We start from the raw sequence: 107,836 nt of genomic DNA on the forward strand, positions 1-107,836 counted from the left end.
CCGTAAGTTAGATAACGGGTGGAGGAAGTTTTAAGAACCATAATTTTTCCCGCACAGCTTCACATAGACTAGAGTGGACTGTCCTCAACTAGCAGAGCATGTGTCGTACAGTATTGAAACTACGAGTGTTTTGATAATGATATATCTATTTCCCAAGCTTCGAAAACTTAAAACAGCTGAGAATCGAGAAATTCGTAGTCGCAATATATTATCGTTTATTCAATGCTGGTCGGCTCTGCGTTCTTGACTTAAGCCTTGTAAGTAGTGAAAGAATAACTATAGGTCTCACTCGCGTAAACATTGCCACTTGCGCGCGTACTCCGTCCAGTTAACACACCAGCAGGAGAGCATTCTTGGACAGTAATACACGAACGGTACAGTACATTGGGAAAGAAAAACAAATATTTATCCAGATTGAATATTGGCAAGTTTTCCACCTGTTACAGTATAGCACGTATGGCGAGAGCCTTTGGTAGAACGGTACAGAGCGCTGTTATTCGAATACTAGCAAACTATTATGTTCTCACAGAATGCCGTATGTTTACTACCACCCATGCTTGATTTGACCGCTATATTATATGTACTCACAGTTGAGGTGAACTGTCTGTCAGTGTTTCGTTATTTCTTGCTTATGTAAGGCTACCCCAAAAACTAACGTCGATAAGATAAAGTTGCTCAAAAACAGGCAGTTAGGCATAATGCTGGATCATATTATCCTCATTCACGCTTGGTATGAAGCTATGAATACCGATTAACGTACTGCCTGAAGTTCAACCACTCCCCACCCCCCTCCCCCGATCTCCAATTTAAAAAAAAAAACGTTGCCAGCAAAACGTTAAATACAACTGTTGTAGAATGTCCTTCTCAACTGAATGTGCCGAAGCAAGGTTTGTGCCGCGAAATTGGATTATTATGGCTCGTAATTTGTGATACGTCTTATTGCCCACAATTTTAAACCAACGTACCGTAAATTATACTAACGTAGTAATCCTACACCATGAGTTATTCAAATCGTATTTCTTTAACACATGATTAATCCTGTTCTAAGGTTTCTGTTCTAAGAATGCTCGGAACGTGTAGATCGAGTTCCAGCGGTAAAAAGACGAGTGCAGATTCGTCTTTAGTGCACCTTTAAATTCATTTCTCGAGTCTATCCATTACCCAGAGAGATGACTTTTCCGTACTATATGCTTCCCGCCACTGGATGGCAACACTGCTTCAGCATGCAAAAGCAATGACACCTCCATGTTTTCAGCGAACCTAAGAAGGAGCTGCGGGATTATAGGAGCGACAACGTTTATAAACGCTGTTAATTAACATTTCAGCGTGAATACTTTCTCCTGGTATAGCTTAGCAACGCCTCCAGCGCCAAATACGAGGGAAGCATACCTGCATATCGGTGGATTTTTACTACTTATGAAAATTTTCTGTTGTTCCAACCGAAAATTTTCCATTGGATAGACCGTTCAGTCGAATAGACTTGAACAGGAAGTTGCGAAAACAGTTCCTCTTTATTCAAAAGTATATGCACGTATAGTAAATAAAATAATGTCCAAGATGCTGAAAGCCGGTTTTACTACAGTGAACGGGTAGAGCACAGGATGCTGCAAGGCTAACACCGCTTTTATATAAACATCACCACTGCCAAATAAAAGCGCCTCAAACGCTGCAGACTTATTGCTCACAGCTGGGCACCAGCACTCGGTATTAAAGAACACTGGTAGACAGCAACTACTTACTAGTACATTTTAGCTAGCCCGCATTCAGATCAATGCGGTGCACGACAGGATTGAGTGGGGTAGGGACCTACAAAAATTGTACACCCACCGCTGACAACAGCAGATCGTCATGCTTGTAGACGCGAGTGGGGTAAGCGGTTATCACGTGTCTGGCAGTCACAATCAAAATAAAGCATACAAAAGAACGGTCAAGCCTACTTAAGCCGCTTCCTTTTCTGTGAGGAGGTAAACTCAAGAGTTTTCGACTGTGACATACTAAGGCCGACGCTGACATCCTTGACAGCGGGAAAGTTGCTCGTAGTCTTGAGAAATGTCTAGGAAGCGAAATCAGAACTGGAGCCGCAGAGAAACTTTATATACATAGCGGCATCACCTTTTTTAATCGCAAAAAGCTCACCAAAGCACGTGCTTACACAGGAAGATAATTCTCTATCACTACGCTCGTATTCTCGGCTGTTCACGAACGTAGCAGCTGCTGTCATATCTAAATAGGAAGTACGAAGCCTCGATATCCAGTGCAGTTGATTCGAGGAAATGGGTTTGCCAGTAAAAGACAGCGGGAAAACTGGGATGTAAGAATTGTGCCAGAGCCTACGCCACGCTTTGCGGGGCATCGGGTGGAACGTGGTGAAAAAGCTAGTGCCCTGCTTCATGTGTTGTTTGGACGCAGGGACCGCACCATCGTTCTCTACTGGACTTCATCAAATCAGTTAGCCTTTTTTCATTAATTTATTCACTACTACATCTTTCATCACACCTTCGCTCATCATTGATGCCCTGTGGCAATAAATCTCGCTAAAAAAAGCTAGTGCCCCGATTCCTGAGATTTCGTTGCAAGCGTTGCAAGCTCTCTGCGCTCAGAGGAATGAGCGGATAACTCGGATGTGGACAGACCACACTGCGTAACACCAGACCTGCGTAACACCAGAAAAGCCATTCTATAATCACAAATTATACAGAAGCTCTGCGCCTTATTTTCATCTTGAAATACATGAAGGCACTCATTGATTTCTTTTGGTTTAACACGCGTTTTCATATCGCTGGGTTGGAGCGAAGTAATTTGCAATTTCCCTTCCAGTTTATCTTCAGTTTATTGCGAAGTCGTGCTTTTCGGTTCGCTTGGGAAAAGAACATTTAAAGCTAAAATTTTGAGAAAAAAAATCTCCTATTCTGGAAGTCACTTGAAGCTGAATCAATATCTTATCCATATTTGTGGATTCTTTTAGGGTCTATTCCTGTGCCTGTTTGTCATCGGTCGGCACAACTTCTGATACTGGACCCGATTAGTGACACTCCCTGGCATACAGCAGGCAAAATTAAAAATTCAGCAGTAGGCAACAATAGCCCATGGCGCACCGGGTGTTGTGTCCTTCTGTTAACCAATCACTGTCAAAAAACAGATAAACATTTTAGCGTTTAACTAACTCAGGTAAACCAGTCAAAGATAGCCAAAGGCTTTGTATCTTGCGGTGAACTTATTGATCGGTTAACGAGAGTTGCTTTAATAGCAGATTATTTCCTTACCATGACGGAACAACGCTTGAAAGTTATTAATGCGGGCGGAGCTAAAGTTGCATCTGACTATAGCTACAAGCCGCCAACAACGAAGCTGCGAATGTGGAGAGGCAATCTAGAAAACTATCATTTGAAGTTGAACCCCCGTACGGTGCTAGTCAGAAGACTTCGACACTAACATCAAAGTGTATTTCAAGGTGCAAGCGAAACTCTTGTGTGTTCCAAACTAGCTCCTTGAATGCTGCTGCAAGCCTAACAGCAGCTATTTTTTTTCGTTTGTGACTGCAGACTAACCCTTAGTGAATACTTTTCGGTGGGGCTCAAAGGTACGGCCGACGAGAAAAAAAAAAGCAGTAGGTGGGCGTAGTTTGGCATTTCCAACTCGCTTAGTTTTGCGTTTTGCTGACCAGAGTTGATTTGCACGTTCAATAAGACTGTATTTTTCCGCGTGCGGTGCGCTTTCTCGCAGATGCTGCACTGGCTGCTCGTGGTGGCCCGTGTCGCGGTTGGGACCGCAGCCAACACCGGCGGTAAGCATTGACTTACGTGCCTGCTGGACACGCTCATTACCGACCAGTAGGAACTACCGACTTCGATGATGCCAGAGGCTCCGTATAGCATGCTCAGCTTTCTATCGACAGGTCCCACCATATTATGTCTAAAACAGTAGTGCTCATGGTATTTAACGACACTGAGTACGAATTAAGTCAGGCCTGTGTACATAGATTACCGCGTCCTAATGACTGAAAGCCTACTTGAACAGAAAACTTAGCTTTTATAGGCTATCAAATTTTGAAAAAATTACATTCAGAGGTCTGTCTCTAACCTGGTAATTTTCACAAGCGAACTGCGACGACGATAAGACTGATTTCTACGCGAATCTTTAAGGCCATACTACATGGCCATTCACTTCTAAACAGTCGTCGCGGAGTCCTTCTCCACCTTGACGTCTCGACAAATATATATTTCACTTAAATATCCAATTTTCCCAGCAATAAATATGCGTCTTTCGCAATTCAACTAGCCTCGACATAGTGTTACGTTTCGGCTACGACGCGCGGTATAGCCGGCGCGGATGCAACGGACGCCGCGGCTTCGTTCAAAGTGGCGGTCATTTTGGGCCCGTTCATCGCTGCCGCAACGCCTCCCGCCAAGCGCGTCCAGGCAGGTTTCAGTGCCACGTGTCGTCGTGCGTGCGTGTGTGTGTGTGTGCATGTTGGTGCCCACGCTTGTCAAAGCGCGGCAGCCGGGGAGAGGAGCTCCCCAACTGGGAGGCGAGGAGGTCTGACCGGCGCCGGCCCGGCGGACGCGCACGTCACGTCTGAACATGTTCAAGCGTCGCCGCATCGGACGCCTCTTCCCAAGCCGTTCCTTCTTGCCCTCGACTCCGAGCGTATAAAAAAAAGCAGCTGCCCCGGACGCCGGAGACACTCCGATTTCTTCCTGCGAGTAACGTGGTCGCCCTGACCGGCTGCTCTTTTGCGATGCCAGAATAAACAAGTTGTTCTGTTGCCAGTCGACTCATCCTTTGCCGGGACCTTCGGATGTTTCCAGCTTTGCCCCAGGCCGCCAGGCCAACGCTACCCTTGGGGCTTGCAACCCTTTTGCAACAACTGGTTGCCAGCGGTGAGATCCCGACAACGGAGGCCAGCAGCGAAGATATGCGGTCAACTGTATGCTGAGCAGCTCAACGACCATCCGGGAGCAGTGCAACGAGCCCTGTGTGATGACTGGTTGCCTGCAGCGGAACGACTGCGCTGAATTCTTGGCTGCGAGGTTTGGTGAGTGCGGGACTTTCTTCTTCTGAGTTTTGCCAGGCTTTTGTTAGTGTCAGAAACAGAGCTGGTAATTGTGTTGTCGTTGCTGCCGGGTTAGTTTGCGGCAAGACAATAGTAGGCAGTAGAGAAAGCAGCATTCGGAGCAGCCATGGATTTGAAGTCGTTGCGCAAACCGAAATTGCTGGAGCTTGCAAGAGAGTTGGGTCTGGATGTCTCAGACAAACTCAGAAAACCAGAACTGCTAAGGGCTATTCTTGAGTTAGAGGCTGAGGATGACGAGCTGTCGGAATGCCTTGAGACCATTGAGGAGAGGGAGCAAAAAGAGAAAGACGAGCGCGAACGTAAAGAACAAAAAGAAAAAGAGAAAGACGAGCGCGAACGTAAAGAGCAAAAAGAGGAGCGCGAACGTAAAGAGCAAAAAGAGAAAGAAGAGCGCGACCACGCTTTAGAATTGAAGCGTCTCGAGGTAGAGATGGAACGCGCTCGTAATGGAAGTCAGGCACACGGTGCAGGAGAACGGGTATCGTTCAAAATGACTGACCTGATGCGGCCGTTTAAGCTTGGAGAGGACATTGGTTTGTTCCTGGTTAACTTTGAGCGAACGTGCGAGAAGCAGGGGTTCTCTCGGGAAATGTGGCCACAGCGCTTGCTCACTTTGTTACCCGGCGAGGCGGCCGACGTAGTCGCTCGCTTGAAGAGAGAGGAGGCAGAGGATTTCGACCAAGTGAAATCGAGTCTGCTAAAAAAGTACAGGCTGTCAGCGGAGGCGTTCCGTCGGAAGTTTCGGGAAAATGAAAAAGGCAGAAGTGAGTCATATACAGAGTTTGCCTACAGGCTTATGTCAAACATGCAGGAGTGGCTCAAAGAAGAGAAAGCGTTTGGTGACCACGAGAAAATTCTGCAGTGTTTCGGGCTAGAACAGTTGGTTACCTGAGAACGTGCGGTACTGGGTCTTGGATAGGCCAGACGTTAGTACAGTGGCTAAAGCCGCCGAGCTAGCCGAGGAGTTTGTGACGCGTCGGGCTCGCGGAGCTAAGGACGGTCAAAAGGGTGAATTTGGCTCCAAGTCTGAGAGGCCGAAGTTCACACCCATGAGAGCAAGGGGGGACACACGTAGTGCGGATGCGAGTGAAAGCAGTCCGACCGAACGTAAGGAGACGGCGGCAGCCGAAGCCGAACGCAGAAAGCGGTTCGAGACGAGGCAAGCGCGCGTGTGTTATACCTGCCAGAAGCCGGGTCACTTTTCGGCGCAGTGTCCAGAAACAAAAAGAGAAGTCGTGTGTTTGTCATTATGTAGCACTGACGAGAACATGAAGCTTCTCGAGCCTTACATGCGAGACTTCCTCGTGAACGGGAAAGAGTGTCGAGTGCTTCGTGATTCCGCAGCTACAATGGATGTAGTTCACCCCTCTTACGTAGAACCCGATATGTTCACGGGCGAGTGCGCATGGATCAAGCAAGCCGTGGAAGCTCATAGCGTGTGTCTGCCCGTAGCAAAAGTGTTTATTGAAGGACCTTTCGGAGCACTTGAGACGGAGGCCGTAGTGTCATCTAGGCTGCCCCCCCAGTACCCGTACCTATTTTCGAACAGGTCCGATCACCTCCTGCGCGAGAAGGGGCTTTTGTTTAGTGAGGCTAGCGTTCAGGCCTTAACCAGATCGAGAGTTCGGGAGCTCGCTGCAAAGGCGGTAGTTGCGGGGCCGACGTTGTCGAACAATGAGAAAGGGTCGGAGGCGCAGCAAGCTGATATTCCGAGCACGTCCGAACTGGATAAAATTGAGCCTGTAGCGTTGAAGGCACCAGGTACTGGAGAGGAAATGCCCGACACGGGAAAGTTAGAAGAGCTTCCGGTCGAGCTTCCGGGACTAGGCTCAGTGACGAACAGGGAAGACACTGATCAGGTCATTAGTGACTTAATCATTAAAGCACCGCTGTCGCCTGAGCAGAAAACCGAACTACACCAACTCTTACAAGAGTTTCAAGGTCAGTTCTCTGAGAGGCCTGGTAGGACTTCTGTCCTTACTCATGATATAGAACTTACCTCGCCAGAGCCAGTACGATCCAAGGCGTACCGGGTGTCACCCCGCCAGCGCGATATTATGGAGGCTGAGGTAAAGAAAATGCTACAGCTCGGTGTTATTGAGGCGGGTGAGAGTGATTATACCTCCCCTTTGATTTTAGTTGAGGTACCGGGCAAGGAACCTCGACCTTGCGTCGACTACCGCAGGCTTAATTCCATCACTAAGGATCAAATTTATCCGATCCCTAACATCGAGGAGCGCCTTGAGAAAGTTAGTAGCGCTCAGTTTATTTCCACCCTAGATCTTGTCAGGGGTTATTGGCAGGTTCCACTTACAGAAGAGGCTAGTAGGTATGCGGCGTTCATTTCACCAATGGGAACATTCCGTCCTAAAGTTTTGAGTTTTGGTTTGAAGAACGCGCCATACTGCTTTTCAAGCCTCATGGACAAAGTGTTGCGGGGACAGGAAGAATTCGCTTTACCGTATTTAGACGACGTAGCGATATTCTCCGCATCCTGGTCTGAGCATATGGCACACTTGCGGGCAGTGCTAACCCGCCTGCGCGAAGCGGGCTTGACAGTCAAGGCTCCCAAGTGCCAATTAGCACAGGCCGAGGTTGTCTACCTCGGTCACGTGATTGGACAGGGTCGTCGCCGCCCCTCTAAAATAAAGGTGGCCGCTGTGCGAGACTTCCCGCAACCGTGCACGAAGACCGATATTCGGTCGTTCTTAGGTGTCGCCGGCTACTATCAGAGGTACATCCCCAGGTACTCCGATATCGCGGCTCCCCTGACGGATGCTCTAAGAAAAACAGAGCCCCAAACAGTCGTCTGGAGCGAGACAAAGGAAAGAGCTTTTAGCGCCCTAAAGAGCGCCCTAACAAGCCAGCCTGTGCTACGATCGCCAGACTACACCAAAGGGTTCGTTGTTCAGTGCGATGCTAGTGAGCGAGGCATGGGCGTTGTACTGTGCCAAAGGGACAATGGAGAAGTGGAACACCCCGTCCTGTATGCTAGTCGTAAGCTGGCCTGTCGTGAGCAGGCGTACAGCGCCACCGAGAAAGAGTGTGCGTGTCTCGTGTGGGCCGTTCAGAAATTGTCATGCTACCTAGCCGGCTCGAGGTTTATCATTGAGACGGAACACTGCCCTCTCCAATGGCTGCAGACCATCTCTCCCAAAAATGGCCGCCTCCTGCGCTGGAGCCTCGCTTTGCAACAATATTCCTTTGAGGTGCGTTACAAAAAGGGGAGTCTCAACGGTAACGCCGATGGCTTAAGCCGAAGCCCCTAACGTAGGAATCCGCCTCAAAGTTGTTTGTTAGTGACGTTTTCTTCCTGAGGCAGGATTTTTAACATATTGCTTTTGTTTAGTGTTTCAAAGTGATTATGTGCTTTCTAGTGCAATTTTCCAATTTGTGGACGCGTTCTGAGTGCTGCTTGACTACTGTAAGGAACTAGGCAGTAGTATAAAAGGGGAAAGAGCCTGGCAGAGCTTAGTGAGGGTTGTCTCGTGCTTGCTGACTGAGCGGTTGCGTTTCGCCGTAGTTCTTACGCTTGCTGGGAACGAGCACAAAAATGGCAACTCTCCCGAAGTCACTTTGCAGTGTCCTGTGTGATCCTGAACATGTGAACGAGGCCTTCTCTGTGCGCTGCGCTCAAGCAACGTCGAGGGACGATCGGTTTCGATTACGAGCATCATCGAGCGACATCCCTCCGGACAGCGGATGCAGTCCCCTGACCATCGGGATCTCCTTCTCCCGGCGGGGCGGTCTGTTACGTTTCGGCTACGACGCGCGGTATAGCCGGCGCGGATGCAACGGACGCCGCGGCTTCGTTAAAAGTGGCGGTCATTTTGGGCCCGTTCATCGCTGCCGCAACGCCTCCCGCCAAGCGCGTCCAGGCAGGTTTCAGTGCCACGTGTCGTCGTGCGTGCGTGTGTGTGTGTGTGCATGTTGGTGCCCACGCTTGTCAAAGCGCGGCAGCCGGGGAGAGGAGCTCCCCAACTGGGAGGCGAGGAGGTCTGACCGGCGCCGGCCCGGCGTACGCGCACGTCACGTCTGAACATGTTCAAGCGTCGCCGCATCGGACGCCTCTTCCCAAGCCGTTCCTTCTTGCCCTCGACTCCGAGCGTATAAAAGCCGCTGCCCCGGACGCCAGAGCGGGACTTCGATTTCTTCCTTCGAGTAACGTGGTCGCCCTGACCGGCTGCTCTTTGGCGATGCCAGAATAAACAAGTTGTTCTGTTGCCAGTCGACTCATCCTTTGCCGGGACCTTCGGATGTTTCCAGCTTTGCCCCAGGCCGCCAGGCCAACGCTACCGTTGGGGCTTGCAACCCTTTTGCAACAATAGCCACAAAGAGCTAAAAAATATGCTTTTTTTTCACTAGGAATGAACGAATGAATAAGGCGAAGAACAAAAATTAGATTTAGCCGTCCTCAGTGTCCCTTGAAGCGCAGAAGAAGAGCATACAAGGACAATGGCTGCCTTTGGTAACATAACTGGGCTGAGTAAGCCATTCAACACATCACATTCGTGAAGCTAACAGAACTGCACTGGCTTATAAATGGACAAAATATTTCTCGTGCCTGCAGGATTACACGCGTCTCCTAAGGTGTACAAAAAGAAAGTTTTTCCACAATGATCTGTATGGCATTCTACTAACAAACCCAAAGAAATTCTGGCGGATGTTATCACCCAAATCAGGCAACACTCATTGCATTACCCTTTTGTATCCTGATGGTTCACAGGTGCCTCCAGAACTTCGATTTGACGTCATGAACTCTTATTTTACATCAGTTTTCACACATGAACCTGCCTGGAATACATCACACAAAGATTTTTTAAACTTTTCTGCGATGGCACCTATCAACATCACTACTGCTGGCATTTGTGCTCTGATAGACAAACTAAAGTTATCCAGTGCTGCCGGGCCTGACAACCTCACTGCCAAAATATTAAAAGCTACAAAAAATGTATCTTCTCATTTTCTAAAAATAATCTTTGATCAATCTCTTGCGAACAGTTCCATACCTAGTGACTGGAAAATTAACAAAGTCATTCCTGTGTTCAAGGCTGGCAGCCGGAGCGACCCGTCGAATTATCGTCCTATTTCATTAACTTGCATACCATGTAAATTTCTTGAGCATATTATATACTCGCATATTGCATCCCACCTCAATTCCAACTCCTTTTTCTTCAAAAATCAGCATGGCTTTCGTCACAGCTATTCATGTGAATCACAGTTGTTTGAGTTTACCATGGACCTTCACTTAAACCTTGATTCTTTGTTCCAAACCGATGTCATCTATCTTGATTTTTCCAAAGCATTCGACCGTGTCCCACATCAACGTCTTATGTTCAAACTTTCAGGTCTTCACCTTCACCCACTTGTTTTAGACTGGATTCACAATTTTCTCACAGCTCGCTCTCAGTTCACCGTAATAGGCGGACTTCCTTCAAATTCTACTTCCGTCTCCTCCGGAGTACCACAGGGGTCTGTGTTGGGTCCGCTTCTCTTCTTAATATTTATTAACGACCTCCCACACAACATCTCATCCACCATCCGTCTTTTCGCAGATGACTGCCTTATCTACCGCCGTATAAATACTAAAGACGATCAAGCTGCCCTCCAAAACGATCTGAAGCTCATCGAAAATTTGTGCTCTTTGTGGATGATGGAACTGAACATTAGGAAGTGCAGTTTTATGCAAATTTCTCGGAAACGCTCCAATTTAACTTATCCTTACTCTTTATTTTCTGAGGACCTATTGCAAGTTGAATCTTATCGTTACCTTGGCATCACAATCAATAGCAAATTAACTTGGGTTGATCATATTACAAAAATCACGGGCGACGCTTCACGTACACTTGGTTTTATTAGAAGATCACTTCCCTCTTCCCCCGCTAACATACGTAAACTGGCATATGAAACTTTTGTCCGCAGTAGGCTGGAGTATGCATCCGCGATCTGGAGTCCTCATCAGTCCTACCTAATTAACATGCTCGAAGCCGCCCAGAGCCGTGCAGCACGCTTCATATCGTCAACATACGACTTTCATTCCAGCGTAAGTTCCATTAAATCATCACTTGACCTCACTTCCTTAGCTCTCAGACGAAAAGTTGCGCGCCTTTGCTTGTTCCATAAGTTATACTTCAATTTCCCCTATCTCCGTGGTTCCCTCATATCTCCTCCCTTTCGTACATCGCGCCGCCTTTTTAATTCAAATAGCGTCCAACGACTTCATGGCTCCACCAATGCTTTCAACAAGTGCTTCTTTCCGACCGCAATTGAAGAATGGAACCTTCTGCCCGACTCACTAACAAATGTGCACGATGCGACAAGGTTTAAGGCGATGTTGTTAGATCACCTGGGCTGACATTTTTTTTTTTTTCCTAACCTCTCGCCGACGTGTGTGGTGCTTGTGGCCTAAAGGCATTTTTTACATGCACCGTTCTAACTATTCGCGTTCCTTGCTTCTCTTTATGTTCCTATATTGCATTGTTATATTTTTGTGACCTTTGTTTTTCCACATCAACCTTGTATACGCTCCCCCCTTATGTAATACCCCGACAGGGGCCTTTAAGGGACAATAAATGATGATGATGATGATGACCAGACTCAACCGGCCAACCGAAGCAGTGCCTTCCACTTACATCCCTTTTCGTGGCAGAAGAAAAAATTAGGAGTCATTTAAGACTTCTTAGGTGTGAGAATGCAAAAGTATTAAAGTGGTGAGTCATGCTACTTTGCAGAATGACTATGAGTTATGACTATAACTACGAAGTCTGACGATGCCTACTTTTTAAAAAACACTATACACCATACATTACGTTATTTGTAAAGTGCGAGTAGGTTGCAGAGTTTAAGTGCCGAGTCATGCTTCATGACAATATTACCCGCCATGGCTACGCTAGTTGAAAAATTCAGGGTTATGAAACGTTGCGGAATGATTATGAGTCATGACTTCGGCAACGCGTAATGACTATGGCATACTTTGTACAAACTATATACAGCTTACATTACTTCTAAGTGCTCAGATGTTATACATTGCAGGTTGTCTATGAGTTGGTTGAATGTTTAGGGGAATCCCGCATGTCACTCTGAAGACGACTAGTTGAAATACCACATGACGAACGAAACTATTGCAGACGCTTAGACGACTTCGCTAGAACAGCAAATCGAGCCCAACTTTTAAGTCTGAACGCTAAATGAAAGCTGCATAAACTTCTTGAATGCTCTACGTGGAAGTCTGCGCTGATGCAATTGCTCGCATGGCACGGCAGATCTTTGATACCATGAAAGCGCCACATGCAGGACTGCGTTCCATGGCTCTAGTTTCTCATTGGTAGCGCTTAGTAGCCTCTGAAGGTGCACGCGCAGGTTTGAGCATTCCAGTGTGGGCGCGGGCAGGCTAATGCAGAAAACTGCTTTCGACGTTTTCGTAATTTACGACTTTTTCCCGCATACCGGCGCCGCTGTAATGGCTTGCTATCGTGAAAAGATGCCGTTGATTACCTAGTCGGCCGGGAAGCAACTAGGGTTTCTATATGTGGCTGCAATTTCCCGCAAGTTCAGAGCTTCTCCGCTTTTTTCTTCGTGTTTTATACGGAACGTGGCGCTGCACATCGGGGAGAAAAAAAATGTGGTTCATGTTTTGGCGGAAGTACAGCGAGCGTAAAGAGGCCGTGTTAGTTCTCGCCGCCCAGCGAAGTAAACATGTTATTTTCTGGTAAACAAAACATGGTATCGAAGATGGGCATGCTAAAATCTTTATAGCAGCACACTTAACATAAAACTACATCAAAGAAGAAGCAATGACATAGAATGGACATACAGACGAGGACAATGCTGGGCTGGCAACTAAAACTCTATTGAAAACACCCGCTCTTCAACATCCAAGAAATATGCGCATTATCTTCATTTTCTTCCTTTTCCGTTATCTGCCTGTGCACGGCGTCGGCCAAGAAAATCACGTCTTTCTTCGGAAGGGCTACGGATGCCGTGCTTGCATACGGCTCATCGGACTCTAGGATAGCCAATCTTCTATGATCGCGAGACTCAGCCCTGCACATTATAAAGGCCTGCTGGGCTTGTGCATAATTTGCATTTTTCGCATTTCCTGTCGTGCATCGTAAGGTTCGTGCCTGACGCCCGTGTTACTGCTGATGCGTGCTCTATTGTCCGATCCCTCACACAGCTTCTTTTATATCTTTCGTAATGCTTTCAACAACGGATTTGGAGTACTTTGTTTGGTGTGCGATTTGGCATTTTGATTTGCTATCTTGCCCACTGACTCGCACACATATGCTTTCGCCTTGGTAGGCTCCGTGCAAATGATCAGGATGCTATGCATCTTACCGATGCTCATAAGATTGTGGGGCAGTCCATGCGTGTAGGAAACAATCGCCCCTGGTAACATCGCGAGAAACTGCACTTGGGTACAAAAATAGCGTATCTGACCTCACCCTGAACAGAGAGGATGGTGTTGAGTATTAGGATCTTAAATAATCTTGATTTCTATCCACCAGTACGTGCACTCGGCAGCATCCCATGCAGCTTTTTGCCAGTGCGCTGCCGCGCAAACTTGGGGCTATTGTAGTAGACAGTTTTAGTTGGGCGTAAAGTAAGCATGCGTACGGAGGGGTCATTGCGTTGCGTCTGCTGCAAACGGCGCAAACACGACACATTTAATTTGATGTGCCGTAGCATTCCTCTAGTTCACGTGCACACTGTGGCGCCATCTAGGGACAAAAAGTGAAAGCACGTCAGCGCTGGGTTGAAGAAACTTTTATATGTAATTACTGCTGCCAATGGTGGGTTCGCGGAAACAGAAGAAAATGAAAAACGGATTAAAACCTGCAGAACTGCATTGCCTGGCGTCATTTTCATGCGGAAAATGGAACCACTAACATGACACATGTGCAGTGTGCGGTAAATCTGTAGAAATAATTAAGTATCTTGTAAATGAATGTGGCAGCACCCATCCTGATGCAGATGCAGACTCACCCACTCTCCTTGAGGCCCTAGGATTTTGAAATGACAAAGGTAAAGTGAATGAATCTGCGGTAGAAGTTAGCAAAAAGCGACTGGAAGATTGGTGGCTCAAAAAATGGGCTATTACGTAAGGTTACAAGTTTAGGCTTAAAATTGTATTTAACAAAAATGGCGAATTTAAAGATAATACCGATAAGTATGACGGAGTGCTTAAAAAAAATATCAGGAAAAACAAAGCCGATAATGGTTCCCATTCATCCATCCATGAACACAACCTTTAATTAGGCCTAAGAGCATGATAATCGCCAAATTACCTGGAAAACAAGGGCTAACTGTCGCTTATACCTCTACGTGTGGGTGACGGTGTGGTAAATAAAAGCCAATGCCACCATTTAGAGCGAGCGATCGGCTCGAAGAATGCAGCGGCGCCGGTGGCATGTATTTGTTCCGAAGCGGGCGAGCAGCACGCCGCCATCTTGTCACTGCGTCCCGTAACGTGCCTGTACATGTGCCCGTAGCACGCAGCGTACGTACGCCCGCAATACAAGGCGAGATACATAGCATTCTGCGCATGCGCATTCGTTACCAGCAGAGTCACTGCATATGCTCAGTGCGCACGCCCAACTAAAAATGTCCATGTGGGCTTGCCTATTTTCTTGTTCCCACTCTGTAATACTGCATGTCAAGTCAATGATAAAAAACTTAGGAGGACACTTTGTAAATTCTAAAGTGTGTTCGGCGAAAACCTGGGCAGCTTGGGAGCCATCTGACTCCCTCACTCGTCTGCAACGACACGTCTGGGGAAGGAGCGCTGTCGCAGCGCGTACTCACTCCGCCTGCCGGTGCAGGTGACGTCACCGTTGCTATGCGCAGCTGCGCATGCGCTTCGGCACCGCCACCTGTCACCGAGGGGCGAGGAGGGTGTGCGCCGGTGCGGGGAAGGGTCACAGCTGGCACTGTTCCAGGATTTGGATGTAACGGACGGACGGTCACAGCGAGTATGATCCATTAAAGGCCTTCGTCGTAAAAGTATTTTGGTCCGCGTCTTTCTTTCGCATGAAGCCCAGGGATTGGGAGAGAGCAACTGCCGCACCCTCGATGGCCGGGACGGCCACTGCATCCTGGCGTCGCAGTGCATGTCATTGTCCAACCTGTCGGCAACCGAGCAGTGGCGCTTCGTGTGCGGCTACCAGAGATCGCAGGCTAAGCTGTGCTGCGCCCCTGAGCCGGAGGCGGCCAACTCGACGGATGTCATACCCAGCCAGGCCAGCGCGGTTGCAGAACCCATCACAAACGACCCGACTGCGCCCCTCCCCGCCGACTACCCGTCCGCGCTGCCAGCAGGTGAGGCCCAACAGTGTAGCGGAAACACCTGCTACTCTCTTCCCCGCGTCCCGTTCAATATGGTTAAAGGAAGAGTTTCAATAAAATTTCTACAGACTGCGAAATCACCATCATCATCAGTAGCAGCATCATAATCATCATCATCCTAATTATCGTCAGCCTTCTAAATAGCGAACTGATGAAGGATGGTGATTTGGGCCTGTTGGTTCATCACAGAAGAGGAAATATGCAGCGCAAAAAAAAAAAAAAACACGGACAACAGAAGAAAGAAAACACACGCGTTGACAACGCTTGTGTTTCTCTTTCTTCTGTCGATTGTGCGTTTTTTTTTTGCGCTGCATATTTCCTCTTCTTCTTGATAGGCCATTGTAAACAATGAACTGATTCATAGAAATACTGAATTACACACAAAAAATGCATAGTACCATTACACAAAGAAAAATGTAAAAATCAGTCTGCATAAGCAGGACATTTCACTCTGCATAAACATAAGACAGGCATAGTAAAGCATAACTGTGTCGAAACTCAACGCATTGCAGAAACTTGATAACTGATTTCTTTTTTTATTTCAGGCTTGCAAAACGTGTTGTTAATGCCTTAAGTGTAAAAGAAAATGTTTTGCATTGATTAAGCGCAGACGACAAGTCATATTGCAATGACTGTAGTCTATAGTTGTTTAGGAATCTTGCATGTAATTAAGGATCAGTGCAGCATATATAAAAAAAGCGTAAGTTCGGGGTTTACACCACGTATTTGTCACCAGGAAACTTTTCAGTGCATTCGATGAGGCATGAAGCGAGCGTAAAAGGCTGTGCTCATACAAGTATTTCATTTTAATTAAGTTTTATTTCTTGCATAATTCATCAGCCAAGGAAGAAATATTGGAATTGCAATCAACTATTTTGTTTTCTAACGCCACATTTTTTTTTCAGATGTAAATCTAGCTCCCTATGCATCATGTAAATGCAACGCATCACATTTTCACGTCTGCGTACTAGACATTTCAAACTTTCCTAATAGAAATAATTCTGCTTTAAGTATGCCCAATGACCAAAATATGGTTATGTATACATATTCTTCCAGCTACGATATATGTAACCGCTTATGTTAATACCTACACATCTCAGCACAATTCGCACCACATTAGTTAGAGAATGATGGTCCTCCCCTCCTATAGAACGTGCAACAAGTGACTGATGCCTAATTTTTCTGATGGAGTGTACAGAATAATATCAGAAAGGTCATCGACCCTCTTCACCCTTCCTTCACTATATGGTGTCGTTAAAATATGTGGCACTGAAAATTTATGTTTCAGAATGTAGAGTATAAGGATGGTATCCATGACAGGATTTCTTAAAAATAGGTTTGGCGGGTAAGGAGAAAAAAGTGTGCATGACCGTCTGCAACTTTAAATTTATAGTTGAAGCGAAGGAGTAAAAAGATGTTATGTTCAAGTAAGTGTTTAATATGTCCTCTTCCCAGCATCATTTCACAATACGATACTGCCTCCATTAAGTCATTTAGCAACTGCCCTACCGGTGATCTTTACATGTGGCTGTTCTGCCTCTGCCACATGAAAGACCGGAACTCATGCCATCACACCTCAGGCAGACGCTTTCTCTTCCCTGAGTGTGCTGCACCTAGCAGTGATGCCTTTCTTCCTGGTGATTATAGCGTCATTTATATAGCATATAGCTTGCTTTTGTTATGCCATCTAGCGTACGGAGCAAATATTTGTCAGAACACTGATTTCGGTAGTGCGCCCTCTGTTATGTTCGTGCAGGCGCATTATGCCCCCAGAAATAGCACAATTTTTTCCTCTGAATATCTGGCGTCACAAGCACCTTCGAAGCGGATCGTGATTCCAAGATCCTCGGGTGTTTACATGCAAGTCTGCTAAAGAAGAGAGACCGAACTCTTCTAGACCGCCATTCCTCCTCCTTTATCTCGCGCTTTTTACCCTTATCTCTGGTTTTAAATAGGCCACAGAAGAGTAAGGGGGTACACACGCCAACAGCTGCTTCCGAGGTTAGAGTATCAGAGTTTATGGTACTGTCTTCACCACACCTTCCTCCGGTCTCCTATCGCAATTTTCTGTGCTGGAATACAGGTATCAGCCGGAATATTTTCCGACGTCCCGTCACAGGTCGGTTGGAATACAGAAGCGGTCAAGCCTAACTATCTAGAGACGAACAGTTTGCTCGAGAGCGAGATTATTATTCATGCCATACCAAAGCCCCAGCCACAGGGTGTTGGACACCTGAGTCTTCATTTCTGGGACATCTTTTGCAGCACCCATACGTGTCTTGCATGCAAGGTTGAACGAGATGTGCGAGGCTAAACGCGGATACTGACGACTTCAAGGCCTGTAGGCGCAACGATACAGCACACTCTACCTGCTTGGATCATGTCTATATGTTATAACACCTGCTCGACAAGCCCCGTATGAGTATTCGCTGTATGATGTCTCAGAGGAAGAGCGCTTCAGACATCCACTCACAAGTCGTTGTAGTTTGAAGGCGAGTGACTGATAACGCATTGTGTGCAACCTCTGGTGCGCAGGTTGTGGCGTATCCTCGGACATCGAGTATCGCATCATTGGAGGACGGGTGGCCAACGTCGGCGCGTGGCCATGGATGGTACGTGATCTCTAGGCGCCACTGTTTCGTCATTAACACCGCCAATTTTCGCAGTAATGGCAGTAATGGCACACAGCAGGCACCGCTGCTGTGAGCAACATGCAGCGAGATACATCATCGGGATTTAAATAACAGAGCCAAGCGTCGTATAAAACTGAGCGAACTTCTTAGGAGAGAGTCGAGATCCTTTTTTGTAGTTTTTTTTCTGCCAAAAAAGGGGTTGTTTTTCCCCTTCTTTTGAAGGCACCAAAAAAAGTAGCGCCCTACATGGTATGAAAAAAGGTTGGGAGTGTAAGCAGCCCAAAATAGAGCTAATATAAACTAATCATTCCTTCATTGCGCGAGCGGTGACAGTATAAATGTCATTGTCATTCAAAATTATATAGGCCATGAATAAAGTTGTATTTGATAAAGCAGTGCGACATTTTTATTATTTCATATAAGAGAATTTATTTTTTCTGTGTTTACGCCTCGGGCGGGGGTGGTAGCGGTGGAAAATACGGTGGTACAGGAGGTTATGCATGAGCTGACCAAGAGGGGGCCAGCCCTTATAAGTACTAGGTGAAGGCTCCTAGTTCTGGACCCCAGTGGCGTCGGCCGCCGTTCGGGCTCGCCCGACCAAGGCCCGCTGGACCTGCAGGTCAGAGCAGCTGAGCAGGGTCGCCTCCCAGTCCTCCCGGGTCGTTTGGGGTGAGGGGGGATAGCGGTCGCCGAAACAGCGCACGTTCCGCAGACATCGCGTAACAGAACTTTGTCTGTGCTCTCGACTCGACTGCGGCAAAACGTACTCTGCGTCGCCTACAGCACCAACGATAGCCGCCACCTTCTCCTGCAGGCGGCCATCTACCGCAAGACTGAGGGGGCGGAGCCCACACTGATCTGCGGGGGCACGCTCGTCACGGATCGTCACGTGCTCACCGCAGGCAACTGCGTCATCGGTGGCGCAGGTGGGAAACAGTGAGTACGCTTTCTTTCTTTTACTGCTGTGCAGGAGACTTTAGGAAGCTTTAGCATAGCGTGTACCCATAACACATACCGCGACTGCCAGCCGGCAATCATGTGCAAGTAGCCCGAGTGCGTACAGGGGCTCTCAGCTAGCTCGCACCTTGTATGCCGGAGCCATCTGCACATGCACACTAACTGTTGATGGTCACGGTATGGGGTAGCGGTGCGTGGCATGCTAAAACTTTTCCTCTGAGGTAAAAGAAGTCGGTGTAGAAAGTCGTAGCCGAAAATTCCTTCTTTCACATGCTGGTAAATGAGAATGTTATCCGTATGGGACGAGGTGACGATTACGTTGAATTTTTTGTGGCTCAAGGGCAGCCTGCCAGAATATGTCCTAGCACAAGATGCTTCAGTTTTAAGGTCAAATTTTTACTCTCACCAAGCACAGTACAGATGGAGGTCAACGGAAAAAAAGCTGCCGGCAGGCAGCTTGTCGCGTCCGCAGCCCCGTATTAAGCGGTGTTTCGAATATAGAAATAAAAAACAGGGGCAATAAACAAATCAAAACACTTGATCAGTGCATAACGGGCTTCAAAACACCTTGGTCAGGCAATCAAATACCAGAATAAGTGAAACCAATTTCCCCCTCTGCAAACATGAGTTTAAGTTCAGCAGTGAAATAAATGAATAAACCAAAGTTAGTAGATTGATAATATGAGTCAGAAGTGATAGTAAGGAATGATATAGGCATTTCATACTAGGAGTCAAACGGCATGGGGGAATTTTTGCAACATTCTTCATGCCTGGTAGAATAATGTTGCTCATTCTTTTCAAAATGCGCTAAAGTATCCAGGTTGTGTAAATATATCTCACTCCAAATTTCAAATCTAGTACTCAGACGATATTAGTATAGTTTGTGAGCCGCAAGAACATAAGAGCTTTGGCAAAAAAATTGAGTTTTTGTATTTTAACTAGCATTGCACTCATGGCGTAAATATTTGTTTTTGCATAACGCACATTTTTCGTTGGAGAATGTGCATGAACTCCAGACAAGTTGGCAGTAGTTAGCATGTGACTAGGAAAGAACGTTGTAAACCAGCATTTTCATTTTTGCTGAAAAATGTATCTGAGAGGACCGATTACACCGGTTATTTGAGCCAGATTTGTTAATAATAAATTCACAGCAGATTTTCGAGACATGTTGGCCGTAAATATCACTCCAATACATTTGAAAAGGTCAACAACGTCAACAGGACGAGAGCTAAATAATCAGCATGAAGAGGTACGGGCTTATTTTGGGGACGAAAAATTATTCCTCTAGTTTACTTTTCGTTAATCTTTAAAGAGTTAGATGTGGGTCACTTCTGTAGCTGACTAAAGTGTTATTGCAATTAGAGACAAGCTGATCGATGTTGCTACCAGAGAAAAAAATATGCAAGTATCGTCTGTATATTTAGTAAATTTGGCGTTCTGATTAATATTAACAACGTCATTTATATGTAGACTGACTAGGAGGGGGCCCAATATGCTCCCTCGTGGGACTTCAGAAAGCAGTGGCTAGGTTCGTGTTCGCGAGTACTGATTTGTGCAACTTATCGCCGATGTGATAAATATGACCGAAGGCGGTATCAAAGACCCACTTTTTCCAAGCATTTGACCCCAGAGGAACCACGCACAAGGCCATTGGAAAGCTTGCACGCCCTGGATAACCGATGAGTACCCGGCGGAACTTGTGATCGAACCCCGCACCTCAAGAGCCTACTACGCGGATGCTCAAGTCACTGGGCCACCGCTGCAGCATATGTGGAGAAGGAAAAGGTATGTTCGACAGGTACGAGAGAGTATGGTGGAAAGAGCGACACAAGTGTCACTGTCCCCCCTTATTTCATCGAAATAAACCGGGCAGTCTGAGAGCCTTCGGCCGCAATATCGTTGCAAGCATATTTCCCCGGTTTTCTGTCTGTCCCTCTGCCCGAGCCGCCGCGATTGTCTGAGAGGAAAAGGAGGCTGCTTCAATTTACGCTAACGAGATGGCGCCACAGACCTATTACAAGTAACCGCGCACTGATCGCATGATTTATTAGTGTTACAGACAATCTTGCGCACCGATACAGTCCAGCCCTCTTATAACGGCCTTCGTTATAACGAACGCTGTCTTATTACGAACGAGAGCGGTGCTTGCTTCAAAATATGTATTATGGCAACGATACTTCATCTCAGATGCAACGATCAAGCGTGGCAGCACAACTCGGTTGTAGCGAACGAGGAGGTGCGACAAACTCCGCCCCGCAGTCAAAACTTTATGCTTGCTGTGGCGGCAGTGACCGAAGAGCGTCTCCCAGTCCCCTTGACGCAACCTCTCCCTTCTTACTCTCTCCACCCCCCCACCCCCCGCTTCTTTGTGAAGAACATGGCGACTCAAGAAAGTAGTAATAAAGGTGAGAGGCGTAAACAGTGGAGAAGAAACTCTTTATTAGATGCCGCCGTCAAAAAGAATGAGCGGCCTTCCAGAGCGAGCTTCGCTCTGATGTCGAGTAAAGCAAGCTTCGCGTTTGCGTATTTTTGTACACAGCGACCGACGGATGTCATTTGACATCAGCAAGTCTCGCAGGCGGACGTGCTTTGCGACTTACGCTCTCGTACGCTCTCGTACACAAAGGCTTTAATGAGCAGCGACATTTGCTTATACGACGAGTGTGCCACTAGGCATTAGTTTAGAAGGGGGTTAGGAATGACGCGCAACTGTTCGCCGAGTGGCTCGTTCCTTTCAAGCACTAGATGGCCAAAATGAAAAAAAAAACACAAAAAGAAGTTCCTGCTCGTGCTCGACAGTTGTGTAGAGCACCATGTGCTGCCCTCTCTGATTGCGTTGGCCAAGCTGTGCTGCCACCGAATGAGATGCGAAAGACGAGTCACTGCACATGGGCGTCAATCACGCGCTCTAGGTGTCCTTTCGGCGGCGCGTCAGTGCTTATGCTGAGAGCAGCCGAGAGACGATGCCGGCGTGCCGGTTAGGATGTCTTTGTTCGCTGCCGTGAAAAGGATTAATGCCACTTGGATGGACTTGACTGTGGAGTCCATGCCGAATTGTTTCAGCGGGGAATAAATTATGGACGCAGGAACGACCGAGGACGCAATCCAACGCCCATGAGTTCAGAACTGCTTGTAATTGTGGCAGTGTGTCATTCATGCAAAGCTGGCTGGATATGATATCGTTTAGGATGACTTGATATGCACGGATGATGATGCCGGCACCGCAGAGTCATTACAGTACGCGAAGTAGAAACACTCCTCATCTGCCAAGAATATCACGAAGGTCATGACTAACCACCCGCTTCCGTGAACGCTTCAACCGCGATTAGTTATATCGCATCCTTAAAGCAGCCTGTTGACATCAAATGTCATGGCGAGGAGCGCAAGATCACGCTGGCAAGTTTGGAAAGTGCCGTGATAGGATTTGCCCGTTCGTTCGGCGCGAAAGCTATGCTGGCGTTCGTGGCATCGGGTTTGTCGAGAACGATGTGCCGACTAACTACGACTGCAACTTGAGTCCCGCGCGTTTCGGCAAGGCGCCTGGCAGCGCTTCACCGTGGTTTGCCGCTCCGCACGTCCGTTTCATCGTACGTAGCAGAGCGATTTGTCTAACGGACAAGGCGTCGCGCCGAACGGGCGATGACGTTCTGTGGACTCCCTGGCAGTGCTGCAACTCGCTGTCGCGTTCCACTCTTAAAGGCGAAGCTTAAGCCTCCTCCAATTTTCCTTATAGCATGTAAAATCTGCCAGTCGGATAGCAAACTGTCAATACATGTCACTGTGCGCACAGCGCGTCTCAACACCTCGCACTGCATACGCATACAAAGCCTCCTTTCGTTTACATTATTTTGGCTGCATTTAGTGAGAAACACACTACAAAGCTCAGCAGACTCGACATCGCGTTGATCTTGCGATGGTGCAATACAATCAGCGGTGTTGCAGTGCAAATAAATTAGTGTAAAAAGTGATATTAACGCAGCGACTGCCATGAAGATAGCGAGCAGGAGGAGAAATTTGGAACTGCAGGTAGCAGTAGCAGACGACTTTTCCATGATCGTCTGCGACGAATCTGGAAGCCCACCTCACCCATTGTCCCAGGCTCGCATCTTAATGACATCAACAAAATACTGCAGGGGACGCCTAAGCTCCGGCTTAAAGGTATGGTGCGATAGCGGTAATGAGATAATTCCCATATATGCGGAATCTGTCATTCTCTACTTTTCATTCATAGATCGCTGGGCGTCTTCATGCCACTCTCGGCGCAGTGGTGCAGCAGTTAAGCGATGCGCTACTGCCCTGCGATGGCAGGTGCTGCCACCAGTGAGGCTTGTGTGACCAAGGTTGCTCTCCCCGAGAACCTCTCACGTCCAATTATTAATTCAGTTGCCACCTGCAAAGATGGTCAATTCGCTCACATTGTGGTGGGCAGGTTGTGATGACGTCACAAGGTTACGAGACTTTGGTGGCCCAAACAGGCTCCTTCTTCGGAGGTTTTTCGCTCACAACGACGGCGAGACCGTATTTTCTGTGAAACGGGAGCCTTAACCCTACTGCGTTCATAATTAAGCAAAGCTACAGGAGTTTAGCGCAGAAAAAAATCACCATGCCTTGAATAGGACATGGAGGTTCGTTACTGTACAACCATCTCGCCACGCATTTAAGGATGAAAGCAGGCTGCTCTTTCCTAGGAGGCTTTAGAAATTCGATACAGAAGCGAGACATACAATACAAGCCAGGCATTCTTGGTGCTTTTTTTTATTGTATGCGGCTCTTTCGGGGTTAATAGTAACAAGATTAGAACGCCAGATTTGAGCCACTTCAAAGAACCGTTTCCTCCACTTCAAGATGAGCAGCTTGCAGTCATTGAGAGGCGTATTGCTTTAGACGATATCAAATCGGCCATTTCTTCTCTGCAGGGTCAGAAGTCTCCTGACCGGGTGGTATAACTAGTGAGTTCTATAATGTATTGATGCTTGCCTAGCACCTGCCTTATAAAGAATTTTCAGCGCTCTTTATGGCCTGGGCTTTTTATCTCCCACGTTCTATACCGGTCGCACCATACTAATCCCGAAAAGCACGGATGCACATCAGTTAAAACTGAAAGCCGATATCCATATTCAACATGGAAGATATTTGCGAAGGTTACTTCTTCTCGTCTGCAGCTTGTGGCATTAGGTGCATTAGGCCGCACCAAATGCGTGGGATCAAAAGCTGTAGTATACAAAACCATATCCATATCGCATGTTAGACATTGGAGACTGTCAGATGAGGTTAGCCAAGCGGCTCTTATTCAGACTAACTAGGCAAAAGCTTTTGATATGGTGCGTCGTGATTTTTATTGATTTGTTGCAGTCCTGGAGACTGCAAACAGTACTGATGTCCTGCCTAAGGGCATGGAACTATTTTATAAAGTGTCCAATATACGACTGATCTTTAATCAAAAGATTACCCAAACTATTGCACCTTATTCATCGGTTTGACAGTGCTGCCCACTATTTGTTATTCGTTTTATATCCCGAGCCCCTATCCCTTAGTATCATCAAAAACAGCAATTCGTGGCTTCTCGCGTCAGTAATGTGAAATTTACATTTTGGATTATGCTGGTGGAGTGCACTTTTCTGTTCTGATAAAAAGTCTATGCTCGAGGATTTGCATGTGACTGAGCAGATTTGTGACAGTTAGGATGAGGCCCTCAACCTCGATAAATCTGAGGGGTTGTGGCTAGGACACTGAAGAACAAAACCTAGCCTTTTTCGAGGCATCAGGTGAGATTCAGAAGACTCACTGCATGTGGGGGACTTATTTCGATCTATTCCTCTGCTCGTCTGATGGCCACATTTAGGTCTGCTCGCTTGTGGTAATTTAATGTCGGGGCCACTTGCAATGCGGCTCATTTACACTCTGTATAAAAAGCAAGCCATGAAACACACATCACATCCAGCTAAGACTATTTCAAGGCTCCCCAAGAGAACGTGTATTGATTCTGACCTCGAGGCAATCAGCGCGTTACTTCAAAGACCCAAGGCCTCCCACTGAAGCTGAGAATAAGAAAGTACAAAATATTCCCAAGTAGCGTCGGAATTGTTTCTGTTAATAATATTTCACACTGTGGAAGCAAGTATGCACGAAGAAAATGTCACGACAGCATAGCAGCGACTCAAGCGGTCCTTTTAAGTTTACAGTGGTTATGAAAAGGACAAGAAGCTATGTTCAGTGGAAGCATTAGTTTCGGACGCATACGTGCATGGTGGCTGTATGGAAGAAATGAACAATAGGACTCTGCACATATAAAGTTAATATTTTGTCACGCGCCTAAAAAAGGATCCAGTTTTCTTTCGGTTTCTCTTAAATATGGTCACGTGTCGGTCAGCGCAGCATCGACGACTGCAAAACTTTCCATTAAATATCATAAGAGTTAATTTTCTGCGTTTTTATGGAGGAAAAACGCTAAGGCGCCCGAGTGCTGTGCGATGTCAATGCACGTTAAAGATCCCCAGGAGGTCGAAATTATTCCGTAGCCCTCCACTACGGCACCTCCTTCTTCCTTTCTTCTTTCACTCCCTCCCTTATCCCTTCCCTAACGGCGCGGTTCAGGTGTCCAACGATATATGAGACAGATACTGCGCCATTTCCGTTCCCCAAAAAACCAATTATTATTATTATTATTATTATGCTCACTCTTGATTGGCTGGTGATTGCGTGTGTTATGATTTCGCAAAACGTGATGACAGAATTTCAAATGTCAATTTTTTATTGACTTTTTACTATGCGCTAGCCAGGTATTCACTGCAGGCCTGCAAAATATCCTTATCGCCGCAGTGACGCTTCTTATCATTGCTCGGCGACTTTGTTAGGAAGCTGCCCTATGCAGGGCCCTCCTCTGACATACGCAGAAACTATTTCAAAGGCATTCGTGTGAAATCGAACCAAGTAAATGTCACTAAGCGATCAGTGCAGCACCGGCAGGTGTTTTTTTCCGTTTGAAGGCAACCAAACTAACAACAGCTTAGACTGCCACCGAGAAGAGCGCATTTTAAAGAGCATTCAAAAAACGATTTTCAGCTAAAGCTAATTATATTATGCCTGCATAAATAACTTGGCGGCATTATCTATCGCTTTAGATGCTGCCTTCCGCGCAAGAATTCATGATACAGCTTCGCAGACGCTCGTGCTGATGCCTTGCTTCCCAGCAAGAAATATTTCAGTGTTTTAACGAGGTAGCCGGCGTCGTCGGCGGCGGCGGCACCTTTGGACGCGAGCGAGAAATCGCGATAGAATTAGAGAATTTTTCTAATTAAGCAGTATGTCAAAGAATGTTCTGACCGACGCCACATTTCTCACAAAGGTTCGTGTAACCGAAGGAAAGCAACTGAGCTGAAAAAAATAATCGTATTATTGAGGCTTAGGGGGGAATCGAAATCAGGATCTTCGGACTGCGAGACGGGCACACGAAGGCAACGAAAACTTGCTGGTTCATGCTGCATAAAGGTGGGCCTAGCGAATGCATGGTGGTCTTTGATGACTTAGTGAAGAGACTTTGAGACATGTACTGATGCGTACACGAATAATTATGAATAAGATAATTGGGAATAAGGCCGTTGGGTGAGTGTTGAACAGGCGATCCGAACGGGACCCGATGAAGGTACTGCGTTCTACTCTTAAAGGCAAGGCTTAATCGTTCTCCAAGTTTTTAGCGTAGCGGAGGCGGCCCACTAGCGTAAACAGATAACGGTATATCTGGGGCCCTACCAGGCAACGTGGGCCCGACTGATCTGATACAGGTACGCGCCTACGCTGGTACGACCCCATTAGTGGTTGCACACGTGCCCTTTCTGGTCCATCTGCGCGTACGAAGCTGGAGAATGGCGGCAGGGGTGTACGGTAACGCTGTGCTAAAGCATTCTATTGGCTTTGCGCACACGCGCAGGCTGCCCGCCCGAATGCTGACTGTGCGGGTGGGCGACCACGACCTGAACTCGACCGGCGACCACACGGCGCCCGTGGACGTCCAGGTTTCCGAAGTTGTGCGCCACCCGCGCTACGATCTGCGCAGCAACGCCAACGACATCGCGCTGCTGGTGCTGAGCAAGCCGGTCACCTGGAACCGCTTCGTGCAGCCCGTGTGCCTGCCCTTCGGTCCGCTGGCCTCCGAGACCCTGGAGGGAAGCAGAGCCTACGTCACTGGCTGGGGCGCCACCCACTTCAGTGAGTGCATGGTGCAAGGGCCATTCTGCCAGGCCTAGCTCTTCCGCAGGCGCTCAAAGGAGGACGAAATGTGGAGACCAGTCTCGCTGCCGAAGCTAGATATAAACCTCGCGTCCACGCTGTGTTTAGGTATTTGTGGCTGAACAATGTGAAGTGTTCAGATTCGTCATCACCGCCAGCGGCCCGGTTACTCCCACGGAAATACCACAAATAATCAATACTTAGCCCTGCCTTGCGCCAGCTGCGGCCACCCTATACTCGCAGAATTTTTAAATATCATCTGCCCAACTGATTCTCTGCCACCGCCTGTGTACACGTTTGCATTTCCTTGGAATCCACAACGTTATACGAAGGGACCATCGGTTTTAGCTAGGGTGCAGTGAACTTGTGTATGTGGCCTAAACCCTATATTGCCGTCTGCATTTGAGTTTGTACAGCTATCACGCGATCTGTGCTTGCCCTGTCTTGCATGCAGTAATGGGCGATAACTTCCTTTCGTTTAGTGCTATGCCAGTTGTGGTGAACAGTTAGTAACAATGAGCATAACGAATGACAGCACCATATCGCGCTGCGCATATTCAGCTGCTTTACACCGTTCGTCACTTTATGTACTTCAATTAGAGAGAGGAAAAAATATTTTACATAGCCAATTCTTTACTATATTAATACGTTTAACAGCCCCCTTACAGACTCCACTAGACGCGCTATATTAGCCGCCGCACTAAGCGGCGTTAGAGAAGCTTTGTCGCTTTACCTTCCTCTGTAGTGTCCAAAGCAGTGAACTTTCTACTTGATGCTAGGTGCACCCTTGTTTGCAAATCTAAGGTCTTTACAATCAGTATAGTTCTTGAGTTTTGCTGCAAAGTTCGCTTCTCTTTCGCTAACTTTCTCACCTGGAAGCATGCGGAACGTCTCTGTCTGACTGATAACTGGTTTCAGGGGAAGAAGGAGGCTCTGAGAGAGAAAGTCGTGCGCGTGCAGGTGGCGCTGGGAGCAGTGAGCTGCGGCAGGGGCAGGTGCCAGTCTGGGCCGAGGCCGACTGCAAGAAGGCATACGAGCGGCTCCTACCCATCGGCGAAGCTCATCTGTGCGCAGGAGATATTCGTGGAGGGACGGACGCCTGCCAGGTACAGAAACACCCCACGAATATCTGAGAACACACGTGTGCTAGGAGAATTCCACCAAACTAAATTCTCTAGAAATACGACTGCCTCCTACTTTCCAGTACAGAATTGCCCGCTTATTGAAGTCACTTGAAATTTAATTAATCGATTTTAGTTAAATCCGTGCCTTAAGGTGATCAGCTATCTTGGTTTATGTCTGCTTGACCGCAATATATAATGGCAGGTGTTACTTCACGTACCCCTCCGCGCCTAACTAAGAAATCTGTACAGCTTAATTTTGATCATCCTGCATTATCCACCGCATCATGCGCGCGTTCGGCCTGCTTTCCATCGTGCAAATGGAGGTCGCCGCTTACTGCTTTATTTCACTCGCAGTGCATTTCGCAGGTATGTAGCACAGTACGGGCTGCAAAAGGAGATATTTGAAAGAAAAAAAAACGAAACGAAAAGCTCTAGCGTTCGATGAAATATGCGCCCTGCTTACGCTCTCCTGTGTCCGGTGTGTTTCGTGGTACGCGCCGCAGAGGACATCCGGCGGACGTGGCCCTCCGCCTTGTGCTGATAGTTTTCTCTGTGACGACGGTGCAGGGCGACTCCGGAGGTCCGCTGCAGCTGCTGCACGAGGGCCGATACTACGTGGTGGGCATCGTCTCGGGGGGAAAGGGCTGCGGCACACCGGGCTTCCCGGGCGTCTACACCCGCGTCTCCTCCCACCTCAACTGGCTACGCAACGAGTTGGGCGCGGCGCAGTAATAAAAAAAAAGAGAAGGCCAGCTGTGCGTGCCTACCAAAGTGGCCCGTCTCTCTCTCTTTCTCTCTCTCCCATATCTACATGCGCACAGCTCTCTGTGTGACGAGGTAAAGGGTTGATGGTGCCCTTACACATATTCTAGCCAACGCGACTCCCCAACCCCCAAATCTTACCTCTCTTTTTGCACTCCTTTCTCGGCGCATATAAAAAATGCAGAAGAAAGGAGGGCAGGTCTTACCAGTTGCACTAATTAAGCAGTGTTCATGGAATCGAGGAATGGTGTCATGATACCCTTTTATTCCTTTGCGCAGGAATTTCGGATGCACTGCCCCGGATGGTTAAACTTGCGTGCTTTCAGTGAGAGTAGATAATAGGACCACCATCAGTGCAGCAGCAAAACCGCACCGCCGCTTTTTTCATTATTTTCACCGACAAAATGGTCATACGCTGGGAACACGCCGGGGAACACAATGTTCAGGCCGATCCTTGGCATGAAGTCTATAGCGAAGGAAGTTGCTGGTAAACGAACAAGAAAGAGTCGATCCCAGCCTAGCTACTGCGCTTAGTAATGCATGTTAATAATAATAATAATAATTGTTTTTTTTTGGGGGGGGGGGAAGGAAAGGGCGCAGTATCTGTCTCATATATCGTTGGACACCTGAACCGCGCCGTAAGGGAAGGGATAAGGGAGGGAGTGAAAGAAGAAAGGAAGAAGAGGTGTCGTAGTGGAGGGCTCCGGAAAAATTTCGACCACCTGGGGATCTTTAACGTGCACTGACATCGCACAGTACACGGGCGCCTTATCGTTTTGCCTCCATAAAAACGCAGCCGCTGCGGTCGGGTTCGAACCCGGGAACTCCGGATCAGTAGTCGAGCGCCCTAACCACTGAGCCACCGCGGCGGGTGTAAAGCATGTTGCCGGGCTAGTTTTTTAGCATCTTGAAACTTGGAACCTTGGAAACCTGGCGTCTGTCTGTCGCCTCCTCGTCTCTTTTGTGTACGTTAATTTTTCTTTTGCGCCAAGGTGTTTTTCCAATTTTAAAGCTACTGCGCGCTTTTTCTATAACTTCCGCGTGTTTAATAGACTGAAAAAGTGTTACTGATAGGTGCGCATTGACGTGCATATGGTTGTTTAGATTAGAACAAGCATCCCTGTGCTCAGTCAGGAAGAACTAGTTTAATGCGCGCACCGACTTTTTTTTTTTGCTTGTCTTTTGCTTCGCAACACACATCAGACGATGTGCTCCCACTGCTCGAGAACAACTACAGAAGACGTCAGTGCTAGAGGAGTTAGAGTTTATCAGAAATAATAAGCAGTCGCGAATGATCAGCATTAAGCAACCGAGTTCTCTGCGCTGTGGCGTTCGCTTGCACTGAAAGCGGCGACGAAATTGTCATAAGCAGCCCAATGGAGGTTTCATTGTTTACAAGACTCACCGGGTAACCATTAGCAGAAGCCCGCCCCCATTATGTGCAAGACGTAAAACGTTCGGTGTTCACCAACGTTGGTGAATCATGCTACACGCGTCTCATATCGTTGCTCCAAATTGACAACTAGCATTGAATCCCAAGAACTAGCATTGAATGGAAGCCCCTTCCTGCATATAATCTCCATCCCACAAGTCGCTAGATTTAAGATCACCATCAACAATACCTTGTTGTAATTTTTCCATTTTTTCTGATTGCACTGCCATGTAACATTACACAACGGCTTTCTGTAACGCCTTCCCGCCTTGAAAGTATAAATAAATCAATGAAACAGCAAGGCTCGTCTCTGATTGACATGACTCCCGCTTGCGATGACCTACATCAGTACAGCACCTGCCTCGTAAAAGGGGGGCGTCGGGCTCAGTATAAAGGGGCATAGCTGGCAACGCGCCGGTTCTTCCTCGGGGCCGAATTGCCCCTGGCCTGGTGCATGGCTTTCCCTACGGTAAAGAACGCCTGGAACAGCTGAAAAGGTTTCCGCATTCATGAGGCCGCAGCTGTTGCTGGGGCGAATTTTTCCCTGCGCAAATGGGTTGAGCGGATCAAGAAAAGATCGTTACCCTAATTGAGCTGCCCACGCGGATAAAAAAAATTCCTAAGACCATTACGATGCCCCCTAATGCGAAATTTGAGCGCAGGTCAGCGGGTGTTTTGATTTTGTGGTATATAGAGGTAAATAATTTGAGAGATACATGTATGTATGGTGCACAAAGCACTCTATTTTCCACACACACTTGTTCTTCAAGCAGCCTGCTTCCGCGGAGCGAACGGCAGGGTCCTCTCGAAGGCGCCGACTAGCCTCTACTTCGGCACCGCGAACTCCTGGGTCCTCTCGGCGGCGGCGATGAGCTAGTGGCGGTGGTGATTACTTTGAGATAATTTTGGGGAGGGAGATTTTGGACGGGGGTTATGTTGGGCACTGGCCGCACTGCTATACCAGTGTTGTGGCCCAGGTTGCGTGTCATGTCCCAAGCCACGTGGATGATGTCGGACCAGGAACGAAGCAGTCGGAGACGCACTAGCATGAAGTGAAGGGTGTTGAGGAGGACTGTACTGTTAATTTTGCGTATTTACAGCAGCTCTCACAAATAATTCGACAACGTGCCATCTGGATGGCTTTATACGGTATGTGGTCCCCAGCTCCTTAGCTGAACGCTCTTGCTGTCTTGGGCGGCCGCCCATAGCAGAGGTAGCAACCGGGACTCTCTCGCAGCTTTTTCGGTAGCAAGGGAAGCTCTTTTGATAGCAGTGGCGATGATGCCTCAGTCACGCAGCACTCCCTAGCGGCGGCCGAAATTCTCCACCAGGTAAGGTGGGCTCCGCCTAAACCACGCGTCGACAGGGGTCAACTTGAAATGTCATTCCTAGGAAGATGACCGCCTCCGAAGAGGTCATCGTCTTCTGTCCGCAGAGACCCGTGGGAAGGAAAGATTTTCTCCCTCCAGTCGCCGCCTTTCTCTGCAGAGGGAAGATAGGTGCTTTGTTTTCCGCCGGTGCCATCCCGCGCTATTGTGGGCGCAAAACAAAGGGAATATGCCGCCGCTTCTGTCACTGCTGGCAGGAGTCTGCTCGGTGCCGTCGCTTTAGTTGACGTCATAATTGTTGGCTCGTCTGCCGCGGTTGCAAGATACGATACATCGTGTCAAATTTGTCTCGTAGACTGCGAGGTACCCGTGCCCTGGCAGCAGTCATTAGTAGTATGACCACGACACCAGTAACAATAGCACAGGGCTGTCCGGTACGGCAGTGCGACGAACATTGGGCGTTCGCTTAGCTCAGCTCGAAATATCCTGCGCTGGAAACGTTGCAGTATTTTGATGGAGCGCGGTGACGGATGGCCGTTCAAGGAAGGACCTGGTATTAGATGGTGAGTAAAACTGAAGATAAATGCGTCAGAACAGCGGACGAATGGAGCCAGCACAGATGAGGGTTCACCCAAGTGCCTTGGCACTGCGTGGACTTGCATTTTTGACAGTGCCGGGGTAGAAACGTTGTTGAATGATAACGCACAAATTTCGCACAGGCAGGACCTGCTTACAAGAACATCGTAAAAAACATCGGTTCTGCAGCCATTTTTCTTAATACTAAGGGACCCTGAAATGATTTTTATGGCATATTCTAGTGCAACAGATCTGTAGAAGTGGTTTTGCGGGTATTCAAGTCAAATTTGAAAGCTCTGCGTGGACCTAATAATTTATAAATAATTTATAAAAATATCTGCTCATAATAGCTCGCTACCAGTTACGACGACACCTCACAGCCGCATGCCCCATGCTGATGACGTCAGCGGGAAGTCTGGGCGAGCCTATTGCGAGCAGCGATTTTTTAAAAATAATTTCTAAATTGCAAGGTGCACGCAGAGCTTTCAATTTTGACTAAAATACCCGCAATGACCACCTCTACAGATTTGTTGCAATAGAATATGCCCATCGAAATAATTTCAGGATCCCTTTATACTTGGAGCTCGCTAAATTAAAATGAAATGTTCATTTATGCCAAACCTGGTTGTGACTACATCTGTTTCAAAGTTGTTCTCATCAACCTGTTCGCATTATTTTTTCCACAAAAAAATTGGAAAGTGCACTCAGGCTTCACCTTAAGGTAGTGAGGCGATAGTGTTAATTGGTTAATTAATGTCCATATATGCGGAATTGGCCATTCTATACTTTACATTCATAGATCCCTGGGAGCCATCTTACCAATCCAGTCGTTGTGGCGTGAACACTCCTTCTCTTGTCCTTTGCATCTTTAACGTGCTCTGACAATGTGCCAAATGGCCCGCATTTCAACCCTTCCGCATACTGCCGCACTAGTCCAGCGGTCAAGCGTTGTGCCACTGCCCTGCGATTGCAGGTGCTGCCACCGATGGGGCTTGAGAGGCCCAGGTTGCTCCTAACGCGCAACCTCTCATGACCAATCATTTAACCGCCGCCTGCCACGGTGGGCAACTTGCTCACAATCCGGTGGGTAGGTTATGATGACGTCACAAGGCAATGTGACCTATGTGGCCACCTGCCCCTAGGTTGCCCCTCTGAGGATTTTTGTTATGAATCGGAGGAATCGGTCCTGACCGGTTCGCAGCGTTGAGCCCCGCTTGTGATGCGACCCATCTTCTGTTTTCTTTTTCATTCACCGACAGCCCGTAACGCGAACTTCTCATTCACCGATGCCACCGTTGATGTGAGTTGCGATATTCAAGAAATGTGCTAGAAAGTGCGGAAATACATATGATGCACAAGTTTATGCAACGTGCAGTTTATGCAGGTTATGCAGCGTTCGCCCGTGTGTTTGCGTGTTTCTTCTCCTGAGTTTGTGCTCCTTCGCTGCCGTTATGAATCAAGATTATATGAATATACAAATGAGAGTAGAGCGGCATCATGAAAACAGGCTGCGCGCTTCCAAAATGCGGAATCGATAATTCCAGATACCTTTACGAAGCAGAAGTTGTAAACTTTGAGTCCTTTAACGTTCCGGATTTTCTCCCGTGTCCAGATACTTTTATTGAAAGTTTGTCAGCTTATTCAACCCGTAAGCTGCCTAGTGAGAACTCTTTCCTTTCCTTTATCGTTTGCGACCCATGTTTAAAACAAATTCAGTGATCCAGCCGCTTTGTGCAACATTTGCTTGACAAAACACACTGTTGGGCTTTCTGGTGATGCATTTCGATCCTCCCGTTTGCTTCGTAGGGCTTCCGTTATCTCGAACACTTACTAAAAAAAAAGTTGGGAAAAATACACTTAATTTCTTTCACAATACTGACATTTGTTGCTTAAGGTGAAACAAATGAGCACCCCTGTGATATTATTTGGTAAAGGGTAGAATAGGCAGCAGAATGCGCTGGTGACATGGAGGCGCAGCGTTACTCGTCAGCAGCTAACTCGTTTCGTCAAGTCGCTTGATTGCATTTGCCTTCGCCCCTATGTGGCCATCTTTGTGGATAATCTCTGGAGTCGAATTCCGCCTTTGGCCTGCCTCTTTCATTTTTTTTTTGTCGTCGCGATAAGTGCTTGCTGCTTTCCTCTTGGCCACTGAGAATGGTCCAGAAGTGAGACCTCGACCTTGGAAGGCGAATGGTGGGTGAAACAACGGACTGAATACAATTCTTTATGGAGGCATCAATTTTCGTAAACGAAACCGCCGCGGTGGCTCAGTGGTTATGGCGCTCGGCTGCTGACCCGAAAGACGCGGGTTCGATCCCGGCCGCGGCGGTCGAATTTCGACGGAGGCGAAATTCTAGAGCCCTGTGTACTGTGCGATGTCAGAGTACGTTAAAAAATCCCAGGTGGTCGAAATTTCCGGAGCCGTTCTCTACGGCGTCCCTCATAGCCCGAGTCGCTTTGGGACGTTGAATCCCCATAAACTAAACTAAACTAATTTTCGTAAACTGTACTTTGTGCTCGTCCAAGGTGGACCTACAACTCGCGTGACCTCGAAAACATGGCCGGAAGTTTACTGCTCATTTGGTGTAGGGAGTAGTGGAAAATTGTTGCATAAGCGGGTGCAATGTGCAGCCACGCCTGAGAGGTGTTGGGTTCTGGGATGGTGCTGCTTGGATGAAAAGACCTGTAGTTTTTACAGCTACAGATGTTGCAGGCACATTTCCCAGTTGTTCGGCGTCGGTGTAACAGCACACTAGGCGTATTGGTTAGCATGAAGTGAAGCCATGCACAACGTAATTTTAACCCGCCATGGCAACGAGCAGCGTAACATGCTTTATTGGTCTGCGTGCAGGTACTTCACATATGACATCACTGCAATGCGCCACGCTGCACATGAGAGGTCCGGACACAGCGACATCACGGGCGATAACGAAGTGACGTCACGGACGCACTATGAGAGAAGACAACAATGAGCAATTATATATTATATTATATTAGTACCCTGCACTACAGTCACCACTACAAAAAAATGTCTAAATCTCATTTTCAGGTATGAGGGCACTTATAAAACAAAATATTTTGATAGAATTCAATTTTTCAGATACTGTTTATTGAAAATTGCGATTCATTTCTCTATTAACAGTAACAAAAACTATGTTTCTAATTAATATCGTTAAAAATAAAAAGCCAAATTTGCAACATCCTACGCAGCTCACGAAAGCGAAACTAGTTTTTCGACCAAATGAACACCTTATTGTTGCATTATTAGCTATCTTTTCTTGTTAATTCTTCCCTTTATATTTGTAATAACGTTTCTTACAGAATATGTCTATTTTTATTTTTAATTAATAACACGCTCAGAGAAGGGGCGCAAAACGTTTGGAATACATTTTATGATTGTCAGGATATCAACACTTATGTTTGGTTTGTTCATGGTTCATGGGGGTTTAACGTCCCAAAGCGCCACAAGCGCAGAGAACTCGGCTGCTTAATGCTGATCATTCGCGACTGCTTTTTATTTCTGGTAAATTCTAACTCCTCCAGCACTGACGTCTTCTGTAGTTGTTCTCGAGCAGTGGGAGCACATCGTCTGATGTGTTTTGCGAAGCAATAGACAAGCAAAAAAAAAGTCGGTGCGCGCATTAAACTAGTTCTTCTTCCTGACTGAGCACAGGAATGCTTGTTCCCTTCTAAACAGCCATATGCACGGCAATGCGCACCTATCAGTAACACTTTTCCAGTCTATTAAACGCGCGGAAATTATAGAAAAAAGCGCGCAGTAGCTTTAAACTTCGAAAAACACCTTGGCGCAAAAGAAAAATTAGCATGCACAAAAGAGACGAGGAGACGACGGGCAGACGCCAAGTTTCCAAGGTTCCAAGTTTCAGGATGCTAAACCAACTAGCCCGGCAACATGCTTTACTAAGCGCAGTAGCTAGGCTCGGATCGACTCTTTCTTGTTCGTTTACCAGCAGCTTCCTTCCCTATAGATCATGCCAAGGATCGGCCTGAACATTTTGTTCCCCGGCGTGTTCCCAGCGTAGGACCATTTTGTCGGTGAAAATAATGAAATAATAATAATAATAATTGCTTTTTTTGGGGAAAGGAAATGGCGCAGTATCTGTCTCATATATCGTTGGACACCTGAACCGCGCCGTAAGGGAAGGACAAGTGAAAGAAGAAAGTAAGAAGGAGGTGCCGTAGTGGAGGGCTCCGGAATAATTTCGCCCACCTGGGGATTGGTTTTTGAGGAAAGGAAATGGAACAGTAACCGTCTCAAATATCTCGGTGGACACCCAAACCGCGCCGTAAAGGAAGGAATAAAGGAAGGAGGGTAAGAAGAAAGAGAGCGGGGGAACACCTGTGGCTCAGTGCTGCAAGTGGCGTATGCGCAGTAGTCACCAGGGAGCGAGAGAGAGAGAGAGTCGGCGGCGGCCACCTGCGCCGTGCGTGACGTCACTCGTGCTCCGACATACGCCGGCTCGCGCGAAGCGCGCTGTTGACTAGCGTAGTGAAGCTTTTCGCTTCAATACTAATTTTCATACCTTCAACATCAGTAACCTATACTACATAGTACGTCGTCAAAATTATTCGGTACGCCCAGCGTCATTCAACAAGCTCTAATCGGTCGTGGACCGATAGTGGGGCGACGCAAACTTTATTTTGCTACGAATCTGAAGCTAGGTCTCTACTCTCAGGGCGGTGGAGGGAGCAACAGTCAAGGTGCAGTCACTACAGAAAGACGTAATTTATTCCATATATATATATATATATATATATATATATATATATATATATATATATATATATATATATATATATATATATATCTGTGCTGGGGGTACGTGAACAATTGCACAGCGCGGCCGGCTTTAGTTTTCCTTCTTTCCATTGGTTGCCCCTACTCCAGCAACCTCACCTGAAGGATGTATACTATCGTTTCCAAGCCAACGTAGCCTGTCAGGTCTGACTCCTGTTGGAAAAAAAGTCTTCACCTGACCTGACCGTGCAAGCACGCAAGATACAAACACCAAGAACCATTACCTGGACCCCGGGGAATGTCCACTACCGGCAAGGCGTCCCGCGCCACTAATAGTTTCCTCATCTCCCCGAACGCGTTATTTGTTCTTCTCTACGTATCTTCTCGCGTCGCAGCCCTCCTTTCTTTCGACGCACTTTGCATTCCGTGGAAAATCCACCAGCAAAGCAGCAGCAGCAGCCTACCGACCACTTGGGCAGAAACGTACAACGAAGGACACGCACGTCGCGGCTGACCGATGCGCTGCAATCCGATCGCCGCGCAGCGAGGCGCCCGGTCAAGATGAGTGGCGCTCGGCGGGACCGGCCCACCAACACCACCACTAGTGGCGTCGACGCTGGCCGCACGGCGCCTCTCCTGTCCGCATTGTGCTTCGAGCGCTGTGCCGTTGTCCGCGCGGTGTATCTGCTGCTGCTGTGGTGGTCGGAGAGAAGGGACCCGCTGGGCAACGCCTGTGGTAGTTGCGTGAGCTCGTCCCGACGGCCACGGCACTCCCTGTGAGCGTTGCGGGTGGCGGGACTTCTCGGTTCGTTTGACCCCGCGTCGAAGCGGGCAGGGTCGACAACGCGGACGCCCCGCCGAGAGGAAAGGAGGCTCCCTCTTCCCTCCGGCTGACGTCACGGGGCCGCCGGCGCCGACGGCACGTGGCGCGGATCCGGTTCTTGCAAAGCCTTGGACGAGGAAGCGACGTCTTCGGCTCATCCGACGAGCACCGTAAGTTGCGCCGCCGCGGCCACCGCTTTCCCAGGCGGCGCGATCTCGGTTCGCCTCCGTCGTCTTCGCGCAGGATGGAGACTTTCGCTAGGACCGGGCAACGCCGATGCGTTGCGGGACGTCTTTTTTGTCTTTGCTTTTCCTCCTCTTCCTTTGGCGACAAAAGGATGTTGTTGTTGCGGGCGGAGCGTTCGCATTGAGAAAATGTGCGTCTGCGCGGGAATGGCTTTCGGCGCGCTCCTGTGCTTAGCTCGGCGCCGCCACCACCGAAAGCGGTGGTTGTCGGAAAGGGTTTGACCGGATCAGCAGCGCTACCGCAGGTACCGGGAGAGAGTGTAATGGCGTCGCGCGTGAAAGCCAAGGTGGCCAGACGACTTGGATTTCCCGGCGTAAGGCGGTCATGGTATGGGTCGCGTCACGTATATTAGTGTCTCAGCGTACAGCTCGCTTCAGTGAAGGCCGCGCGCAATATCGCGGTGAAGCGCGAGTTCAGTTTGCATTTGACGGGCGTGCTTGCACCTGGTATTGATTACAAATTTTCTCACCGCTCCCGCTGAATTAAATCAAGCAGTGGACGCTTCGAGCTAAATTTGCGAACAGCTGTGAAGAAAATGAAGCACCATTTGAGGTGAAAGTTCGTGTCCTTTTCCTTCCCCCGTTGTAAAAAAAAAAAATAATGCTACGGTGGAACACACCTTTTCTAACCTCCTTGGTCAAGGACACCCATAAAGTTCTTAGAAGCCCTTTCAAAACACGGGTACCTTTCCAGACTTGTTTACGTTTTGTAAATGTCGTTGCTCCTTAAGACGTTTCACAATCATGAAGACGTGAGCACGCTACGGTCCGCGAACGGCAGTAAGATGGGCTTTTCTCTGCATCCTGCAGCGAATTCTAAATGACGCAGAGGCTTTGTTTACAGGCGCTCCGGATCAGCAAACATCGGTGTTGTTTCATGCCTTCTTTCCGTGTGCTACACAGAACAACATTAGGCGCGACTTTCATGTGTCCGGTGACTTGTCTTACTTGAGGCGCCTGTTTTGTTTATTTCTTTTTGTCTTTGTGTATATCTTCATTCGCCTCAGCGGCTCATAACAACAAGGTTTAGCGAATGCGCGGTGGCAGTTGTATATGTGGCGGTCACCAAAACGGGTCCTCTAGCTTTGACAAACTGACAAAGTTCCAATTATAAGTTCTCGGTAGGCTTTTTCACGCCCAGAAATTTTTCCCATGGTGGACAATTCTTTCTTCGTTCCCTTTCTCCCATTCATCCTTTGGAAGCATTGTTCCCAATACTGTCTATGTCCATGTCCCAATACTGTGCTGTTTTTTTCTGCCACTCAGTGTTAAGGCTTGTGCGATCTGGTCGAGAGTCTGAATACAAAATTTGAAATTTCCCAATTGTTCATTCGTGCATCTTTTGCGTAGCAGACTTGCTTTGCTGGAAAATATTTCCTGCAGGAGCAAAAAAAGAAAAAAACGATCGGGGGAGTGCTCGTTTTGTTCGGACAGGGTCGACCACTGCACTTCTCCAATGTTTCAAAATCTCCTTGAACTAACAAGTGGACACTGGGTGCGCTGAGTCCAGTACACTCTGCTTGCATGCAATCCGACTATGGCCGCACAACAAACACAGAGAGAGCCGTGCGAGCTGGGCGGGCCGAGTGTTTCGATTACTGCCGCCAGAAGCTCAGTCTGTCCCTTTTCTGAGAAGTGGTGCGCGGCTGGTCCTTTCGGGAACGACGTTTCGCTATCGCAGACCAATTTCTGCGCCCAAACCGCTTGCGAGCGCGTAAGAAAATTGTAGACTCTGATGGGTCACCGAGCCCTACGCCTTTGGGCGCACCCTCACATTGTTTAACTCCTGTAGTTCTGCTCTTGCTGGCGGCGGCTTTTCCCACTGAGGTGACCTCATGATATCTGCGGCTTGACTCAAACTGCAGGGTGGTGTAGATGCTGTTGCGGTAGCAATGTCTTGGCGCGCGCTATGACCAACCTCCTCAGAGATCTGGAAAACGGCGGCAAGGTATCAGTCGCTATCTGTGCTTTGCTTGGACAAGCTAAGCGGCTCAGCTTCATGGTGGCTAGCTCTTTCCTCGTCTTTCTTCCGTGCGGAACTGAGCGACACAAACCCGGATGCTTCCCTTAGCAACGCATTTCGTGATGTCAATATATTATGTATGAGCATGGAGACCAACACTTTTGCTTGTGATCAATTGGGGAAGGCTACCACAATTGTTCGTCGACTTACAAAGAAAGGCTTTCGGTTCTTGGCTTCGTTAAATCGTGCGAAACTTACGCTATTGGGCCAGGTGAACGGTACCTAATCTGGCTAAAGGGTCAGGTAAATCTTTCAATTTTTGTTAGCAGTTTCACACGAGTGTCGCCTTAGGGCACTCGAGCAGCGCCCTATGAAGCAGTGAATCGGCAAACTTGGTGAGAGCTGCCGCGCATGCGCGCGAAGCACAGGCTGCGCGGCTGTCATCTAACAGGCTGTTCCTAAAGGCACGCGCAGCCCCCGATTCTTTCCTTCGCTTATCGCATAGCTTGGCACGTTGAGCAGAAGCCACGTTGAATTAACTGCTAGCAGCGTGCTCGTCGTCTCAAGCTAATCTCGTAATCAACGTTTCGCTCGTTTTTATTTCGTTTCCTGGCGTTTTAATTTTTGGTCCGCGTTTTCGATAAACGAGAAAAAAAATGCAAATAAAAAATTTAATCTCGAAATGAACGCAACTTGATATCACCGACGATATCTAGCTCCCGGCCGCGGGTATGTCAAGCGAAGCGATAACCGAAAGAAGAAACCGGGGGCTGCACGCGTGGCTTCAGAAAGAGCCCAGTACGCGACTATCGCCATGGTCCGTACTTCGTGCACACGCGGCAGCTCTCGCCGAGTTCGGCGATTCGCTCCATCGTAGAGCGCTGCTCAATTGAACAGTCGACGCTCGCGTGTTATTCTTAAAAAAAAAATCTCAAAGGGTTCGGTTTGGTTTGGTTTGGTTTATATGGGTTTAACGTCCCAAAGCGACTGAGGCTATGAGGGACGCTGTAGTGAAAGTCTGCGGAAATTTCGGCCACTTGGGGTTCTTTAACGTGCACTGACATCGCACAGCATACACGGGCCTCTAGAATTTCACCTCCATCGAAATTCGACCGCCGCGGCCATGATCGAACCCGCGTCTTTCGGGTCAGCAGCCGACCGCCATGACCACTGAGCTTAAAAGAACGTCTTGCTGGGCAAGTTGGTACATCTTTGGATTACAGGCGCGAAAACAGACAGACCACAAGGTAGATAAACGGGACGGAGCGCCACTCACAACTGATTTATTCGAAGGCACGACAAACATATATATACCAGCTGACACGCAAGGACACATGAAAGAAATGTGGAGCAAAATAAGGAAGGGCCAAATTTGCCTAAGCATATAAGGTCTTGCCCGTCACGCTCTTGTGAGCCATGTTTTTCTGGTGTGCGAATTTTATCAAGAAGTAAAGACACAAAAGCCAGGGAATTAATCGAAGCATTCTTTATTGCTAAGAAAAGAAGCATGTGCGTCAGCGACACGTCCATATCGTTGTATAGGGCAGAGAACGATTTTTTCACGCGTTCGCTGTCATATCAGATTGGAACATGATAGTATTCCTTGCGTGTCAGCTGGTATATATATGTTTGTCGTGCCTTCGAATAAATCAGTTGTGAGTGGCGCTCCGTCCCGTTTATCTACCTTGTGGTCTGTCTGTTTTCGCGCCTGTAATCCAAAGACCACTGAGCCGCCGCGGCAGCAAATTTCAAAGGTTGTACTGTCGGAGGCAAAAGTCTCTGACCCCTATTGCACATACTGCGCAACAATGTATCAGCGGCGCCGCCACATCAGGAGATGAAGCGGGTCTCGACTTCGAATGGGGCCTCCGCACGATGGCCCAGATATCTCCACACGCGTACTTCCACATGATAGCCGGAGGCAGCAGCTTCCAAAGAAACCTCCTGCGTGTTTTCATTCTGACCTCATAAACAAGTTGCGAAGGCAACGTGAACGCGATGCAGATATGGCTATGTGTCGTCATCATAGCGTGTGTCTCAACGAGGATCGCCGGGGAAAAAGACGTACCTTATATGTAGGACACGGACGATACGACCTTGAAGCCAGTAAATCCACAAAATAAGGCTTGTACCCGTCATTGCGCTAGGAGCTGAGACAGAAAAGAAAGCGTTCAACAAAGGTACGTTTTGGGCTACGATGCGGCAGAGTTTACGATGGGCAGACGGGCAAATGTTTAAAATATCGGCTACGACAGCATTACCGGTCTCTGAAGCCTGACAATGGCGCCAATCTTCAAAAACACTGCCGAGAATGCGATGGTTGCTACCCCTTACTGAATAAGGACACCATTATCGGAAAAGGAAAGAAAAGACTAGAAAGGGAGATTTTAGAAGCGGCACATACGCGCAAACTTACGTTTGACACGTGTGAAGTGAGCCATCTGTGGCACTTTTGTATAAAATGCCCCGGTTTTTGATCAACCTGTGACGCAAGCCATATCGCGCTTTTCTAGGTAGTTTTGGTGGTTATCTCGCCCACCTCTGACGTGAGATCATCTTGGTTTGTTCCTTTTTTCTTTTTTTCTTTGTGATGCGCAGATAGCCCTTTTGATGCTACGGGTGTTATCCAATAAACCTTAGCTGCAAGTTTACCGCTCATCCTGTGAGTTCTCGTCTTTGTCCTGTTTAAAATCGCGGTTTTTAAAGCGAAAGCCTTTTATCGCTCATACTCGTGGTGTCCGTCCGTCCGTGACACTTTTCAACTCGATAAAAAAAAAAATCTTTGTGCACGATGGGATTCGAACCACCATCCTTCCGTACCGCAGCTGAGCGTGCTAACGACTACGCTACTTCCTGCCTTTTTTTTCTTTATTGCATGGAAGAACTTCTGTAGAAAGGAGGAAACTTCAATCAGACTAGTTCACGTCTCAAGTTACCGGGCTGCTTAATATGAGCCCCCCATAGCCCTAACTCACCACTGCATCCCCATCAAACATCAAAATTCAGGGAGGCACACACAAGCATCTAGGCACGGCAGCCAGCTTGGAGGTTCGTCGCGAGCAGCATATACACTCCTCACCAACGCGCACTGTTCCCGAAACACAGATTTGGACGATCTTGGTGGCTCGGCATGTCTGTCCATCATACGGCTTTTCCAAAGACTGAATAGTCCCATCAACACAAACACGTCATAAGGCACAACAGAGTTTTTGTCAACAGGCAGAAATCTAATAGTGTATGGTGTAATTTCAATGTCCTTCTTAAGAGTTCGTTGTAGTATGTCCCAAAAGAACATGGCATCACGGCACAGGATGAAGCAATGATCAATTGTCTCAGGCACGTTACACAGACGACAATTCACATTCCAGGGTACAAACATCCCCTTGTCATTAAGAAATGTCTTGACAGGCAGCGTCGCTGTGTGTAGTTTGAAAAAGAACGTTTTAGCGGCTGCCTGAATGCACATCCGCCTAACACGCTTTAGAACACTGATGTCCAAAGACCCCAGATAAGGCTGCCGATACAATGGTGTAGGGAACAAAGACTCAGTGAGAGCCTGGGTCATCTGCTTTCTCGAGAGGCTATACAGGTAATCTAAAGAGAAGCGCACAGTGAGAAAATTGAAAGTGTCAGCAACCTCCTTAAGAAATCCCCATAAAGTCCCCTCACGAGCCTGCACAGTCGGTGCGAATAAGTAAGGCAAATGAAAACTAAGCCGCCTAATGAGCACAGCTACCAGAAACGGGTCGTTTGCCGATTTGAAAAAGAAAAAACGGGAAACGAGTTGATGCACGAACAGGTGAACAAGGCCCACTCCACCACCCTCTAAGGGAAGGAACAAGTTGTCACGCCTCATCGGCTCCCATTGAGAGCGCCAAACGAATGCTGCAAATATTCTATGTATTGCTTGCACCTTCCTCCTCGCACAATGCAGGACTTGAAGGACATACGCGAGCTTTGCAAACAAAAAAATGTTGCAGACCTGTGCCCTCGCAAACACTGAGAGTTCCCTACCCATCCAAGCCTGTGTTTGCCGCCGTAGAGTTACAGTTTGTGAATCCCAGTAGGCTGTACTGTTGCGAACTTGGTGCAGCGGAACGCCTAGGTACTCAAGAGGGCTACAGTTCCAGCATATACCACCGAACTGGCTTGGCCTAGTTCCCCAATGACCCAACCAAAAGCCTTTGGATTTCTCTAAATTAAGAGCCGCGCCTGATACATCGCAGAACTGTTTAGTCAAGTTTAGAGCCTCGAGTACACTCTTTTTGTCAGAACAAAAGAGGGCGACATCATCAGCGTAAGCTAAAACTTTTAACTTCACATTGAGCCAGAGAGAAACCGCGGATAGCTGCGCTGTTAATTATACTGAGACAGAGGGGTTCCAGATATAGGGCAAACAACAATGGAGACAGTGGACATCCTTGACGAACAGATGCTTCTAGTGGTACTGGTTTCGTTAGCTCCTGATTAACAATAACCCTTGTATAGGAGTTCTTATAGCACAGCCTTATGCCTTTTAGCAAGACGTCACCAATATTTGCATACTCCAAGACCGCGAACAAGAAATCGTGCCGAACTTTATCAAACGCCTTAGCCAAGTCAATTTGAATCAGAGCTACTTGGCCTATCTCATCTGATACTGTCTCTAATACTGAACGTGCAATATGGATATGTGTTTGAATACTGCGGCCTCTAATACCACAGACCTGATGCGGACCTATCAAGTCCATAATGACGAGCTGCAGACGACTGCTAAGAACCTTGGCAAAAATTTTGTAATCAACATTGCAAAGGGAAATTGGACGATATCCCTCAACAGTTTTCAACCGATTAGTATCTTTGCTTTTGGGAATTAATATTGTGTGCCCAGAATAAAAAGTGGGAGGCAGGACACCCACATCATAAGATGCTTTGAAAACTTCCATCAAAACAGGCACTAGGCAAGGCGAAAATGTTTTATAGAATTCGCTAGTAATACCATCTGGCCCAGGAGATTTCTGGCTCTGCAGGGCAGAAATGGCTGATTGAATTTCATCCAAAGTGATAGGTCCCTTCACTATAGCACACTTCTCATCATCAAGTCGAGGGAAGTTTCCGAGCAAGGAACTGTAATCGAAACCCTGACTTGGATCTTCGCAACTGCCAAACAGCTTCCGATAATAGTCGAAGAAAGCAGCAAGAATACCAGGCGCATCACTGTATGTGCAATCACCATACTGAATTTCCAATATTTCCTGCCAACGCTACTTCCTGCCAACGCATGCATAGTTCTCCTTGTCTAGGACGCTGAGGAGTGTGTGCAGAAAGGCGTCGAATCAGATGGGTGCCTCCCAAATGTTCTTCAGTGTCTCCAGCATTTAAGATTCACAAACAATTGTGTACTTAATTAACACCTTAACCACACATCAGTGACACAAGTAGCAACACCGCGCTAAAGGCTTTCGCCTCACCGCACTTTAGGTCGACAAAGTGCCCCCGCTGATTTTTTTTTCCCCACAATAAAGAAAACGTATTTCAGAGAAGTAAATATTTCGTTATGCTCAGCTATAAAGGACTATGTAAGTTTTCATCCTGCAGAAAGCAGTACTGTCAACCGTGGTGAAGCTAACTGTACGTATATGTGAAGAAAAAGATGTCCGTATGCTGCTGCGCGACCGATCGACAACATTCGCAATATTTCTTTTTGTTGTTGTTATTATTGTTTCTCGGCTGTTCGTCGCCTTTCAAATGGTTCAGAAAGGTATGCTTCATGCAGTGCCATAAAACAATCCTGTCGTGGTAACGCCCGTCACAACATTTTAAAGTGAGGCTCATGAATCGAAAAATGATCGCGACGTGGCGTTTATTCACATTGTCAGTTCGACGAGGAATGTCTGTAATCTGTTTATACACCCGGAGTTGTGGTGCAAGTTGAAATTGATGTTTGTTTACTGTTCAGCGAGTGGGGACATCGAGAGAAAAATGTTCTCAGGAGCTTGACACGCTCTCGAGCCCTGGAAAGGACGGCAGCACTCCAACCATACTTAAAAAAAAAGCGCATAAAATGTGCAGCGGAAAGTACGCAGTAATATACAAAAATGCGGGATTGCAACAAAACAGAATATAAAAATATATAAATACATGGATGTGAGAATGATGAGATGCTATAAACATTTAAAACGCAAAAGCGGAAGCATGACATCAACATTTGAAAGCATCTCATTAACAGGTCGCCATACACTTATGAACAGAGATAATACTACGAATTAGACCCGAGTAGAGGAAATCCTCATATCATTGAAAGAGGAAGGAAAACTTTGCCTCAGCATCTGTAAACCATACTTGCTTTGGGGCGCACTGACGGAAAACTGTTTTGATGAGGTAAAAGGCAGAAATTTTGTGGCTTACAAGTCTTACCATGTTGGAGAGAATTAAGTTATTTCTTCATTTATGCTGGTGGTTTTGTTTTAGAGAAATGGATCAATAATCCCCTGAGATTTGCCCAGTCCACAAGGCTCGACAGTGTCCATTTTGCTTCCTCGATAAATTCTGTTACGTCGTTGACAGCGAAGATTATGCTGTTGTAATCTGCATGGATGACGAAAACTGCATTATTGATCAGAGTGATGACATCATTATTGCACAAATTAAGCAAGAATCGGTGCAGGATGCTGCATTAGTGCACGCCACGATAATTTTTTTTTATGCACGTGAACATACTGGGTTCGCTTTAGAAAGGTTTGGATTATTGGGGTTTAACGCCCGAAAGCGACTTAGGCTATGATGGACGCCTTAGTGAAGGACTCCGGAAATTTCGACTACCTGGGGTTCTTTAACGCGCACTAACATCGCACAGTACACGTGCCTCTAGCATTCGCCTCAATTTAAATGCTGCCGTCGCGGCCAGGATCGAACCCGCGTCTTTCGTGTAAGCAGCCGAGTGCCATAACCATTCGCCTGAAAGGTAGGATCGTGCCAGTGTTTGCGCATGACCTCTAATACCGTACCTAGAAATGCTTGCAAGAATAATATCTTGGTGTATGCAGTAAAATTCCGTCTTAATATATACAAGAAAAGCAAGCACTAAATTTCTGGCCTCAAAATGCGTGAAGTGAACTGTTTTTGGCCAACAATGCCGTTTACGTTGAAAAGTGTTTGTTAAAAAAATGTTGACAACCGCGTTAAACTGATCTTTTCCAATGATTTAGAAAACGGCAGTAGCAGAGATATAAGCCTGTAGTTTACGTTACCATTTTTATCAGCCTTCTTAAAAATTGGTAGAACATTCGTAATTTGCATTGAACCGGTAAAAGTAGGCGGCGTCAAACGAAGGCTAAACATACGGACTAGGAGTGGGGCAATCACATTCATGACATATGGAATAGATTCCACTTCATACAGATCACAAGATGTATGTTTCGCTTTGTTTATGTGCGTTTAACTTCCGAAAGCTACTCAGGCTACGGCGGACACAGTATAGTGAACAGTTCCGGAAATTTGGACCACCGGGTTTCTTTAACGTGCACTGACATCGCACAGTACACAGGCCTCTAGCATTTCGGCTCCATCGAAATGCGACCGCCGCGGCCGGGATCGAACTGGCGCCCTTCGGGTCAGCAGCCACTGCGAAGCCTGGAAATAGACATGTGGCCCACGTCACTCAAAGACGGAATCCGCATTTGAGCGATGATTCCCCACTGGGAGCAAGAATTTTCCCGTCACTGGTGCACACAAATTTCTACACATTTAGCAGCGCCAAGCATTTGCTTGTCTTTTTCGTGTAAGATTCTCGTTGATAAAGGCACATTTTTCAGGGCCATCGCAACCAAGGGGCTTCGTCTTCAGCTTGGCCTTGCATGCTTTTGCGGTAATGACATTTCGTTTAGTCCTACGTGTGAAGTGAACAACTTTCTTGACCTGAGATTTGGCCATTTCAACTTTTCGGCAAATGTCGATGTCTGGGCATCAATATCTACCACTACCCTTTTTTTTCAATTTCCTCCTCTGCAATCAGTTCTTCACATTCATCAGGTATACCTTTGCTTTTAAGGTTGTCCATTCTATAATGTTGTTCCGGTTCATCCAACCTCGATTGTATCCTTTCACTTTCCTTTTCCAGGTAATGATTTTTTTTCCTCCCAGATAACTTAGGCCCTGCTTCAGTGCCTTGACATCCTGTGTGTGGGCATTTCCTTGAGTCAGATTGTCCGCTGATGTTCAGCCTTTGTCAAAAATATACAATACAATGAGCTTTGCTTCTAAGCCCTGTAGTTGGGCTCTTAAGAATATTTGACAGTCCTCAGCTTGGGAGGGTTCAGGACTTGAGTCATCCCCCCCCCCCCCCGCCCTTCGTGAGATAAGGGTCTCTGGGTATGCAAGAGGAGCCGCGCTGCAGAGCTCAGAAGCATACCCTTAGGGCTGTAGACTGTTGACAAAGACTGTACAACGTTCACCACTTAGCGATTAGGGCATTCCATTGGTTACCTCGCGAAACGTCAACTCCATCTTCCAAGATCCTTAAAAAAATAAAAAAAAATCCGCCACGTGGTAATCGACATTTTCGCTTCTGAAACCGTTTAATATCCAGCTTATACGAGTAGGCCGCCGCGATGGCTGAGTGGTTATGGCGCTCGGCTGCTGGCCCGAAAGACGCGGATTCGGTCCCGGCCGCGGCGGTCGAATTTCGATCGAGGCGAAATTCTAGAGGCCCGTGTGCTGTGCGATGTCAGTGCACGCTAAAGAACCCCAGGTGGTCGAAATTTCCGGAGCCCTTCACTACGGCGTCTCTCATAGCCTGAGTCGCTTTGGGACGTTAAACCCATATAAACCAAACCAGCTTATACGGGTGAATCCTTCTCCATGTTCCGTTGTCGGCGTAAACACGTAGCGTATATTCAACGTAGCGCGCGGCGTCCTTTCATGGACCTTTCGGGAGATAGGAGCCTGTCACTTGCAGCATGCGGGATTCGAGCGGGTGAAGAAACACTTGTGGCTCACCCTCTTGAGTCTGGGGTCGATATGGAAGTGGGGCGATTGCCCGTCGTTCGCGGGTACGCCGTTAGGCGCTCGGAAATCGACGGCCCAAAACGCTTCTCGCAGGTCATCTGTCATCTTTGCGGCGAGTGAAGACAGCTTGCGCAGTGCGAGTTGTGTGCTTCCTAGTTGTCCCGGACATAATTGATACAAGAGCGAGTGCCCTGAGAGCCCTTCCTTCCGTCTGCGCGATACGGTGCGAGCGGTAAGTGGCAGGCATGTTTCTTTGAGCACCTTGTGTTTTGTTTCCGCAAGCAGACCGGTTATTCTTCTGTCAATATTCTTTGGATGCATGACCGTGGAAAACGCTCAGTGCAGTTTGTTTTCAGTGATGTTTCTAGGTCATGCCATCAGGAAATGGAGGAAAAACGCCAAGACGCCCGTGTGCTGTGCGATGTCAGTGCACGTTAAAGATCCCCAGGTGGTCGAAATTATTCCGAAGCCCTCCACTACGGCACCTCTTCTTCCTTTCTTCTTTCACTCCCTCCTTTATCCCTTCCCTTACGGCGCGGTTCAGGTGTCCAACGATATATGAGACAGATACTGCGCCATTTCCTTTCCCCAAAAACCAATAATTAATTGATTTATGCATCTCTGAAGAACATTTGAAGAAAGCGTACGCGATGCTCTAGCGCTGTTCTTGTCAAGGCATGCCGCTCAAGTCCAATATAGAACGCTGATTGATACGCTGGGGTTTCGAGTGTTAGCTAACTGGTACCGGCTACTTGTTAACATCTTTACATTACTTTTTAAACATATCAAAACGGGAACTCGAACTCAATCGCTAGACACTGCGCAGCTGGTAAAGTGAAACTTCCGAGCCTGGAAAACTGCCCATTGAAATCCAAAACTAACTATCAGTAAACCTCAGTTCAACGTACGAGAGCAAATGTGTCCAGTTATATATTTACATAGTGGCGTACCTAAACAGCGCCACTTTTGAACATGAAGCTATAGATTTCTTATAGTCTCTATTGCCTTCTTATAGATAGTTTTGTTTGTCTATTCGTAGTTTATAGGTTGTCTGTAGACAAAAATCTACTAAAAGTGTATGGCCATAAATCTATAGATTGTCTATAGACTGTCTATATGATTTGTATTGCCTATGACTGTTCTCTAGGGTTTCTCTGTCACATATGTGCGTGCCTTGCTGCCACCAGCTCGTCTCTCGCCATCGCCTTCTTATTTCTGTCTTACTGTACATCAAAAATTAAAATTACTTAGCACTTTTTATTTAAGTGTAGGCGTCTTGGAGCCTCGTCGCAGAATTAACATTAAGTAACGGGCAGTCTGGCCTCTTTCATTCCTCGCCCCATAAACGCAAAGTGAAACCCTTTAAGTGGAGCACTCCACTACTGTGCGGCCCCCGGTCTTGTACGCGAAGAATTTTTGAGAGGTTGCACGCATGTTCTAGCGGAGCTCTCCATATCACGCCTCCACTTATGCTCGCAGCCTGGAGAGATAACGCGAAAGCGGTATTCCGCAGCCGCTGATATGTCAAGTCCCAAGGAGTAAACAGTGTAGATAGCTGGAGGTGTCGCACACCGTTCACGCCTTTCGAAAGGATCATTGAAATTATGTGTATTATATTGTACTCTGGCATTAAAATGCGCGGTTATGCATTTTACGCAGGACCTATCAAATCAGGGAGTTTTGTACTTATGCTTACTTTTGCAAGTGCAGGGCAGCAAACTGGTTTCTTCTCCTGGTTGACCTCCCCTTGCAAAAATGGTCTGTAGACAGTCTATAGACTTCTTATAGACTCTATTGCCTCCATATAGGTATTTGTTTTTGTCCATTCATAGTTTATACGCTGTCTATGGAAAGTGTATGGCCATTAGTCCATAGCTTGTCTATATACTGTCTATAGGATTTGTATTGCTTATGACTGTTCTCTAGGGTTTCTCTGTAGAGAGTTTATAGATTTTATAGACAGAAGTTTATGGACAGTCTATGGACTGTTTAAAAATTTTTTTGTGAGAGTCCCTTCTTTTCCTTCTTGTTCCCCACCCCTTCCTATAGAAAGGGGTGGGCGGAATATTCTTCAAGCAGCTACATGTTCTTATCTTTCACGTATGTATTATTCTACCGGGTAGGTAAATGAGGTTTGGGACAAGTTTTCAGGTACAGATTTTTCTCCGCACAGCTTCAAGAAACGAAGTAGTGATTTGACGACAGCGCACTGTTCTGCTGTCAACTATCTGAGCACGCGTCGAATTGTATTTAAACTGCAAGTGTATTTCTTCTTCTATTACTTCTTCTTAAGTTACTTTAAGGTTTCGAAAACTTCAAACAGTTCAGATTCGGTAATTGTTAAGTCGCAATACAATGTCACTTATTCATTTCTGGCCGACACCGCATTGTTGAATAAATCTTGTAAGCACCGAAAGAGTGTAACAACTTTTATTGTGTAAACATGACATTTGCGCGCATACTCCTTGCAATCATCAGGTTTAGGTTCATGGGGTATAACGTCCCAAAGTGGCTCAGGCTTAAGAGGGGCGCCGTAGTGCAGATCTCCAAATAATTTCGACCACCTAGGGTTCTTTAACGTGCACTGACATCGCACAGCACGTGTCTCTAGCATTTTGTCTCCATCGAAATGCTAGCCGACCGGGGTCTAACTCCGTTTTTCCGGGTCAGCAGCCGAGCAACATTAGCAATTTTATCCACCGTGGCGGCTCAAAAAAAAAAAAGGCAGTGAAGCATATTGCTGGAGCGCCTTACGCAGCACACTTAGTTTCTTTATGTATAATATTTTTCGTACTCATGCTTTTTATGAGTACCGATTAAATTCACTGCCTGACGTTTTAAGCCCCCATTGTCTGCAATTTTAAAATCCTTTACCAGCCTGATACAAAAATAGAGGCTTGTTTCAACTAACGCAGCGAAGCATAGTTCGGGGCTCGATATCGCATTAACTATGCTGCGAAATCTTCGAAATATCTCATTATCACAATTTTAAACTAACATAGCGTAAATTCTAAACTACTATAAATTCTGTATTTTAAGTAGTTCGATTCCTATTTAGTTAACACATGATCAATCCTGCTGTACGGTTCCAGTGTCTTCTTCTGCATGCTTTATTTTTTGAAAACTTGCATTCCTTATTTGCATTATTAGTATGCTCAAGCGTTTGTTAGCCCGGGTGATGTCCTTTATATAATACGCTTTACCATTTTGTCATTCATATCCCCTTATTTCAAAGCTTTGACAATTGTCATTGTGCAAATATTCCCGCCCTCTTTGGACAAGATGAGCAAAGGCCCCAGGCCTTAGACACTTTTCAGCCTACTTGCTTGTAGCGTTTCGCCTTTTTCATTCCTTTTGAACGAAACTAAAGCTATCCATTCATCCACAATAAATGGAGAAAAACAATTGGGTCTGCTTTAAAGTTGAGCTGAGTTTTAATCAGGCCCAAAAAAACATTAGAACTGTCCTGTGGAGGATTACAGAAGTGGCGAAAGAAATCCTCGCTTATGCAGTCAGACCTCGAATTTTCTAAAATGGGTTTACAAAATTTTCGCCTCGTGTGGAACAAAACATTGAAAATACAAAACTGAAGCGTAACAGCTATGCGAATACTTTTGTACACGCGACACGAAAGTAAACTAGTACCCCTTTACGAGCAAATTAACACATCAGTTGCGAAACTTGCTGGTTTAGGGGCTCAGAAATAGATTTGCTAGTTGTAATTATTTTATTTTGCGTGATGAAACTTCAAACCAGTGCCGTTTCGTATTTAGCTTCCATTGCAATGCGACAGTGATCGCAGGGACGTGTACGAAATGAAAATGCAAAATGTTATGATATATGAAACTTCGAATTACTACTAACTACCATGGAAGATGACTTTCCTTTATTATAAGTGATCCAACGGCGGATCAAAATAGCACTCCAGCAGGTCACTGCAATGGCACCTCCATCTCTTAAGGATCTTTGTTGGGTTTAGTAATCGCATGCCTTAGTGATCGTTGTTTAGACGTGGTGATTGTTTTGTTTAGTAATCAGTGTTTAGTGATCATGTCTTAGTGATCTCTATTGGTCTTTATTGTCTGGTTAACCACTGGCAAGAGCCGATGCAGCAAGGCATCTGCGAATGCTTGCCCGAAACGTGACTTTAGCTTTATTGCCTACCCCAGAGTCTCAGCATGCCGTTTGCACCACTTTGACCCCAGTTCAACTGAATATATCATCCGGCCTCTCCCGCTGCGAAGCTACGCTTCTGTGTCGTGTATGGCTGGGAGTGGCGTTTACAAAGGCCCATCCCCACCTCATCGCAATGAGAGATTCTAGAGCGTGTCAGAACTGCCAGTGCGATGAGACGATTGGGCACTTACTTTTTAACGGCTCTCGGTTTGAGCGTGAGTGTGTCCTCCTGGCCGCAACACTTCGCCACTTGGATCCTCGTGCCTTTACAGAAGACGGTATTCTGGGGCCTTTGACTAAGCCTTCATCGCAGATCAAAGCTGTGAAGGCGTTATTGAAATACCTAAAGGACTCAAATTTAAATTCAAGTGTGCCATGTGTTACCGGTATGTAGTAATGTCCTACGGACACGTGCAAAACTGATTTCCAATTCCTTTCTTCCCTTTATTTTTCTCCCTTTGTTCGCCTTCCCGCGTGTAGGAAAGCATTCTGGGAGTCGCCGGTTTAACCTCTTTGCCTTTCAGCTTTTGTTTCCCTATATGAAAACTGCGGGAACTTAAGATGCGGCAGCGTTTGTGAGTGTAAAGATATCCGTTTTTGGTGTAAAAATATCCGCCATGTAGCTTAGCATGCCTCCAGTGCCAATTAAGGGTCAAGTATACCTGCATGCCAGTAGATTTGTACAAATGAAAGTTTTGTCCATTTCATAACCAAACATTTTGCAATTACTAGAGCGTACAGTCAAAGAGATTTGAATGAAATGTTGCGAACTAACTTTTTATCTATTAAAAAGTGCGTGCACGTATAGTATAGTATAGTATAGTATAGTATAGTATAGTATAGTATAGTATAGTATAGTATAGTATAGTATAGTATAGTACAGTATAATACAGTATAGTATAGTACAGTATAGGTGTAGTAAAACGCTGGAAGCCAGGATTACGACAGCAATCGGGTAAAGCACGTACAAGCACCCCTAACTTTTTGCATATAGCTATGTACCAGCGCTGGGTATTCAAGAGTACTTGTAGACATCACCAGCATACGAGTACTCTTTAGCTAGCAAGCTATCAGATGAGCACATTATACGACAGCAGTGAGTTATGGCAGAGACCTGCAAAAGTTACGTACCCATCATCGAAAGTAGCAGTTCATCTCAGTTGTACACGCGAGTGGTGTGAATGGTTGTTGCGGGGCAACCTGTCGCAGTAGTAAAGAAAACGGACAAAACAAAAACTGCCAAGCCCACTTGGGCAACATTCCATTGGGCAGGTAGCTTTCGGTAGCTTTCGACTGTTGCATAATAAAACGCTGACATCCATTAAACCGAAGAGCCCGTGGTATCCTTTTTTGTGGTCTAGGAAGCAAAATGCTAGATTGGAGCGGTAGGGAAACTTCATAAATTATGACATCGCCTTTTATCGCAAAAAGCACGCCAAAGCTCGTGCTCATACAGCGAAGTTATTCTTTATTCCTACGATCGCATTCTCGGACGCTTGCGAGCGTACCAGCAGCCACAATATCAAATTGGAAGTACAAAGCCTCGATGTCCACTGCTGTTCACTTGAGCATCAGTTGTGCCAATAGAATAGTTGAGCATCAGTTGGGCCAAGTAGTGGCCTGCAGTATTCTGAAATAAATAAATAAATAGAAAGAAGACAGTGAGAGGAACGGGGGTGCCAAAGATGTCCAAGGGCATACGCCACACTCCGCAGGGCATAACTGAAAGGCCTCTGAAGACAGTTGAAGAAAAAACTTGCGGCCCGGTTCCTAGATTTCGTCGTAAGTGGTGGAAATCCTCTGCGGCCAGAGGAAAGAGCGGATGACTCTAGTGCGGACAGCCCATACTTATACATGGCATGCACCTTTCGGTGTCTGCGTTGATCATTAAGCGCGCCCCCAACGTCGGTCGCCATCAGTCCGGTGAATAACAGCAGTGCCGTGTTTTCGGCTCGTCATGAGCCCGAATAAAACGAGGATATTATTGGGGAATACCCCACAATAACAAAGTGCTAAGAGCGGTGTTTCTCTTGCTGGGTCATCCCCGAGTGCTTGTGGACAAAGGGAGGGAAGTGTATGAGAGACAGGCGGGGGGCCATTCGTCCCAGAGGATGACGAGCCTCTAGGCACGATTTGGGAGTTTTTTTAACGCAGAACTGTCTCCATCAAGACTACATGAAAGCTCGCGTACACTTCTTAACATTATTAACTCATTGCTCATCAATTTGCACGTGTTAGTGACAAGCTAGAACAAGAGCAGCGTCTATATTTACAAAAAGAGATGTGTGCAGAACTTCCACCGAAGTAATCGAGGTCGGCATTTTAGCTTAACCACAGACTTCTGCATTCACCTGCAGTCGAAAGAGGATGATGGCCAGAAGGGTTCGAGCCATAAGTGGCACAGGGCCGAGGAGTGACCGCACTGCAGAATGTCCCATCTATGGTCAAGCGATTAAGGGAGACTGGGAGTGGCTCTACTGGGATGGATGCGAAGGGGTTAGATATAGCTCTTACTCGGTCGCCTCGAAATGAGGACGTAAACTTTTTTTTTTCATTACGGCACATGATGATTTTCACTCGCAATATCAGATCTCCAGCCTAAGAAACCTTCAGCCTGTGCAATATAACGTCTCTTCTACACATCCTTACGCCTTACTGGCTTTTAGTGGTATGACCCCACCCCTTCACTGTTGGGCGGCGACTACTTCTGGCCGATGTGTCCCAGTACACTGAAGCTGTCGTGCCGCAAAACGTTCGCACCCTAACACGGCGAAATGCCTGCCGTATATAGTGCTAGCAGTGCCTATATCCCTAATCGTATCCGTGCAGAAAGAGCTCGCTAGCGCTCCTTGCGAAGACATGAGAGGACTTACCGGCGACAGTCACAGAAATCTTGGGGTCTTAAGACAGGCTTTGCCTTCAGTGATCCACCTAAAGCACGCTGCCAATCTGCAAGTAGCAAACGTGTCCCCTTCTCCGCCATTCTGGATACCTGCGCACTATTTCAGCATAGTTGCCGCTTCTGCGTAACACTAGGAAAGCCAGACTATAATTTCAAATTATGCACCTACGCTGTGACAGACTTTCACATTGAAATACACAATTTATTAGGTCGTTCCAGCTTGCACTGGGCGGCGTATGGAAGACACTCGTCAATTCCACTTGGTCTGCGCCGGCGTTTTATTGAAGTAAAGTTAGACCGTAGCACGGTTCAGTTTCCCTTAAATTTTATTGGCAGTATTTTGCGAAGTCGTGATTTCCGGTTCCCGTAGAAAACGAATCCTTTTAAGGGTATAATTTTTCGAGAAGCGTCTATCCTGGTGCTCACTTGCTCCGCTTAATGGAGGAAACATGAACTAATAGCTTATTCACACGCGGACACGCGTATGTGTTTTGCGCAGGGCAGGGTTTAATAGGAGTATGGGAGAGTACTTCTTGTTGTGGCCGTAGATAGGTTGACGCGATGATGGTGATGAATAATGAATTGATTTAACCTACCGCCTTGCCATAACACTTACGGTCAAAGGTTATTAGAGTACAATGGTGCCCAGATATGGAATGAGATTCCCGATGACATCAAACTCAAACATAATTTTTCGGCCTTACTGAAAAACATTTTTCTTGTCTGCCCAGAACTGTGGGACTGAATGCGTTTGTGCTTGGTTTTGTACATTCATAAACCTTTTTTTTTTCAGAATATGTATGTGCTTAACATATTTGCAATGCCGCTATTCTAGCATCTCACGTTTTTTTGTACATGTATTTTGAATGTCTGCCATTCTTTAGTGAATATTATGTATTGGACCTTTCACTAGCCGAGCTGGCTATGGGTCCAATCAAGTTTTCATTATTGGTTTTATAAAATAAAATCATGATGATGATGATGATGACATAACCTGCGAGAAAACGTTATGGTGGCATAACCAGGCGCGCATTCTGCAAGGATTCGTTTCATATATATTTATTCCTTTGCTTTTTTGTCATCGATTGGCCCTGCCTGTGATACCAGACCCGACCAATGACATTTCCTTCTTCACTAGGACACAGTATAAAAAGTACAGCAGTTGGCAACAGTCACCCATGGCATGCAGGGTGCAGCATTGCTCTGCCATCCAATCACAGCAACAAAGGAGATAGACATTTTAATGTTTCATTCTATTAAAACAGTCAGTGGCGTACAGAATGCTTGCGCCTGCAACTTCGTCTTGTGATTAACTTATTCTTTACGATACAAGAAAATCTTCAACAGCAGACTACTTCATCACCGCTGAGGAAGGATGTGTGACAGTCATGAATGTCTGGGCGGAGTTTCACTTGAGACATAAGTTGCATTCGACTATCAGAGGTATTCATGTGACGTCACCGGTGGCATTTTTTCTTTGTACAGCGCACAGCTTCAGCAGTGCTAAGCGGATCAGATGGCCTTAAAGGGATTAGATATGCTTGCAGCCTTTCACCATGTTTCATGCACCATAAAATCGCCGCCATTGAGACGTTGGTGCATACTCTCTATACGTGCAAACCGTGACGTCAAAGGCAGAGCTACGAATGGTACAGAGTGAATCGATAAAACGATCATTACAAAATGAGTACCTATAGGGTTAACCTCTCTGCCTTTCCTCCTCCTCCTCCTCCTCTATAAGGTTCTAGTCAGAAGGTTTGGACAGTAACATCGCGTATTTCAACGTAGCTCCGCCTGGAAAAGCCAAACTCGTGTGCTCTAAATTAATGCCCCGTATGATACCGCACGCCTCATCTCAGTTACTTTTGTCGCTTCTGAATGCAGACTGACCACCAGTGAATGCATTGCGGTGGTGCTGAAAGACACAGGCAAAAGAAAAACAAAAAGCGATACGCGAGTTTCTTTTCGCGCTTACAACTCCCGTCAGCCTTGTATTTTGTTGACAAGTGCTGGTGTGCGTGTGCAGTAAGACTGACCATGTGAGATAAAGAGGGCGCTTTCTCGCAGATGCTGCTCTGGCTGCTGGTGGCGGCGCTTGTGGCGCTCGGGAACGCAACCAACTCCAGCGGTGAGCATGGACCGACGCGCCTGCTGGCCACGCCCCCCGCTTCCGTATAGACCGACAACGCCCCCTGATTCAGTATAATTCACTGCCCAAGGAGCAGAAACCACGGTCATCGATGACGTCAGAAGCTTCGTAGCATGTACACGTTTCTCACAGCCGACCGGTCTCACTATGACATGTCGCCGTCGCCAGTGCTCACAGTCTGATAAGATCACTCAGGATAAGCTTGCCTGCATCGATATATTACGGGGTTCTAGTGACTAAGAGGCTACTTTCATTGCAAACGGAGCTTCTATAAGCTAGGAAAATTTTGAAACTGTAAAAAAGGTGCCTGCACCTCCGGTCATTTTCGCAACGAAACCGTGACGACGTCAAGGCGCGGCCGATTTTAGCGCGAATCTACGAGGCTAGGCTACACAAGGCTGAGTGAACAAGTCTTCCCTGTGGAAGTCGAAACGTGTGTGTCATCTTGACTATACCTTTTGGTCGGCGCTTCTTTATTTTGTCACACATGTATTCACCCGACCAGACGAGATTTCGTCAAACCTTAGATTTAATTAAGCTACACCGCCATTCACTTCTAAACGGTGATACCGGAGTTCTTTTCTACCTTGATGACAGGGCGAAAAGTGTTTCCCTTATTAATGCAATTTTTTCCAGCAATACACATGCGTCTTTTGCAGCTCAGCAAGTATCAACATAGCCACAAATAGTCAACAAAGAAACGATTTTTTTTTTTTGCTAAGAAAAGAAGTTGTAATGTCCTATTAAGTGGACGACAAGAGCTGACAAGGGCAGTGGCTGCCGTCGGTAACAGGAAAACTAGCCCAGCTTCTAACTCTAAGGCTGCACGTCTTATGAAAGCTTTACAAACATCTTGGACTTGTAAGTGGCCGCTCGCGCAGTTGCTCGCATGGCACGGCAGATCTTTGCTACCGTGAAAGAATCATTTGCAGGGCTGCTGGTGAAGGCTCAAGTTTCTCGCTGCAAGCGCTTGGTAGCCTCAAAAGGTGAACGTGCAGGTTTGCGCATGCCACTTTGAGTGCGGGCAAGGTAATGCTGGAAGCTGCTTTCGACGTTTCGTAATCTACGCCTTTCTGGCGCGTGTCGAAGCCGCTGTGATGGCTTGCTCTCGTGAAACGATACTCGCCGCCCTAGTGAAGTAATTATGTTGCTTTGTCAGAAAAAATGAAGATCGTACTTAAGATGATAATGCGGAAAGTTATAGCACCACAATTAAATTGTCATAGACTACACATATATGCGCACGGAATCAGAGCTAGCATTCGGGAACAGTTCTATATGCTGGAGGAACCATGTTTCACGAGTTTGGAGGCTGTTAGCTCAGCTGAGCAGATCCAACTGATTATAACCATAACACTGCTTTGAACACTCATGTTTTTTGCTGTTGTTGTGGGGGATTAAAAGAGTGCAGAGAAGCGTTCTTTATACACCTCCGTACGCGCCAAATTTCTCAGAATGCCATCTTTTTGCGCGCGCTTTGTGTTGCTTCCCCGCTAGGCTACTAAATGCTAACTGACCTACTGCTGAGAAGCTCCCTTTTCGACGCGTCTCGAGCAATAAATGCACAGGATTCGGCACACGTATCGTGCGTACTTCTATGAACGCATAATACCCGCATTCGAAACGGCCAATGTGAAATATCCGAGAGGTAGGAAACCAAAACGCGTAAGTGGAGTTCTAGATCAGAGCTTAGGGACCGTTCTCCTGAGTGAATCGCGTGTACACCGAATTGGTATTGGCTCTAATTCGGGACTAACAAGCAGATGAAAAGAAAGAAGAATAGAATGTAGCCCTGGTGTGCCTGCTAGCATAGTCAACCGAGCAAGTTTTCGCGCTGTTCTGAGGTCTACACCGGAGAGCAAGGCAACCGTAAAACGAGAAGCGCGAGTTCTTTCATCCTGACCATGACGACCGTGACAGAAGACACTCACTACTTCGTGCATGTGTTCGTCCCATGCTGTTGCCGTTTTAATTAATTTAAGAGGCTTTTCTTTCCTAAGCGTCTTTGGCAAGTAGTCTGCGGTGCATCGATGCTTGCTTTTCGTTTTAAGGTGAAGACATTAATTGTTCGCTGAGTCTCGAGACGCCATTTCAGGGCTTACAGAAAACGGCTACGTGTGGTGTGTGGAAACAAAGTTTCTAAATTTTACCTGTGAAAAGATTTCGAAGCATGGCAAATGTATTGTGCTAGCTATTGGCCAGCCGTAGCAAACATGCTGCTATCCGCAGTAACATCGCGCGAGACTGCACCTGGACAAACCGAAACCGAAACAAAGTCTTGATTTCTGGCTGCCAGTCCGTGCATGCCGCAGCACCTCGTCCAGTGTTTTATCAGTGCGCTGCTGTGCAGGCGTAGTGCTGTTATAGTGTCCCCCTGTTCCTTTCACATGTAGCCGGAGGTTTGGGAGAGAGCAACTGCCGCACTCCCGATGGCCGGGACGGCCACTGCATCCTGGCATCCCAGTGCGCGTCGCTGTCCGACCTCTCGTCAGCCGAGCGGCGGCGCTTTGTGTGCGGCTACCGGGGGCCGCTGGCCAAGCTGTGCTGCGGCCCCGAGCCACAGGCGGCGGCCAACTCGACGGAGGTCGTATCCCGCGGGGCCGGCGCGGGTGGAGCTGCAATCGCTCCCGTTCCAAGTGAGCCCCTACCTGCCGACTACCCGTCCGCGCTGCCAGCAGGTGAGGCCCAGAGGTGGTGCGGGAGCACCTGCTACTCCCTTCACTTGATTCCGTTCGATATTGTATTGTATTGTATTGTATTGTATTGTACTGTATTGTATTGTTGATGACGAATATGGATTTTCTTTTGGCGCAAGGGCATCTATGGCCAAAGAGCGCTATGGCACAAGGTATTTTCGATTACTCAAGCTGGGGTCAAAGACCCGTTTTCCAAGCATTTCAACCCCGATGAGCTGAGCACCAGACCAGGTGAAAGCTTGTACCCATTGTATCACTGATGGGTACCCGGCGGCACTGGGGATCGAACCCCGCAACTCCCGCGTGCTAGGCGGATGCTCAACCACTTGGCCACCGCTGCGGTTATGTATTGTATTGTATTGTATTGTATTGTATTAGGTTTTATGGCGCATAAGCGACCCAGGCTATCATGCGCCAAATACATGGTATAATTTATTTCAAGAATTGGGTGTCCTCAGCGAAAGTCCTTGTCCGGACAAGGACACCGAGGGGCCCAATAAATCGAATGTAGACCTCAGCCTTCTTCTCAGGCCTGAGAAAATGGATGAGGCGTATCACAAGATGCGTCAAAGCACAGGGTAAGAATTTTTAGAATTAATAGTTCTGTAATATTATATTTTGTTGAAGATCGCCGCGTCTTTCAGAAAACTAAAAACAGATGAATTTCTTACAAGTGGATTATCTCCCAAAAGTAAATTGGGTTAGAAGGGAATGCGTTTATTGTAAAATACGGTAAAATATTTTTTCCTTAGCGGTTGGAGTTGTGTGCACGAGAATGAAATGTAATTTACTGTGAGCTCATCTCCACACTTCTCACATAAGGGTTTGTCTTCTTTTGTCAGTAGAAAGTTATGTGTTAGGTGTGTGCATCCGAATCCATTCGATATGCCTGAAGGAATAGTTCCAATAGAATTTATACAGGCTTCTACAGACAGACCGTGGTAAACGATGGATTGATGTTCTCCATTTGCCTCTTTGATATGGTTGGAACAATTCCAATAGAATTTCGGCAGCATTTCGCAAATATATTCATGATCAAAATACGTCTGGATCGTAGTATAGCAAACGGCAGACACAAGTGTGCGCTTGCTAGCAGGTATAAATAAAATAAACGGCACTGCAAGCGTTTACTGCTAACAGCTGCAAGGACCTGTGGTGACTGTCATCTGTCATGTGTAAATTGCACTCAGAAGAGCGAGCGTTTTCATTAAATGTGAACACCTAACTTCAGCCATGCAACTTCTACTTCCGCAACATTGTAACAGATTATTCATAGAGTGGCTTTTATTTGCCTTAGTCGCAGTATGTAAACAATGGTTTCCTTCCTTGTAGACAGAAACTGAGCTGCGCACTGTGGGCCACACATTGAAGGAAATGCCAGAAATGAAACTACTGCGAAAAAATTTACCACAATGTGACCATTGTCTCTTACTATGAGACAGTTTAATCGCTCTCATTGTGTTTACGTAATCCATATATGAGACTACTGCCATCAAGAGAGCATTTTTTGAAAGATATAATGGAGATTTTTACGAAATCTAAGCCACGCTGCGGCGGCGCCGTGAACTAGTCTAAGAGGGATCGACGCGCGCAGAGCCGCTTTGTTTACTTTGCTATGTGAGCGGTTAACCGGCACATTCAGACGTTGTTGTCAGAGTTCTGTTGCAAAAATATACTTTAGGAAGGCTGCTATATAGATTTTTCTAGAATAACGATATAGAAGTGCCAGCAATACGCAGTGAAACTGGGAATAACTCTCCACAGTGTAATGGAACACTTGCACGACTATAACAGTGTTGGTGACATCAGGCGGCAAGCCAATAAAAAATTTTCTCGCTCTATAGTGTCTATGTAAATACAAAGCCCTATTTACTAACAAACATTACTGACGATGCATGACTAACGGGCATAAGAGATTAGTACAAGGCTGACTATCATGACAGGCCTTATTACGTCTTGCGAGTGTGGTGATATACTGTATCGTTATCAATGGAGAGTCGGGGGTGATTTAATGACTTCATTCCGATTCCATTTCATTGTTGTTTTTTTGCGCCTCGTTTTTGCCCCATACCCTCGCTAGCTGTCTCTGGACTCAGTCAGTCATACGAGCTGATGGTAAGAAAAGAATATAATCGGACGGAACAAAATCTACGATAGCGGCCTTGCATTTATTATGTGCCTTTCATCCGCTGATTATCGACAAACAGAGCATAAGGCACGATTAATTACTCCGTGAAAAGAGCGAGCCGGAAGAGCCGACCTCATTGGCCTCGCTTCTACTTGTAGACGCGATTAAAATTTATATTTTTATTTAAAGTGAAACGTGGTGAATAAAATTTATGCACGAAAAAAAGTCCGAAGGGCGCATATTTATCAGTTGAAACTCAAACGCCATGTGGCTCGCCGCCGCGGTGGCTCAGTAGTTATGGTGCTCGGCTATATTCTATATATTCTTCTCGCAATGAGTCATATATAAATATGTATTCTGCTAGCAACGAGTCACTGCCTGTAATGCTGGATATATTTTCAGCACGATTCGCACAAAACTTGTTAAACGAGGATGTTCTTCCACTCCTAATCAACGCACAGCAAGTGGCTGATGACTATTTTTTTAATGAAGGATACAGAATATTATCACAAAGGTCAACTAGCCTCCTCATCCTTCCTTCATACATGGTCTCGCTAAAAAAGTGACATCGATTATCTTTGCTTGAGGATCTAGAGGGGAAGGCTATGTGTATGAAAAGATTTCCTCCAAATATGTCTACCGGGCAAGGAGAAGAAAAAAATGCGTGACGATCATAAGCTATTTAGAGTTGAAGTGACGGATTTAAAAGTTACGTTCAAGTGAAAGTGTTTGTAATGTCTCCTTCCCATCAACACTTCACATTGCAATACGGCCCCTATTTAATGGTTTTCCGCACTCTTCTACTGGTCCACTAGTCTTTATGAGGCGTCGAACTAAACTGAGCGAAGGTGACTGCTTTGCCTCAGCCAGATTAAAGGCCGGAGCTCGCGCCATCACACGTCAGGCTGTTCCTCAATTGTTTCAATATTTCTTAATGCCGCCGTCAAAGAAGCGGTTGATCCGGAGTCTACAGGGATGAACAGTGAGGAAGAGAGCGAATTACACTATTCATGCCACACCAAAGCCCCAGCCACAGAGTATTGGGGTGCTCTTGAGTCTTTATTTCTGGGACATCTTTTGTAGAGCCCATAAGCGTCTTGGGCACAAGGATGCATGATATATGTCAGCCTGAAGGCGGCCATTGAAGACTTCAAGGACTGCAGGCGCAACGATAGAGTACAGTGTAGTACTGTACCTCTTTGGATCGATTGTATATATCCTAACATCTGCTTTGCACGCCCCGTATGAGTGCTCGTTTTCGTATGATTTCTGAAGAGTTTGGCACTGGAGACATTCACTGTTAAGTCGACGGTGCTTGAAGGCGAGTGACTGATCACACAGTGCGTGCAACCTCTGGTGCGCAGGTTGCGGCCTATCCACTGTGAGCGACTCTCGCGTGGTTGGAGGACGGGTGGCCGACGTCGGAGCGTGGCCATGGATGGTACGTGACCTCTGGACGCCGTTACTTCTTCGCTAACTCCACCAAATTCCGCAGTTATAGTGTTCTGCACACAATGGTAATCGCTGCTGTGAGCAGCACGCAGCGAGATATTTCATCGAAGTTTTATTAATGGAGCCAAGCGTCAAATAAAACTGAGAGAATTTCTTAAGAAGAAATCAGGATCCTTTTTTGTTTTTGTTTTTTGTAAAAATAGCCGCTTTTCTTTCGCCTTCTTTAGAAGGCACCACTAAAAAGTAGCTGCCTTCATGATATGAACAAACCCTATGAGTGTAACAAGCAGCAAAAAACAGGTACATATGAACTAATTCTTCCTTCATTGCTCGAGCAGTGACAGTAGAAAATTCATAGGCATTGAAGATTATACGATCGATGAAAAGTTGGGTATGATCAAGCAGTTCGCGACGTTATTTCCTATAAGAGAATTTTGTTCTTCTATGTTTACGCCTAAAGTCACCGGAACGGCGCAGGTTCTGCTAACGTCGCGTTACAGAGCTCTGTCTCGGCTCTCGACTCGGTCACTGCAGAACGTATTATTCACACCACCTACAGCAGCCGTGATTGTCGCCACCTTCTCTTGTAGGCAGCCATCTACCTGAAGACTGAGGCGCAGCCCAAAGTGGGTTGCGGAGGCGCGCTCATCACGGATCGCCACGTGCTCACCGCGGCCCACTGCGTCAGCGTAGGCGCAAGAGCAAGACAGTAAGTTCGCTTCCGTCTTTTATGGCCGTAGCTGTACAGGAAACTTTAGGAGGTTTTAGCATAGCGTGTGCCTGTAACGCATACCACGCGTGCCAGTCGCCAGTCATGCCGAGACGACCATGAGGGCGCAGGTTGGATGACCGCACACATTGGATAACCAGTGGGCACCAGACTACACTGGGGAACGAACCCACCGCCTCCCGCCTACGAGTCGGATACTGAAGCCACTAGGCCACCGCTGAAGTATACGACATGTGGAACGTGAAAAGGTGCTGTGCGATAGAGGCGGGTGATTACGGAAGAAGGCGCGACACAAGTGTCACTGTCCTCCTCTTCCATTCCCGGAACAGAGCAAAAAGTTCGGAGAGTTTTTAACCGAACTATCTCTGCAAGCATACTTCCCCCGGTTTTCTTTCTTTCTCTGCTGGAGCCGGCTCGATCACCTGACAGGAAAAGAAGGTCGCTTGAATGTTCTCTAACGAGATGGCGCCATATACCCAGCGCACATGAACGGCATTATTTATTAGTGTTGTGCACAAGGTAGTACACCGACATACGCGCGTTGTGCATTTACATCGAGATTATGCTTTTTGTATAGTTTTTCGCACGACAACCTAACCGAAATCGTCTCTCTATTGAAGCGACCTGAAAAAGCGAAGGCGTTGGGGGGAAATCCTACCCGAACTTACTGGTTAATTTTTTTGACAAAATGTGGCAAGAAAATAACCTTTCTGAGAATCACAAGTGGGTGAGTGTGTGACCGAGCGAGCCAGTAAGTGAGTAAAGCGTTAAACTCATGAAGCGATGTTCCTGGCGACGCGAGGTACGATGGCGATGGCCATCACCAACCGCTGCCGCCGGTATACACCCGCACGAAGAGACGAAACTTGACGATTGAGCGGCAGATTTTCGGTGTTGCTCTGTGGCCGCCGTCGCACCGTTTAGTCACATCGCGTCATCAGGGAGGTATAACTGTGCTAGTACCCTCTTTATAAGACCCACCAGCTTAAAGTACGATGAAGTAACGGATCCAAATTCTTCCGGTAGTACACTACATTTGTAAGGGTAAGGACACACTGGCGTCAAACTACATTCTGCGGTGCTGGGACTTGCAAAAAAGTAGCATATCTCTGCCACGTATCTTCATATTAATTAACGATATATACGCCACAACAGCCTTTTTGGCTGCATTATTCCTATCAAGCTTTTACTGAACTATTTCAAAGCATGGCTCAGACGAACCGAGTGTTGGCAGCTTCATCGCTCAAACCGTGCTAGAAAAACAAGCTTCATTCAAAAAATAGCTAAATCGCAAGTTACGTACCCGCTAGTCTCTGGCTCGTCTCTGGCTATAGTCTCGGGGCCAATAAATTTCGCTTAAAAAAAACTTCTGGGCGGTGAGCGAAATTTTCTGCAAATCCAGAAACTGAGCCACACGATGAGCGACAGTGGTTCCGCTGCCCTCAGTGCATCGCACGATGCCATCGTGTGGCAAGTAGCTGCAAATGATCGCCACACGCGGTTAGCTCTTAGAAAAACTCAGCGAATCCCCCGAACGTAACGCGCGTCAGAATTCGCGAAAAAAAAACTTTAAGGGGCATCTCGCATTTAGTCGATAAATTGCCCAGCGATTTTCGTCAGAATTCCTTTCTTCTATTTACTCCTGGAGGTTTTTCGTAGTGGGCGACGTCACTGCCGTTGTCAGCAATCATATGTTCTGTGCATACCCCAATCACCGAGAGCTGGTAATATAACTTGATGACGGCATGCTGCCTTCAAGTCATGTTACCAGCGCGTAGTGACTGGTCACTGAAGCACCAGCCCTGCGCTCGCGTCACAACACCACGCGATTCTCAACAGGCGCCTCGAACTTGTTCTAAGGCGCCAGTGAACATGCGCTCTGTGATTAGCACACGAAAACGAGAGTCAACTGGGAGGTCTGGGGCCGTGTTGTGCAACATTTAGTTTCCGATACATTTGTTCCTCTGGCATTGCTCGCTGCTCCCGATGGCACAGGACGTGACAGATGACGTCACGCTGGCCGAGGCAGGAACGTGCCCATGATGTCACTTCCTTGCATACACGCGCCCATGCCACACCGGAGGATCAGAACAGACGCCGACGTATGACGCTGCACGACGATGCGTTTGACATGCTGACCAGCTTTATTAGAGCTAATTCCGTCTCGGGGAAGAAAGTATGCGGTGCTTGTGCGGCAAACTGGCGCACCATTGTCTCTGTGACTCGGTCAAACTGTATGCAGAAAAAGTATGCTGGTTAGCGCCGGCGGCGCTATCACACCGGCCGTGCCTCCGATGGGTCGATTGATTTTCTACCTCCTGTTGCTTTTGTCATGACTGCTTCACGATCGAATGAAATAGAACAAAATGGAACGTTACAACATACAGCCCCAGATTGTACTTATACCTTGCCGTACAGCTCTCGACCATAAAGCACATACCGTCGCTTCTTCGGCTAGTAAGATAAAAAAGGTGCTAAGTTCTAAGGTTTGAAAACACTAAGCAGCCATTCTGCAAGGTTTCATGTCTGTTATTCAGGTCGTTGCGCGTAAGATTTGTAATACATGGCTCCATGCGCACTGTCAAAGTAGCCACTTTCAATTAAATATGGACAGGTTCAGCGGCACCATGTCACGTAGCTGCTCAGTGAAGTACAGTGTTTTCGCACGTAACGATGCCACGTTTGATATCTCTGTAATAATGCCACCCTCTCGCGATAAATAGCGCTTATTGTGAAGCTAACACCTTGGAAACAACTGTGCCGTTGGTCTTACAGCACTCTACAACTTTTCGATGCAGGCCTAAGCGCTTTAAGCAACATCACAAATCTGGTTAATTAATGTCAATTAATTAAATAATTAGGCACAATGGAGTAAATGCTGGCTGCTACTTCGCATGACGTACGTCTAACAACATTTAGTTGATTTAACATCTGGAGAACGGATCGTTTTTTATTTCAATCTTGTTCTATGTTAGCTCGGACCCCTGTCCCCCTGTGTATGGACGTGCTCGCACATATTCTCGGCAGTTAAGTTAACTGCTCCGTATACTGTACATCAAAATGTTACCTGAGAAAACCGCTGCATGAGTTGAGAACTACATATGCTAAGTGAAATAAGCAGATGAGTTTAACAGCGACTTGAATATTGTGCGGTGCAGTACAAACATAATTGAGGAGGAGACTACAAATCAAGGATTGCTAAAGGAATAAAGGAATCGAGATGTGCTTCACAGCAATGCCCATGAAGAGCACCCAACCACGTCGTCGCGCATAAAACGATCACTCATTCAACATTCTAATAGCTGATTTTCCAACAAAATGCGCAGATAATCAACAGACACGACTACGCTAGCTTCGGCCATCGCGTGGTCGCCGGACAAGAGCCCCAAGAGGCTGCTTATCATCTCAACGAAAACTGTCGGTGGCTGTGGCCGCGAGAAATGAGTATCATGAGTTCGCCTGTCTCATAACTGTTCGCTTTGGCTAGAAATTCACTAATCATAAGTGCTACATCCACCATCTGATAGAAAAGTCAGCATCTTTGCTTCTTAATGACAAGCTATTGCTTTTTTCATCGTCTGTTCCAGTGGAGGCCCTAGCTGTTCCGAAATGTTTGCCCCGAAAAGCTTCCCAAGTTGCTGTAAAATATAGCACCAGCTCGAGCTCTGTTTGCATTTTTTTTCTTTTCGTTTCTTGTTGCCCTGTGAAATTGTAAAAGCCTGAGCCCCAATCAATGTATTCCGCTGCCCGTCTGATGGCCACTTTGGTCCTCGTTTAAGTCTGCTCGCTTGTGCTACTTCAATGTCGGGGCCACTTCCGATGCGGCGCATTTGCCCTCTGCCTAAAAAGCAAGCGATGAAAGGCACATCACATCCAACTAAGCCTATTTCAAGGCTTGAGGAAAGAGCGTTTAGTGCTCCTGACCTCGACGCCATCAACGCATAATATTGAAGTTCCAAAGCCCCGACTGAAGCTAAAGAGGAAAAAAAAACAATATATTCTTAAGTAGTGTCGAAACTGCTTCTGCATATAATATTTCACTCTATTGAAGCAAGTATGCACAACGCAAACGTCATCACAGCATAGCAGCGATGCCTACGGTCCTTTTAAAGTTTACAGCGCATAACAAAAGGCCAAGAAGCTATGTTTCCCGTTCTCTGAGTGTAAACATTGCTTCCGGGCGCCTAAGTGCATGGTGGATGTATGCGTGGAATGAATACATGGCAGGACTACGCAGGCCTAATGCAAAGTGCTTGACTCGCCCAAAAAACGATCCAGTTTTCTTTCCGTGTTTCTTGAATGTGGTCAGTGCAGCGTAAACCAGTGCAAAATGCTGTATTAAACTCCCTGATAGCTATTTTTCTCTCGTTTAGTTGGCCATTATCCCATAAAACTGAACAATGTGCAGCTAAATGTGCATCCGTATGTTTTATTTTTTTGGTGCATAAACATATAGAATTTATATTGACAAATTTTTTATTGACTTCCATGTTCACCATTCGACGAAGCTTTCTATAACTGATGCTAAGAGGGCAAGATACAAAACTGCTTCTAATACATATGTGAGCGCGCATAAACATGGCAAAAACTTTTGTCAAAATACATTTCCAACGACGTTAAAAAAAAAGCGAACGTTCTGCAATGTTCGCGGGCTATTAATCCCGCAGTAGGTGACTCCAATACTTTACTAGGAGGCGCTGGCGATTCGTTCCCCAAGAATTTATGTGCTAGTTTGCTCAATGACGCATTTACATAAAATGTTTCCGACACTATTCATGTTTTGCTGTCAATCATGCCTCCTAACAACTATGTGATTTTATCCCCTATAATAGTAGGTATGCACGGAACTGCGAAACTTATTAACGCTCTTAATCTTCATTCCTCCCCGGGGTTTCATTCATTAAATCATTCGTTTTATTTGTTCTTCACAACATGACGTACACATTAGGAAAGGAGCGAGGTAAGGAGAGCAGCCGTTCTATTACGGCTTGAAAAAAGAGCTTGTTCCTTATTGGCATTGACGGCACCGAAGTAACCATTGACGGCACGCAGTTTAGAAGGTGAAAGACAAATAACATGACACTTTTGCGAATGACACAAATAGAAGGGCTCACAATACATTTGAATAAGCACATTCAACACTTAAAGACTTTTCTCATACAGCAGTGGCAGAATGTCTCTGCAGGGTGTGCTAATAATAAAGCGCGTGCTGTATATTTGAAGCATAAGTGTGAGTTAATAAGACAACGCCTTCATATCCCGAACATTTAGTTCTAAAACATCTATTTTTGCTCTCAGGTGTTTGTTTACTATTCGAAGCAGGTTATTCCAAAGGGTTTGAAAGCTGTAATTATTAAGCATATCGAAACTTTCCAATTATCAGTTTTTTAGTATGACTGGCGGCATTGCCTAAAAATTCAAAATAAGATATGTCTAGAAACACTGCATTTTCTTTCTTAATGCTGAGCAAATATTTGCGCAGGAGTTCATGTTGGTACACATGAGTTACTGGAATGTCTTTGAGCTTTTTAAAGATTGCTCACTTGATTCAAATGTTGGTACATCACTGATGACTCATAAGATCTTTTTTTGCATCCTAGAAATACTAGTAGGGTTTTGTTTTGTTATTGTGATCCAAACTAAATGCCATATTGTATGTAGGTTGAAAATAAGGTGTAGTGAACAGCTAGTTCTGCAGACATTAGAAAGGCGCAACGATTTAGTTTGATTACGCCGGTTATGAAACGTACTTTCTGCACAATATCACTTACGTGGTCATCCCATCGCAACGCCTTAAACAAGTACTAACCTAGTATTTGATGCTTTCAACAGCCTCTATCTTTGTAGATCTGAAATAAAAAGGTCATGTCTGGTAGTTAGCTGCTACCTTTGGGGTGAAAAATAACCGCTTATTTTCGTATTAATGTTAAGTTTATTACTGTCAGTCCAAGCTTCTAGCATTTGTAAGGCTGTATTTCCTTTAATGAAAGCTTCAGCACACAAGAGGAAGACATCACAAATAAGCTTGTGTCGTTGGCATGGGATATAATCTCGTCTGCATATAGGCATAGGTTAGAGGCCCGTGTACTGTGCGATGTCAGTGCACGTTAAAGAACCCCAAATGGTCGAAAATTCTTGAGTCCTTCACTACGGCGTCCCTCATAGCCAGAGTCGCTTTGGGACGTTAAACCCCAATAAACCAATAAACCAATATAGGCATAGGTATAGGCATTAGGCATGTTTAGGTGTCGTCTGCATACATAATGCAGGCGACACCAAGAATGCTAACTTGTTACCTGAGACTACTGCTTTCTGATTAAATATTGACGACTTCCTTAAACAAATGATTTTCTGCCAGAGAGATCATTAACATACAAGGGCGTGTCCTCGAATACTACAATGTTTAATTTATCAAATAGATTACAGTGAATAATGGCTTGCATAAAGTCAACAAAAATGCCAAGAACAATGTTATTATGCTCAAAGTTTTGCAAAATATTTCCTTTTTGATCCAGAAGTGCCAATTCTGCAAGCCATTTTCTTAGATCGCAGCTCTTCAGCACCTGTTCGTGGGTTGAGCCGCGTCGCCGCTGTCTGTGTAGCCAAAACCATAAAATAATAAATAAAACAAACATTCCCGCGACTGGGATTCAAACCCGCAGTGTCACAAACACATCACTTTCGCTGGCCACTGCACGAGAGCACTAGGCTAGCGTCGCAAATTTTTTTTATTTTTTCTTCTTTATTGCGTGTAAATAGTGCCGAAAACAAAAAAAAAGTCTAAGCACGCTTACGCCACGAAACACCAGGCCACCATAACCCTGCATGACCCCTCCTTCCAAAACATCAAAAGTCTGGGATGGCTTTTGATGTCATCCCGCATAATTCAAGTCCCTCCCGGATTTTTTCTTTATTGCTTGAAAATAAGTCCCGCTGATCTGCCAAATGCTTTACGGACACACATACTATTCCGCAATACATACATTCTTATGTCTTCATACACTGCACTCCACCTGCACATCAAATCTGTGGTAGACCTGTGCGGCGAACCGCAGACGATCGACCATTGCTTTGCGTGGTGCCATGATGCAGTATTTTTTTGGGACACATTTCAGCGGACAATCAGAAAGGACATTGGGATATCGCCTTAACTGTAAGGTACTTGCCTGTCGTGAAGGACTCCGGGATTCCGTGCGATCTGTGAATGCTGATTGGGTTTTTTAGCCTGTGGAAGAGCTGCATATGATGGAACGACATGCAGAACCACCGCGTTCATCTAAGTCTCTGTTCAGTGAACAGTGCGCCTTGGTGCGGGGGGTTTATGATTCGCAGCACCGTCGGCCGCCTGAATGGTTGCCGGTTCTTTACGCATGTGTAGGCAATCGCCGCAGCCGATCACGCCACGTGTTTAAATGCAACGTACTCTCGCGCTGTGCACTGCACCATCGTCGTCTTCTTCTACTAATACTGCTATCTAACTAATCTACACATTCTCGCGCGCTATGCATTGCACACCGTCGTCTTCATCAACAAATACTACTATAGAACTAATGTCGCCAAATGTGTCCACGACTCAGCAACGCAAAACAATGAGCCTACAGAACCTGAGACACCTACACAGCTGCGCTCAAATTTCGCACTAGGGAATGTCGTAATCGTCCTTAGAATGTTCTGAGAAGGCGTGCTGTGGTTTTGTGATTATGGTGTATTTAGTTAAATGTTTCGTGGAATCCCCCAAGGCGGAGTAGATTTGTATATCTGATGAAAAAACGAGAAAGTTTTTTGAAAAAATTGTTCTCCAACCCTTTTGAGAACATTGTAATCTGGAGGTATTGATATTGGATGTTACTTCGAGACGTCTCGGCTGTCACCTTCCTTTTCTCCAAGAGGATCACTCAAGCCGCTTGCATTTTTTTCACGAAAAACTGATCTTTACAGACTGATTGTAGATGTACGTTAGTGCAGGACTTATAATATGAAGTACCTATTTCACCGGACTGATTTTCGCATCATCGGCGTCACAGCTATGCGAATTCTTTAAATTTGCAAGCACTGATCAAACTTGTTCAATGTCAGTTGGTTGGAGCTGGACCTAAATAGTGTTATTTGTTGAGGAGCCTGCGAGTGCTTTTCTGTCAACAAATAATTCGTTATTAACACCCATTACGTCACCGCTCAGCATTTCTCTGTCGCAAATAATTGCACTATGGAGTAGTTTGCTAGCCCACGTCCGATTAGAGCGCTCATTTGATTCGACAATCCATTGGTACGACTGGAAGAAATAGAAATGTTACGAAAATATATGTATCAATGCACTTGTTCAATTAATTATTTATAGCACTACGGAAACGTTTCAAAGCGAGAAGGTTGACTTCATCACAGGAATGCATAATTTTTTTGAAAAGTCGACCTTTTCTGTGAACTTTTTTTTTTCGGAGTTCACGGGTCATCCAAAGTTTACATAATTTGTTTTAGGCGTTATTTGCGTATAAAATGTTCGGTATAGAAGGATGAAAAACGACCGATAGACACTTCATAATTGTCATTTGCATCAGTGATATTGCGATTTTAATATCAGCTTACAGTTTCTAACTCGAGACTAAAATAGTCGAGGAATTTCTTCAAAATAAGCCGACAAGTCGCATCACACTGAGCTGTATTAATGGGGTTGGTATCAGTCTTACAGCATATTGCCTTATGATCACTAATGAAACGCGTAAGAACGCTAGTAGTAATAGGACCTATGTCACCGTTAGCTTGAAACAAATCAATGGTAATCTCTGAAATAGGTGTAACCAGAGTAGGCAAATTTTTAAATTTTGAACAAGAATTACTACTAAGGACATTTTCAAAATGAGCTTTTTGGAAGTATTACAAGCAATATCGACAATAAAATCGCCATGAATGATTGCGTTGTAACAATTTTAATTTACAAATGTTAGCATGTATCATCTAAGAACACAAAAAGGCCAGACATACTCCCATTTGTACGACTATAACACGCTGCAATGATGACATTCTTTACCTGCACGCAGACAGTTCGATAACTGTCATAACAACAGAAAATTGCGCGCGTAAATGAGCTTTCAAAGGCTTTTCTACTATATACACGCCTCCACCCCAGCGATTTGTTCTATGAACATACAACGTTTTCATATTGGGATTATGAAACATATTTCATGGGATTTCCAGGTCTCGGTAAACGTAAGCACATTAAAGCAGTTCCGTAACCTCTAAAATAGGCATTCCACTTCAGCAATCTTGTTTCCTAAAGACTGAGTTTTATTTGGAAACAGCGGAGGAGAGAGTTTCTATTTCGACATTCATTAGCTAGTTTTTCTGACGATATATACCCCAAATGCGCTATTGAGCTTGAAATTCAGACTCAGCAAACAGCTAGAAAACCAAGCTGATTTTAGCCAGGCTAATTGGTCATTTTCACATTTAATGACTAAAGCCGTGCCCTCATTCCTATTGCGCACAAGTTTTCCATTTGAATATCAAGCAAAGTCGTATTCATTGGGCTTTGCACATGTCTTGGCAGTTGCTAGGAGCATTTTTTAACGCCTTACTCTTAAAGTGGACGTTGAATCATCAAGCACACAAGCTTTCACTCAGTCGTTCAGACCCTATACCGCACGGCAATGGAACCACCTTCCCGTAGATCTGGTGAATATTAACGATAACAAAATTTTCGAGCTGCCTTAGCCAACACTATATATTCAGGCTCTTTCTGACTTTGTATATTTCACACAGTGCATTTAGTTTTCCAGGTTTGCTATCTTATCTTCTTTATTCGCCACTCCCCGTCTGTGATGCCTTTGGCTCTGAGAGGTCATATAAATCAGTTACTATAGTAACTGATATATATAGTTCATATAGTTCAGTTACTGCTGGATGCTAGGTAACCACTGCGGATCTGCTAAGTATTTTCTTCGTCTTAGTGACAGTTTGCACCATTTCAACGCAACCTTGTTAGGAAGCTGCCGTTTACAGGCAGCTCCAGTAGCCACGCGTGGAAATTTAAGAAAAGGCAAAACGTTCGTTCGAGCGAAATAAAACTACGGAAATGTCGCTAAGCGGAGAGTGTAGTACCGGCCGGTGTTTGCTCTATTCATGGGCAACCAAACCAACATGCGCCTATGTTGCCACGAAGAAGAATAGATTTTAAAGTGCATTCAATAAACGTTTTTCAGCTAAAACATTGTGCCGGCATTATTACCTTTGTGGGTATATCTAACACTGTATATATTGCCTGCCGTGCAATAATTCATAATCCAGCTTCACAGAAGCTCGTGCTGGCGTCTAGCTTTCCAGCAAGACATATTTCTGTGTTTTAGCACAGCGGGGCCCACTAGCGCACACAGATAGCGGTATAGCCGGAAGCCCTACCACTCATGCGCAGTGGCGGGTGCGCTCCCTCATCTGGTCCCTGTGCATGCGCAGCATGGACCAGTGTAGTCTTGTACAGGTATGCACCTACGCTTGTAAGACCCCATTAGCGGCTCAGCTGAAGGATGGGGATAGCAGTGTACGGTAATAGTATGCTAAAGCGTTCTATTCACTGTGTGCACCCACGTAGGCTGCCCGCTCGAGTGCTGACGGTGCGGCTGGGCGACCACGACCTGAACTCGAGCGACGACCACACGTCACCCGTGGACGTCCAGGTGTCCGACGTGGTGCGCCACCCGCGCTACGACAGGCGCACCTATGCCAACGACATCGCGGTCCTGGTGCTGAGCAAGGCGGTCACCTGGAACCGCTTTGTGCAGCCCGTGTGTCTGCCCTTCGGTCCGTTGGCCTCCAACACCCTGGAGGGAAACAATGCCTTCATCGTTGGCTGGGGCGCCACCAAATTCAGTGAGTGCATGGTGTAAACCTTGCCTCCACACTGGCTATGGTGATTTGTGCCAGAACACTGAAGTGTCCAGAGCCATAGTCACCGTCAACGGCCCGGTTACTCCTACAGCAAGACTACCACTGATCACATAGCGTTGTGGTCGTGCGCTAGCTTTGGCCACCCTATCCTCGTCGATTCCTAATATCATCTGACCAAATGACATTCTGCCGTCCCCTGTCTACGTTTGGCTTCCCATAGAATCCACAGGGTTGGTTACTCCAAGGGACCGTCAGTCATAGCTAGGGTGCCGTGAAGTTTTGTTCCCGAACCCAGGCTTCTTCGTTCCTTTCTCATGACGTTACCCCTGTCATTTTTCCTTCCAAGGCTTGCAGGGCAGTCTTCGATTTAATTTCAAGCTTTTCTTCGCAGTCAGAGTAAGAGTAACTGAGTGCATACTAGAGCAGGAAAAACGCAACCGCAGGCAGCGAAGGGCGGGATGGGGAGACAAGAATGAAGGGAAATTTCCATAGGTAACGTGCGTAAAGCTTGAGAAGGACGGGACTGACTGGAGGTGGGGGAAGAGGTGTTCGTAACCTTATTAATCACGATGATAATTGTGATGACTATTCATAGGCCTAGATCATAAACTTGCCTACTCTAGCAGTCTGACATCTTTAGTTCATGCACATTGTTTTTTTTTAAAGCTAGCTGCTGAAAACTTTTATGAGGTATATCTGTAAATCCAAAGTATATTAGGTAGTCGATACGTTTTGTACAGCTGCCACTAGACCTATGCTTTCCCTGTCTTGCATGCAGTAATGGGCGATGACTTCGCTTCGTTTAGTACAAGGCGGTGGTGGTGAATGGTAAGTAACAATGAGAATAATGCATGGCAGCAACAACTGGAGCAACGTAAATTTAGCTGCTTTAAACCGTTTGTCACTGCATGTTGTACTCGTATTAGAGAGAGAAAAAGTATCTTACACGTGCAACCCCGCACCAAAGTAGAGAAGTTTTAACGCCCCTCTCACAGCGTGCATTGAATGCGCTAGATTAGAAGTGGTGTTGGTGGTGCTTTGTCGCTTTGCCCTGCTCAGGGACCTAAGTAGTGCACCTTCTATATAACGCTCGGTGCATCCTGCTTGTGGAATCTAAGGACATTGGAATCAGAAATGTTATTCAACTTTGCTGCACATTTCGCCTCGCTTTCGCTAAGTTTCTCACCCGGGAGCATGAGGAATGTCCTCCTGCATGATTTCTGCATGATTTCAGGCGAGGAAGAAGGCTCTGATCCAGAGAGCCGTGCGCTTGCAGATGGCGCTGGGAGCAGCGAGCTGCGGCAGGCGCAGATCCCCGTCTGGGCCGAGGCCGACTGCAAGAAGGCGTACGAACAGCACCTACCCATCGGCAAAGCGCAGCTCTGCGCAGGGGATGTCCGTGCCGAGATGGACTCCTGCCAGGTGATAGACCGCACGAATCACTCTCATAATCCCTCTTGAGAACGCTGAAAGAGAGTGTGGTCACGAGCCTGATGAAGGAGACGAGGTTCTGAAGAACCCTTCTCACTGCGACCAAGCAAGGAGAGCTTCAGATTATATTTGCTGCGGTGGCTCAGCGGGTAAGGAGTTCGGCTCCTGGGCATGAGGTGGCGAGATGGAATCACTGCTGCGGCGGCCGCATATCGACGCAGTCGAAATGCGAAAATCCGCGTGCTGCGCGATGTCAGTGCTCGCTGCAGAACCGGATATGGTCTGACTTAATCCGAAGTCCTCTGCTACGGTGTCTCTCAGAGGCTATGTATAGCTTCGCGACGTTAAAACACACATACTATGCCAAAACTGCAGCCTATAACGCATTTGCTCTTGCACCGGCGTCCTACTCATTTTGAAAGAAGTGGTATGCTGGGAACAGTGCCCTTTGGTGGGCTTGAGCGTGCGTCGTAAGCACTACGAAGTAGCATGGGTGGAAGTGTTCCGTCATTGTGATGCGCTGTAGCATGCTGTGCGCTGAAATATGGCTGTTATGATCTATGTCCTGTTGCTACACCCGAACGGAAGTGGAACGTCACAGAAAGCGCTGGACCATTTAGCCTGTCCATAGCGTTCGCTCATTCAGCAAGCACAAAAGCTATCTTCCTAGGTCGCCCGGTGAACGAGTGAGTGACGCGATGCCCATCTTGATTAAAGATCGCAGGGTGATAAAACACTGTCTCCCTCTTTCTGCCAATTATAACGCGTTAGCATTAAGAGGGCCATGAAGGTGACGCTAGACACACAATGACTCAGCAAAAACGAAAATGATCGGCTAAGAAAATGAATCACACAACAGCATGCCTATACATGCAAAATAGACAGCCTCCCGAAGAACTTTGTGTGCAAAAATGAAGCTTGCGGGATCTGTTCTTTCTCGCATTGCTCGGGAAGAGTAACCTGGGTCTCACAAGCTTCACCGGCGGCTCTGTTTGAAAACCCGCCTACCAGTGCGGTGGCGCACCGCTTAACCGGAGCGCCACTGCGCCGGTAGTGGTGTGAGGATTTTGTGTTGTTGCACAGCCGAAATCGGAAAAGAATCACAATTGCAGTACATTGGGGAGTTAGAGACAATAGGCACAGAATTGGAATAGATTCAGAACTGGAATAGATTGGCGAGTCAGACAAGAATGCTTCTTTTGTAAAAGAATGCAAACAACGTCGGGCAAGAACAAGAAGTACAAAGGACGAGCGCTGACGCTCAACTAAGCTTTTATTAGCAACACCTGGTGCTTATAAAAGAAAAAAACACACACTAAGTACACCACATGTTACACTACAATAGATAAAACATGAGGAAAAGAAGCACGCGACGCTCAAAGGCCACCAGGGAAAGCTATCTTTTTGTAATGGAAAGTGCCTAACGGTTTGCTCACGCACTTTGGCTCTTGACTGATATGGAAGGCTTCCATTAATTCTCGCGTGGTCTGATCACAGTGCGTGTAAAGCGCCTTTGTGCTACACCGTATGGCTGTGCATTTTTTTCCTTCTTTTTCATTACTTTACTCTTTTTACAGTGGCTTATCAAGAATGAAAGTTCCTTGTTATTGTCTAGATTTTTTGTGTGCTCCTACAACCTTTTATTTAAGCACCGTCCTGTCTGCCCGATGTACCGGGCTCCGCAGGAGAGTGGAATTCGGTACGCAACCCATTTGCGACAAGCGACGAACTTGTCTTTGTGCGCGGTGCCACAACCTTTTATTTTTTTCCACGGTTCCCTCTCTCTTTGGATTGCCGGACATAACTGCTTTAGTTTTATGGCAGCTGATAAAGCTACCTTTACTTCATATCGACTTGCCACATTTTTCAGCCTATGGGCGATGCGATGTAGGTAAGGAAGAACAACAACGTTTTCTTTTTTCCCCTTTGGTTCTCACAAGTTGGCTGGGTGTCCTGCTGTTTCACCCACTTGAGCAAACGAAAGCAGGCCTCTGTTAATGTAAAAATTGGGTACCCGGCTAACCTAATCCTGGAGAGTTGAGACTAGAAACTGTCGCTGAGAGCGTGGCGACAGGTATCCTGGCCTCTGAGTAATGGCGGCAGGCTCGCCATTTCAAGGATTGCTTGCGGGTAGCCTGCGGAATTACGGACGGACAAAGAGCCGGGAGATTGTTCCGTGGATGGTGTGCCACGTCGGAGCAGCTCACCGTGTTCCTTTGGAACACAGTGCGTCCCCGACTGCCGCCTATGAAGAAAAAGAGCTACCCCCAAGAATGCAAGGCTTTCTTGGGGTCCCGCTGGACATAACCGATGTCCCGACGGACATAACCGACGCTGGACAAACCGAACAGGTCCCGCTGGACATAACCGACGTTCTCAAGCTCGGCCCAATCATGCCTTCGAGCCTAGGCTAGACAGGGGGAAAAACTTGCAATGTCAAGATCAGTTGCAAGAAAGGTGGAGGAGAATGAAAGACACTGGTGTATTACAGAGTGTGTGCAAGTGCTTGACCGCGCGAAGGAGAAAAAGAAGCCTAGTCCGGTACATGTCATTGCAAATTGGATGTGCTCGCATGACTTGAAGGTGATTCCATCGGATAAAGAAAGCGGCTGTGCTGTCTTTTCTGAAGAGCAATTCCACGAAAAAGCGTTAGCAGCGATTTTGAAGAACTTCGAAATTTCACCTTTGAAAGAAATTGAGACCAAGAATGACAGTTGCGCTTCTCAACAGCCTTGGTCTCGAGCGGCTATGCACACAGGTTGGCAAGTGCAAGGAACTTCGCCTGCAGATATTTTACAGTGCAAAAACAGATAAGGTCGACACCCCGTTTCGACACCCCTGTACTTCTATGACCCATTGAGGATTCCAAATTCCGCTGCTCTTGTTTCTTTACTAAAGGATCGCAGCCCAGGAAGCCGTGTCGCCTTCAGTATTGACGTCAAAGACTTATATTACAGCCCACCGCGGGAGAGACAGTTGGAACGTGTAAAAATGTGTATTACAGAAGATAATGGTGAACTAGCCTTCGTCACAAAGTGTGGTCTGACAGTTGAAAGTTTCCTTGAACTACTCCGCTTTTACCTGTGTTCGACTGTCGTGTGTTGGCAGGGCAAACTTTATTCACAGAAGGCAGGAGTGTTTATCGGGTCAAGCGTCGCCCCGGCCCTTAGTGAAATTTTTCTCATGTACGTGGATAGGGACCTCGAGAGGGAACTATCGGGACTGCACCATAAGACCGTGAGGTTTGTGGATGACTACCTGGTGTTTACAGACCGCAATCGCTTCGCAGCACGCATGGCTGACGTTTTGAAGGCGTTCAGAAAATGTGGTTCAGGGCTGGAATTCACTTTTGAGGCACCATTCGACGATGAGTTGCAGTTCTTGGATTTACGCTTGCGGTTCGGTCCCGGTCATGTTTGCTGGAAATACAACCCTAGATCAACAAAACCGCTCCTTAGTTCCCACTCATGTTATTCAAAAATTGTTAAAAACGGCAATGTTAGTTCCTGTCCTCGGAATTCTATGACAAAATCCTGTCTCCACGCTCTCAGCGACAGTTTACAGTCTCAACTCTCCAGGATTAGGCTAGCGGGGTACCCAATCTTCACTGTAACAGAGGCCTGCTTTCGTTTGCTCAAGTGGGTGAAACAGCAGGGCACTCAGCAAACTCGTGACAGCCGAAGGGGACAAAAAAAGAAAAAGGTGTTGTTCTTTCTTACCTACATCGCGTCACCCATGAGCTGAAAAAAATGTGGCAAGTAGATATGAAGTAAATGTAGCTTTATTAGCTGCCATCAAACTAAGGCAGTTATGTCCGGCAATCCAAAGGGAGAGGGAACCGTCGGAAAAAGAAAAGGTTGTGGCACCGCGCACAGAGACAAGTTCGTCGCTTGTCGCAAATGGGCTGTGTACCGAATTCACTCTCCTGCGGAGCGCGGTACATCGGGCAGACGGGACGGTGCTTAAATAAAAGGTTGCAGGAGCACAAAAACAATCTAGACAATAACAAGGAACTTTCATACTTGGTAAGCCACTGTAAAAAGTGAGAAGTAATGAAAAATAAGAAGAATAAATCCACAGCCATGTGGTGTAGCACAAAGGCGCTTTACACGCACTGTGATCAGACAACGCGAGAAGTAATGGAAGCCTTCCCTATCAGTCAAGAGCCAAAGTGCGTGAGCAAACCGTCAGTCACTCTCAGTGACAATGAGATAGCTTTTCTTGGTGGCGTTTGAGCGTCGCGTGCTTCTCTGCCTCATGTTGTATCGATTTTAGTGTAACATGTGATGTACTTTGTGTGTGTTTTTTCCTCTATAAGCACCAGGTGTTGCTAATAAAACCTTAGTTGGGAGTCAGCGCTCGTCTTGTGTCCTCCTTGTTCTTGTCCGACGTTGTTCGCGCTGTTTTACATAAGATGCGTGTGTACCAACTAGCCCAACTGAACATTCTACAAGAATGCTGTCGAATTTCCACTGCATCAGTGTTGTCGATCGCACGTAAATTTTTTGGGCCAGAAATGCGTTCGCAAGCAACTCCTGAGCTTGTAATCCATGACGTGGGAAGAGTAATAAAGGAGCTACGAGTAGCGGCTACTGCTGCTGTGAAACTGGGCGCTCGATGCCGTTTTTAACGTACTCGGCTCGAACATGTTAATGTGCTCGACGAATTCTCTGTTTGTTCGAAAAAAAAAATGTTTCAAAAAGCCACGAGATTTAGCTGCCTTGCATAAACGGCTTGAGGAGTCAGAAGTCTAGAGCTGAAAGTCAAACATGACTATATTTTGAGTGCTTGTGTTGGCGTCCGACTTGACGGTTAGTCCGTACAGCTAAGTGGATAGGACCAAGCTAGCGGCAGCTGACATACATCCGTTAGTGGGACAGATTTGTTAAGCCTTGTTACAAATGTTTGGGTTTAGGTATTCTGGAGATCGGATGCTCAGGGATGTCTCCTCTTTGCTTGCTAAGGTGGCAGCCACTCATGCCACTTCGTTGTCGGACTTTTTGCTAATCGCTGAATTCGGTTGCGTTAATCTACGTACTTATAATCCGTCGTCTTGAGTACAGTTAGTTATGCGTTCTCTAAACAATGCAGCTAGGCAGCGGACCAAGTGCAGTCTTCTCTTGCGTCCCACAAAGCGCAAGTTTTTGTTCTGAACTTCGCAAAGGCAGTCCTTAGCACCTCGTCTCTAGTTTAGCTAGTTCGTGCAAAAAGAAAAAAACGCTGGTGAGTTTACAAGCATTGGCAAATTAATGTCAGCTGTAAGGCGTGAATTAATGCAGGCCTATCGGATCGCTTCGGTGAGCAACACCGACTAGAAAGCTTCCAATGCATGATGCTTTCCGACAAGCACCGCCCCATCAGGGTTGGTATTCGAAAAGGGCAGTTTGGTGTTGGGTCAGAAGCTGTTTTCTTCCTAAGCTTGTTTCGTCAGTCGCTTCGATTCAATGACCACAGAACAAGACAGTGCACTCACGTTTTGAACTGCGTTGCAATCGCCAAGCCGCAGCCACTCATAGGGCGTCTTGACGTCTGAAGGAACCATACGTTTGACGAGCAGTGCCAGTGAGACCGTCTCATTAAGCAACTGTTCTGATGAACGCGCTCTCGTAAATCACTGCGATACCACTTTACTGCGTATACCTTTCACCGTGAAAACTGCGCACAATCTGCTCGTGGGCCGCCATATCTTAGCTGTCTCAAAACGACGATCACAAACCAGGATCAATTTTATCACAAGCAGCTTCGAATTGATGTGAACACATCGTACGTAGTACTTCAGAATAAACCTGAAGCTATTACCCAGGAGAACCCGATACATATGTTGGACTGCGATTTACTGGCATCAGAACTTCGGTTGCGTTTGCCGTGCCCTGCGATTCGCTGGTTTAGAAGGCGGATCTTTATGTCAGTAAGTCTTGTGGCTACGCTACATGCGACGAGCAGTAGCCATTACTAAACACCGACGGCGAGCCACAGACACCAATGGCGTCAACGATACCAGCACATTTCACTGCTTATCTCTCAGGAGACACAAAAACGACAAAACTTTTCACAAATTCACAACTTCAAATGCTCGAAAGTCGCTCCGAAATCAAAATGTCATTCTTTGAAAAGACCGTTTCAAGTTAACAGAAGGAGACAATGCCTTGCCGTAAACTCCGTTTCTTCTTTTTTGCCTCAAAGGCACTGCGCAAATTCGCCACTTGTAAGTGAAGGTGCTCGCCACACGTTTAAAGATGGACAGATTTTCGTCCTACGACTAGATGAATTTTGCCAAGGAAACGGTTAAATTAGGGGCATGTACTTTGGCAATGCTTTCGAGTAAAGCAGACGAGCCAGCTGGTGATTCTGTGTTCAGTGATGCGCAAAGCACTGTGTAAACTAAACGCAGATGCAAAGCTGACTCATACGCGCGGACGTAGAGGAGAAACTGCGCGCTCAAGTTGCGATCGCCGACCAGAAACTTCAGTGTAGGCATCGCTTACGCGGACTGCGGCGAAGCCGAACTAGCATAGCACCTCTGGCTTCGTTTCCCAGCGCATGCCACACTATTCGGATACTTGAGCATCGCCTCGCCCGAACGTGGTACTGCCTCATGCGTCGCATGAGGCATTACGTGAGCACAACGTTAGCATGAGCATAAGCATAACGTGAGTCGCGTTCCGCTACCTTGATCCGCTTACGCCGGGACTCAGCTGCGCGCACGCAGTGTGTGCCCCCTCGCTGCCATCTTACTTGTGAGCAGATAGCTCCCGTAGAACCGAATATAGGTTGCGGACCACGGATCACAATCTGCTAGAACCCTCCCGGCGCAAATTACACAAGATGCAAGATTCCCAGCGCAAATCATGCAAGATGTAGGCGAGAAACTGCGTGCTCTGCATGCCAAATCGATAACTCCGACAACAGTATTGTTCGTAAACGTAAATTTCACTTCTGCTTGTGTTGTTGTCTAGTCTGCTATGCACTACACTCTGCATTGCTAGCAGGTCCTGCTGATTTCCCTGGTCGTAAAAGTTTTCCATTCCCTATAATTGCTATGTGAGCACAACCGTGCAGAGATAGAGATCGACTGTACAAGTATTTGGCCCGCCAGCTTATACTTGCACTGGAACGCTGCTCAACAGTCACCCGTTTCAGAGCCGCCGCATCCAATAAGCTGGGACAACTTGCTCACCACGAACTCCCCATTAGCGCAACGTGTCCTGACCAATCAGTCATGCAGAACGCAACCGCGAACGGTCACTTTTTCTGAAAACCAGGCTCCAATATTTACCTCGGTCAGCTGGAAAGCACGCTACACACACAAAAAAAAATCAAACCAAGCCTCGAAGAAGGTGCGCTCAAAGGTGTGGCTGGTTTGCATACCTGCGGAAACTTTAGTTCTTTAGTTTTTTTGTTTCCTCAATTTTTTTCTTTGCGTCCGCCATATGAAGAACTGTGTGATAAAAGTAATCTGACAGCACTTGTCACCCTTGTGCCAACCAGCTCACTTTCACAAGGATAGCGCGGTGTTTCGTTCAACCGACGTAATTAGTTTCGGGGCTTAAAATCAAGAATAAGCTGCGCGCATTGACTCGTTGCGCAGGAAGGCAGTACAGCTGCGTATCTCAGTTTTCGAGCTCCTCACTTTCGGATAAGCTGGCTTTGCTTTCCTTTTTGTTTTTGAGCTGTGGCCCACAAGGCTAGTGCAAGTTGTAAAGCTCAAGTAGACGCTACAAGGGCGCCTTCACGTCATACCGCGAGTGCACATGACACGCTTTTCTCGAAGTCTTACGCTCAAATGCGGAGGTGCAAACTGAGAACGCCCCTCATGTGACGAGTACCATTATCGGTCAAACTTTGCATGCACTTACACAGATTGCACCCAAACACGTGCTCGCGCAGCGCGCCCATGAATTTTGAAGTCTTTCCGGGAGGTCTGCGTAAAAGTACATTTTTCTTCGCGCCTTCTTCTAAGCGTGCGAGTTTTCGAAATGCGCGGTCTGACGCACCGCACACACTCACCCATGCCAGTTCACGCGCTCCCAACAAGCAGTTTTATGAATTTTACTTTTTTATTCCATAAGTGTGTCATAATTCATAGTGAGAAAAGGGGAGGGAATGTAGAGTAAGTTTTTTTTTTTGAAGTGATGCTTATTGCCTCAGGGCATAAAGGTTATGAAATAAGAGATGATTAAGATGCTTAAATAAATGAAAAAAGGTGGGCTGACCTAATGAAATCAAGTAGTGAACGATGATATGGACCCTGTGTCCAGGCAATATAGGAATCCGGATTGTCCTGTGAGAGACCCACCGCTGCCAGGTGCCGAATTCTCGTCGGCTTCAGCGCCGGGCAAACCCACAACAGGTGGTGGATATCCGCCTCACAGTCTCTGATCTTGCAGACTGGACACCCGGGGCGAGGATATAAATCTTTGAAATGCGGCCACTTGCGTGGCGCAGCTGGAGTTAGGGCTACCCCGACCCGTATCATCCGAAGCGCAACCTTTTCTGCACGGGTAAAACCACGGGGAAGGGCTACCGCACACGGAGAGATTAGAGCACGTGTGCGGCGCCGGAGGTGTTCCCTTCTTGTTAAAAGGAGGGCGGTGTGATCCAGAGTGAGGACTCGAGGCAAGTAGAGGAATTTAAAGGGAGTGAAGATCAGTTTTTCTCATGTAGTACTAGAAATAGTACTCGGGAGTTCAGTGTTGAGCATCCATTGTGCGTTGTGTACGTTGGTTTGGTTTGGTTTAGGGGGTTTAACGTCCCAAAGCGACTCAGGCTATGAGAGACGCTGTAGTGAAGGGCTCCGGTAATTTCGACCACCTGGGGTTCTTTAACGTGCACTGACAACGTACAGTACACGGGCCTCTAGAATTTCGCCTCCATCGAAATTCGACCGCCGCGGCCGGGATTGAACCCACGTCTTTCGGGCCAGCAGCTGAGCGTCGTAACCACTCAGCCACCGAGGCGGCCTGTGTACGTTGGTACATCACAATATATCGTAATGCTCCAAATTAAATTTTCTAACCTTTTTCCCCAAAGGGCCGGGGGGGGGGGGGGGGGGGGGGCGCATCCCGACCGCTTGTACAAAGTTTTGCTAGTGCACGCGAGGCGCGAGCAATGCAGCTGAGACAGAATCTAGACGTGATCCAAGAAGCGCAGTCTGCGGCGACGAGCCAATCAACATGGGCGCGTGCGTACTTGTTGACCGTGTATGAAACGGGCTTAGTCCGGGACTATAAGGTCACGCGATGGCGACATCTGAGAGTAAGAGGTATTGCAGCTGGCGCGTCATTGTGCAGCTTTCGTTCAGGAAACTTCGTCTCTCTAGGCACTAGCGCAGTAAGCTAAGCTCGCACGCTTCTTGAAGTCGGCGATCATTTGTTCCGCATGCACGCACGAATTTAGCGCGAATCTTTTATAGGTGTTCAAAATTAGATTTCACTGATTTAAAAAAAAGTGAAATGCCGTACGCTAATGTCGCTTTTAGATGTTGGCAATGCGGCCAGGCGGTCACAAATTGGGGTAATAATTGTCCCCGTAAATTCAGTAATTAACGAAAATTCATGAATTAACTTTTTATTGGCTGAAGTTAGCGTGCATGTTTATATTGGGAACTTGGAGGCAGTTGCTTTCGAGGGCTATTCCATTTTGTACAATTTTAGTAACGCGCCTGTGTCTTGAGAGGCGCGCGTCTAAAATTTCGTCCCAGTTCGTCTAATTACGCATGCCAGACGGCGGCTCTCGGCGTGAAGCACCTCCGTCGTGTGACGCAGCTGTTGCGTATGGCATTCCGTCTTGCAAGAGTGGGCAGCAAACGGCATCCCTTATTTCTACCGGCTGTAGATGCGATCGCTTAAAGAAATCGCTCTCCCTTATCGCCGACTCAACAGTGGTTCATCGGTTTCGATCGCCAAGAAGGAAAACGCTGGTCCAGAACGAAAAGTCATCCGCGTCGGCGCTCGCTGTACGCTCTTGTAAGGCAGAGTGCCATAAGCAACAGCTGTGTCACGCAAGGGAGGTGCTTCACGCCGAGAGCCGCTGTCTCGCATGCGTAATTAGACGAACTGGGACAAAATTTTAGACGTGTGCATCTCAGGACACAGGCGCGTTACTAAAACTGTACAAAATGGAATAGCCCTCGAAAGCAACTGCCTCCAAGTTCTCAATATAAACATGCTCGCTAACTTCAGCCAATAAAAAGTTAGTTCATGAATTTTAGTTGATTACAGAATTTACGGGGACAATTATTACCCCACTTTGTGTCCGCCTGGCCGAATTATCAACGAAAAAAAAGCGGCATTAGCGTACAGCGTTTCACATTTTCTTCAAAAATCAGTAAAGTATAATTTTGAACACGCTGTATAGATGCTCCCTTGTAAATGCGCCCAAAGTGCGCGGTCGCGACTGGTTTCGGCACATGCGCTATGCACACTGCATTTGCACAGGAAAAGACGTGAGTTACTTGTTGCACTGTGCCAGTGTGGTTCGGTTAAAAACATCGAAAAATCAGCGTGGCCTTAAAGGTCTGCAGTTTGACCCGGTCATGTAAGATGATTGCGTACGCAGTTCCTTTCCGGAAGTTGCGCTTAAATATATGTTTTCATTATCGGTATAAACTAATGAACGAGTAAAACATTCGTGCTATTTGGTTCATTTTGGAAGCGGTGTTTATGCTTCGCGAAAGGGACGAGGACGTGGGAACACTTAATAATTGTTTTTTGGGGGGAAAGGAAATGGCGCAGTATCTGTCTCATATATCGTTGGACACCTGAACCGCGCCGTTAGGGAAGGGACAAGGGAGGGAGAGAAACAAGAAAGAAAGAGGTGCCCGTAGTGGAGGGCTCCGGAATAATTTCGACCACCTGGGGATCTTTAACGTGCACTGACATCGCACAGCACACGGGCGCCTTAGCGTTTTTCCTCCATAAAAACGCAGCCGCCGCGGTCGGGTTCGAACCCGGGAACTCCGGATCAGTAGTCGAGCGCCCTAACCACTGAGCCACCGCGGCGGTTAGGGAACACTTGCGAAACGCACAAGCGCGCCTATAGTATTGCATTGCTGCAGTGGTTCTGCTTTTGTATATTCAAAACTAAGGCAGTAATATGCGTTGTGGGCCTAGTTGGTCCATTCTCAGAATTCTTTTTTGCGCACACGAACACGACACAATAAAGACGAGGAAGACAGGGCGGGGCGCAACTTGCGACTCCTCCTGTGGGTATGTGCCATGTCTTAATAGGACGAAGAAGAAGAAGAAATTGCAACTGTTTTGTCCTGAAAAGGCGCATGACATTTATACCCAAAATCTTTTTCTATCTTTCTAGATAAATTCGACTAGAGGTGAGTCACCTGCCCCTTTCCTTTGAGCCTTTTCAGTTTTTTTTTTTACCTGCACGTGGCAATCTATGATTATCCCTTCCTTTTTTGGGTATAAATGTCATGTGGCTTTTCTGAATAAAACATTTGCAAGTTGCGCCCCGTCCTGTCTTCCTCGTCTATATTGTGTCGTTCTTGTGGGCGAAAAAAACAATGCCAATGAATTTTTGTGGCGCAAGGGCATCTGCGGTCAAAGAGCGTCATAGCACAATGTATTTTCGTTTACTTGAGGTCAGGTCAAAGACCAATTTCCCAAGCATTTCACTTTGAATAAGCCGAGCACCAGGCTCGGGGAATCTTGTACCCATTGTATCACCGGTAAGTACCCGGTGGCACTGGGAATCGAACCCAGCACCTCCCGCATGTGAGGCGGATGCTCAACCACTTCGCCACCGCTGCGGTGTGTGCGCAAAAAAAATATCTGAAAAATAGAGCAACCTGGACAAAAAACGAAAATCCCATCCTTCGGCTAGTTCGAAATGCGTAATTTGGTGCCAAATGCGTTTTTTGTTCGGTTAATTTGTCTGAAACCGTAGGCAGCCGAAAAAAATTTGACTGTTAACAACGAATTTTCTGGTACTTTAATTGAATTGTTAGTCATGTGAATGGTGAATGATGGCCTGAGTTGCCTATGTGCCATAAAAGCCAACGCTCATGTGAATGAAGTAATTTATTGCACTTCAAGGAAAGCCTCGAATTAATCACTGGCTCCGCCGCCTCCGAAAGACATAAAGGTAGCGCCGTATGACGCTTCCGCGTTTCCGCTTATACGCTCGTTTCCGAATGCTGATAATTTCGCACCTGACCTAAGATGTGTAAGAAGTTTGTGGTGGTAAGAGAGGTTTAATGTCCTGAAGCGGCACCTGCGTTAAGAATGAGCCGTAGTGGAGAGCTTCGGATTAATCTAGACCATGTGAGATTATTTAACGTGCGCTCACGTCGCACAACCTAGTCCACCGGCTTTTTTTGCATTTCGCCTCTATCAAAACGGGATTGCCGCTGCTTTGATTCGATATCGTGACCTTGGGTGCAGCAGTCGAGCGTTGAAGCTACTGAGTCGTTGTTGTTGTTGTTGTTGTTAGCCTATCAAAAGATGGCACATACCCACACTGGGGGTCGGCCAAGAATCGGGTGGCTATTCACCTGAACGCAGTTAATAAAAAGAAAAGGCACGTGGGAGCGCAACCCTGGTGAATTCTTCCTCATGAACAGAAAAGGGATGATAGTTTTGATTTCGAAATTATAAGAATAATAATAAAGAGAGGGATTCAATAATAATGATTAAGTCAAAATGTAATAATTGATAGAAAAGAAAAGTTTGGAACACTTTGCAAGGCAGTCGGTGAGATTCTATCAGGACCGCGGCGCGTTGTAAGAACTTTCTCTTTCTTGGGCCTGGTCTTCGGCGTTACTGATTCGTGCTGATTGCTTTATTTTTGTTTTTATGGCGCGATACGACACTGGAATTCGCATTTGACATGTTGAAATTCTACGTAAAATTCATGTCATAAAAAGGCACAATCTAAGTGGTTATGGTGCTCGGCTGTTGACCCTAAAGACGCGGGTTCCGTCCCGGCCACGGCAGTCGCATTTCGATGGGGGCGAAGTGCTAGATGCCCGTGTACTGTGCGATGTCAGTGCATGTTAAAGAACGTCAGGTTGACTAAATGATCCGCTCCCCTCCACTACGGCATGCCTCATAGCCTGAGTCGCGTTGGGACGTTAAACCCCTTAAAACGAAACCATAAACAACGGCCGAAAGGACGCCGCCTTTTTCCCAGTGCCTGCAATGAACTGTTGCGCCACAAGCCAATGCGTGCGGCAGCGCCACGTATACCGATGAAACGCGTTCGTTCTCATATCTCTGATGTCATACAGCCGTTTCTTCAAAAGCTGACCGGGCGAGTGGTTTCTTCTCGGTTGACTTTGCCACACGAAACTGTTCTCACACCGCTTCCCAGTAGCGAATAAAAAATATGCCGGTGAAAGTGCGTCGAGTTGGCTGCTTCAGTGAAAAAAAAAACGCAATGACGTCAGCGATGACGATGGTATATAATGCATCGCACCATGCACACACGCTGCTCGTTTTCGATCGTGTAAATGGAGGTCACCGCGTTCTTCTTTTTTCACTCGCAGCACATTTCGCAGGTATGTAGTACAGCTTGGGTTGCAAAACGGGAGATTTGAAAAGAATAAAAAAGGAAGGTCTTAAGGTTCGACGAAAAACGCGTCCTGCTTTCGTTCTCCTGTGTCCGGTGCGTTTCGCGGGACGCATCGCGGAGGATGTCCGGCGGACGTGGCTGCCGCTCTCCTTCCCCCCCCTCCCCCTGCTCCTTGTGCTGATCGTTCTTTCTGTGGTGGCGGCGATACAGGGCGACTCCGGAGGTCCGCTGCTGCTGCCGCACGAGGGCCGCTACTACGTGGTGGGCATAGTTTCGTCGGGAAAGGACTGCGCCACACCGGGCTTCCCGGGCATCTACACCCGCGTCTCCTCGCACCTCGACTGGCTACGCAACGAGCTGGGCGCGGCGCAGTAATAAAAAAAAAGAGAAGGTCAACTCTGCGTGCCGAAGGAAGTGGCCCGTCTCTCTCTCTCTCTCCTTCACCAATGCATGCGTGCATGCTGCACTTTCTGAGCGACAAGTGCAAGGGTTGATGCTGGCCTTATGCAAGTGCTAGACAACGCGACTCCCCCAACCCCAAACCTTACTCCTCTTGTTGCACTCCCTTTTAGACACGTACAAAAAGACTCTAGAAATTAAGCCAAATCTTACTTGTTCTGTTACTTGAGAGGTGTTCATGCAAGACGACGCCGCCATGACACCTCTCTCACTCTGCACTGTAACTTCGCATGCACTGTCCGGGTGGTTACGCCTCCGTGCTTCCAGGGAGAGAAATTAGACGTTTTTAGTGCCGGAGACGTACTAGCAGAGACGTATACCGGTTTACCGGACCCCTCCTGCGCATTGCGCATGCGCACTGGCATTGCTGGGGCCAGGGGGAGCCACTTCGCTTGCCCAGGAGGGGTCCGGTAAGCTGGTATACGTCGCCGCCGGTACGTCGTCGGTATGCTAAAAACGTCTATTAATCTGATCACCATCAGTGGCACAGCAAAACCTACCTCTTCTTACCTCATTTTTCTTCCCCATGCAAAAAGCTCCAACCCTTAAAACACGCATTTGATTCTCTTCTGCGCGAAGGACCCAGTTTCCAAGGCAGCCAATGGCAGAAGTCGAGCTAAGGAAGACTCTGGTAAAATAGCGGGAATCATCGGCCCGAGCCTAGCTAGAGTGAGCTTTCTGTTTTTTTGTTTTTTTTCTTTGGGGTGGGGGGGGGGGGGGTGTCACAAGGTGTCATAAGAAGTTAGAGGTGATATTGCCATACATATGGCTGTCTAAACGAAAACAAGCATCCCCATATAGACATTTCGACAGCGCACTTCTCATTATTTCAGTTTTAGCAGACTGAGAAGGTGTCATAAAAAGTGAAAAGTGCACAGTGGCGGGCATACGGCTATCTAAGCGAACACAAGCATCCCCATGTATACATTTCGACAGCGCACTTCCCATTATTTCAGGTTTACCAGACTGAGAAGGTGTCATAAGAAGCGAGAGGTGACATTGTCGTACCTACACCTGTCTGAACGAGAACAACCATGCCCATGTACACATTTCGACAGCACACTTCTCATTATTTCAAGTTTACCAGGCTGAGAAGGTGTCATAAAAAGTGAAAGGTGCACAGTGGCATGCATACGGCTGTCTAAGCGAAAACAAGCATCCCTATGTACACATTTCGACAGCGCGACGAACGGGGAAAAGAAGGAAACACGCAGGGATATAACACAGCGCTGACTCACCTGAAATCTTTATTGACTGGCTAGCCGGAATAAGTGCCCAAATGGCGGCCAGAAATGGAAAGTAATGCACACAAGTCATGCTGTGGAAACAAAACGTATCCAAAAGAATATCAAAATAAAGCACACACGTGTCAACATTGGCAGTGAAGGTAACGTTTTTCTTTTTCTTGACAGCGATATAGAGGCTAATACTATCTTCCGGGAAGTTTGCTATGATGTGTGCTTCTATAATTTCTCGTGCCAGCGAGTCGCGATTCCTACATATCACAGCGCAATCGCTGTGCGATGGCTCGCTGGCATCGATGTCATCTTCATGTCACAAACTTTCTGAGCGCACACAACGCACAAAACTGAACACACACTATACATCCCTTACACAGTAAAGGTTTAGACCCTCTTGAAACTATCCTAGTGGGCGCAAGCTTTTACAAAATAAACTTTTAGAGTTATTGCGCAAAAAGGCGGCCTCTTAAGTGTAGGACGCATGCATATATTGCTTAAGAGTACAGTGCGATAGCATTAGATATTCCTCCCCCGCAAGTGTTCCTTCTCTGTCGTCGAGGTTATGTCTACATGCCCATATGTGTGGAATGGGTCATTCTCAACGTTCATAGAACGCGGGGAGTCCTCATACCACTCTTGGCTCCGTGGTGCAGCAGTTCCCGGACAGGCGGCTGTTTCAGGCACAGCCACCGTTGAGGCTTTTGGTACCCAGGTTGCTTTTCCCGAGCAACCTTTTGCGACTAATCATTAATTTAACAACCACCTGTCATGTTCGGCAATTCGCTCTCAATCCGCGGTGGGCAGGTTGTGATGACGTCGCAAATCACGTGATCGCAAAGTCACGTGACCTTTCTGGCAGGTGAGCAACCAGCTTTTCGTTCACAACGCCCAAGACGACACCGACGACTCCAGGTTTTCTGAAGAACTGGAGCCTTGACGCTATTGCATTAAAAGACCTTCCGGCGCTCAAATAATGTCCGAAATGAGACTAGTCAAACACGCACAACGACTTTTTTTACTTTCCTAGTGAATCACAACATAGATCAGGCGAGGTCATGAGCCTGCTGGAGAACAACTCAGAAGAAGTATGTACGGCAGCATTTTTAGTTCACCTGAAATAAGATGAGGTATTTTATCAGCGCTAAGCAACCGAGTGTACTGCTCTGGTGACGTCCGCTTGCACTGAAAGCGGCGACGAAATTCTCACAAGCAGGGCGCGTGAGGTTTCGCATTTTAACTCTTTCTTTGCCGCGGGTAAACTGGCAATTTCAGTGTGGCGCGTATCAAAAATTATTTACCCATAAAATATTTTTTCCCATTCGTGCTGCACATCTTCGTGCAGCTAATATAACTTTCTGTATATTGACAGAGGAAAAAAAAACAGGATATCTATTGCTTATGAAAAGAAAACCAACATCGATAAAAAGAGACTCGCGCAAAAATTTACAAGAATATTAAATACATTGTCAGAAAATGTAATAAAAAATCTGATATTTAAGTTTTATGCGTTACATGTCAGGAACAAGCATTCAACATTACAGAATTTTTCAAGCTAAACTTTCCGCTCAGTAAAAAAAAAATCGCAGTAAAAAAACAAAACAAGTGCAGTGCCAAGGTCCACCGCCGGCCGCCTTGTCGAAAACACGATTCGATGCACTTCTGGTGGTACGGAATCGTTAAAGCATGCTCGGAACCTTCAAAGAAGCTCTCCAAGCAGCGAATTTCGTCGGAAAAGGTGCAAACGACGATTACAGACGGGGACCGGTCGATCCACTGTGGGTATGTGCCACTCCGACAGAGGATGACAACACCATCACCAACAACAACAACCTGTCGATATTCCACGCTTGGATGAGCACTTATCTCTCTCAGAGCTGAAATCAGACGATTTCTAATGAAGACCTTTGCTTGCAACGACAACGTCGCCGTTGCTGAACAGGGTGGGTGTGAGACGAGGACGCGCGCCTTGGACGCCATGCTCTCGGTGGTCTTTCTTCGTAGATTTAGGGGGAAATTTAAAAATACTAAATACGCCCTCATACGACAGACGAAAACACTGAACCATCGGAAACTGAAATACCGTTATTTTGCAATACGGTGGACAGCATTATCTGCCGACCAGTGGACCGCATCGCGCAGAATAGATCACTTCGCGTGATCGTTCAAATTTATTTTATTTTATATTTATATTCTTTTAAACACTGCAGTCACTATGGGATGTTGTTAGCAGGGTGGTACAAGCGTAATACATATCATGGCATGTGCAGAAAATGCACAGATGAATGATTAGAATAGGCGCGGTAAGAAAAGAATGACAAGACGCACGGGGGAGTCATCAGCAGATATCCCCGGATGTGCGAGACGTAAAAAATTCAGTGTTCGACAGTGTTAGTTTAGTAGAGCTACACATGTCCCATCTTGTTGCGACAGTATGAATAACTATTGTTAACCCTGAGGACAGCCATTGAATGGAAGCGCCTTCCTCCTGCAGTCTGCATCCCAGAAGTCGCTAGATGCAAGATCATCGTCAACAGCGCCTTAGTTTTTTTTTTGCTGTTGTTTTGCTATCTCTGCACTATTACATAATACCACAGAATTCCTTTGAGTAACACCTACCTTCCTTAAAAGTCTAAAAAGTAATCAAGTAAAAGAGCACGTTAAGGATCGCACGTGCAAGGCACCGCTCGTCTCTGAGTGACGTGACTCCCGGTTGCAATGACCTATATCGGTACAGCACCTGCCTAGTATGCGGGGCGTACCGTGCTCAGTATCAAGTGGTATAGCTGGCAACCCACCGGTTTTTCCTGAGGGGAAAAGCGTCCCTGGCCTGGTGCATGGCTTTCCCGGCGCCCAAAAACGCCTAGAACAGATGGAAGCGTATTGCTGCAGTCATGAGATCACAGTTCTTGCTCCGGCGAGTTTTCCCCTGAGCAAACAAGCTGAGCGGGCCAAAAAGCAATCGTTGTACAAATTTGGCTGTGCATGAGGAAAAGTACGCTGACAGAAATCAGAGAAAATGACGTTCAAGGAAGCCGAGTTGGCAGCAACGTCTGCGCGAAAGCGGAAAGATGTAACTCTCACTCCATGCTGTGCATGTACGACAGCCTTATGGATCTGACAAAGGATGTCAGAAGAGAGGTCAATTACGGTACGCCCAGCGTCGAGGGAACAAAGACGCACAGAAGACATGTTATACATGCGTTGTCTTGCAACTGCCTGTCAGCTACCTTTCGACTTCTTTAAACGATACTTCTCTGCATTTGCTCTCTTTGCAGTTCGCAGAAGGAAACGACAAATCCGGAAGTGCACGTGGAGGCACCCCAATGGCCGGGACTAAAAATTAAGTAGGCTTCAAATATTGCGAGCGGCCTGGCATCATGTAGGATGTGGAGACGCTCTTGGAAAAGTTAGATGTAGTGACCACAGGAGAAAAGATCTCGAATTAGCCAAGATCGGCAGAGGGGACGGAGGAAACTTGATATTGTAGTAAAGAAGAAGCCCGTTAACGGGTTACCTTTTTGTGCGCTAGCACTTAAAGTGGCCATTCCCCGCATTTCGCCGTTGTCTGTAAGTTTGCCTGAAGCCAGTTTCGTGGCAGGCTGCTCATCACCTGTCCACCGAGTGCTCATCGTGTCAGGCGGCAGTTCAGTGAATCGTGGGAGGCTGCTCGGCCTCCCCGCCAGCCAGCCCCGAAACTGGCTTCAGACAGACAGACAGACAGACAGACAGACAGACAGACAGACAGACAGACAGACAGACAGACAGACAGACAGACGGACGGACGGACTGACTGACTGACTGACTGACTGACTGACTGACTGACTGACTGACTGACTGACTGACTGACTGACTGACTGACTGACTGACTGACTGACTGACTGACTGACTGACTGACTGACTGACTGACTGACTGACTGACAGACAGACAGAGAGACGGACGGACTGGCGGACTGACTGACTGACTGACAGACAGACAGACAGACAGACAGACAGACAGACAGACAGACAGACAGACAGACAGACAGACAGACAGACAGACAGACAGACAGACAGACAGACAGACAGACAGACAGACAGACAGACAGACAGACGGACGGACGGACGGACGGACGGACGGACAGACAGACAGACAGACAGACAGACAGACAGACAGACAGACAGACAGACAGACAGACAGACAGACAGACAGACAGACAGACAGACAGACGGACGGACGGACGGACGGACGGACGGACACACAGACAGACGGACAGACAGACAGACAGACAGACAGACAGACAGACAGACAGACAGACAGACAGACAGACAGACGGGCGGATGGGCGGACGGACGGACGGATGGACGGGCGGACGGAGGACGGACGGACGAACAGACGGACAGACGGACAGACAGACAGACAGACGGGCGGATGGGCGGACGGACGGACGGACGGACGGATGGACGGGCGGACGGAGGACGGACGGACGAACAGACGGACAGACACACATACAGAAAGCGGCTAAATGCGGGGAATGTCCACTAATAGCGCTGGCGGAGAAATAACTATACGAACTCTACGGTAATTTCATACATAAAAATTTCTATATGTCTGTTTTGTGACCGAGTTAGCAAAAACAGGAATGTGCGTAAAAGCGAAAATAAGCCTCTTCGTGACTGAGAAGGTTTTGTCTTTCAGAGTATTTTTCTCGATAAAAATAACTTCTGATCCCTTCTTTCGAGCGATCAGCCAGTTACACATAAAGATATCAAATAAACCAAAACTGACGACCAGCACCCCATGGCATAATCTTATCTGAAGTCGTCCTTTGTCCGCTCTTTAAAATCTCGGCACCTTTCACCTCTTCCTTAATTCCTCCCTTTATGGTACGGTCCAGGTGTCCACCCACTGCAAGTCTGCATAGTACAACCCTTTTCCTTGTAACCCAGCAACATATGCTGCCAGACTAGTTGGTGCTTAAATAGGATGCCTAATAAGAAAAATTAAGCAACGCCGACGAGCTGTGTCTGCCGTCTCATTCTCTGTCTTGTCGATATTTCGCCTTATTCCTCAGTAAGGATTTATATTCCCTACGCAAACGAACAGACTGTCCTGGGGGCGTTTCGAAGCTTTTGGCGAACTCTATTAACGCTTGCGACTGGCAGGGATCGTGCGACCATTTTGGTCGAAAAGCAACAGTCGAATGGTCGCATTGGCTGAAAAGCGACAATCGCAGAGCGATAGCACGCTGCTTGATTTTCCATTCTTGCGATCCCGAATCACAAACCGCCAAACCAATCAGTGGCGTCTTGGAAGTGAACAGAAGTTTGTTCTGCATCTGGTTTCTCGTTGCCGGTAACAGGCAAGAAACAACTCACGTTCCGAACTAGACCGTTCTGAAAAGGGACCAGAAGGTCAGACTAGCCACTGAGAACATGGACATTGTCGCCATGCTGATTGGTCAAAAATAGCAGCCGGTAGCACGCCCATTGCGACCGGAAAATGTTGATGGGTCCTTACGACCACGCGGCCCACCCGATGTCTATACTTGCAGCTTCCACACAGACGCGCCTGAGCGTCCGAGGGGCGTTTCGGTGCCATCGACGCCGCCTGACGACCGCGCGTGACCCTCACGACGACAAAAGTAGATGATGATGATGAGTATGGATTTTTGTGGCTCCAGAGAATCTATGGCAAAAGAGTGCCATGGCACAAGGTATTTTCGATTACTCAAGGTGTGGTCAAAGACCCATTTTCCAAGCATTTCACTCCTGATAAGCCGAGCAAGAGGCCAGGGGAAAGCCTGTATCGATTGTATCACCGGTGGGTACCCGGCGGCACTGGGAATCGAACACCGCACCTCCCGCATGTGAGGATGATTCTCATCCATTTGGCCACCACTGCGTATGACGAAGGTTGCACGTTGCGCGAGACACGGACTGCGCCCAAGATGTGGTCATGTGATCGCGGTGGTCGCGAGACCATGAGTTGGCCGCGCCCCCACACGGTATCCTGGATACTGCCCAGCATGCAGCAATCCTACACCTACATTCTTTCATTCACTGTGGGAATGCCCCAACCCACCAGTGCACCAACCACCCATCATCCATGCCACATTCTCCTCTGAGGAGATTGCTCTATCCAGCACAGACCCACAAGACCAGCAACAGCTGAACCAGCGGGTGCGCGAGATAGCGACAGCCAGCGGAGTCCTGGACTAAGGACACCACCCGAAGAGGATGGCGACCAACTGCCAATACATTGGTTAAATAAACGTTTTCCTCCTCCTCCTCCTCCTCCTCCTCCTCCTCCTCCACCTCCACCACCACCACCACCACCACTAGAAGACGACAGAGGTAGCGCGAGGCACGTGCAAAGGGTGCTCGCATGATCACGGACAAACCTTCGTGTCCGTCCCCTGGTACGTTTGAGGCGCAGCTCTCGTTGTAAAAGTACAAGGAAAGACGCTCACAGGCGCTTGTACTGTTCCTTGTTATGAAAGAGCGCTAAGGCTCCCGTTAAAACAAAGATCTGGCGGCGGCGGCGTCGTCAGCGCTGTGCGCGAAAAATCCCCTGAGAAGCAACCTAGGTGGGCCACCTAGGTCGCGTGACGTTGCGACGTCATCACCGGATTATGAGCAAACTGGCCCCCGTAGCAGGTAGTATGTAAATTAATGATTGGTCGCGAGAGGCTGCTCGGGGAGAGCAACCAGGGTCGCACAATCCACACGGCCAGCAACATGATTTACTGCTGTTGAGGTATATAAACGCTGCTGGCCGCAGGACTTTCTCCGCAGCAGGTTGAGAACGCGGCACATAGCAAGATGTAGGCGAGTAGAGACCGAGCAAAGTAGGGGAAGAATAAGTAAAAAATATACCCCGGGCTTTCCATTCACTACGCTGCGAAGAACTAGATAGGTGGCCAGAGTGACAGGCGACCGGGGTCATTTCAGAATGGCACCGGCATGCACATTGGGTGCATGTGCGTACCAAGGTCGGTGACGAGAGTCGCAAGGCTCTCCTTATTCATGTGGGCCTCATATCTGTCAGGCTGCGTCGGTGCAACTCCTTGACCTGAGCTTGACCTTGCTTGCTTGACTTGCTCCGACGCGACGCATGCGGTTAAGAAAATGAGCAACCGGCGTGAAACCTGCACCCTGGCCGCGGTTCCTGTGGGCATAAGCTGGCTGAACAGGGCGCCCTCTCCCATAGTTGCTGTGTTCGTCAGAAGGAAACAGAACTGATTAAATATGATCGGTCGCCAATATAAAAGCAGCGGCAGTTGGACATGGTACTGGAGCAAGCTGAGTCGCCGTCGACGCAGTATTTCAGGACGATAGATTCCGCATTAAGCTATTTGCCAATTTCGTGGTCTGGACGTTCTCACAAATGTTACTGAAGTTGGCATGTATTCCAACCTGGTCTCTGTGGTTTAGACGAGCACGCTGTTCGGCTAGTCGGTGCATATTCGTTAAGTTGATCACAGCTTAATATAAAGAGACGCGCGCGAATATCACAGAACAAGCGTTTGTTGTGTTCGATGTTCGTGCGTGTATTTTTTTTCTATTGCGCTATGGAGACAACTTTCTCGTCGCGGAGAAGGGTGAGAGCTGCGGGTTTTTGCTTGTGAGAGCATAAGCGTGGCCAGGGCGCTGCAGTAAAGAGGGAGTCCAGGACAGGCCTACATTCCGACCAGCTCCCTTCCTGTCCTTTTCCCGCTTTTGTGCCTGTAGTTCTGGAAAGCTCGGTTGTTGCGACATTTTTTTTCTAGAGCTTCCAAACCACCGTGAGCAGTGCTCTCTAACAACTAGCCAACAGCTAAGACTTTTCAAGGACGTCGTTTGGCGCCGAAATGTAACGCTCTGCACGTGTAAGCAGCCGTGGCAAAACTTGACCTGGATTCTGCTTGAGCTGTTTTCAACCCCTGATCGCGTAAACGGCTGCCGCGTGATGCTGGCGCCATGTGTATGCTCGTTTACAGAAATCAGACGAAAGCGATTGGACTCAGAAGTACTAAGCTCGACCCGACTGTGCTTATATCATCTCATTTCAATCGGGGCATCGAGGCAAGACAACAAAGCATGCGATCTTCCGTTACCTGGGAATCTTGCACTGGCCGTTTACATGAGTTCGACTACGTCGCGTCAAGTTCTTGTCGGGCTCAAATTTGCCTGTCATGTAGACGCCAATAGGTCTGGCAGAGTGACCGCCGGGTTGTCCTGAGTCACCGCGATTACACAGAATAGGCTGCCTCAGTCAGACTCGCTTAGGTTACGTTAGTACTAGGAAAGAGGAGTAGGAAGCCCTAAAATAGAAGACGTTTTATGTTGTCGCCGTCCCGCCTTCGAGACAGGGGCAGCTCGCCGTGGTCTTAGACGCCGCCATCGCACGCTCGCACTGCCCTTCTCGACGCTGGGCGTCGCTGCTTGCCGCGACGGTCTTGACATACTAAGATCGAGGTCGTGTAAACGCATTGAGACCTTGACCAACCCAACGCCTGACTCCACTCGCTCTTGCAGGGCACATGCAAACGAGGATGTGCATGCACCGTGAAATCGGGTTGACTCATCCCGGCAAGCCGACTTCATCTGCTTTTGTCGGGCTAGAGTAAACGCCCTGTGCATCCGCACTATCATTATGAAGAGCGGGTTAGTCGCACCATGCGGAATAAAAACTCGTCCTTCTCTAAGAAATTTTCAAGAAGAGGTAAGTGAATAACTTTGTTATTGCACCATAACTTGAGCTGCGCTAAACAAGAGCGCGGTGGCTAGCAAGATATCATGAAGTGTGTGTTGACGCTCAAGTGAGAGAACAACAGTTCACGATAAATTGGCCAAATGTTAGGTTACGGCTGTGGGTGTTTAACGTCCCAAAGCGACTCAGTCTATGAGGGACGCCGTAGTAAAGGGCTCCGGAAATTTCAGCCACCTGGGGTTCTTTCACGTGCACTGACATCGCACAGAGCACGGGCCTCTAGAATTTCGCATAAATCTAAATTTGACCTCCGCGGCCGGGATCGAACCCGCGTCTTTCGGGTCAGCAGCCGAGCGTCATAACCACTGAGCCACCGCGTCGGCAGTAGGCCAAATCTATATAGTCCTGTATAAAGGGCACCGCTATATTGCGCTCGCAGAACAGCTTGGGGCTTCAAGCTCCCGTAGTGCGCGTTTACCGGTACCGTATAGTTCTGGTATAGTTTTCACCAGGCGAAGAGAAGCGCCGCCTGCTTCGAGGTCCAGAAAAAAGCAGTCCCTAGCACTACACTGGCCGTGTTGCCCACATTGCTCCTACACATCAGACCCAACTGACGGACCAGAACCTGCCAAGGGCATGCCCAGAGCCACTGCTAATGTACATTCAAGCTTTCACCGTGGCCACTACGGTCAACTTGATGCGCCCGCAAAACTACGACCCGCAAAACTACGATCGTCGGGTTATGTGCGTGGACCATCGCGGCGTACCGAAGTATAAAGCAAATCTCAAATAATTTGCCCTGTTGCAACTCGTCGCACGATACATTACACCCAGACCACAGCCAGCTATTATAGCCGAATTATAGCCGCTTGTCACGTGACCCATTTGAATGGGCCGCGTGACCCCTTTACGTCGGCGTTACAGTTAAATGCACTAGCAAATGACCCCCGTACACATTCTTTAGTCTCATTCTTTTTTCCTCATCTCACTACCCAAACAGCTGCCGCTGAAGCCCTTGAAACGTTACATGAACAAGTTTTTTGTGCTAATAAAAGTTCATCGAGCACCAAACCTACGTATCCACCCCACCTGGCAGTGAGCGCAAACTTCAACGGCGGGAATACGGAGGCGGTGTTTGTCGACTACAGGACAGCCACTACTATGCGTTGACGGGAGGGGAACTGCCAGCGTTCGATGGTCACGGCAGTGGAACTAATTTCACTGTCAGTATCGCGGAGTTTTTCCGCTCACAAGAAAAAAAATTATCTGCCGCTTCCCCTTTGTCATTTTTCAATGACAGCACACAGACAAACGAATTTCTGTTTGTTTTTAGCTTCTTTCTGTTTCTTGGGTGGCATTTTATTCTTTTTGTCTTGTCTTTTTTTCTTCATTTCTTTTTTTTTTGTCTGGTCAGAATTGAAAATTCCGCCCCACCGCACGAATGCGGGTCTCATGCTATACGGCCAATCTTTCCCGTTGTGCTTGCCGTGAAAGCTTTCCTTTTATGTCACTCAGGGACGAGAAAACGCTGTCGCAGTTGTATTTTAGCCACACGCTCAACTCCTATTCTTTATTCACCTAGTAACTCCAGTAGACATAGCAGTAGCATAGCATACACATAGCATAGCATGCAGCAGACACCGTAGAAAATCCACTTATGAACGTACCTTGTGCTTTATGTTTTTTAAAGAGTCGAAGCTTCTTAACAAATTATAAGATTTTAAATATATTTTACAGGTTCCTTTCAAATTCCAGAAAATGCGCCGTGCGGTTGGCGCATGATAGCCTTAGTTGCCTATGCGCCATAAAACACCACACAACACCGTAGACGTAGTGAATACGTATATTTAACCAGCCGCCATTCAGGCAGTCAATCTTTTCGTACGTGAGCTAGGTCGAAGTGGGTATGCCGCGATAACTGGTGCGGTGATCGCTCGCATCGCACTTTAAAAGGCAGGAAGCTAAAGGAACGGGATTTTCTGGAAAGTCGGTTTAAGTCTCTCTTCTCCAAGAAAACCATCTGAAGGCAGTCGATTCCAGTATTCGCAGAGTGTTCTAACAATACCTAGTAAGAAAAAAAATCGATATCGATGCCATGGGCGGATTTTTTTAAAATACGAAAGTGTACAGTTGAGATTTGGGCGAGTTGGTAAGCATTCATTGTGGGTGAACCGCGCAACAAAGGGGGGACAAAGGCAAGACAGGCGCTGACTAGCAACTGAGTTTATTTGAAAACGAAAAGTGGTAACATATAGTGAACGTGAACAATAAAATATAAAAACACGACAAAAGGGGGTCCCCACTTTTCGTTGTTCAATAAACTCAGTTGCAAGTCTGCGCTTGTCTTGCCTTTGTCCCGCCTTTGTTGCGGTGTTCATACACCATGAACGAAAGAGTCTTTTCAACGAGTTTCAGTGCTCCCCGAAGGGCTAAGTGTGTCCAGAAATCGGAGTGGCTTCGGAAACAAGCCCGAACTTTTCCGTCCCCACAAGAGGCAATAATTGTTACGAGCGCTTTTTTTTCTGCAATATTCAAGCCTCCTATCGCTCTTTGTATAGCTATGAGGTTTAGTGTGCAAGCAAGGCTTATCACAAATTTCAGTCAGTTTCTCGTTCGTGAAGGCCTGGTTACCTGTTTGAAGGAGGCACAGCAAATCGGAATTGCGGTGCAAAGCCAGACTACAAACAGGAGGAAGACATGGAAGCAAGTACACAGGCTCTTCAGTTTTGACCGTCAAAAAAAAAAGACTTCAGCGTGACCTAGTTTTGGGTATTCTTTTAAGCGTGCGAAATTTCGCATTCAAAACTTGTTAGCCTAGAAAAAATAAATACTATTAACACCTTATCGAAAAAGGAATTCTAGTTACGGTTCATTCTACATTTCGGAAATTTGTGTGTCCTCCTTTCACACTCGTATGATTCCACTCGGGTTAATGCTAACTGTAATTTATACCTTCTGGAAATGTCCGAACTCAAGCTTGAGGGTCTCGGGTAAAAATATTGAGCTAGACGTTAATCAGCCATATCACTGTCCCGCTTTGCAGCACACTAAAGATTCACCGGCCGCGGTGACTCAGTGGTTAGAGTGCTCGGCTCCTGAGCCGGAAGCCCCTGGTTCAATACAGGCCACGTTTGGATGGAGGCCAAGTGCAACAGGCGCCTGTGTGCTGTGCGATGTCAGTGCACGTTAAAGAACTCCAGGTAGTCTAAATTAATCCGGAGCCCAGCATTACGGCGTCCCCTGTAGCCCATATGTCACTACGAGACGCTAAACCCAAGAATTTAAAATTTTACAGTAAAGATTTACGAAGTATCCGCACCGAGTTGTGCAGTGCGATTACGCCTTGTTTGAATAGGGTCCGCAAGACACCTTCTGCAATTTCCATCTGACCCCATCAGTGACATTCGCATCTACCTGTTCCTGCTCTGTCGTTGTGCCCTTCAAGAAATGGCTCATAAGCAGACTCATACAAAGAAACTTTAATCTCACATAAATATAACACAAGCTGTGCGCTTTCTTCTGAAGATAAACAGCGGCAGCGATAAAATAGCACATCCACTCCATCAATGCATGGTACGCTGCAATTCCATGAGAGCAGAGGACACTTCGCGACTATAGTCTCTGGTCTGCCTTCCTTGATAAGTGCATTGGCTAGCAGGTGAAAGCTGCAGCTTTAAGTTATCATTGAATTGGATTGAGTTGTATTTGAGGCTTTTCTCATTACAATAGGTGGAACTTATGGATTCCTCAGTAAGTCCGCTAGCCTGCTCTGCAGGAAAGCTTGTGACTTTGCGCATTTCCTGTCCGTACGTAACAGAAAACTGCCCACACACTTCAAAGCGACCTCGTCGATGACGACGAAAATGCCATTTCCACTCCAGAAAATACACAATGAAATAATTATCTGTCACAAAAAAAAGAACGACCCCTTTTTCCTCTTACACCGGCTTGTTGTTGTCCTGTGGTCCGAGATAATTGCAGGCGGGTGCTGAAGATGCGTCAGTGCACCGTCAGCACCCGCTGGCACTTATTTCAGAACTAGCAGCAGAGCGAAGCGCTGTCATGGACAGCGTAGAAGGCGCGAATCCGGCAGCGCTCTCAAAAGTCGCGGCTGACAGCGCTTTAATTGCGGAGCATTCAGGCGCATGAAGCACGCTGTCACGTGTCATTGTTTAATTTTTTTAATTTTTCGCTCATTACCGCATAAAAAGGGGTGCGCTAAAGCTACCGCATCCGAAGCAGCTGGGTCGGACAATTTTCATTGCACTCGACAACTTTCCTGTGCCCACCCGAGCGTTGAAAGCCAGATTTAGAATGTTAATTAATGTTGACTAGTAAAGTAGATGGAACGAAAGAGCCCTTAACAGCACTGAGTTGATTCCGGTTTAGAAGAATGTTTTTTTTTTCTCTTGATCCATATTAGCTCGGACATCGTGTATAGGTGTTGATTGTACATTATCTGATCGATGGTGCGAATATGATTTGTTTTCGAGCAGCCTCGTCATTTTATTGATTGAAGTCTAAGGTTTCTCTGGTTCTATCCGCGACTACCTCAGTAAATACGTTAATGCCTTGCCCTGAAGCGTCGCCCAACCTTGGAAGACAAGCATTATAAACGCTGTCGCATGAAGAATCGCGTCGTCGGCGCTGAACCCTCCCTCCTGCGCAGACAGATTCCGGCAGCGTGGTGTGCGGCGTCGTAGTGGGCGCTATTTTTGAATCAGTAATCGAAGAAACCTACGACGTGCCTTATTCGAACATATTCTATTCGTTTCGAAGAATTTTGAACATTAACTACAAGACTCGTTCAGCGAACCGAATAAAGGAATACAGAAAAGAGAGAGAGAGAGAGAAAGACAGAAAGGCAGGGAGGTTAACTAGGCAGCGCCCGGTATGCTACCCTACACGTGGGAAGGGGGGAACGGAGGGAGAGATAGAATGGGGAGAGAAGAAAGGGAGATGATCACTTTTCCACATGTCCATTGGCCGTTACTTGAAGGGTACACAGGGCACACACTGATAGTTCACAATCTCGCACTCAGTTCAAGGTCCTTCAAGAACTTGAAAAGTGCCTTCAAAGCTGTCCTCTGCGATGAAGGCTTACTCCAACGACCCAGAATCTTGACTTCAGTAAGGGGCCGAGGATCTAAACGGCAGAGTGTTGCAGCCAGGAGTGCACGCTCACGCTGAAACCGAGGGAAGTTACAAAGGTGTTCTGTAATCTCGTCGCACCCACAGATCTCACACGCAGGAGAGTCTGCCATTGCGATTAAGCGGGAGTAGGCATTTGTGAACGCCACTCCCAGCCACAGGCGACACAACAGCGTAGCATCGCAGCGGGAGAGGCCGGACGGAGGACTGAGTCAAAGTAAGGGGTCTAGGTGATGCAGACGGCACGTGGAGTTCCTAGTAGAGGACCATGACGCTAAAAGCTCCTTTAGGCCAAGCATTCGCAGATGTCTTGCTGCGTCGACTCTTGTCAACGGAATCTGGACAATGTTGGCACTGTCGGAAGCCGCTCGAGCTGCAGCGTCAGCTGCGTCGTTTCCAGCAATGCCACAGTGTCCCGGTATCCACTGGAAGACGATGTCATGACCCTCTTCCTGTGCCTGGTGATGGAGATGTGTTAATTCAGCTAAGAGTTGATCGTGATCGCCATGGCGTAAAGCAGAATTAAGACACTGTAAGGCTGCTTTTGAGTCACAGACACAGCCCATTTGTGGAGCATTTGTGCACCGATGTACTGCACAGCCGCACGAATAGCGGCCAATTCTGACCCGGTGGAGGTTGTCCGATGCGAAGTTTGTTGGATAATACTGGTCTGTCTCGCAGGAATGACCACGACGTAGGTTGAACTTGTACCTGAGACCGAACCATCTGTATACACATGAGTGCGATCACTATATGCGGCGTGGAGTAGGCAGACTGTCAACTGTTTAATGGCCGGTGTCGATAAGTTCGATTTTTTCGTTATGCCCGGAATTCTAAGGCGCACGCATGGCTCCCGCAGACACCACAGCGCAGAGGAAGGCCGGGCAGCCGGGGTGAACTGTGAGGGGATGGACGACTGGTGGGCTGCTATAGCCTTTGAAAACGTTGCGTGTGGTCTTTGATTCACCACTGACACAAGGTGGTGCTGCGGAATCTTTGTTAGATGCCGTATGT

The 107,836-nt window shown here is 47.0% G+C and overlaps 2 protein-coding genes across 7 annotated transcripts; both read left to right on the top strand.

Annotated features, from left to right (window-relative positions):
* Positions 1–9,529: 9,529 nt before the first annotated feature.
* LOC144095301 (proclotting enzyme-like) lies at positions 9,530–29,096 on the top strand. The gene is made up of 7 exons (XM_077629079.1): positions 9,530–9,560; positions 15,110–15,391; positions 17,954–18,030; positions 18,866–18,987; positions 26,936–27,213; positions 28,195–28,340; positions 28,926–29,096. The coding sequence occupies exons 1-7, from the start codon at positions 9,530–9,532 to the stop codon at positions 29,088–29,090; spliced, it is 1,101 nt and encodes a 366-aa protein (XP_077485205.1). The 3' UTR covers positions 29,091–29,096.
* An 8,721-nt stretch (positions 29,097–37,817) lies between these two features.
* On the top strand, positions 37,818–91,710 carry LOC144093589 (venom protease-like). Of its 6 annotated transcripts, none has more exons than XM_077627134.1 (9): positions 38,065–38,208; positions 49,325–49,463; positions 58,377–58,437; positions 60,852–61,136; positions 64,647–64,723; positions 65,325–65,443; positions 76,047–76,324; positions 77,577–77,764; positions 91,511–91,710. In XM_077627134.1, the coding sequence occupies exons 3-9, from the start codon at positions 58,377–58,379 to the stop codon at positions 91,673–91,675; spliced, it is 1,173 nt and encodes a 390-aa protein (XP_077483260.1). In that variant the 5' UTR covers positions 38,065–38,208; positions 49,325–49,463; the 3' UTR covers positions 91,676–91,710. The 6 variants fall into 6 exon arrangements, with proteins under 6 accessions (XP_077483261.1, XP_077483265.1, XP_077483260.1 ...); XM_077627138.1 differs by having other exon boundaries at positions 38,067–38,208; positions 77,619–77,764; XM_077627135.1 differs by lacking the exon at positions 49,325–49,463 and having other exon boundaries at positions 37,818–38,208.
* Positions 91,711–107,836: the final 16,126 nt, after the last annotated feature.

The sequence above is a fragment of the Amblyomma americanum genome, chromosome 6, assembly GCF_052857255.1.
Source record: "Amblyomma americanum isolate KBUSLIRL-KWMA chromosome 6, ASM5285725v1, whole genome shotgun sequence".
Taxonomy (NCBI): domain Eukaryota; kingdom Metazoa; phylum Arthropoda; class Arachnida; order Ixodida; family Ixodidae; genus Amblyomma; species Amblyomma americanum.

Coding starts and splice junctions, on each gene's coding strand:
- LOC144095301 (XM_077629079.1), top strand. CDS start 9,530: ATGGCTGCCTTTGGTAACATAACTGGGCTGA. Junction 18,988..26,935: donor GGTGGCGCAGGTGGGAAACA/GTGAGTACGCTT, acceptor GCACACGCGCAG/GCTGCCCGCCCGAATGCTGA. Junction 27,214..28,194: donor CTGGGGCGCCACCCACTTCA/GTGAGTGCATGG, acceptor GTGCGCGTGCAG/GTGGCGCTGGGAGCAGTGAG.
- LOC144093589 (XM_077627135.1), top strand. CDS start 58,377: ATGCTGCTCTGGCTGCTGGTGGCGGCGCTTGTGGCGCTCGGGAACGCA. Junction 65,444..76,046: donor GTAGGCGCAAGAGCAAGACA/GTAAGTTCGCTT, acceptor GCACCCACGTAG/GCTGCCCGCTCGAGTGCTGA. Junction 77,765..91,510: donor CCGAGATGGACTCCTGCCAG/GTGATAGACCGC, acceptor GCGGCGATACAG/GGCGACTCCGGAGGTCCGCT.